Here is a 144,179-nt window from a genome sequence, read left to right on the forward strand (position 1 = left end):
GAGGCCGCAACTCTGAGCATCGCGTAGGCCATGCTAATGGAGCACAGCCAAACTCATCTGAAAATGGGCCCATAAGCTTCTTGTAACCAAGAGGAGTCACACTGATGGCCCTCCATGCCGGGATGAGCCCTCTGTGTAGCTCGGAGCCCCCTTGGACACATACGCACCCAATGGCTGCCGGACATGCCCCCCCTACACAACACTTATTTTTTAAAGCATTCTGACTTTGCAGCGTTTTCCCACAACACTATATCAGCGCTGGTCCCAGGTGTTGGCAGCTCCATTCCCACATAGGTGTCACTGGCAGAAGGAGATCCTGGACCAATGCAAATATGACAACTTTTCCATACCTTTTTTTTTAACTAGAGCATAATAGTAAGTTTCATCCATTTTTACTTTTAAACATAATAAAGCAACTTTTTCTTCTCAAGTTGGACAAATAATGTTTCCCTATAATGTCTCCAATTCCATTGCCAGCAGTTCTGCGCTCTCCAGCGCTTCTTTGCGCCTCCCCAGACGTAGTAAGCCGCGCGCCTGACTTTCCTGGACGTCGCTCCTCATTGCGGTGTTTGCCAGCGGTATAAGTGCAGAGCAGTCGCTGGACACATTAAACGCCTTCTGAAAGGGAAGAAAGAGAACGGCCATTATCCTTCCTAAAAGAAAGGGATGGTGGCAGAATTCTTTTCAGATGTTTTAGCAAAGTCTTTTGGTTTATGGGCAAAGTCTTTCCTACAAAACTGCAGAACTGATTTCTTGCAATTCTGCGAGTCTGATCATTCTATAAGAAAATCAACTAAGTGACAGATATATTGTTTTATTATAGTTCTGTGAGTACAAATCATTCCATAACCTTGGCTTCACCCTGGTATTACACACAAAGCAAATGGTTGGTTTGCTGTAAGGCAGGGGTCTCAAACACGCGGCCCGCAGGCACCATAGACCCCGATGGCGGCCCGGTCCAGAAGCTGCCGGCAGCTGCGCTTCAGTTCAGTGTACTGCTCTGCACAGCAATACCAGTGGCAGCCGCCGGCCTATCAGAGGCCAGCAGCTGACATCTGCGTCCCAGCGCAGCAGTGTATGACGTCACTGACACGCGCAGATGTCAGCTGCTGGCCTCTGATAGGCCGGCGGCTGCCACTGGTATTGCTGTGCAGAGAGCCGGTCTCTGCGCGGCAATACACTGAACTGAAGCGCAGCTGCCGGCAGCTCCTGGATCGGGGTCTATGGTGCCTGCGGGCCACAGGTGCAGAAAAGACGCCGAGGGAACGGAGGACAGGTGAGAAGAATCTTTTTTTTCTCTTGTATGTGTAGAACGGCATAAGGGACAGTCCTCCAAGATGGGGACCAGGCTGGGGACAGTCCTCCAAGGTGGGTACCAGGCTGGGGACAGTCCTCCAAGATGGGGACCAGGCTGGGGACAGTCCTAATAGATGGGGACAGTCCTAACAGATGGGGACCAGGCTGGGGACAGTCCTAACAGATGGGGACCAGGCTGGGGACAGTCCTAAAACGGTGGGGACCAGGCTGGGGACAGTCCTAACAGATGGGGACCAGGCTGGGGACAGTCCTAAAACATGGAGACCAGGCTGGGGACAGTCCTAAAACGGTGGGGACCAGGCTGGGGACAGTTCTAACAGATGGGGACCAGGCTGGGGACAGTCCTAACAGATGGGGACCAGGCTGGGGACAGTTCTAACAGATGGGGACCAGGCTGGGGACAGTCCTCCAAGATGGGGACCAGGCTGGGGACAGTCCTAAAACGGTGGGGACCAGGCTGGGGACAGTCCTAAAACGGTGGGGACCAGGCTGGGGACAGCCCTAAAACGGTGGGGACCAGGCTGGGGACAGCCCTAAAACGGTGGGGACCAGGCTGGGGACAGTCCTAAAACGGTGGGAACCAGGCTGGGGACAGCCCTAAAACGGTGGGGACCAGGCTGGGGACAGCCCTAAAATGGTGGGGACCAGGCTGGGGACAGCCCTAAAGCGGTGGGGACCAGGCTGGGGACAGTCTTCCAAGATGGGGACCAGGCTGGGGACAGCCCTAAAACGGTGGGGACCAGGCTGGGGACAGCCCTAAAACGGTGGGGACCAGGCTGGGGACAGTCCTCCAAGATGGGGACCAGGCTGGGGACAGTCCTAAAACGGTGGGGAACAGGCTGGGGACAGTCCTAAAACGGTGGGGACCAGGCTGGGACAGTCCTAAAACGGTGGGGACCAGGCTGGGGACAGCCCTAAAACGGTGGGGACCAGGCTGGGGACAGCCCTAAAACGGTGGGGACAGTCCTAAAACGGTGGGGACCAGGCTGGGGACAGCCCTAAAACGGTGGGGACCAGGCTGGGCACAGCCCTAAAACGGTGGGGACCAGGCTGGGGACAGCCCTAAAACGGTGGGGACCAGGCTGGGGACAGCCCTAAAACGGTGGGGACCAGGCTGGGGACAGTCCTAAAACGGTGGGGAACAGGCTGGGGACAGTCCTAAAACGGTGGGGACCAGGCTGGGGACAGTCCTAAAAACGGTGGGGACCAGGCTGGGGACAGTCCTAAAAAGGTGGGGACCAGGCTGGGGACAGTCCTAAAATGTTGGGGACCAGGCTGGGGACAGTCCTAAAACATGGGGACCAGGCTGGGGACAGTCCTAACAGATGGGGTCCAGGCTGGGGACAGTCCTAAAACATGGGGACCAGGCTGGGGACAGTCCTAACAGATGGGGACCAGGCTGGGGACAGTCCTAAAAGATGAGGACCAGGCTGGGGACAGTCCTAAAACATGGAGACCAGGCTGGGGAGAGTCCTAAAACATGGGGACCAGGCTGGGGACAGTCCTAAAACATGGGGACCAGGCTGGGGACAGTACTACAAGAGGGGGACCAGGATGGGGACATTCCTAGAAGATGGGGACATTACAACAAGATGGGGACCAGGATGGGGCATTGCTACAAGATGAGGACATATCTACAATATGGGGACCGGTATGTGACATTACGACAATATGGGGCCCAGCATGGAATATTACAACACGATGGGGACAAAGATGGGGGACATTACAAGACGCAGACCAGGGTGGGGCACGTTACTACTAGATTTTGGTACAAAAACTTCAAAATAAAGCATGAAAAAATATTTTGCCACTAAAAATGCTGCTCTATATACAGTACAGACCAAAAGTTTGGACACACCTTCTCATTTAAAGATTTTTCTGTATTTTCATGACTATGAAAATTGTACATTCACACTGAAGGCATCAAAACTATGAATTAACACATGTGGAATTATATACTTAACAAAAAAGTGTGAAACAACTGAAAATATGTCTTATATTCTAGGTTCTTCAAAGTAGCCACCTTTTGCTTTGATGACTGCTTTGCACACTCTTGGCATTCTCTTGATGAGCTTCAAGAGGTAGTCACCGGAAATGGTCTTCCAATAATCTTGAAGGAGTTACCAGAGATGCTTAGCACTTGTTGGCCCTTTTGCCTTCACTCTGCGGTCCAGCTCACCCCAAACCATCTCGATTGGGTTCAGGTCTGGTGACTGTGGAGGCCAGGTCATCTGGCGTAGCACCCCATCACTCTCCTTCTTGGTAAAATAGCTCTTACACAGCCTGGAGGTGTGTTTGGGGTCATTGTCCTGTTGAAAAATAAATGATGGTCCAACTAAACGCAAACTGGATGGAATAGCATGCCGCTGCAAGATGCTGTGGTAGCCATGCTGCTTCAGTATGCCTTCAATTTTGAATAAATCCCCAACAGTGTCACCAGCAAAGCACCCACACACCATCACACCTCCTCCTCCATGCTTCACGGTGGGAACCAGGCATGTAGAGTCCATCCGTTCACCTTTTCTGCGTCGCACAAAGACACGGTGGTTGAAACCAAAGATCTCAAATTTGGACTCATCAGACCAAAGCACAGATTTCCACTGGTCTAATGTCCATTCCTTGTGTTCTTTAGCCCAAACAAGTCTCTTCTGCATGTTGTCTGTCCTTAGTAGTGGTTTCCTAGCAGCTATTTTACCATGAAGGCCTGCTGCACAAAGTCTCCTCTTAACAGTTGTTGTAGAGATGTGTCTGCTGCTAGAACTCTGTGTGGCATTGACCTGGTCTCTAATCTGAGCTGCTGTTAACCTGCGATTTATGAGGCTGGTGACTCGGATAAACTTATCCTCAGAAGCAGAGGTGACTCTTGGTCTTCCTTTCCTGGGGCGGTCCTCATGTGAGACAGTTTCTTTGTAGATCTTGATGGTTTTTGCAACTGCACTTGGGAACAGTTTCAAAGTTTGCCCAATTTTTCGCACTGACTGACCTTCATTTCTTAAAGTAATGATGGCCACTCGTATTTCTTTACTTAGAATTTGTATTATGGCAAGAAAAAAGCAGCTAACAGTCTATTCAGTAGGACTATCAGCTGTGTATCCACCTGACTTCTGCACAACACAACTGACGGTCCCAACCCCATTTATAAGGAAAGAAATCCCACTTATTAAACCTGAAAGGGCACACCTGTGAAGTGAAAACCATTTCCGGTGACTACCTCTTGAAGCTCATCAAGAGAATGCCAAGAGAGTGCAACGCAGTCATCAAAGCAAAAGGTGGCTACTTTGAAGAACCAAGAATATAAGACATATTTTCAGTTGTTTCACACTTTTTTGTTAAGTATATAACTCCACATGTGTTAATTCATAGTTTTGATGCCTTCAGTGTGAATGTACAATTTTCATAGTCACGAAAATACAGAAAAATCTTTAAATGAGAAGGTGTGTCCAAACTTTTGGTCTGTACTGTATAAACTAAAGTAAACAAAAAAAGTGCATGTTTTATTATCGCCACATCCACAAAGACTCAAGCTATAAAAAATAAAACAGCAAAAATGTTTAGAAGGTGTATAGAAAAAAATGGTATCACTAAAAATGTCACTTTGTCCTGCAAAGAATGCGCCCCCCCAAATTAAATTTTTTTCCGTGTGCGGCCCATATACCAAGCCGAGTTTGAGACCCCTGCTGTAAGGGGTTGTTGGGTCACTGTGTAACTGCAGACTTATAAATCCTCCAGCGCAGAGACTGGGCACTGTGCGGAGTCGCTGGTTTCTGACCCGGGGACGGCGGTGATATATGCATTATACATACTCCCGGGCAGAACCCGACTAGTGGGCGCAGCCCCGCTCCAGAGTGGCCTTGTACACACCAGTTTTCTGATTTGGAAGTGACAGTCAGTTTTTTGCTATTTGTATATTGTCTCTCTGACCGAGCGCTCCACCCTCCAGCCTGTGGCGGATTTAATTGCAGCAGGATCCTAGCTACCCATAAATGCAGGCTTTAGCCTAGCAGAGGATTCACATTAGATCAGTTCCCAGCAAAACGGAAAGTGCCTTGTCGTTGGCTGCTGGGTTTGCATGAATTGGCCAAATTATGTGCTAAACATCTCCATTTTTTCTTATTATCTAAAGCAGTAATGACATTCAAATTCCATGTATTTCATGTATCCATGCTTTAGCACTACAGAGTGCTACTTTGTCTTTATATCATGTGGCTTCTGCCACATAAACAGCACGGCCATGCCAGCCACACATCTCCTGGATGCTCACTATGGTTATAGTGATATACTGTACTGCTGCTCCCAGGGCTGCCATTGCTGGCCCTACACTGAAGACTCTGGGCAATGGGGAGCCAGTGAAGGGATTGACAGAGAGGAGAGGCGGGGGGACAGGTGGATTAGTCGGGCAGCAGAGTTTAGGATAGATTGGAGGTGTGCGAGTGGTAGAAGGGAGGCCACAGAGCAAGAGGTTGCAGTAGTCAAGGCAGGAGATGATGAGGGCGTGCACTAGTGTTTTTGCAGATTCGTGGTTGAGGAATGTGCGGATCCGGGAGATATTTTTTGAGTTGGAGTCGGAAGGAAGTGGAAAGGGCTTGGATATGTGGTTTAAAGGAGAGGTTAGAGTCCAGGGTTACCCTGAGGCAGCGGGCTTGCGGGACTAGGGAGATTGGGCAGCCATTGACTTTGATGGATAGGTCAATTGGGGGGGTTTGAGTGAGACGGTGGAAAAATGATGAATTCAGTTTTGTCTATGTTAAGTTTTAGAAACCTGTCAGAGAAGAAGGATAAAATAGCGGACAGACATTGTGGGATTTTGGTTAGTAGGGAGGAGAAATCGGATCCAGAGAGGTAGATCTGTGTGTCATCAGCATAGAGGTGATACTGAAAGCCATGGGACCCTATGAGCTGTCCCAGGCCGAAGGTGTAGATGGAGAAGAGCAGGGGTCCTAGGACTGAACCTTGGGGGACACTGACAGAGAGGGGGCGAGATGAGGAGGTGGTGTGTGAGTGGCAGACACTGAATGTCCGGTCAGTTAGGTATGAAGAGATCCAGGATAGAGTCAAGTCCGTGATGCCAAGATATGAGAGTCTGTAGTAAGAGGGAATGATCGACTGTATCAAAGGCAGATGACAGGTCCAGGAGGAGGAGGACAGAGTAGTGTTGCTTGGATTTGGCAGTTAGTAGGTCGTTGGTGACTTTAGTCAGGGAAGTTTCAGTGGAGTGGTGCGGTCAGAAGCCAGATTGGAGGCGGTCAAAGAGGAGAGGTGGGAGGACAGTTCAGAATGGACGTGTTGTTCCAGTAGTTTTGAGCCATAGGGGAGAAGTGATATGCGGCGATAGCTAGACAGAGAGGATGGGTCAAGGGATGGCTTTTTGAGGATGGGTGTGATCGAGGCATGTTTGAAGCATGAGGGGGAAGACACCAGTTGTTAGTGACAGGTTGAAAAGGTGGGTTAGGGTTGGGATGAGAATATTGTTAAGGTTAGGGATGAGGTGGGACGGGACTGGGTCAAGTTTGCAGGTGGTGAGGTGTGATTTGGAGAGTAAAGAGGAGAGTTGATTGTCTGTAATGGTGGAGAAGCTGGTTTTGGAGGAGGATGGTTGAGTAGGTGTGAGAAGGGGCTGTGGGAACTTTAGTCAAAAGATTTGTCTGATAGTGTCAACCTTCGGCTTGAAGAATGTGGCAAAGTCTTCGGCTGAGATGAGAGGAGATGAAGGAGGCGCTGGGGGACGGAGGAGAGAACTGAAAGTTTTGAATAGCTGTTTAGGGTTGTGAGACAGGGATGATATGAGAGATGAGAAGTATGTTTGTTTTGCTGCAGTAAGTGTGGACTTGAAGGTAGTGAGGGACTGTTAGAATGCAATGAAGTGCTCGTTGGAGTGGGACCTTTTCCATTTCCACTCAGCAACCCTGGAGGCCCTTCGCAGTTCTTTAGTCAGGTTGGTGTGCCAGGGTTGCCGGTTGAATGGGCGAGCTGTGATACGTGTGAGGGGGCGACCGATTTGAGAGCTGCAGCTATTGAGGTGTTATATAAAGTGGCAGCAGCATTTGCATTGTGTAATGAACTTATGCCTGTGAGAGGGAGAAGGGATTCAGAGATTGAGTGTAGGTCAAGGTGTTTGAGATTTCTGTGAGGGTGTACAAGTTTGTGGAGTGTGGCTTGTGTACCTGGAGAGGAGAGGTAAGAGAATGTACGTTGTGGTCAGAAAGAGGGAGAGGTGAGCTTGAGAGGTTAGATAGGGAACAGAGGAGGGTGAAGATGAGGTCCAGTGTGTGGCCATCTTTGTGAGTGGGGGCTGAAGACCATTGAGCAAGGCTGAAACTTCGAGACAGATGAGTGAGAAGTGTCAATGGGGATGTTGAAGTCACCCATGATGATAGTGGGGATGTCATCGGAAAGGAAATTAAGCAGCCAGGTGTTGAAGTGGTCAAAGAAGGTGGTGGCTAGTCCTGGGGGGCAAGTAAACAACGGCCAGTTGGAGGGGGGAGTAGATGAGCACACAGTGTACTTCAAAGGAGGGGAGAGTAATGGAGGGTGGCAGTGGGATATGGGTGAAGGAGCAGTTGCCTGACAGGAGAAAACCTACTCCTCCACCATACTTGAAATTGGAGCGGGGTGTGTGAGAAAGATGGAATCCACCATACGAAAGTGCAGCTGGGGACACCGTGTCAGAGGTGGTGAGCCAGGTATCGGTGATGCCGATGAAGGAGAGTTTGTTAGTAATGAAAAGATCATGGATGTAGGAAAGTTTGTTGCACACGGAGCGAGCATTGCATAGAGCTCCTGTGAGTGGGACTGGGGAGGCGGGGGCTGGGCGGATGGGAATAAGGTTAGAAGGGTTGCGAGAGTTTGTGACAGATCGTGGATAGGAGGTGGAAGTGACTATATGACAGAAATACCCAACAGTGACAGCATTCTAAAAACTGCACCCCTCAAGGTGCTCAAAACAGCATTCAAGAAGTTTATTAACCCTTCAGGTGCTTCACAGGAATTTTTGGAATGTGGAAGAAAAAAATGAACATTTAACATTTTTCACAAAAATGATCTTTTAGCCCCAAATTTTTTATTTTCACAAGGGTAAGAAGAGAAAATGGACCCCAAAACTTGTTGTGCAATTTCTCCTGAGTACGCCGATACCTGATATGTGGGGAAAAACCACTGTTTGCGCGCACGGCAGGGTTCAGAAGGGAAGGAGCACTGTGTGACTTTTTGAACGCAAAATTTGCAGGAATCGAGAGCGGACGCCATGTTGCATTTGGAGAGCCCCTGATGCACCTAAACAGTGGACATCCCCCACAAGTGACCCCATTTTGGAAACTAGACCCCCCCAAGGATTTTATCAAGGGGTTGTTGTAGATCGGCTCACTTGGTTGCATATAGCGGTACACAGGAACACTGTCTCTTTAAATCTTCTGCTGGGTTTATTAAGAATGCTGCATAAACCACAGCACAGATAGCAAAAACAAACACGACCTTCCTGGCCTAACAGGAAAAACAAAACATAAAGTATGGCACAGTCCTTGTTGCTACGAGTAACCGCCCGCTTCAGGAACAAACAACTCAAGGTTTGTCTTTCCTTCACATGACAAAACAGCTCAGAGCTTTCACCTCCAAACCCACCCTACACACAAATGCTCTAAAAGGCTGGGATTTTATCCTCTGACCCCCTTCCTTTCTACAGGTGTTTAACCACCTTAGAACTAAAGATGGCTGAGTAACCCCTTTGTGTGCTGGAACCTTTTTCCTATATTTAATTACTGGAGCTCCTAATCTCAGTGCTACACATCTTCCCTCCAGTACTTTGCCAGTGACTTTGTCACAGGGTATAGTGAACATTTTGAACCCAGAGGTACGACACAGAACACAGAGTTTGATAACATTATGTCATCATATTGAATATGTTGTCATTAGTCTTAAGTGCAAGTGCTCGCTACTTGAGTTTGCATCAGGTACTCAGGAATGAAACAAGTATCGCGGGGGCTCGAGTGACATGCTCGAGTCCCCGCCTCGCATGTTTCACGGTTTTTAGACACTCAAAAAAACAACAAAAAAACCATGCAGGGATTGACGATGAATAGCAGGCAATCCCCGTGAGTTTTTTTCTTTTGGCTGTATAACAGCCGTGAAACATATGGGGCAGAGACTCGAGCATGTCACTTGAGCACCTGCGATACTCAGTGCATACTCAAGTAGCGAGCGCTTGCGCTCAAGACTAGTCACCATATCGTCATCATTTTTTTTTCTTTACTTTTGAAAAAATCCCAACCTCAACACAACCCTAACCCTAAAACAACCCTAAGGCCAGGGCCCCATTATCAGTATCTGGTCAGTATTTTTTCTCAGGAGTGGGAGACAAAACCAGGAGAAGAACAATCAGAGAAAAGGTATAATAGAAACAAGTCACCAACTCTGCATTTATCACCCACTCCTGGTTTTGGTTCCCACTCCTGAGAAAAAATACTGACCGAATACTGATAATGAGGCCGTGGTCTAACCGTAACTCTAATGCTAGAGCTTATTTTTTACGCTGTTCCTCGTGTGGTATAAGTGATTAGACGACTTTATTCTTCGGGTTGGTGCGATTACAACGATACCAGATTCATATTCATATTCATAAAAGACGCTTTTTTTTGCAAAGACTAGTTTTTGCATCCCCATATTTTGATAGCTATAATTTTTCCATATTTCGGCCGAGAGAGTCATGTAAGGGCTTGTTTTTTGCGGGACAAGTTGACGGTTTTATTGGTATCATTTTCAGGCACGTGACATTTTTTGGGAGATTTCTACTCCTATTATTGGGAGGCAGAACAAACAAAAACCAACAATTCAGGAATTGTTTTTACTTTTTTTATGCTGTTCCACGTGTGGTAAAATTGATAAGGTCGCTTTATTTTTCGGGTCAGTACATTTACTGCTATACTACATTTATATAGTTTTTTTATGTTTTAGCGCTTTTACACAATAAAAATGCATCTGAATTGATGATATTTCGCCAACGAGGAATTGGTCTTCACATTCCGGAGTTATGTTCATCATACTTATCTGAATAAATACCAGTGACAGGCTGCTGTATATTAATACAATAGCTTTTTTGATATAGAGGTTTTTAAAATTAGTGGTTCCTCTCAATCCTTATATATTTATTATTGTTTTAAATAAATTATATACACATTTTTTATTGTTCATATATGCACTGTAGCACTTTCATTAGTGTATGGAAAGTATGATCAATTGTTATTCACTTTGTGTCGTTTACTTTTAGTTCACAATCATATACTGTACAGACCAAAAGTTTGGACACACCTCATTTAAAGATTTTTCTGTATTTTCATGACTATGAAAATTGTACATTCACACTGAAGGCATCAAAACTATGAATTAACACATGTGGAATTATATACTTAACAAAAAAGTGTGAAACAACTGAAAATATGTCTTATATTCTAGGTTCTTCAAAGTAGCCACCTTTTGCTTTGATGACTGCTTTGCACACTCTTGGCATTCTCTTGATGAGCTTCAAGAGGTAGTCACCGGAAATGGTTTTCACTTCACAGGTGTGCCCTGTCAGGTTTAATAAGTGGGATTTCTTGCCTTATAAATGGGGTTGGGACCATCAGTTGTGTTGTGCAGAAGTCTGGTGGATACACAGCTGATAGTCCTACTGAATAGACTGTTAGAATTTGTATTATGGCAAGAAAAAAGCAGCTAAGTAAAGAAAAACGAGTGGCCATTATTGATTTAAGAAATGAAGGTCAGTCAGTCTGAAAAATTGGGCAAACTTTGAAAGTGTCCCCAAGTGCAGTTGCAAAAACCATCAAGCGCTACAAAGAAACTGGCTCACATGAGGACCTCCCCAAGAAAGGAAGACCAAGAGTCACCTCTGCTTCTGAGGATAAGTTTATCCGAGTCACCAGCCTCAGAAATCCCATGGTAACAGCAGCTCAGATTAGAGACCAGGTCAATGCCACACAGAGTTCTAGCAGCAGACACATCTCTACAACAACTGTTAAGAGGAGACTTTGTGCAGCAGGCCTTCATGGTAAAATAGCTGCTAGGAAACCACTGCTAAGGACAGGCAACAAGCAGAAGAGACAAGTTTGGGCTAAAGAACACAAGGAATGAACATTAGAACAGTGGAAATCTGTGCTTTAGTCTGATGAGTCCAAATTTGAGATCTTTGGTTCCAACCACCGTGTCTTTGTGCGACGCAGAAAAGGTGAACGGATGGACTCTACATACCTGGTTCCCACAGTGAAGCATGGATGAGGAGGTGTGATGGTGTGGGGGTGCTTTGCTGGTCAAATTGTTGGGGATTTATTCAAAATTGAAGGCATTTTGAACCAGCATGGCTACCACAGCATCTTGAAGCGCATGCTATTCCATCCGATTTCGTTTAGTTGGACCATCATTTATTTTTCAACAGGAGAATGACCCAAAACACACCTCCAGGCTGTGTAAGGGCTATTTGACCAAGATGGAGAGTGATGGGGTGCTACGCCAGATAACCTGGCCTCCACAGTCACCAGACCTGAACCCAATCGAGATGGTTTGGGGTGAGCTGGACCGCAGAGTGACGGCAAAAGGGCCAAGTGCTAAGCATCTCTGGGAACTCCTTCAAGATTGTTGGAAGACCATTTCCGGTGACTACCTCTTGAAGCTCATCAAGAGAATGCCAAGAGTGTGCAAAGCAGTCATCAAAGCAAAAGGTGGCTACTTTGAAGAACCTAGAATATAAGACATATTTTCAGTTGTTTCACACTTTTTTGTTAAGTGTATAATTCCACGTGTTAATTCATAGTTTTGATGCCTTCAGTGTGAATGTACAATTTTCAAAGTCATGAAAATACAGAAAAATCTTTAAATGAGAAGGTGTGTCCAAACTTTTGGTCTGTACTGTATACTCATTACTTAGTTTATTTTTCAATTTTCTTCTTTCTTACTTACATTTTTCACATCTGCTTACCCCCCCCCCCCCCACTGTTTATTCATAATAGGTCACTAACATTCATTCATTCACCTTTCACACTTCTGTTTTACGTTTCAGGACATGAGGCTCCTTGTATATTTATTGCGCTGAGCCCAGCCGGCTGTTATTTGACCCTTGTGTTCTAACGTGGAGCGTAGAAGTCGCCATCTTGTTTTGCGCTCCAACGCTGAACGCATACCGCCGTCACTTCTGCCCTATTGATGCGCTCAAGCGTGTCGAGTCACGCGGACCGGATGTGACGTTGACATGTCATGCATGACGATCCCTCTCTCTGTTACCAGCTAATCGCGGCTTGCTATATCGCACTTTGCACCCTTTTTGGCTGACTCAGGCTTAAATACCAACTCTGCCTTTTTGTTCCTTGTCCCTAGTCAAAGCCCAGATGGCGAAAAGTGCGTTGGGTGCAGCAGCATGTGTGTGTGGTTTCAGCTCATGCCGGTATGTTAATTTTTTCTGGCAATATGGCACCAGAGAGATCCCGCAGAATCCCACCACTGCCACCACATGTGAAGGATCCACACCTCGCCACCCGCCTGACATCACAGTTACGTCTGACGGATCACATGATATGGAACTGCCCTTTGCACCAACGTGACGTTCCGCACCCCCTCGAGGACGCGTAATGTCAGATTGGTTCAGTTCTACACAGACACCCCCTGTCCACACAGGTACAGGAAGGTACCGGGCGTGAGAAGAGGTTGCCCAATCAGTGTCTGACGTGGCACCACACTCGCTCACACCCCTGACAGGCTGAGAGGCCCCTTCCACTAGCCCCAGTGAAACAGAACCTTGTCAGCCTGGTAGAGCTGCTACCAGTTTCTATTAGATATAAGCCCCCGGGTCCATTAACGGGAATTATCGGGCCAGAAACCAGCCCGGGTATCGTGTTAGTTGGACCGTACAATGGACATGAGGATTCGTGGATCGAGATAAAAGATCAGCCCAAAGTTAAACTATATATTTAATCGCCATCACATCGCCTATATACATAAGGATTATAAATACATAATGGTCAGAGATGCAAACACAATAGTAGTGGTACAAAAGATAAAAACAGATATTAAGAGTGAGTTACCAGTCAGATGGAAAGCCTGGCTTGTGGGGGAGGGCTGCCACATGGGAGGCTTGTAGGTCCCTCTGTGGGGATGACTTCCCTCACATGATGAGTTATCGCGACCTCCCAGAGAAAAAGCCCTAGGCTAGAACTGCAGGAGCTTTTAAACTCTCTGGGTCACTCCCCCTCCTGCCCCCTGGACTGGACCTAAATCTCCACCCATGGCCTCCCTCAGCTATAAACTCCAAAAACAAAAATGGGTTATACTTCCTTAATGGACGGTCCTAGGGAGCCGGTTCTGGTGTCATCACGATCCAGCCGGGCCCCTGCTACACGAGGAGACTAAAGACAGTGGCCCTACGGGTCTTCAAAAGGCTGTGTCTGGTATCTCCCCATCCCTACGCGCTAGACTGGGCTGGGAGTAAGGCTGACATTCCCCATTCTCTTGGGATCTTGAAAATCTATTTTATAAATAACTAGGACATATAGCATTTCCATAATTTGGTATTGAATTATAGTTGTCTGACACAAAGGGAACGGCATGGCTTGGATCTCCAGGTGGTCTTCCTGTTGAAGCCCACCAGCTAGCTGGTGGGGGTGTAATTTCTTGGCTTGGAGCTGCTAAGTGAGATATTTGTCACTCACTCTCTCGGGCCCCCTTCCTCCTTCTTGGCTGTAGAAGAGTCCAGTTACAACTGTATGCAGTAGATCTTTATAATCCCCTGCCAAATAGGATACAATGATTGACATGGGATTATATCTACAATATTCTTTACATATTTTGCATTTTTATTGCATCGTTTTATTCTGAGAGCTATAACTTATTTTTCAGCTGATGGAGCTGTATGGTGGTTTGATTCTTGCGGGACAAGATGACGTTTTCAGCGGTACCATTTTTATTTACATTTGTCTTTTTGATTGCGTTTTATTCCATTTTGTGTTCGGCGGTATGATGATAAAGCACTGTTTTTTGCATTTTTTTTTACACCGTCTTCACTAAATGGGTTAACGAGTGGGACAGTTTTATAGGTCAGGTCGTTCTGGACATCGTGATACCAAATATGTTTACTTTTATCGTTTCGTATAATATGTTTTTATTCTTTAAGATTTTTTCATTTTGTTTTATATTTTTCCAATTTTTTTTTTACTTTCTGACACTTTTTTACTTTGTACTACTATGGGACTTTCATTTTTTTGCAGGCTGATTGCTTGTATAGCATAGGGATGCAGCAGCATCTCTAAGCTATGCAGGCTGTAAGCTCTGCACTGACACAAGTTAGACAGATAGTGCTCTGCACATGATCTAACAAACTTGCTGGTGCCTGGTGACCCGGATGTAGTCATGAAGACATCGGGTCACCATGGCAACAAACAAGACCACCCCACTGAGACAGCGAGGGGTCTCCGATCCAAGGTAGGAGGGGCTGTCTTACCTCTGCCTGCTCCCGAAATGCTGCGATCGACTTCAAATCGCAGCATTTTGGGGGTTAATGTGCCGGGCTGCTCCTGGCACAGAATACTGGGTGTCAGCTGTCAGAATCAGCTGACACTCGGAGATGAACGCACCAGCACAGCATGTGTGCGGGCGCGATCGCCGAGGCGTAATAATACGTACCTGGTCATTAAGGCCCAGGGCACAGGGATGTCTTATTACGCCTCATGCCAGAAAGGGGTTAAAGAAATTTTTGTATGACTGTGTAGCTGGATTTCCTGCATTTCCATTGCTGGTGAGCTGGATTTTTCCTATAAAGTCTGTTAGTGCAGTTAATAGTTACCATCCGTTTTCCTCTAGTCAGATAGGTTGAGATCACTTGGACACTAAGTTTGTGTTAAAAAACTCAAAAGAGAATAAAAAAAGTTAGAGAAGAGCTCCATGTGTTATACACGTATTTTCCCATCAATATTTTGCCACAAATCAATTTATTGTGGAAAACTCATCATGGCTGGCAAACTGAAATGTTACCAGATTCTCTCATCTGCTCCTCAATGTTTGCTGATCCCTCAGTGCACACGGTGTATAATGCAGTCACAGCACCCGGCACTTACTTCCAGCTGTTAGGAGGTGCTGGGAAGTTTCCTTCAGTTTAATGCTGACTGATATTATAGTGAATGATTCCCAGTGAATAGACCATGCTGGCGATGTGGAGCATTATTCTATTCAGGGGTCGCCCACCCGTCACCTCCAGTGACTCCGCTCAGTAAGCGCTGCAGCTGCAAGAACTGGTAATAATCAGTGTGGGGCGTCACATTCCCCCCGCAGCGGCCATTTCATCCATCTGCCACATTTTTACACTGTCTTCTCCACATTTACACCATCTAGTTAGTTAGTTACTTATTTTCTGCCAGAAATGTGAGCTACAATTTTGGTGTAATTTCTGGAGTAGAATGTTAGGCCCCTCCCCTCTCACATAAGCCACACCCCTTTTCAGCTAAGCCATGCCTCTTTTCAGACAAGGCACAGAAAGGGTTTAAAACATGTGAAGCAAATCATGAAATACAGATTTTGCTGCACAGAACTACAGGATTCTGTCATTTAGCTGATAAATCTCTCCCAGTGACTTCTGATTAATATTTAGATTTGTATTGAACATAAACCGCAATCGTATGACCATTAATAGATAACCAGCCTTCTTTATACACGTTCAATTGTTACCATAAGTTATTTTCCCCCAAAATATCTCTGCAGATCCTCTAAATGAATCTATGTAAAATATGAAGAGCTATATATGGAGAGCTATATATGCCCCCACATTATCTGCACAGGGCCACATAATATACAGTATTTGGGGAACATTATAGTAAAATGTATTATAGCACTATAACAGCATCCTGTCCCTTTAAATCTTCAGATACTTCTGTCACCATGGTAACTGCATTTCTGAACAACCAATAGGATTGCTCAGTTTGAATTTGGAAAAAAAAAAAAAAAAAGAAGTCAGTCTGTTATATCTCATCCGAGTGTGAAGACAGACACCTGCAGTCAGCGCGAGATTCCAGGTATAAGACGTCTATAAGATAACGGAGGAGCCACATCCCATCACACGCACTCACAGACCACAACCAAGACGTCCTGAGAAATCTGCTCATCACCAACTTATTATTCCCCAACACATAATAGGATGAGATATCAGGGGGTGAGGCCGCACTCGTCACATCTCCCATCTGGATGGATCCGGCGACAAGATCCCGATATTTACCCCCCGCTCTGCTCCTCCATGGGGAACGGCCCTGGCGCACACAGGATGGCCGCAGTGTAGTATTGCTAGTACTCTGCACGATACCCCGTCCTCCATATATACCACATACTAAAGGGGAGCTCCCAACAAGTTATCACCTATCTGCGGGATAAGATCAGAGTCCGACCACTGGGAACCACCAGTCGCCAGAACAGGGCCCTGTTATCCTGTTAGGAGGCAGCGGCAGTACCCTCGCCCAACCACCGAGGGTGCCAGAGAACGTTGAGTACAGCTCCTGCAGGCCCCAGAGAGGGTGAATGGAGCGGCGGTGGAGCATGTGCACCTCCTCTACCATCTAACGGGGATAAAAGTTCTGGTGACGGCTGGAGTTCCCAGCGGACGGACCCCACTGATCTATAAGTCATCACCTATCCCAGGTATAAGTGATAACTTGTTCCAACTGAAAATCCCCCTGTAATGAAGCCGACATATGTAACAGTCAGTATCCTATACATTTCCCAATGTTGCCCTTCCCCTGCACCAGAATTTATAGTCAAAACCCCTGCTGACTATTCCTGATGTTTTATAGGATTTGGATACATTGTCAGTGAAGATGTCAGCAGTCACCATGTGCCCCGGATACGTCCCCCCTGAGGAGATACTGAGAAGACTGGCGTATTGTACGAAGCTTCTCCCTTCTCCCCTCTACAAGAAGGAGCGCGTCATGCCAACCAACCCAGAAGCCCAAAGAAGGTATACTGTAAGGAGAGAAGAACGGCCCGCTCCACCCATAAGCATCCAAGCCAGGGAGAAAAGGAAACGGGAAGAAGAAGAACAAATGGCTCTAAGAGAAATGCTGGACTATCTGGATGAAGAGGAAGACAAGAAAGAAGAGCAGAAGGCGGCAAAGAAGATCAAACTGGACATTAAGCTCCCGAGAAGCAGCACAAGAAGAAGCAGGACCAGGCCGCACAACTTCCACCACCAAGTCAGCCAAGTCTTCCCTATGACAAGAAAGAAGAACATCCTGTGGACCGTCCTGCTGGGACCTCTCTGCCGATAACATCAGATGCGGCATTACCGGCCCGTAAGTATAAAAACACCAGTAATAATAATAGCAGGAGAATAGTAATATAGTGGTAATAGATCAGTATTAGACTAACAAGAGTAATTATATTAGTGATAATAAGAAAGTCATAAAAGTAGTAATAAAATATCCGTAGTAATAGTACAGTAGTAGGTGGAATAGCAGCTTTAGACATAGGGATTTTAGTAATACCATTATTAGAGTCACAAGAGTAATGAAAAAAATGATAAAACTAATAAATAAAGTAAATAATGAAAGGTACATTTTTAATAAATCGTAAAAATGGTAGTAATAATAAGATATTTGTGAGGCCGAGTTCCAGTTAGTAAATAAATTAGTGTTAGGTTAGTGTAGGGACCCATCTGAAGAGGTCGCCTTGTTGTTGGCAGATGGGCTCGCACAATTTGCTCAAAATGTGCGCTAAGAACCTCATATTTACAGTACAGACCAAAACTTTGGACACACCTCATTTAAAGATTTTTCTGTATTTTCATGACTATGAAAATTGTACATTCACTCTGAAGGCATCAAAACTATGAATTAACACGTGGAATTATATACTTAACAAAAAAGTATGAAACAACTGAAAATATTTCTTATATTCTAGGTTCTTCAAAGTAGCCACCTTTTGCTTTGATGACTGCTTTGCACACTCTTGGCATTCTCTATATGAGATTCAACTTTTGGTCTGTACTGTATATCTATAGTAAATCTAGCAGTAATACCATTCAGGAGATATAGATATACATGTATACGCTCGTTTTGTGAATAACTTTTTGTGCAGCACCACAGCAGCAGGTATACAGGTATAGGGAGCTCACATCTAATGATAGTGTTACAGTGATATTATAGCTGGGCCTTAACGGGAATCTGTCAGCAGGTTTTTGCTATGTAATCTGACAGCAGCATGATGTAGGGACAGAGACCCTGATTCCAGCGATGTGCCACTTACTGGGTGCAGCAATTGTGATAGAATCACACTTTTCTCTGTAGCAGAGCTCAGATGTTGAGCCCTGTATAACCCCGAACACACCATTGATTGGCAGCTTTCTATGTACACTGTATATTGACAGAAAGCCGCTAACCAGTGATGGCGGTGTGGTTGGACTAGGAGACACGAGACACCTAGTCTTGTAGTGATAACGTCCTGCTGATAAAATACTGATTGTATTAAAACAGCAAAACACACCTAGTAATTGACACATCACTGGAATCAGACTCTCTACCCTTAACCTGCTGAAAGATTAAGAATAACTGGTTCCCGAGAATCATCGAAAATATACTTCACAGTCAGGATCCAGCACCCGCTCAATAGTGCACATTTTCATCAGGCAGGTGTCATCAGGGCACCTACGAGATCTGCAGCAGTCGTACAGCTGTATTACACAGTCCCGCTGCTGGAGGAGCTATTCCTGATCCTGGCAGTTTAACCCCTTATACCCTACCGTCAGTAGCAACCACAGCATCTAGATGGCTTGGACAAAAGGAGAGGGAGATACGATTACGGTGCTGATGAGTTTCTATAGAAGTTGGGGTCCTAACAGTGACCCCCATGACTGACATCTTACTGCTCCTATTAGACCTTGACTGAAGAAAGGTCTATTAGGACATCGGTCAAAGTAATGTCACCTGCTCTGCAGCTACTGGAAATACCTAGGTCTGATTACTTTCCCATTTGCAAAATGTGATTTTGCGCTGCACCTACAGCAGCACTGTTTTACCATCATCATCAGTGACAGGACCTCCAGCCTTTCCTGAGATTGATCAGTGGAGGAAGAAGCTTTCAGTTCCTTGTTCCACCATTCAGTTCACCTGTATGTCTCTGCTAGCAGCTGATTGGACTGGTTAGTGCAACCAGCTGTGACATGCCACTGCCGCCTTGCACTGTGTGCAGGCACAGGAGGCTGAAGGAGGAGGGTCTGGCAGAAACTGGGTGTGGTGTTAGTTGTGACTTCATGACTAGTCTCCGAACAGAACACGAAAAGACTAGTCAGGATGTGACCAGGTCCTCCAAAACCAGGAGTGAGGCTGGTCACATGCTGAAGTATAGTATGTAGGCAACGGTGCAGAATGCTGACAGTGAGTATATTACAAGGGGTCAGCATTCTGCAACTTAGACACACACATTGAAAAGTATAAAAGCTCGGACAACCCCTTTAAAGAGGTATTCCTATTTTGTTAACACACACCATACACTTTTTGCACATAATGGTCCTAAGCCCAGAAGTAGCAGAATTCTCTACACTTATCTCCATTAGTAGCAATGATATCACTCGATAACTCGTAGTCCTCCAGCTGAGAAATTGTCATTTCTCATTACACAAAACTTCATTTATGGACATCTATGGTGATTTCTTTGCCTGTGTGGATTGGATGGGCTGTTACCGACATCTGGTGAGAATTTCATGGCAATAGCACCTTTAGAAATATATTTACTTAGAATAGTAGTGACGTGATGAATACTTATTCCACCGCTGTTTGTTCAGGGAAATAGTCATGGGATAGCCGCCATAAGAAAGCTTGTCCAGCCGTCACTATTCCTCCTGCCCCCGCTATACACATGCACACTCCACAGCCAAGAGGGCATTTATTCTCACCAGAGAGATAGCCGCTGTCAGACGCCTCTGGTGACAGCTTTTCTCAGAGGAAAAGGATTGGGCATGCTGATATCCAATATGCCTGATCTTTCCTTCCCAGACATGAAGAAACACCATACATGTTAGGTGGTGAATATGAGCAGGCTTGGTCCACATCCACCCAGTGAGTGTGAGCATTGTTACCGGGAATTCACACTAATAAATCCCTTGTGCATTTGCAATGTGATCTACGAGCAGAGATTCATGGCTGACCCTATGATTCCCGCTGCAGGTTTAGGCTCTGTGCACACAGCGCCTTTATCAGGCCGGTACGCTCCACAACCCGTCTGAATAACAACCACCCAATAAATAGATAGAATGACCATATACCCTGCAATGTAATCCGCCTCGCTGTGCACATGGTCAGTCCTTTAACCGTTTCACGTTTATGAAGAGGCCACGCGGTTAGAAGTGACCGCTCAGTTCTCCAGGCGGTTTCTGCTCGGAGTTCTCCCTGTCTCGGTTTCTGCAGCTTCTTCCTGTAGTAAAACTGAGCGGGTCGCCGGCATCTACAAGACGTGGTGCGCACAGACCCTTATACTTATATCCAGAACACTGAGGACCACGGAGGTGTGCATGAGACCCCACTCGTATCCAAGGTGCGGAGCTCCGAACAGTCATCGTTTCTGGGGCGTCACCGGCAGATCTCTTCTAGGAGATCACAGTGGATCCGGAGATCTCCAGCATTTCTCCATCTTTATGTCTCACTATATTGTGGCTGATATCAGCGACTCCACCCTTATAAATGTACAGAGGCCACAGGTGCAACACACCAGACCCCCTGACCACAACACCCCGGACCCCCTGACCACCAGGGCACAACACCCCGGACCCCCTGACCACCAGGCGGTCATTATGGGGGCTAATGGACTATATTACTGGAGGAGAAAAGGATTTCTATAGAATCAGTAGGAAACACCCTGAAGGTTTCTCTTTGCGGCTTTTCTCCAGGATTTTCCTCACCCGTCATTTATCGCTTCTCATTATTGCCAGAATCCCAGTGGGTGAGGACGATCCCGGACAGCGCCCCCAATAGTGAAGTGCACCGAGGAGTTCACAAGATTCCTTTATATGTTGTAGGGGATTAAACGTCCTGCAGATTGAGGGGTTGGGGTCCTCAGACCCCCAACAATCATGCAACAGACTTTATAGAAACCCCTGAGCAGCAGAAGCAGTGAGCGGCTGCAGGAGCGTGCACACAGTGCGGTGTGAGGACCAGAGACTTTCTATGGAGTCCATACACAATGTGCTGAGCGCTCTGGCAGGGAAATAACCTCTCTATTGGTGGTGGATCATAGGACCGCTGCAGACAATCAGTAGCTATAGATCGGCTGCAGACATCACATTCTATATGTAGGTATGGGCTGAGTGTGGGATGGAAATACTGAACAGCCCCTGTTGATCCAACCCTACTCCTCCATGCTGCTGGTCGGGTCCCTCCAGGCTCCTTTCCCAGTTCTGTTGCCATGTGACTGCTGCAGCCAAGTCAGTGGCCATACCTGCTACCACCACTGCTTGGATGGGACAGGCACGAGCCAACAATGAAAGAAGAGAAGAAACCGGCGGGGACCCGGCCAGTAGGACGGAGGAATGGAGGGGGGGGATATCAGCAGGAGGGAGGAATGGAGGGGGGATATCAGCAGCACGGAGGAATGGAGGTGGGGGATATCAGCAGCACGGAGGAATGGAGGGGGGGATATCAGCAGCACGGAGGAATGGAGGGGGGGGATATCAGCAGCACGGAGGAATGGAGGGGGGATATCAGAAGCACGGAGGAATGGAGGGGGGATATAAGCAGCACGGAGGAATGGAGGGGGGGATATCAGCAGCACGGAGGAATGGAGGGGGGGATATCAGCAGCACGGAGGAATGGAGGGGGGGATATCAGCAGCACGGAGGAATGGAGGGGGGGATATCAGCAGAAAGGAGGAATGGAGGGGGGGATATCAGCAGCACGGAGGAATGGAGGGGGGGATATCAGCAGCACGGAGGAATGGAGGGGGGTTTTTATCAGCAGGGCGGAGGACTGAGGGGAGGGATATCAGCAGGAGAGAAGGTGCTGGGGTATATCTCATAGCACACTGGAACCGCACTAACATTAATGGCAGAAAATACCGTTGATAAAATATTCAGTTATCAGAAAATAATATAATAACATTTATACCCATCACTGGAGTGGACGTCCATATGTGCCACGGCCACCGGGCCAGGAGGAACTGCAGGAGGGGCCTTCACCTCCTCGTGTCTATTACTCAGGGGCTACTCACATCTTATAGGGTCACATTGTAACCCGGAATAAAACGATCACAATGGCACAGAGCGACGCTGCAGCTAATCCCTGGTATATAACGATCAGAATGGCACAGAGCGACGCTGCAGCTAATCCCTGGTATATAACGATCATAATGGCACAGAGCGACGCTGCAGCTAATCCCTGGTATATAACGATCACAATGGCACAGAGCGACGCTGCAGCTAAACCCTGGTATATAACGATCACAATGGCACATAGCGACGCTGCAGCTAATCACTAGGACTTGGTTACAATTCGCTTCTTACAGCCAATCCCAGCTGTAGAATACTGGCAGATCAGCAGGTGATCGAGTCTCCCCGGGCACAGTGAGCAGCACAAGTCTCCCGGGCACTGGCAGCGTTACCAGGGCAGGTGCCAGTCTCAGCCCATCACCCCAGACACAACACACTATGGGCATCTCCTCCTGCCAGCATCCCTGGCACTGCTGCGCCCCCATCTGACCAGTATGTGCCCACTTCACACAGGACCCATCACCTGCTGCCAGTCCCGGCTGCCATCGCCTCTGCCAGCAGCAATCAGCAGCCGGAGGCTTCTCAGCCCGGGACATGGGCTGCGGGCACGGGGCTGCTACTTACCTGTGCCCGCAGCAGTGGCCGGTGATGGATGGAGGCAGCGGTCAGGCTCTCCCCGGCGCCCTGACAGGAGGGGTGGCTCACTGACAGGATCTCTCTGCGGAGTGTGGAGGAGACAGGGCGGCTGTGATCTCTGTTGCCCACAATCCACAGAGTTATATCAGACTGGAGACTCCGTGATGACAGCAAGAGCAGAGGAGAGCAACATTACAGCCTGGAAAAGTCTGCCGCCACCTAGTGGCCAGTGACTGCACCCAGCAATTGTAATGGAAGCAACAGCAGAGATGCCCCGCCACCTAGTGGCCAGCGAATGCACCCAGCAATTGTAATGGAAGCAACAGCAGAGATGCCCCGCCACCTAGTGGCCAGCGACTTCACGCTAGTATTGGCTGCAACAGCAGAGGTGCCCTGCCATCTAGCGGCCATGTGCGGTAATGTCGGCAGCGGGACATGGAGGTAAGGAGTGATGTGCTCTGCTGCTTGTCTGCTGGACCTTGTAGTTCTAATGGATGGGGAGGACATTGTCCCCAGGGTGTCCTGCACATTAGTAGATGGCTGCACCAGGTCCTGGGTCACATAGTCCTATTGCTTCCTCTTTGCTTTCCAACTTTCTTATTTTTTTATTTGCAGTGTTTGCTGTAGTTTTTATCCTTACTATTTTTGGGTCCATACTGTGAAGATCTGAGATGGTGCATTTCAATAATTACTTAGGCAGGTTAATAATAATAATGATTTTTATTTATATAGCGCCAACATATTCCGCAGCACTTTACAATTAAGCGGGGACATGTACATACAATAAGTTCAATACAAGGTAAGACAGTTTAAACTGTTACATGAGGAGTGAGGTCCCTGCTCCTAAGCTTACCATCTGCAAGCAACACTATTTTATTCCTTACATCCATGGTAATACAGCAATTCCAGGTAAATGTCCAAAATACAATTGTCTCAGTCCACAAGATCCCCTCCCCGGGGAGGTAATTCCACTGCATTTGTGCCAAGCGATACTCACTATCCCCCAACTTTTGGTTGGCCCACATATTTCGTATCTCCAGCTAGTATAGTCTGTAGTCACAGTCCACGATCCTCCATGTGACACATAAAACGATAGAAGCAAAGGTATCCAGTAGCAACAGTCCTTTAAGAAAATGTATCAAATCCAGACAATGGATCACGGATCCCACAACTGTAACACATTTATTCAGCTCAGGTGGTAGCTGATCTCTACGCCATAAGCCATCGATTCATCCATGGTCCAGATCCTCAGACTAGATACTATCCCTTCAATGACATTCCACCAGCTCTAACCATGTGGCTTCTTTTCTCCTTCACTGGGATCAGCCATCTGAATGGACAGAACTACTCTCACCCTCCCCCCCAAAGCTAGTGGAGGTATTTTTCTCAGGTCAAACACATCACCTGGGTCTACATGTGAGACTCCCTGTGGTGACGGCTCCGCTGTATATACTTTCAACATTCACAGACTGGGCCTAATATAATGCCTCAATAATACTGCCATACAGTGGTCAAATTAATTCCACCAAACAATCCCTAAATACCCACCATATGAAACCTCTAAAGAATAGTAACACATAATTACTAAAAACGACGATACAATAACTAAATAATGGCGCCATACAGTCCATAAGAAAATAATTCCATAAAGTGGTCAAATAATTCTGTCATAAAATAATACCGCACGTATGGTGTTCAAAATGTTACATAGACTATAAAAATAGAAGCAATTACATTAGTATGAACAGAATTGTACAGTTCACAAAATGATGACACAAAGTTTCAGAATAATAGTATCCATAGTGCCAAAAACTACTACCATATGCTGGCCAAATAATATAGCCACGCAGTTCTATGGAAAATAGTGCAATACAGTGCACAAAATAATTCTACCCCACAGTCCATAAATACACGTCAGAAAGTCCCCAAATAATAGTGCTGTACAATACTGAAATACACCGGCCAAATAACTGTGCCATAGTCCTGACATCACACCGCAAAGTTTATTGTATTAAAGTTTTAAATATTAGTACAATACAAATCATTACCTAAAAATACTGTTATAACCTGGCCGAATAGTTGATAGATTAATGTCCCAAATACTGCACAAACAGCATAAAAGCTCCCAGATCAGTGTCAGCTCCCATACTCCGGAGGGCCCAATTCCCAACAAAATAAGCAAAATGTTGTGGACCAGGGTCCTCTCTCTGTGGAAAAGCCGCAGCGTATTATAGCAGCAGGAAAGCGGATGGAAGTTTACAAAATGTAATCTGCACCCTGAAAATAAATGTCTCTGCTGATTTCATGCAGAAATTGTTTGCAATGTAGAATTAAAATCTGCATCATGTCAATGTATGTGACACATTTATGTGACGTCCCTTTAGCGTTTCCAAGCGTCTCCTGCCCATTAAACCCTAAAAGACAGACATCGCTCAAATGACGTGGATAGCATCCGAGTGCTGCGCATTTTCCTTACAAACTTTCACTTGAAGGGGCGAGTTTTATCTGCAAATCCGATGGAAAATGGATATATCCATGTTTTATCTTTGTGGACATTGTGAACATGACCATAAATTACAGCCCCAATTCCCAAAAAGTTGGGGCCGTGTGTAAAAATGGAAAGAAAACAAGAATGCAATGATTGGGAAATCTCTTATAGCCACATTTTATTCACAACAGAACATAGATCACAGATCAGAGGGTGAACATCAGACATTTTCCATTTCATTTGAAAAACTTACCTAATGTAGAAATTGACGGCAGCAACACAACTCAAAATAAGGCCATGGTCATGTCTACCACTGTGTGGCATCTCCTCGTCTTTGTACAGCAGTCAGGAAACCTCCTGTGGAAAGCTTTAACTAGCTTAGGAGCAGAGACATCATCCGTCCTTACCCAGGATTGTCTTCGGGACCGAAACCCTTCCAGGAGACAAGATACTGTAATATCCCTCTATGCCATCTTGAATTCAAAATACGAGAAATTTCATATTCACCGTCCTCCACCACAGGAGGAACTGTGACAGTGGCGTCCCTATTAGAAACGTCAGCCTTTTTCAACAAGGAAACATGAAACACAGGATTAATCTTCCAGGAAGTAGGGACATCCAACCTGACAGCAGATGGGTTAACAACCTGAAGCACTTTAAATGGACCCACAAACTTAGGACCCAGTTTTTTAGAGGGAATCATCAACCGCAAGTTCTTTGAGGACAACCAAACCATGTCACCCACAGTAAACAAAACCTCTTTACGTTTCCTGTCAAAATACTTCTTGGACTTATTGTTAGCCTCTTGCAGGTTACAACGTACATTAGTCCAAACTCTCTTCAAATCACCGGAAAAATTCTCCTCCTCCGGCACCGCCGACCCCAATTTGGAGAACGAACCAAAAGACGGATGTCTCCCAGTGCAACAAAAAAAAGCAGAACACCCAGCAGAGGAGGATGTATGATTGTTAAGAGCAAATTCTCAGACCACACCTCTTGATTGTCCGCCACAAAACAACGCAAAAACTGTTCAACATCCTGGTTCTTTCTTTCAGTCTGTCCATTAGACTCAGGATGATAACCAGACGAAAATGACAAATGAACTCCCAACCAGTCACAAAAAGCACGCCAAAAGCGAGCCACAAACTGAGGTCCTCTATCAGAAACAATATCCGTGGGAACGCCATGGAGCTTGACAATCTCCTTAACAAACGCCTTAGCGAGTGTCTTGGCGCAGGGCAACTTAATGAATGGAACCAAATGACACATCTTACTAAAACGGTCCACGACCTCCCAGATGACAGTAAAACCCTCAGACACAGGAAGATCAGTAATAAAATCCATAGAGAGATGCGTCCAAGGCGCACTAGGAACCTCCAGAGGGCAAAGCAACCCCGCAGCAGGAGTATGTGAAGCCTTTGACCTGGCACACACAGTACACTGACGCACCCACTTGATGACTTCCTTCTGCCATCCAGGCCACCAAAAACTGCGACTGATAAGTCTCTTGGTCTCCGAAACTCCTGGATGACCTGCCAACCGAGACTCATGACACTCCACAAACAAAGCTCTCCTAAAGGCTCTAGGCACAAACAACCTCCCATGTGGAGTGTTAGATGGAGCATCATCTTGAGCATTCAGAATCCCATTCTCCAAATCGGAGTCCAATGCCGCCACCACAACTCCTTTCTGCAAAATGCTCTCCTCCTCTTCGGCACCGACCGTAGGAGAGAAGTTGCGAGATAAAGCATCGGCTTTAACATTCTTAGTACCAGGGATATAGGTAACAGAAAAAGGAAACCGAGAAAAAAAAAGTGCCCACCTAGCTTGACGGGCATTCAAGCGCTTGGCAGCATCCAGATAGATCAAATTCTTATGATCTGTGAAAACCTGAATAGGAAATCTAGCGCCTTCCAAAAAATGATGCCAGTGTTCAAACGCAAGTTTAATAGCCAGCAACTCCCGATTTCCAACATCATAATGCAGTTCGGTTTCCGAAATTTTTTTCTAAAAGAAGGCACAAGGATGTACTCCACCCTTGTTCTCCTGAGACAAAACTGCTCCGACCCCCACTGATGAAGCATCGACCTCGACCAAAAAAGGTTTGGTCTCATCAGGCTGTATAAGGATAGGGGCAGAACTGAACCTCTCCTTGAGATACACAGCTTCAATGGCTTCAGTAGTCCACTGGACCGTATTCGCACCTTTCCTGGTGAGATCGGTTAGAGGTTTAACAATTACAGAAAAATTCTTAATGAATTTCCTGTAATAATTAGCAAAACACAAAAACCTCTGTATAGATTTCAAACCAATAGGCCTAGGCCATTCCTGCACAGCCTGAACCTTCACAGGGTCCATCTCAAAGCCCTCGCTGGAGACAATGTAGCCCAAAAACCTAATTTTCTGCACAGCGAACTCACATTTCTCCAGCTTAGCAAAAAGTGAATTATCACTCAATAACTGCAAAACTTCATGTACACTCTGCCAATGGGACTCCAGATCTGGTGAATAAATCAAAATGTCATCCAAATACACAACCACATTCTTGTGGAATGGAATTTTTGTGTAAGTAGTTGTATCAGACAAAAGCTCCAACATTTGGTTGTGATACATGTCTGGATCCATAACTACTACTAGTCCGCCTTTATCTGACATCTTAATAATGACATCCTCCATCCGTTTTAGTTCCTGTAATGCCTTCATTTGTTTTTTGTTCAAATTACTTTTTGAGCTGTTATTTTCCACCTGCATATGGAGATTTTTTAGTTCACGCTGAATAGTTTCCTGGAATGTATCCATTGCTCCCGTTCTCGATTGTATAGGATAAAAAAAAGGATTCCGCCCTGAAAAAAACTCTGCTGAATTGACGCTAGGTTGTGGAGGGGGTTTTTACTTTTCCAAATCTTGAAGGTGTAGTAATGCTGATTGTTCCTAAAAATTAAGAGTCCGAAATTCATTGGTTATTTTGTCATGATCTATATTGTTAGGTGCAGATAAAAAAATGTCTTTTTACCGTCAGGTTTCTTACAAATTTATTGACATCTTTCATCTTTTTATTACTTTGAGAAAAAAATCTATGCAAAAAACAAATGAAGGCATTACAGGAACTAAAACGGATGGAGGATGTCATTATTAAGATGTCAGATAAAGGCGGACTAGTAGTAGCTATGGATGCAGACATGTATCACAACCAAATGTTGGAGCTTTTGTCTGATACAACCACTTACACAAAAATTCCATCAAATCCCTCCACAGATTACAAAATAACAACCCATGCTATAATAAATGAAGGTTTTGTTTTAGGAGTTATTACTAGCGTTGAGCCACCCCCGTAGTGTTCGAGTTCGGTTCGGTTCGTCGAACACCTTCGAACACCGTTAAAACCAATGGCAGGCAAACAAAAACACATAGAAACACATAGAAAACACCTTCAAAGGTGTCCAAAAGCTGACAAACTGCTCAGAAGACACAACTAACACATGGAAAAGTGATAAGTACATATAGTCATGCGAAAAGAAAAGAGGTGGAGGAGTAAAAGGAGGGGGAGACACAGATATAGGCATGTCATGCCCTTCTAAAATCCAAAAAGTGAGAAGCCGACACGGCCAGTCCATTCCTGCCCGTGCCACCTCCGTGTCGCCGGGTTTGTGCCAGAGCCACGGTGAACCCTGACGGCCAGCCCCCCTCTCCCAATACTGGTGCCTGTCCGCTGGTGGGTCGAGCGAGCCCCCCTGTGGTGGAGGCAGCTCTAAGCTTTTTAATTTAAATTGTCTCTCTAATTTGAATGAATACACTTTAAATCCTTTTACAAGGATCTATTGGAGGGCAAGTCTCATGCCAGCAGCCGCGTAATTCCAGCTCCAGTAGCGTCCACTAAAGCTGCAGTTAAAAAGCTTTTATAAGGATCGAGCTCGGCTGTCCACCGCAAGGCATCCTACCGCCAGTCCCAGCCCCTATGCCTTGGGGTGCCTCCTGATGCTCTTCACTGAGTATCCCGTGGTCCCGAAGCATTTCCTTTGAAAAAATTAAGTGTCCAAACTACAGGTGGTGTAGCTTGCTTAACAGCCGGGATAATCCGCTGACTAGCAGACACTGCTACTAGGCACAAAGTATTTCCTGGGCTAGATGCAGTTAAAAATTTGTAATTAGATACTCTCGTTGGATGCTGAGAAAGCATTCCATAGAGTCTCCTGGCACGCCATATATTATTCTCTTAAAAAGCTTGGGGTAGGGGTCTAGGGGACCCTTTTATAGCCAAAATCACGGCCCTGTATCGCAATACGTCACCTAGGCTGAAGATAAATGGAACTGTAGCACCCTGAGAGCTCGGTTGCTACAGAGGTATTGCACCTCACCCAGAGGAGTGATATCTCACTCTCAGGTAAGTGTGGAGTGTGGATCAGGACCCGACACCTGCATGCATTACACCACATTGCCGTGGGGCAGGGTGACCAATATGCCCCTGAGATGGGCACGACAGTCCCTGTCCCTGGCTGGAGTGGGGGGAGGGAACACTGTGGAAGGGGAACCCTGTAGTGCAGGAGCAGGGAGTAAGCAGTTCCTGGGTGCATTGAGAAGGGAGTATAAAAGGTGGGCACCATCTTAGTTCAGTGCAGAGAAGTCTGAGCAGAAGTGACAGGGAGCAGGGGCTCTGCATGAGCTCTGCTCCGGAGGCGGGTCTAGTAACAGAGGCCCAGGCCTGGAAGAGGGAGAAGGAAGGAAGAGGAGCGGAGAAGGCTCCAGGAAAGAGGAACGAAGGGATCCCAGGGGTGCGGACGGGCGAGTCGCCACCACACTCCCGAATCCACCTGCGTGGAGGGGTCAGGCCAAAAGGGGGAGACCGGTCCCCGAAACTAGTGGAGGCGGGAAACGACCCTCAGCTAGAAACCGGAGGCTGTGACATTTTATGTGGCGCAGCCCCTCGCTACACCCGCTAGGAAGGCACCACATAGGGTCAGGGAAACTGGCGCCAAGTTTACCAAGAGGAGGCCCGAGGCAGCCGGACAGAAGGGTTGGTAAGAAAGGCCAGACAAAGGACACACAAAGGGGGTCCTGTGAAGCGCTCCAAAGTTATTTGGGAGTTGTCTGAGCCCCTCACCTGGTGAGCACAGTACGACGTGGGCAACCGTTACCTGCAGAAGTGGTCTGGATAATAAGAACTGTGAGTAAGGGCCCTGGACAGTATCACTGACTCCGTGTCGTTACTGCTGCTGCCCTGCACCATCACCCCAATCCTCTGCATACACTGCCCTGAGGCTATACTCCTCCCGTGGGGAGTTATGCTACGCTCTGCTACACCCACAACACCAGCCTCAGCGGTCTGCCCTGCAGCAGCGGTTCACTCTGACCGCAATCCACGGGTGGCGTAGTCGGACATTTAAACATCAAAACCACATAAATAGTTCCGCCACTGGTTTGACCGCCCTGAGCCACGGAACCGGGTCGCCGCCACGGAGACTACAACCACCAGCATCCACCAAAAAGGGTCCGGCTCTGGGTGTCCCAAGGCCCAGGGGGCGCGTCAGAACATTTTCATCACCTTTCATAATCACCAATGGGACAAGGCAGGGATGTCCTCTGTCCCCTCTCTTATACATCCTAGTGACGGAGCACCTGCTTTCATCAATTCGCCATAACCCCAATATTAGGTGGATTGAGGTGGGAGGCACCGAGTACAAGTGCTCTCTATTTGCTGATGATGTCCTAGTATATATCACTCAATCACATATATCCATCCCTGCTGTTATGGCTGAAATAGATCACTTTGTTACATGGTTAAATTTTAAAATCAATGCAGCGAAGTCTGAGGCCCTCGATGTCTCCCTCCCCAAATCCATACAGGATTCCATCCAGTCCAACTTTCCCTTTGCCTGGCCCTCACAGGGTATCAAATACTTAGGAATTCCTATTCATAGAGACCTCTCCCATCTATGTTATCTTAATTTTGGGCCCTTTATTGAACAAGTCCATACAGACCACGGTTGGCAAGTTAGAACTGCAAGATTCACTACGTGAACCACTGGTGTTTTGTGGAAAAGCACATGTACACTGTGTTCCAAATTATTATGCAAAAAGTGTTTAGGAGTGATAAGGGAAGAATTTGTTTGTTTGTCAGTTAAACTCATTGATGGTGATGTGTGTCAGGGCTCTTTATATCACTGTAAGCAATTGCAGACACCTGTGCTAATCAGTTTGGCAGGTGTGTCCAATGAAAGGCAAGACTACTTAAGAAGGCTGTCCCACATTATTAAGCAACCTACATTTTCTGCCAAAATGGGAAAGAAAAAGGTTGTGTCAGCTGCTGAGAAGCAACAAATTGTGGAGCGTTTAGGTCAAGGCATGACTACAATCAACATTGTGCGATGATCAGGATGAAGTGTTTTGGCAATCAAGAAGTATGTAGCTGATTCACAGTACACACGTGTGCGTGCTGATAAGGCCAAATTGAGGACTCTTTCCTACAGGCAATTACGTCAGGTTAAAAGAGCAGCGGCAAAAAAGCCTTGTCATAGCAGCAGACAAGTTTTTGAAGCTGCTGGTGCCTCCAACGTCCCCCGAACAACAAGATGCAGGGTCCTTCAGAGGTTTGCAGCTGTGCGTACGCCATCCTGTCGACCTCCTCTATCCACTGCACACAAGCAGAAACGGCTCCAGTGGGCCAAACAATACATGAAGACTGATTTCAAAACTGTTTTGTTCACGGATGAGTGCCGTGCAACGCTCGATGGTCCAGATGGATGGAGTGGAGGATGGCTGGTTGATGGACACCCCACGCAAACACGGTTACAGCGCCAACAAGGAGGAGGTGGAGTAATGTTTTGGGCTGGAATCATGGGGAGAGAGATTGTTGGCCCCTTTAGGATCCCTGAAGGGGTAAAGATGAACTCCATAATGTATGTGGAGTTTCTCAAACAGCACTTCCTGCCATGGTTCAAGAAGAAGAACCGTGTATTCCACAGCAAGATCATTTTCATGCATGATAATGCACCATCTCATGCTGCACATAACACATCTGCATCTCTGGCTGATATGGGCATAAAAGGGGACAAACTTATGGTGTGACCCCCATGCTCCCCTGAACTCTACCCCATTCAGAACCTCTGGAGCATCATCAAAAGGAGTGTCTATGATGGCGGGAGGCAGTTCACATCTAAGCAACAGCTCTGGGAGGGTATTCTGTCATCATGCAAAACAATTGAAGCAGAAACCATCCAAAACCTGACAAATTCAATGGACGAGAGAGTTCAGAAGCTCCTTTCGAACAAGGGGTCCTATGTGCAAATGTAACATCACCTAGAATAAAGTTCTGAGTTGAAAACTGTTTGATTTTAGTTTCTAATAACCTGCTAATGCTTATAATTTCAAAAATTACCATTTTTTTGGTCTTTATTAAAATGAAAAGGTTGATCGAAGAGTGTGGGGGATCTAAGAGTGTGGCAACCCAGTAGTCAGGATTACTTCGAATTCTGACAATCTGAGGGTCATGTTGCAGGTAGTGCAGCAAGAAGGCACTTATGTGTCTTGCGCATCTCGGAGCCCCAAAATTATTTTCCGGGCTACATGCAGCTAAAAATTATTATTAATTTTAAATCTGGTGGAGCTTAGTATAGATTGCCTAATAGAATCAGTACTGCACACTGTACAAAGCACAAATTATTTTCCAGCCAAGATACAGATAAACATGATTAGTAATTTTAAATCTGGTGGAGCTTAGTATAGATGGCCTAATAGAATCAGTACTGCACACTGCTACAAAGCCCAAATTATTTTCCCGCCAAGATACAGATAAAGATGATTAGTAATTTTAAATCTGGTGGAGCTTAGTATAGATGGCCTAATAGAATCAGTACTGCACACTGCTACAAAGCCCAAATTATTTTCCAGCCAAGATACAGATAAACATGATTAGTAATTTTAAATCTGGTGGAGCTTAGTATAGATGGCCTAATAGAATCAGTACAGCACACTGCTACAAAGCCCAAATTATTTTCCAGCCAAGATACAGATAAACATGATTAGTAATTTGAAAGCTGAAAACGGTTGGTGAGGTGATTTTAACCAATCATCAAGCTTTTACTCTCCCCAGGATGACACAGGGGTAGAAAAGTCGTTTCGGATCCATGATTTGTTCATCTTTATGAACGCGAGTCTGTCTACATTATCAGTGGAGAGCCGTGTGCGCTTATCTGTCAGCACACCACCAACAGCGCTGAACACACGTTCAGACAGAACGCTGGCTGCTGGGCATGACAAGATCTCCAAGGCGTAAGTGGCTAGCTCTGGCCATTTATCCAGATTGGGAGCCCAAAAAGAGCAAGGGTCCAGTGACACATTCATGGCTTCAATGGTTACTTGGAGATACTCCTGTACCATCGTCTCTAGGCATTGACTATGTGTCAGACTTCTTGTCTACTGTGGCCTTGCAAAAGATGGGATAAAAAAGTGGTGAAATGATTCCGCAAAATTGATGTTACCAGCAGATACTGTGTTTCTGTTACGGTTTGAGTGCTGAACACTCGACGGTCCCACGGTTGGCAAATTGGAACGGTGAGATTCACTACGTGCACCACTGGTGTTTTTTGGAAAAGCACATGTAAGATTCTGCAACAGTCTCTGCTGATACTCCTGCATGCGTGCATCCCTTTCTATGGCAGGAATAATTTCTGCAAATTTACTTTTGTACCAGGGATCTAACAGTGTGGCAACCCAGTAGTCAGGATTATTTCTAATTCTCACAATTCGAGGGTCATGTTGCAGGTAGTGCAGCAAGAAGGCACTCATGTGTCTTGCACATCCAGGAGCACCAAGTCCCTGTTGTGTTGGTGACGAGGTAACAATCATGCTTCCTTCCTCTGTCCTCTCCCCCCAACCTCGCACAACAGAAATGAGATCAGGGTCTCCCTCATCTGATGAGTCTTCCATCAGTTCGTCCTCCACTTCTTCCTGGGCTCCTGCACCTTCCTCACTAGCTTGGCTGCTACCATGCGCCCTGGTAAAACCATCTCCCCCACCCTCACATGCCTGACACCTTGGTGCTGCCGACCGTCTGGACCTTGCAGATGTTAGCCCTTCCGCATACAACTCCTCCTCCTCTACTTCCTCCACCTCCTCTTGTGCCACCACCTGACTCCGAATTCTGTTTAACATGTGCTCCAGCATGTAAATCACCGGAATAGTCATGCTGATAATAGCATCGTCAGCACTAAACATCTTCGTCGCCATTTCAAAACTGTGCAGAAGGGTGCATAGGTCCCTGATCTGAGACCACTCCTCCAGCGTGATTTGCCCCACCTCTGGATCTCGTTGGCCCAGGCTATACGTCAGAACGTATTGCACCAGGGCTTGTCGGTGCTGCCACAGTCGCTGCAACATGTGCAGAGTTGAATTCCACCGGGTAGGCACATCGCATTTTAGCCGGTGAAGTGGCAGGCCCAACGACTTCTGTAGAGATGTAAGTCGCTGAGCTGCGGGATGCGAACGGCTGAAGTGAGCACACAGCGACCGTGCCCTCTGCAGAAGGCCATCTAATCCGGGATAGTGGGCTAAAAATTGCTGGACAACCAGGTTCAACACGTGAGCCATACAAGGCACGTGTGTGACATTGCCCCGGCGAAGGGCCGCACCCAGGTTTGCAGCATTGTCGCACACGGCCTTCCCTGGTTTCAGGTCCAGTGGAGACAACCATTCATGAAATTGGTTCTCCAGAGCTGACCACAACTCCTCAGCTGTGTGACATTTCCCAGACATTTCAAAGTAAAAACCGCCTGATGACGTTGAGCCCTACTGCCAGCATAGTAAGGAGGTGTGAAGGATCCCTTCTGCGCAGTTAGAAAGCTTGTGGCATGACCAGACAGGTTTTGGGTGCAGGTGGAGGACCGAGAGGAGGTTGAGGAGACAGAAGCAGTGGAGGAACCTTGACATAAAGAGGATTGACGCACAACTCGTATGGATGCGAAGACTTGGACAGCAGCCCCTTGTCCTGCTGTCACCATAGTTACCCAGTGCCCAGTCAGCGACATGTAACGCCCCTGTCCATGCCTACTTGTCCAAGTGTCTGTGGTGAAATGCACCCTGTCACACACAGAGTTTCTCAAAGAAGCGGTGATGTTGTGTGCGACATGCTGGTGGAGCGCAGGCACACCTTTCTTTGAGAAGTAGTGCCGACTTGGCATCTGGTACTGGGGCACTGCGACGGACATAAGGTCTCGAAAATCCTCTGTGTCCACCAGGCGGAAAGGCAGCATTTCTGTAGCCAAGAGCTTGCAGATGGTGAAATTCAACCACCTAGCTTTCTCATTGCTAGGAGGAAATGGTCTTTTACTTGTCCACATCTGAGGGACCGAGGGCTGGCTGTTGTGCTTAGACGGGGTTGATAAGGGTGTCCCCGGCAAACTTCCGGTCTGTGAGGAAGATGCAGGCGGATATGTTAGGTTGCCTTGATCCAAAGGTGTCGATGTCGGACAGCGCTCAACACCAGCTGGTGTTACCACCTCCAAAGAAAATGATGACCTGCTAATCACGCTGGCTGTTGCGGGTAAAGAGGTGGCAGGTCTGCGTCCCAAAACAGGTGTGACTGCTGTTCCCCCAGTCACAGAGGATGAAGAGGCCGCGGATGCACAAGATGTGGCAGACGGTGGTTGGACGGCCGGCTAGGCCGCATTGTAGCAGTGAGCTTCACACTGCAACTTATGCTTCATGTCCATGTGCCGGTTCATGCATGAAGTACTCAAACTATGTATTTTTTGGCCTCTACTTAGCTTTTGCTGACAAATGTTACAGATAACACGAGTTGGGTCATCTTTATCGATCTGAAAAAATGCCCAGGCTATGCAAGGCTTAGCACCCATGCGACCTGAAGAGCCACCACGACTTGTGGTGAGAGGCAGAGTTGTTTTTGAGGATGCAGTTGTTGACGTGCTTCCAGTACTACGTCTCTGTCCAGGAAGGCGCAACCTGACCTCGTCGTCACTAGCATTCTCCTCCACCTCCTCTGCTGACCTCATCTCTTGGCTGACTGTGGGTTGACAGTAAGTGGGATCTCCAACCTCATCATCATCACCCTGTGTGTTATCACACCCGTCGTCCTCAGAGCCAAGCTGTTCCTGCCCTGACAAAATACTAAAGTTGTCGCTCCAATCAGGTATTTGAGTCTCATCATCGTCTTCCTCATTGTCTCCACCAACAGGAGTTACAGTTGGGGAATGAGGGTCTACATTATGGTCAGAACCTTCTGCGTCTGGTCCTGGATCCGACTCATAAAGATTCTGGGCATCAGTGCAGATCATTTCCTCGTCTGGATTCACAGAAGCGCTGGAGCCGACCTCTGATTCCCAGGCTATAGTATGAGTAAACAGCTCTGCAGACTCAACCATCTGTCCTACCTCATACTCAGACGGGCAGCTGGAGATTTGGGAGCTGTGCGGAAGCAAGTGCAATTGGGGTAACACCTCTGAAGACTGGAGTATTTGTGATGTTGAAGTTGATGTGAAGGAGAGCCCACTTAAAGGAGCACTTGATATCTGTTGAAGCACCTGCTGTTTTTGTGCCTCATCTGGAATTTGTAGCGATTGGCGTGGCCGTAAGAAAGGGATCTTATCACATTGTCCGCTAAAAGAAGTAGACATTTTAGTTTGGCTGGAAGATGGTCTTTCTTCTGCAGATGTTACTGTTGCTTTAAGACCTACCCCAGGGACACAACCTTGTTTCCCCTTCCCAACACGCCTATTCCCCTTTCCACCAGCAGCAGGCCTTTTTCCACTCATTTTGGTGGTTAACTAATTCACAACTCTGGAGTTGTTTGCACAAAAAAACAATGGATGGGAACCGAGCAGACCTGAGTGGCCAAACTGTGGTATTAGGCCAAAACTATTGGCTGGGTTAGATGCAGAAAAAAATTATATTCAATTTGCAACCTGATGGAGGTCAGTATAGATGGACTAATAGATCAAGTCCCACACACTGCTAGAAGCCCAAATATTTTTTCAGAGCTAGATGCAGAAAAAAATTATATTCAATTTGCAACCTGATGGAGGTCAGTATAGATGGACTAATAGACCAAGTCCCACACACTGCTAGAAGCCCAAATATTTTTTCAGAGCTAGATGCAGAAAAAAATTACATTCAATTTGCAACCTGGTGGAGGTCAGTATAGATGGACTAATAGAACAAGTCCCACACACTGCTAGAAGCCCAAATATTTTTTCAGAGCTAGATGCAGAAAAAAATTATATTCAATTTGCAAGCAGGTAGAGGTCAGTATAGATGGACTAATAGACCAAGTCCCACACACTGCTAGAAGCCCAAATATTTTTTCAGAGCTAGATGCAGATAAAAATTATTTTTAATTTGCAACCTGATGGAGGTCAATATAGATGGACTAATAGACCAAGTCCCACACACTGCTAGAAGCCCAAATATTTTTTCAGAGCTAGATGCAGATAAAAATTATTTTTAATTTGCAACCTGATGGAGGTCAGTATAGATGGACTAATAGAACAAGTCCCACACACTGCTAGAAGCCCAAATATTTTTTCAGAGCTAGATGCAGAAAAAAATTATATTCAATTTGCAACCTGATGGAGGTCAGTATAGATGGACTAATAGAACAAGTCCCACTCACTGCTAGAAGCCCAAATATTTTTTCAGAGCTAGATGCAGAAAAAAATTATTTTTAATTTGCAACCTGATGGAGGTCAGTATAGATGGACTAATAGAACAAGTCCCACTCACTGCTAGAAGCCCAAATATTTTTTCAGAGCTAGATGCAGAAAAAAATTATATTCAATTTGCAACCTTATGGAGGTCAGTATAGATGGACTAATAGACCAAGTCCCACACACTGCTAGAAGCCCAAATATTTTTTCAGAGCTAGATGCAGAAAAAAATTATATTCAATTTGCAACCTGATGGAGGTCAGTATAGATGGACTAATAGAATGATGCTATGCCCAAAAGGTTTTACTTCACTAGGTGCAGTAAAAAAATTCGTATTCTATACACAGGTGGTGTTGCTTGCAACACAGATAGGCTACTCCACTGACTAACACACTCTGCAATAGGCCAAAAAGGATTAGCTTTGCTAGATTTAGCCAAATGCTGTGAAAAAAACTTGCACAGCACTGGCACAGACCTGCCTGGCAAAAACTGATAGGAACTGATGTAACTTAGTCCTGAAAAGGACTGCAATTACAATTAGTCTTTACTCCCAACCTATCTATTTAAGAGCACAGACCTGCCTGATAAAAGTCGTAGGAAATGCTGTAACCTAGTCCTTAAAAGGACTGCAATCACAACTATTCCCTACTCCCAAGCTATCTGTAGATTTGTGCGAAAATTGGCTTGAAATTAAAAAGGTATAGCGCACACAGCAACAGCGGTGCCGTCTAACACGCAGCTGCAGCAGTGAGAAAATGGTGGCGACGGGGAAAATGGCTGGGTCTTATAGGGCAAGGACATGTGACATACACTGCCAATGACACATGCCCTTGCTTGTGTGAAAAAAAGCACTTCGCTCCGTGTGTGCGCTGCTGATAGGCTGACAGATTGCACCTCCCCACTGTAAATGCGGGAAAGCAAAAAAAAAATGGAGATCTTCATTATTCCTGCAGAGATCCATCCCCTGTCCCTCCCCCCGCCCCGCTGTACACTCAAACTGCGTATTAACATTAATTTTCATCATTACTGAGAAAAAATCCAGTTATGATTTTGGTGCACGAACAGTTATCGAACATAACCTCGAACAGCCGAATTTTTTTCAAATCGTTCGTGTTCGCCGAACGGCTCGAACACCGCCCAAAACAGCTCGAATTTGAGATTGGCGAACAGTTCGAGTCGAACAACGCTCATCTCTAATCGGCGAGTTCAGAATCACCCGATCTGTCAAAATATAAAAAGAATTAATCAGATCGGTAATAAGGAAAAAAAACAAAAATGTAGAATTTTGGTTGCTGCAACATTGCAATAAAATGAAATAACGGGTGATAAAAACATCGTATCTACCCCAAAATGGCATCAATAAATACGTCAGCTCAGTGCGCAAGAAATAAGCCCTCACCCGACCCCAGATCCCAAAAAAGAAGATTCCATGGGTCTTGGAAAATGGCTCCTTTATTTTCTTTTTTATAAACTTTGGAATTTTTTTTCGCCACTTAAATAAAAAAGAACCTGGACATGTTTGGTGTCTACAAACTCGTAATGACACGGAGAATCATAATGGCAGGTCACTTTTAGCATTTAGTGAATATGTTAAAAAAAAACAATTGTCGAATTGCACTTTTTTTGCAATTTCACCACACTTGGAATTTTTTTCCCGTTTTCCAGTACACAATATGGTAAAATTAATGGTGTCGTTCAAAAGTACAACTTGTCCGCAAGAAACAAGCCCTCACACGGCCATATTGACTGAAAAAAAAAAGTTATGGCTCTGGGTAGAAGGGGATCAAAAAATGAAAATGCAAAAACAAAAAATCCCAAGATGGTAAAGGGGTTAAATGAGAAATGTATATAAGTGATTTGTGTTTTGAAATCTATGTCTTAATCCACAGTTTTTAATATACCGTATTTTACAGACTATAAGGTTTTAGAGGAGGAAAATAGGAAAAAAATGTGAAGAAAAAAATGTCATGCCGCATTGTTATGGGGAAGGGTCTCCTGCTGGCACTGTTTATGGCCCCCACACGCCGATGTCAGCTGGTGGAATATTCACTGCTCCCCATGCCCGGGGGTGTGTAGAAAGTTTTAAGAAAATTATACACACAACCTTTCACCTATCTAAATTAGTGCCCTTATGGGAAAATCCTAGATTTATTCAGGGTAAACAGAACAAGCTTTGTAAGCAATGGAACCAGAAAGGGATTTATTAAATGTTAATGAAGGAAGGCTGCTCACCTGGCAGGAATTCTCAGGGATGTATGATATGGGAGATCATCAATGTCTACAGTACCACCAAACAGTTACTTTCCACAGCTCTGTGGTGAGAAATTTCGGGAAGGTGGAAAGGAGGGGTGATTTTGACATATTGATGTGGTCTAGCTCATGGGTAAATTCCCTATCCACAATATACCAAAGGATTAGGAGACAAATTCTGCACACTGCGGTACCTGATTCATTTATCCATTGGAGTATAGCGCTAAATGACACTTAGATAGATGGTAAACTTTTGACGGGCTTGGATAAAGTAAAAATAGCAATGGACAATGGAGAGAAATGCAGTACAAACTGATTCATAATGCCATTTATGCTTTCAATTTTTCCTACAAAGATGCTTCATCACATTATTTATGAAAATGCCCAAAATGTAACCTAAAACCAATTTGTTTGATAGCATCAGGCGATGCCCTTCCACCCAAATGGTGTGGGAAGAGACCCTTCTCTATTTAGATAATGTTTGGAAAATTAAAGTACCACAGTCTCCTCGGGCATGTTTATTTCATCATATTGTAACAGAACATCGGGAGGATGGGGACAGAGTTCTGTCTATACAGATAATACATGTCGTTCTTTTGGTGGTTAAAAAATGTCCACTTAGATATTGGTTGAAGAAAGAGACTCCTCAATTATCTGAAATAATCAAAACTCTGAAAACCTTATTAGTTTATGACAAACTTGAGTCAGAAAGACAAAAAGAAAAGTCGACGACAGCGTTTTTTCACAAACTGAGATCTTTTAATGAATATAGCAATACACAATCTGATATGTCACAGCTGATGAAAGTATTCTGACACACATCCTGGTATCATACGGAGGAACATAGGGGGCAACAGGATTACTTAAAGTCTAATGGATTCACTTATTTTTACATCTATTCATATAAGGATTTTGGAAAAGTATTTTTTTGCTGTTTTGCATGCGGAGTTAAAAATTCAATCTGTTAAAATTGTGAAAAAAAAATGATTGGATAAATTTCACACTTATTTATAAAGATGTGGTCTGTGTTGGTAAATGTCATGGAGATTCTAGGATTATAACCTGATTTGTTTATCTATTTTGTCTCATTAAATAAAGTTTGTTTAAAAAAAAAAAAGATGAGAACACTAGATTCCATCATGACATCATAATTAACCATCACTACTTACAGAAGTGTTTACACCCACATAGTCACTTTGACATTCCGGTGTCATTGCTGTCAGTGAGAAGCTACATAGCTAATCATATACTGATTGCGCTTGGATTTACTTTGGATTTACTTGAAATGTCTCAAATTCATTCAGACACACTTCAGGTGTTAGCACTGCTCCAGGGGATTCTTACCACCTACGCCCCTGACATTGTGCTACCACTACCCGATGGCGTCCTCAGCTTCACTTACCGGCTGGTTATGAAGCTTGTGAGAGACTGCCTGACCAAATACCACAAAGGTCGTATTAGCTCAGAATATCTTGAGCATTTACAGCAAAACATCTGGACACTCGTACAGCAGGTAAATAGCAGGCAATCTGCACAAATCTTATAATAATAATAATAATAATAGAATATGATAAGGGATTACAAGTTTAAGTTTAACCTGTTCCAAATACTAAGATAAGAATAGCTGGGGACCAAAAATAGGGCATACAGGCTACATGACAAGGGAAATTGAGGTATCTAAAGGGTTAATTGAAATAGGGACAGGAAGGTTGTTACCGTGGGGTGAATGGGATTGGTTAACCTTGTAAGGACCAGGAAATTTGACATTTTTTTGCTGTCATTTTTTCATCACTTTCTTTTAAGAGCCATAACTTTCTTATTTTTCTGTTGGGGTTTGTGAGAAGAGTTGTAGCTTTGAGTGGCTCCATTCTTTTTACCATAAAATATACAGCAGTTTTTTGGGGGTTTTGTTTTTACGGCATTTGTTATGCAGTAAAAATGACCTGGAAAAATGATTTTCCACGTCAGTTCGATTAAGGCGATACCGAATATGCAAAGAAAATTCAGAATATTGCGAAAACATTTTTTTGCTTTGTGTCGCTAAATTCTGAGACCCGTAACATTTCTTATTTTTCTGTTGATGGGGCCCAGTGAAGACTTGTTTTTTTTACGCTGTAAGAAATGGAGGAGAGGAAGGAGGATTTAAAAGGCGGTACTTGATAAATAGAGGGTTTGGGGAGAAGTGATTTTTAATTGTCACAGGCCGATTTACACAAGTCGTAAGCAGTCATGTGTCTTACTTACATGCCCTAGGTGTGGAGGGTGGACGTGGAGATATAAAGGGAACCTGTCACCTAAAATAATGCTATTAATCTGCACCTTAATCTGCAGGTTAACAGCGTTCTGACACCATGGAGCCGCCACACTGAAATAAACTGTATCCCCCCTGGCAGCCTCACTCTTTCAGTCATATCGGTGGCGCCGGCAGGCTTTCAGTCACCGTTCTCTGCATAGTGAGCGGCGGCTGTAACCGCACCCGGCACTGACAGCCGGTGCTAATATGGCAGCACAGTGTCAGAATGCTAATAACCTGTATATCAACTCCATATCTGCAGGTTAATAGCATTACTTTACATGACAGGTTCCCTTTAGAGGTTTACAAATGACCGGATCCCTCGTCAGCTGTCATGTAGCATTTGTAGTGCCGATATCAGGAGTAACACGGCGATATAAATGGCGTCCTCCATTCTGCACTTTCTCTCATGATTTTCCTTTCTTGTTTATTTCCATCTCTATAGGCTGAAGAAAAATCCCATAGTGGAGAATTGGCCTTTATTAAACAACTGGCCCAGAATGTCCTGCTTGTACTGGAGTATCCGGCCTACTCCCTGGAGCGCCTGGTAAGGAGCCATCGTCTTCTATATCTCATGTCCTTGTTGTCTGATCCTCTCCAGATTACCGTCATATAGCAGAAGCTCAGATTTATGGTGGTAGAGGCCTCCCTGTCCGCTCCAGGCAGACACAGGACATTTTATGACCGCCTGTCTCTGCGGCTCCATCATCTGTGAGGACAGTCTGATGTTCATTCAGTTGTTTAATGTTGTTGAAAAAAAAGCAGATCACAGACATGGCACAAAACTAAAGTCATTTCAAATGGCAACTTTAGGGCTTTAAGATACACTAAAAGAAATCAAGATTAAAAATGTGGTACTCAGTAAGGGTAATTTTTTTCATACCAAGTAGAGGGAAAAAAATTATGGAATCACTAAATTCTGATAAAAAAATTATGGAATCACCCTGTAAATTTTCATTTCCAATACTAACACCTGCATCAAATTAGATCTGCTAGTTAGTCTGCATCTAAAAAGGAGTGATCACACCTTGGAGAGCTGTTGCACCAAGTGGACTGACATGACTCATGGCTCCAACACGAGAGATGTCAATTGAAACAAATATGGAATCACTCAATTCTGAGGAAAAATTATGGAATCATGAAAAACAAACACACAAAAGAACACTCCAATACATCACTAGTATTTTGTTGCACCACCTCTGGCTTTAATAACAGCTTGCAGTCTCTGAGGCATGGACTTAATGAGTGACAAACAGTACTCTTCATCAATCTGGCTCCAACTTTCTCTGATTGCTGTTGCCAGATCAGCTTTGCAGGTTGGAGCTTTGTCATGCACCATTTTCTTCAACTTCCACCAAAGATTTTCAATTGGATTCAGATCCAGACTATTTGCAGGCCATGACATTGACCTTATGTGTCTTCTTTCAAGGAATGTTTTCACAGTTTTTGCTCTATGGCAGGATGCATTATTATCTTGAAAAATGATGTCATCATCCCCAAACATCGTTTCAATTGATGGGATAAGAAGACTGTCCAAAATATCAATGTAAACTTGGCCATTTATTGAAGATGTAATGACAGCCATCTCCCCAATGCCTTTACCTGACATGCAGCCTCATATCATCAATGACTGTGGAAATTTGCATGTTCTCTTCATGCAGTCACCTTTATAAATCTCATTGGAACGGCACCAAACAAAAGTTCCAGCATCATCACCTTGCCCAATGCAGATTCGCGATTCATCACTGAATATGACTTTCATCCAGTCATCCATAGTCCACAATTGCTTTTCCTTAGCCCATTGTAACCTTGTTTCTTTTTGTGTTTAGGTGTTAATGATGGCTTATGTTTAGCTTTTCTGTATGTAAATCCCATTTCCTTTAGGCGGTTTCTTACAGTTCGGTCACAGACATTGACTCCACTTTCCTCCAATTCATTCCTCAATTGTTTTTTTGTGCATTTCCTGTTTTGAAGACATATTGGATTAAGTTTCCGGTCTTGACGCTTTGATGTCTTCCTTGGTCTACCAGTATATTTGCCTTTAACAACCTTCCCATGTTGTTTCTATTTGGTCCATATTTTAGACACAGCTGACTGTGAAAAACCAACATCTTTTGCAACATTGTGTGATGATTTACCTTCTTTTAAGAGTTTGATAATCCTCTAATTTGTTTCAATTGACATCTCTCGTGTTGGAGCCATGAGTCATGTCAGTCCACTTGGTGCAACAGCTCTCCAAGGTGTGATCACTCCTTTTTAGATGCAGACTAACTAGCAGATCTAATTTGATGCAGGTGTTAGTTTTAGAAATGAAAATTTACAGGGTGATTCCATAATTTTTTCTTCAGAATTTAGTGATTCCATAATTTTTTTCCCTCTGCATGGTCTAAAAAAAATTACCCTTACTGAGTACCACATTTTTAATATTGATTTCTTTTAGTGTTTCTTAAAGCCCTAAAGTTGCCATTGGAAATGACTTTAGTTTTGTGCCATGTCTGTGATCTGCTTTTTTTTCAACATTAAACAACTAAATGAACATCCTCCGAGCCCGGTGATTCCATAATTTTTGCCAGGGGTTGTATATTAATGTGGATTTACTGGGGGGAGCGGCGTTGTACAGTTCGTCCAATACTGAAATTATCCAGGAAATCCAATGTTTAGTCCTTCCTGTCTATTGTATGTGGTAATGTAGTATTTGTGAAATGTTATATTAATTGTATATATTATATCCATCAGGAAACATCTGAAGGCGACTCCAAAGAGGGGCAAAACGGAAATATTGCTGACCCTGATATCAGTCAGCCGGGGCCGAACCCTGATCTGATGGAAGGTAAGCCGGTCATCTAATATTCTACATACAAATATCAAGTTATAGAGAAAGGCAGAGAACATGGAGATTTACTCTTCATCCAATGTATGAGGCCGCTGGCGGCTCATGAGCCCCCATGGACTATAATGGAGGTGGTCACAAATGTACAAAGAGGCTCATCGGTCCCCAATCATGTAATTGTTGAGGATTCGGTCAGATCCTGAGCAATGACACATTCATAGTACAGTATATATATATATAGATATGCCATAAATATATACAGTGTGTGCAGAACATCCTTATATCTAGTATATTCCATGTACAGGGGTCTTATCATTTCCATTATTATATGGATGTGTTATATAAGTGGTGATATAGACTAATACATGTCGTCTCTTCATTATTTTATCATTATTATAGGAATAACTGTGCCGGCAAATACTGATGGTGGAACATCTGAGCCACCAGAAATCATCCAGGAATCTGCCAGTGTAAGTATCATGGGACGTCTTTATATCATCAGATGACCGGTGGGAATTACACATCCCATATTATACCCCATATGACAATGGGATATCTCTGCTCTTATGTAGATCAGACCTATTATGTGTGACGGTGGTGTTATTATTCTGCCTCCTCCGTGTGATGTCCCTTATCCCCCCCTGCAGTACAATGATTTATGTGTATGGGGAATATCCCCTTATAATATAATAGTGTCTGTGGGGGGTCCGGCTTTTATCACGTCCTCTACTTCGGTTGCAGTGTAATCAGGGGGGATATAATATAGACGGGAGATGTTCCTGCATCTGGAGCTTTTATCCTCCTGCAGCTTCGTTGTCTTAATGTCATTTCTTATTCCTTTTTAGGCCTTGATCGGATCAGTGAACCAGGGGAGAAATCCTTGTAAGGACGACTTTAATCCTATCAAACTGATCAGCTGTGGAGGATTTGGGTGAGCTTTACTTTGGTATAATATTCTTTTCTCAGGGCTCCTTATGACGATGCCTATGTCTCTACGTCCTGCCCGTGCAATGCTACCATAGAGAAATTATGGTTCCACATCACTGTCCACATCTAATTGTCTCTCTTCAGGTCAGTTAGGATGTGACGTGGATGAGGACTTTCCATAGGTGATCATTTATGGAGTGTTATTTTATGGATTTCTAGTGATGGCCGCACATCTAGTATTAACCATTAGTACAGGAGATCACTTGATCAGGTCTATGGATGGACTGTTAGTAAGAATTCATAATAAATCATGGATTTTCTTCCTCCTCAGATCCGTCCACCTAGTTCGCCATACAGACACAAACAAGATATGTGCTATGAAGAAAATGGACAAGCAGAACCTGAAAAAGCCAAAGACCCTTAAATGGGCCTTTCAGGAGAGGGACATCTCTACATTCGCTGATTGTCCCTTTGTGGCGTCCATGTTCTGCTCCTTTCCTACTAAACTTCATCTGTGTATGGTCATGGAGTATGCACCAGGTAGGACACATCCATTGTATTTATATCCAGCCCACGTCTGCCTAATCCTAGCACCTTATATATAACCTGAACATGTCCACATGGACGGTTACATGTCCACACCGCATTTACTATAATGTTACTAAGATGCCTTGTGTGTAATCACTGAGCATGGCGGCAATATCTGCTATGGAGGAAAGGAAGATTTCTCTGTATTTGAACAGTTTTTATAGATGAGAACTTTCACAGAGAAATAAATTAGAGGCTTGTAGATGAGGCCTGGCTCTGTCTCTATGTACAGGGTTCCTCTGCAGTATACGCTCTACATTACACAGTGTATCTCTATATATACCATCCTGTCCCAATATCTCCGCTTGTTTCACATTCACACTCATCATGTGTAACTTACTCTGTAACAGACCCTCACCTGTCATATTTGCTTTTTCCTGTAGGAGGAGACTGTGGCAATCTTCTACAGCACAGGGGTCCTTTACCTATCACCTTGGCCCGTCTGTACATTGCAGAAACAGTCCTTGCTGTGGAATATCTGCACAGCTATGGTGTGGTGCACAGAGACCTGAAGCCTGTAAAGTAAGTGACCCTTGAGGTATAATAAAGGGGATGAAAGTTAGTTTGTTATACAGTCTATGGGTTATTACTTGGGGCTGACACCATCTTTTCTTTTACAGCATCCTGATAACATCAACAGGACATATTAAAGTGACCGATTTTGGAGTTTCGAAACTTGGCCTCATGAGACCAACATCAAACATCTATAAGGCTCCAACTAAGGACATCACCAAAGAGTTCTGTGATAAAGAGGTCGGCTTTACTTACAGGATCTTCTACTTTACATATCTCATCTCTTTCTCCTTCTCTGATCATTTCTCATCACATTTCCACTGATGTTATTTGTCGTATGTATTGATCATCATCTCATTCTTCTGTTGTTTTCCAGACTGCTGGCACGTCTAGTTACATGGCCCCAGAAGTTATCCTACAGAAAGGCTATGGAAGACCTGTTGACTGGTGGTCAGTAGGCATCATCCTATATGAATTTCTCTTTGGATATACACCATTTTATAGGGCTTCCCAAAAGGAGAAATTACGCAGTATCCTCAGTGGTAAGTAAAATAATCTGACTGCTTGTCATGTCGCTGTTATTTGGTTTGATTGGTTCCTTGGTTTAGCTTCTAGCTTTTTTAAGGAAAATGCTTTTTTATGTAAATAAATGAAGAGGTTTTATTTCCTGTAATATTTTCTTTTTATATCACAGATGACATTGTTTGGAGATGTAATTACTTTCCTCCACCAAATGCTCGGGGCATCATCACTCAGCTACTCAGAAAAAATCCAGAACAAAGACTTGGGACAGGTAAGATGATAATAGTATTAATAATGACTTATTACACCTCTGGACAAATGAAGGTGTCCATGAGGATGAGCACTGAAGGTCTCTACCAACGTGTCCATTCCCCATTCTTCATGCTCTAATGTTCAGTACATTTCCTTCATGTTGGCTCTTTTAAATCTCCAGTTCAGATTAACATAAACTGTATAGATACGGAGTAGTTTCTCTGACAATAACTGTATCGATTTCTTTCTTGTCTTCCTTTTCCAGGAGGGGCACACGAGATCAAAATTCATCCATTTCTGTGTGCCTTAAACTTTAACAACCTTCTAAGTCAGAAGCCTCTGTTCGTTCCTGATCTAAAATCAGATGAGGACACCCGCTACTTTAGCAGTAAGTAAAATGAGACGTTATCAGCAGAAAACTCCTGAGTGCCTTTTCTTTCATTATGTGTGACAATCAGTTCCCATCATAATGAGTAATAACATGGTGACTGTCTGACCGGCTCTTATACTAATAATTTCTCATAACACTTTTACTTTTCAGATCGCTCTGTGCGCTATAAATTTAGGAATTCAGATGATGGGGACACAAGTGAGGACAATGACTGTCCAGAAATCAAAAACTTTGAATCATCTTCTCAAAGGTTTTCCAAAGTAAGTATGTCTAAAGCATGTAGGTCAATAAAATGAATAAAACCTATAATTAGAAAAAAAGTTTAAAAATATATCTATTTATATTTTATATTTCTTTGTGTTTTTTAGCTATATACCACCAGTACCAAGATGGTGACCATTGAAGAACCTATGTCACCTCCAGAGTGTACCCCTGAGAACAGCAAAAAACACCCAGACTGGTGAGTAGATTATTATTATTATTATGAGATTTAGCTCTGATATATGCTCAGACACGAGTAACACAAATCTAAATCCAGCATCCACCACCCCATAATAACTGATTGCTGTTCATCAGGCTTGTGATTACACAGCAATATCAGTTGATCATTGCAACCAGCCATTCATTCCCAGCTCTTTATAGGCCAATATTACTACCGTATATTCCGGCGTATAAGACGACCTGGTGTATAAGACGACCCCCCTACTTTCCTGTTAAAATATAGAGTTTAGGATATATTCACCGTATAAGACTACCCCTTTTCCAACGCATACCAAACACCGGTAAAAATTAAAAAAAAACAGATTTGAATTTAACATGGTCCTTTTTTAATTTAAATTCTTATGACATGCAGGTATATAGCAGGAAAACTGTCACTCATAAACATATTAAAATAGGGGGGACCCCACGTCATTTTTTGGGGGGGTCCCCCATTCTAATAGCTAGTAAAGGCTAGGTATTCAGCTGGGGGCTGATATTAGTAGCCTGGGAAGCTCCGTGGGTATTACCCCCTTCCCAGGCTTCAAACATCTGCCCCAGCCGTCTGCTTAACCTCCGCTAGAGACTATAATGATGGTGGATCCCACGCCAATTTTCTTTTTAAAAAATCCTTTATTTTAACACTAAATGACAATTGAGGGGTTAATAAAGATGCAGTCCCTAAATTATTATTAATTTTGTAATTAATTTTTCCCAAAATTGTTGACGTGGGCTTCGCCATATTTTTGTGTCCAGCCAGGTACAGCAGGCAGGAACGGGCTGCCCCCAACCACCAGCTGCCTATTTGTACCTGGCCGGACACAACAATATAGGGAAGCCCTTTTTTTTTTAATTATTTCATGAAATAATTAAAAAAAAAAGACGTGGGGCTTCGCCCTATTTTTGTGTCCAGCCAGGTACAACTAGGCAGCTGGGGGCTGGAATCTGCAGCGCAGGGAGACCCAAGCTTTCTGGGCCCCCCCCGCTGCAAATTGCAGTCCGCAGCCACCCCGGAAAATGGCGCGTTCATAGAAGCGCCATCTTCTGGCGCTGTACCCAACTCATCCAGGGCCCTGGTGCGGTGGCTCACTGGGTAATAAAGGGGTTAGGGCCAGCTTGGCATTATCAGCTGGCCCTAAGCCCGAAATTCATGGGGTCACGCCAATATTAGACATGACCGCCATGAATTTCTAGTAAAGTAATTAAAAAAAACACAAACACCCAGAAAAAAGTCCTTTAATTGAAATAAACACACAATTCTTTAATGTTCTAAATTAAACCATACTTACCATCATGCCCATTCCAGCTGAAGCCAACGATCTCCTGCAATAAAAGAAAAATAATAAAGCAACCTCATCCTTACCTTTCCATGGTTCCCAGGACCGGTCCAGCTCTGCTACATTCACATGACAGGCTGCACCGCAGCAGAACGCTGCCGTTCAGCTTGCCATGCGGCAGACACTGAGAAGCGCAGGCATGCTTGTGCTCCTCAGTGTCTGACTGTGACGGCATCCAGATGAGCCGAGATCATGTCCAATGAACTCGGCTCACCTCATGCACGTCACTGACAGCGTGGGAAAATTCTCCTGCTCCCCGCATGCGCAGTAGAAGTTTCCCACGCTGTCAGTGACGGACGTCCAGGAGGTGAGCTGAGTTCATTGTCGGCTCATCTGGATGCCGTCACAGTCAGACACTGAGGAGCGCAAGCATGCCTGCGCTTCTCAGTGTCTGCGGGATGACAGGCTGGATGGCGGCGTTCTGCTGCGGTCCAGCCTGTCATCTCGATGTAGCAGAGCTGGAGCTGTCCTGGGAACCATGGAAAGGTAAGGATGAGGTTGCTTTATTATTTTTCTTTTATTGCAGGAGATCGTTGGCTTCAGCTGGAATGGGCGTGATGGTAAGTATGGTTTAATTTAGAACAATAAAGAATTGTGTCTTTATTTCAATTAAAGGACTTTATTCTGGGTGTTTGTGTTTTTTTTAACTTTGACTATGGGGTTAGTAATGGGGGTGTCTTATAGACGCCTCTCCATTACTAACCTGGGCTTGATGTCAGCTGGCATTATAAGCTGACATCAACCCCAACCCTATTACCCCCTGCCACCGCACCAGGGCAGCGTGGAAGAGCGAGGCTAAGTGCCAGAATTGGCGCATCCTATGAATGCGCCATTTCTGGGGCGGCTGACGGCTGGTGTTTCTAGCCTGGGAGGGGGCCAATATTCATGGCTCCCTTCCTGGGCTATTAATATCAGCCCCCAGCTGTCTGCCTAGCCTTTGCTAGCTATTAAATTAGGGGGGACCCCACGTCATTTTTTTTGGGGGGTCCCCCATTTTAATAGCTAGTAAAGGCTATGTATTCAGCTGGGGGCTGATATTAGTAGCCTGGGAAGCTCCGTGGGTATTACCCCCTTCCCAGGCTTCAAACATCTGCCCCAGCCGTCTGCTTAACCTCCGCTAGAGCCTAAAATTAAGGGGAACCCCACGCCAATTTTTTTAATAATAAATCCTTTATTTTAATACTAAATGACAAGTACAGTAACCAACACTATCACTGTACTTCATATATATGTGACTGACATGTTTCTATCTATCTAATCTATGTGTGAAGCTCTATTCTGTCTGTTATAAATTGTCGGGTACAGATGCTGAATTGCCGGCCGGCTTTTTTAAAGAGACGGTGCATGAAAACACTATTATTTGTTTTAATAAATCCTTTACACTAAATGACAAGTACAGTAAGCAACACTGTCACTGTACTTCATATATATGTGACTGACATGTTTCTATCTATCTAATCTATGTGTGAAGCTCTATTCTTTCTATTCTAAATTGTCGGGTGCCGGCTTATGCCGCTGCTGAATTGCCGGCTTTTTATATATTGTCACAGAAGCGATGCGAACTTCCCTGCTCCGGACACAGCGCAGCGCTTCTGTGACAAGTGAAAGCTGTCGGCACAGAAGCCCTGCGCTGTGTCCGGAGCTGGGAATACGCAGCGATGTGTCAGTTTCAGCACAGAAGCGCTGACTGTCTGGACCTACCGCCGCCGTATTTTAACTCCCTCCACCTTATATTAACTCCGACATGGCAGGGATACGGCCACGGCAGCTTATTAACACCCCCAGAGTATCCCCGCATGTCAATTTCTGAAAGTTTAAAAGCATTACCGGCGTATAAGACGACCCCAGACTAGACAGAAGATTTTTCAGTCTTCAAAAGTCGTCTTATACGCCGGAATATACGGTAGTTAGACTCCATTCTTGCTGGTAGAATGGGGTCCTGAGCAGAGTATCCCCTTCATGATGTCCCAAATGGCCTTACAGACAGGTGTTCTTCCTTTTTGTATTGTTTTCACTTGTAATTTACTTGACTTTCTTCTACCAAACAGGCAAAAAGAATCTCCCCCTTCCAAAACTGATGATGGTGACAATCAGTGTGTCACTGCTAAAAAGTGTGAGTCATCCTCGCCCTCATTGTCAGGTATGTACAGATTTATAGACCATCCCATTATAGGCTATGATACAAAAGTGTAATGTGAATCTGCACATGAAGGCTCAGATAATGACTTACTTTATTCCCGCTGCCCCTGAGTATTCAATTTTTTGCTTTGGTAAAATCCACCATACGGTTCCAGTTATTGGCAGTTTTATTTAGTGCTAATTTTTATGTTCTTTACAAGGGGGTGGTGCTTACAGGATTATCTGGGGGGGGGGGGCGTCTTCAGCCTCTTCTTCAGTATTATAGTGTGGTAAAGACCATAAAAATGACCACTAAATAAAAAGGCCCCTGTCTGTGGAACTGTAAGGCGATGTGCTCACTATGCGTTTTTAATCGTTTCCGCAGCGGCAATTCCGCCGCAGAAACGCTTAAAAAACGCTTGGTAGAAGGTCTACTATGTTCCCCAATGATAATCCGCATCTGCTGTGCACATGCTGCGGAAATTTCCGCTGCGGATTATCATTGCGGAAAAATCCGCAGCACTACCAATTATTTTGCAGAAGTGCTGCGTTTTCACTGCCATTGACTTGCATTGGAACGCATGGTATCCGCATCACTGCATCTGTACATGCGGAATCCATGTGTTTCAATGTGCGGATGGTACTCGGGTCTGGAGAAGAGGAGACTCTCCTCCGGACCACCCCCCCACCATAGAACCTGTAAAAAAAAAGAATAAAATAAAAAATAAATATTATACTTACCTTCTGATGGCCTCCGGTTCCTTGTCTCGGCTTGCCGGCAGATCGCGGTAGACTAAAGGACCTGCGCTGACGTCATTTAGTCATGTGACGGGTCATGCGACCAATGATGTTGGCAGGTCCTTAACTCTACCGCGAGCTGCCGGCAAGCCAAGACAAGGACTCCGGGGGCCATCAGAAGGCAAGTATATTTATTTTTTACCATTCTTTCGGTCACACTATATAAATCCATGCCAGTTGCATGGATTAATATAGTGTGACCAGGTTGTCAAGCACTTTCCAAGTGATACTAATATCGCTTGGAAAGCGCTTGACAACCCGAATGCGAAATCGCATGATCAAAACGCTTCATATCCGCATGTCCCTGGCAGGAAAAATGCATGTACAATCTGCATGTACAATCCGCATGTACAATCCGCATGCGTTTTTTGTGCCAGGGAGATGCAGAAACGCTCAGGAAAAAATCTGGAGCATTGCTGCATCGTGGGCACATAGCCTAAGGGGGATTTTAATAAAAACCAAAAACAAAGTCCTCAGGGGAGCAGGGGGAATAAAGTAAGAGTGAATTCTGGACACTTAAGACCTGGTGATGAATCTTCTTGAGGCTGAGTTCACACGATGCGTATTTCATGCGTTTCCGCGGCGTTTTTGCAGTTGCGTAAACGCCGCGGAAACGCATGAAAAACGCATGGTAGAAGGGCAGCAATGTTACCCAATGGAAATCCGCATGTGCTGTGCCCATGATGCGGATTTTTCCGCAGCGTGAACGCTGCGGTCAAAAATCCGCAGCATGTCAATTAATTTTGCGGAAACGCGGCGATTTCGCCGCCATTGACTTGCATTAGAACGCGCCAATTCCGCAAGACTGCATTTGTACTTGCGCTATTGGCGCGTTCTAATGTGCGGATGGTACCCGGGTGCGGAGGAGAGGAGAGTCTCATCCACACCCAGGTACCATTAAAAAAGCTGTAAAAAAAGAATAAAATAAAAAATAAATGTATTCTTACCTTCTGTCGGCCCGCGCACCGCTCCCGCTTGGTTCCCGGCACTTGCAGTGAGTTGTAGGACCTGCGCTGACGTCAGAGTCATGTGACGGGTCACGTGACGCTGACGTCGGCAGGTCTTTCAATTCAAAGTTGCCGGCAGCCGGGAACTTTGTAAAGCAGGACAGCGCGGGCCATCGGAGGTAAGTATATACACTCTCTCGGGTCACACTATATAAATCCATGCTGTTTGCATGGATTTATATAGTGTGACCTAGTTGTCAAGCACTTTCCAGGTGATGCTAAAATCGCCTGGAAAGCGCTTGACAATCTGCATGCGGAAACGCATGTGAATCTGCATGTGGATCCGCATGTATTCCGCAGGAAAAACGCATGCACAATCTGCATGCGTTTTTTCTGCCAGGGAGATGCAGAAATTTTCTGCTTCATTTCTGCATCGTGTGCACATACCCTTAAACTTACGCTTAAGTGTTATCTGACGGATTATATAAAAACACTTTGGCTTGCTGCAAGTAATGTCATGTTAATAAGGGAGACACCACACGGCCGCACACAGAAAAGCTACAAGTACATATTAACCAGTTTGAGTAACTCTATAAACATATAAAATTAATCTTTGAGGAGTTTATAATCAACATCTTTTTCTGACTTTTTATTAGAACCTCCAGTTCAGGAGAGAAAGAAATCTGCACTAAATCTGAGAAAACAGCAAAGAACAGATAAAGTGGAAGAGGGGGAAAGTAGTAGGCGAGGTAAGTGTGCCGATAATCTCCATGTTGTATGATGTCAGTGAGATAAGTCATGTGGAGCAGATGTCATCTGTCAGTGGTGGGATTGTCACATGTATGATGGCTGACAATGATCCCGCACCTCTGTATGGAGAAGATTCCTCTACCGGCCTCCCACAGAGACACCACAGTAGTGTCCTCTAATATGGAGTCCCATTACTTACTTCGGTTTTACATCTTTTTTATAGGTTCTATCTTCCGCCGGATGATATCATCCTGCCGGCGTGGATTGTCCAGGGCTGCTCGCACTATCAGACAAAGCTGCATTTTTGCCCACTGTCACCAGGGCACCAGAAACATCTCAAGGGCAGAAAACCCTCACATCTAGTGCCCTGAAGAAAGTACAGCACATCCACCATCAATGCTGTACCTGCATGGAAAGAGTTGTACCATCTACTGTACCTGTGGCCGTCTGACCAGCAAGAAATATCTGCAAAAGTCAAAGGCCTCCAAGAACATCTTTTCAACCTTCCATGTAATTCTTAATTAAAAAAAAAAATTAAAATTGATTAATGTCCTTTTGAATTTAATTGAATATTACTGACATTTATGGCATATCAATGCTATACATGTTATATCTGTCCAACGGTTTGGACACCAAACAGAAGATTAAACAAGACTGAAACATACAGTTTGCACAGCAAGTTGTTTTTACATTGCAGTGTATGTTCAATTTAATTTTTATTGAGTGCTTTTCATAAGGGAACCAGGAGGAAACCACCTGAAATAGACATTGTGTGCACAAAAAGTGGCAACCAAGCTAGGGGGAAACATGCCCTGATCCACTGATTTTACAAGAACTCAGATACTTTTACCTTAGTAGCGCTCTATTTCAGATTCAGGCACAAGAACAAGTTGGATTCTGTGCTGTGCATCCTGGGGGTCCCAGCAGTCACAATCCACCAAAATCGTAGCTAAGACTTCAAGCACTGACGAGGCGAAACATCCGAGTGGGTCACTAACCGATATTACCACTATTTGGTGACCATATAGTGGTAGATAACAGCACATATTAAGACTATAGATGAGTGAGCACTAAACTGCTCAGATGCTTGTTACTCGAACCGAATGGAAGTCAATGAGAAATCCGAGCATTTTTCTGGAAGACCCTACAAGGAGGTCTGGGCGGCAGTGAAAATGTTCAAAAGGATGGAAAAAGTGCTGAATGGAAGGAGAACAGCATGGGGAAGACCCCTGGAGAGATCTCTGACTCCCAGATCGCTGCTGAGAACAATGGTGTGACACTTTTTCTCCACTTTAAGGACTGACAATAAAACATTCCCAATCAATGAGAAATTGCATTTTACAGGAACAAAAATGTTAAAGGGGTTGCCCAGTACTTTAGATTACCCCCACAATGTATCCCCCCTGGGCCCCTAAGGATTTTTGTAATTACCTTACGTTGCAGATAATGCCTGTGAGGGGCGCTATCACTGGCCGCTCCCAGGCATCACGTGACCCCCGGCTGCAGCCGGCTCTGATATCCGCTGATGTCACGACAAGTGCTGGCAGCAGCCGGGGGTCTCTCTCTTCCACATTCCAGGCTGTAGGTGGGGTTACCCCCTGCGTCACACCCGGCATCCACCTCGCGCTCTCCCTCTCCCCATTCATTGGGAACGCACGAGGTGAATGCTGGGTGTGACGCGGGGGGTGATCGCGCCCACAATCCAGCTGTCATGCTTCACTTGTCGTGACGTCAGCGCGGTGTCACGTGATGCCTGTGAGCGGCGCTATCCTTGGCTGCAACGTCAGCTAATTACAAAAATCCTTAGGGGCCCCGTGGGGATACATGGGGGGGGGGGGGTAATCTAAAGTACTGGACAACTTCTTTAAGAATCATTTTTTTCCTGTATAATGACTTAAACCAAAATTTTATTTTTTATTAACAAATAGGTAATTTCAGTGTAATTTATGAAGGAAGAAAGAACTGCCAAAAATTAGGGATTCTGATACATCCTGTATTAGAATAAAGGAGGGTCTCATACACATTCTGGTCCATTTGACATATAGTAGTACTTCTAGACTCATAAAGGCTATGCACTTAGTGCAAAATGCAAGTAGTTTCATGCTTTGACTACACCTCACAATTTTTTGGCATCTGTTGGCTTTGCCTCAGAAACAGCATTTTTCATGTCACCCCACAAGTGTTCTATCGGATTAAGATACGGGTGTAGCATCGGCGTCTCTGCCTCCTGCCCGGCAGAGACTCCGTCCCCCTTACCGCCGTGGTCCTGCTACGGCGTCTTCTGGCCTCCCTGCAGCTGCTGCTGGTGCACGCAGCTTCCCCGGCTCTGTACTTAGGGCGCGCACACGCTCCCTCCCTCTTAAAGGGGCCGCGCGCGCCGTCCTAAAAAGTCCCCGGCCAATGGCTGGAGGACTTCCCCTATAAAAGGCACCTCCTCCAATATGGAGGTGCCCGTGCAAGGTTGTAGCTTTGTGTGTTAAACTCTGCTTCAGCCCTCAGGTCCCGCTGCTAGCCTGACTACAAGTCCTGCCTGCCCGCCAGCCTGACTACCAGTCCTGTCCGCCAGCTTGACTACCAGTCCTGTCCGCCAGCTTGACTACCAGTCCTGTCCGCCAGCCTGACTACCAGTCCTGTCCGCCAGCCTGACTACCAGTCCTGTCCGCCAGCTTGTCTACTCTCCAACCAAACAGTCTGCCTACGGTCCAGTCCGCCAGTTTGTCTATGGGCTCAACCCGCCTGCTTGTCTGGAAGCATCTGCCTTTAACCTGCCGTGCCTACCTGTCTGCATGCCAGCCGTGCATGCCAGTGTCCACCTGTCAGCCTACCTGGAGGCTCCTGCTTGTTACCTGCCGTGCCTACCTGTCAGCCTACCTGGAGGCTCCTGCTTGTTACCTGTCGCGCCTGCCTGTCCGTCTGCCTGGATCACCCGTCAGCCTGCCTGCCGTGCTCATCTGCTGCACCGGTCGGTCCCTGCCTTCTGACCCGTGGGAGTCACCTGCTCTCATACAAGGTTGGTACCCAGAGTAGCACCTGGTCCCTCTGCTCGGTCCTTCCCTGGTCACGGAGTCGATTGAACCGCCGTACGACCTTGGTCGGTCCGAGTTGATACCTAGTTACGCCTCTCTGGTCCCCCCTTGCACCGCAGCACAGAGGTTTCACCACCCGGATCCGTAACACCGGGGATTGGGCCGGTCACTCCATAACCTCTATTTTGTTGGACTGGAACCAAGATTTTGATCGTTTACTGGTGTGTTTAGGGTCGTTGTCTTGTTGAAACACCCATTTCAAGGGCATATCCTCTTCAGCGTAAGGCAATATGACCTCTTCAAGTATTTTAATATATGCAAACTGGTCCATAATCCCTGGTATGCGGTAAATAGGTCCGGCACCATAGTAAGAGAAACGTGCCCATATCATAATGCTTGCTCCACCATGCTTCACTGTCTTCAGAGTGTACTGTGGCTTGAATGCAGAGTTTAGGGGTCGTCTGACGAACTGTCTGAGCCCCTTGGACCCAAAAAGAACAATTTTACTTTCATCAGTCCACAAAATGTTTCTCCACTTCTCTTTAGGCTAGTTGATGTGTTCTTTGACAAATTGTATCCGCTTCAGTACATGTCTTTTTTTAACAGTGGGACTTTGTGGGGACTTCTTGCTAAGAGATTAGCTTCACACAGGCATCTTCTAACTGTGACAGTACTCACAGGTAACTTGAGACGGTCTTTGATCATCCTGGAGCTTATCATAGGCTGAATCTTTTCCATTCTGGATATTCTTCGATCCATTCGAATGGTAGTCTTCTGTTTTTTTTCCACGTCTCTCTGGTTTTGCTTTCCATTTTAAAGCATTGGAGATCATTTTAGCTGAACAGCCTATCATAGTCTGCACTTCTATATAAGTTTTACCCTTTCCAAACAACTTTTTAATCAAAGTACGCTGTTCTTCTGAACAATGTCTCGAATGACCCATATTTCTCAGGCTTTCAAGGAGAAATGCATGTACAACATGTGCTGGCTTCATCCTTAAATAAGGGCCACCTGATTCATACCTGTGTCTTCACAGAATGATTGACCTCACTATTGAACTCCACACTGCTATTATTTTGAACACACCCCCTAACAATTAATTATTCAAATACACAGACTCAAAAACATGCAGATCATGAATGCGGAGTCTGTTGGTTTTCTTAGAATCTACTGCACCAACTGGTAAATTGCTTGACATGTGGTAATATAATTTATAAATCATATATAGCAACTATAGTGGATTTAAAACTTAACTTTTACTATTAAGAATAAAAGATTTGGCAATCCTCAATACAAAATTGACAATACACATAACAAATATGTTAAAAACTAGAAAATATGTCCATGTCCCTGTTTAGGATCATACTCTGACAATAGTCAAAAAGGTGGCAACAAGGCATCAGTGAATACCTATATAAATATATAACATGTTACAACAAAACCAGACAATAAAGTCCAGAAATTGTATACAGTAGGGCCAATGGATATAAGGAAAGATCTCACCAAATTCGCTGGTCTCCAAATTCCTCCAACAGGTCCTCATCCATAAAGGCCCAAATCATGGAGTTCAAGGGGTTGATTATCCCAGTCAGTCCCCATAATCTTGACTGACCCTCAAACCCCAAGACTCCCGCCCTTACAAGGGCAGTCAAGAGGTGACCCTGAAAACCTGGACAGCCCTGAACTGACCCTATGCGCTTCCCTACGCGTTTCTTCAAAAATCTTGAGTCATCAGGGGATTGGCACAAAAAACTGTAGAATATAGGGCTGGGAACTGGGCTGGGAACCCTCTATCTGGGTTGTAATTTTAGGCAATGGCAGATTCCATAGAGGCTGGCAGCAATTTATAGCATGTCTAAATCAGGGAGTGTGGACACCTGGAGAGTGGTGCCCCACCCCTTAGTTATGTAGATGTGTCGTAATTGGTAGATTCAAAAATAAACTAATCAAGTGGACCTATCCAAGACATTCTCGCCTTATTTGGGCAAATAGGATTACAAAACCACCCATATCTGTGACCCTGCAATAAACAGAGGGCACGCCCCTATAACCAGATTTAATATTATATCTCATGTTTGTGGACCGCCGGTAGGTTCCGGGATGTATGCGCCACTATGCTATTATGGAACGCTGTATGCGCTCCACAGGATTTCCGGGGGAGCCGCAAACTATGCTGTATGCGCTCCACAGTTTCCCTACTATATTTCCGGGGGAGCTGCAAACTTCGTTTCCGGTACGCCGGCACGTCACTTCCGGTACGCTGGAACGCACCCTGCGTGCCAAGTAGATGGGGTGCACCATTAGCGACACGTATGCACGTCACTTCCGGTGCACTGGAGCGCAGAATACGTTTGAGGGTCAGTCAAGATTATAGGGACTGAAAGGGATAATCAACCCCTTGGACTCCATGATTTGGGCCTTTATGGATGAGGACCTGTTGGAGGAATTTGGAGACCAGCGAATTTGGTGAGATCTTTCCTTATATCCATTGGCCCTACTGTATACAATATCTGGACTTTATTGTCTGGTTTTGTTGTAACATGTTATATATTTATATAGGTATTCACTGATGCCTTGTTGCCACTTTTTTGACTATTGTCAGAGTATGATCCTATACAGGGACATGGGCACATTTTCTACTTTTTAACATATTTGTTATGTGTATTGTCAATTATGTATTGAGGATTGCCAAATCTTTTATTCTTGATAGTAAAAGTTAAGTTTTAAATCCCTATAGTTGGTATATACAGTTACTGTAGGTCCATATATATTTGGACAGAGACAACATTTTTCTAATTTTGGTTCTAGACATTACCACAATGAATTTAAAAAAAAAATTCAGATGCAGTTGAAGTTCAGACTTTCAGCTTTCATTTGAGGGTATCCTCATTAAAATTGGATGAAGGGTTTAGGAGTTTCAGCTCCTTAACATGTGCCACCCTGTTTTTAAAGAGACCAAAAGTAATTGGACAATTGACTCCAAGGCTATTTCATGGACAGGTGTGAGCAATCCCTTCATTATGTCATTCTCAATTAAGCAGATAAAAGGCTTGGAGTTGATTTGAGCTGTGGTGCTTGCATTTGGAAGGTTTTGATGTGAAGTAAACATGTGGTCAAAAGAGCTCTCCATGCAGGTGAAACAAGCCATCCTTAAGCTACAAAAACAGAAAAAACCCATCCGAGAAATTGCTACAATATTAGGAGTGGCAAAATCTACAGTTTGGTACATCCTGAGAAAGAAAGAAAGCACTGGTGAACTCATCAATGCAAAAAGACCTGGGCGCCCACGGAAGACAACAGTGGTGGATGATCGCAGAATAGTCTCCATGGTGAAGAGAACCCCCTTCACAACAGCCAACCAAGTGAACAACACTCTCCAGGAGGTAGGCGTATCAATATTAAAATCTAGCATAAAGAGAAGACTGCATGAAAGTAAATACAGAGGGTTCACTGCACGGTGCAAGCCACTCATAAGAATCAAGAATAAGAAGGCTAGACTGGACTTTGCTAAAAAAAACATCTAAAAAAGCCAGCACAGTTCTGGAAGAACATTCTTTGGACAGATGAAACCAAGATCAACCTCTACCAGAATGAGTGAAAGAGAAAAGTATGGCGAAGGCGTGGTACAGCTCATGATCCAAAGCATACCACATCATCTGTAAAACACGGCGGAGGCAGTGTGATGGCTTGGGCATGCATGGCTGCCAGTGGCACTGGGTCACTAGTGTTTATTGATGATGTGACACAGGACAGAAGCAGACGAATGAATTGTGATGTATTCAGAGCCATACTGTGTGCTCAGATCCACCCAAATGCAGCCAAACTGGTTGGTCGTCGTTTCATACTACAGATGGACAATGACCCAAAACATAAAGCCAAAGCAACCCAGGAGTTTATTAAAGCAAAGAAGTGGAATATTCTTGAATGGCCAAGTCAGTCACCTGATCTCAACCCAATTAAGCATGCATTTCACTTGTTAAAGACTAAACTTCAGACAGAAAGGCCCACAAACAAACAGCAACTGAAAACCACCGCAGTAAAGGCCAGGCAGAGCATCAAAAAGGAGGAAACACAGCGTCTGGTGATGTCCATGAGTTCAAGACTTCAGGCAGTCATTGCCAACAAAAGGTTTTCAACCAAGTACTAGAAATGAACATTTTATTTACAATTATTTAATCTGTCCAATTACTTTTGGTCCCTTTAAAAACAGGGTGGCACATGTTAAGGAGCTGAAACTCCTAAACCCTTCATCCAATTTTAATGTGGATACCCTCAAATGAAAGCTGAAAGTCTGAACTTCAACTGCATCTGAATTGTTTTGTTTAAAATTCATTGTGGTAATATCTAGAACCAAAATTAGAAAAATATTGTCTCTGTCCAAATATATATGGACCTAACTCTATGATTTTCGAATTGTGGACTTGGCAGGAGGGGCAACCCACACATATTGTCGCCCCTTGAATTTTGCTGTTAATGTTTAATATAATTTATACCAAAAACAGTGATCAATCTGGTTAGTCATATTGGACTGCTATTATTTTGAATACTACTGTACATACAGCGCTGGACTGGGGTGTCTGGGGCCCACCAGGGACATTGACTCCAGGGGCCCACGCGGGCCCACCCACCTTTCAGCTATTTGCAAATACCTGTTAGCCGTTATACCCATTATATTGTCGGCTCCTGCACATCACTGTGCGCTCACAAGAACTGCGATGTACAATTACTGTAGTTTGCATTAAAGGGTTATTATTGGTGAAAACAAGTTATCAGCGATACACAGGTTGGGAAGGTGATCACTTATTTATTGGTGGAATCCGCACTGTCAGAAGATTGTGGCACTTTGAGTATTTGGTGACATTTTTACCTCTGTATTTATAAGACAAAACCAGGAGTGGAGCAATCAGAGGTAATGTTTTATGCATTTCTCACCCACTCCTGGTTTTGTCGTATAAATATGTGGCACCCCAGGGGTCTGGTTACCACAGTAATAGAAATATTACGTCTGAGAGCAAGTGGGAGGTTTCCTGGTCAGGAGCCCTTAAACATGCAACACCTCCGGCCCAGTCCTGGGAGGGGAGGAATCTGCCCTTATAAACTGGGTCTGGGGCGGGGTTAGGGAGAACAAGCAGACACAGGGAAAGTAACAGCAAGGAGCTCTGTAGGAGCAGGAGCTGAAGACCAGGGGCTGGAGCTGAGCAGAGCTCGCCCTGGCAGAAGAATCTAAGTACCGGACACCGGAGTCCGAGGCTGTAAGGATCTCTAAGTCCAACAGCAGAACCCAGCTGACAGGGGATTCCAGGTCCTCTGGCCATAGAAGCCCGGAGGCTCAGTCACAAGCAAGGGACCAGCACCGCCATCGAGGAGCGGAGGCTAACAGAAGGCCCCAAGTCACCAGCCATACGGGTGAGCACTAAACGGTACACTCAGGGACGTGGGCTACTATCACCCGCTTATAGCAAGGTAGCCAGGAAGAGTGCAGACAGACGGGGAGGCCTACAACTCCACCTGGCCACGGGAGCTCCTGCTTGCTCACAGACTGACCAGGCCTCTTATGCTAGCCAGTACTCCCGGGAGGGTCTGCCTTATTATCATCAGTAAAGACCCTGAACTGCACTGCAAAGACTCTGAGTCGTTCCTGTTACGCTCGTGCACCATCACTCCCATCATCCACACTCATTGCCCTGAGGCTATACTCCTCCCGTGGGGAGTCATCCCATTCTCTGCTGTGCATACAACACCAGCCTCAGCGGTCTGCCTCGCAGCGGCGGTACACCCTGACCGCAATCCACGGGTGGCGTAGTCGGACAATTAACCTAAAACCTTACAAATAGACTGCCACTGGTTTGACCACCCTGAGCCACGGGACCGGGTCACCGCCACGGTGACTACAACCCCCAGCGTCCCACGAAAGGCCCAGTTCCGGGTTCCCCACGCGGCCCAGGGGGCGCGTCAACTTCAGAGGTGAAAATCTCACCAAATGCCAACTTGCTTTCTCTGGTGAACCTCTGTAACTGCATCTCTGCTGCTGTGTAATAGTCACAGGGCAGGGAGGAGTTAAACATCCAAGTATTTAATATCTATTGGAAATAAAGAGGTTTCCCCTTATTGATATCAGGTAAAACAAATGACCAACCACAATCCACTCTACCAAGATCAATATTACCAGATAGAAGGCAGAAATACCATCACACCGTGACCAGATCACATATTACCACCACATAGTGCCCAAATAATGCCACATACAAGGCACAAATACCGCTACACCATGACCAAAGCACATAATACCACCATATAGTGATCAAATGCTACCAGATACAAGGTATAAATACTGACACACCATGAGACCATATATTACCACCACATAGTGACTGAATAATGCCACATACAAGGGACAAATATCGTCATGTCATGACTAGTGCTGAGCATTCCGATACTGAAATATCGGGTATCGGCCGATATTCGCGGTATCGGAATTCCGATACTTAATTCCGATACTTTTGCAATATCGTATACCGGAATCGGAAGTTCCCATAATGCAATGAGCCATTTTCATTTTATTCAGCCAATGAGGATCCTAAGAAGTGTGGGCACATCCTGTTAGGCATGTAGGCATCTTAACTAATGGCATGGCTGTGATTGGCTGCTGAAATGATGTCATGATGCACTATAAAAGCCGCCGCCGCCATTTTGAGCTCACTCTGCTGTGAATTCAGTTAGGGATAGGACGCTGTTGTTCTGAGGGACAGTTTTAGCTACCTATTTGCTCTATACTGCTTTACCCAAGCTACTTTCTAAATCACTGTGCCTTGCAGCGCTAGTGCACAGTTCCCTGTGCTGTTCACCGCTGTCTGCAAGGTCTGGTGTGTGAGTGCAGCTCACCCTGTAGTGTGTGCTTCAGCCACATCTGGTTGTAGTGCACTCAGTGTGTGTCACTGCCTCATACATTGTCCTTTTTTGCCAATTCATAATTTTTCCTGATATCTCCTATTAGTGTGGTGGTTCCATCTGTATTCAGCTAAATTGGTTCCAAACACACTATATAGGAGTAGATAGAGAAATTTTTTTCCGTCTTGCAGCACTAGTGCACAGTGCTCTGCATCTGTACTGTTCACCGCTGTCTGCAAGGTCTGGTGTGTGAGTGCAGCTCACCCTGTAGTGTGTGCTTCAACCACGTCTGGTTGTAGTGCACTCAGTGTGTGTCACTGCCTCATACATTGTCCTTTTTTGCCAATTCATAATTTTTCCTGATATCTCCTATTAGTGTGGTGGTTCCATCCGTATTCAGCTAAATTGGTTCCAAACACACTATATAGGAGTCGATAGAGAAATTTTTTTGGTCTTGCAGCGCTAGTGCACAGTGCTCTGCATCTGTACTGTTCACCGCTGTCTGCAAGGTCTGGTGTGTGAGTGCAGCTCACCCTGTAGTGTGTGCTTCAACCCCGTCTGGTTGTAGTGCACTCAGTGTGTGTCACTGCCTCATACATTGTCCTTTATTGCCAATTCATAATTTTTCCTGATATCTCCTATTAGTGTGGTGGTTCCATCCGTATTCAGCTAAATTGATTCCAAACACACTATATAGGAGTAGATAGAGGAGCCTTTCTGCAGCATTGGGCCCTGCAGCCCCAGCCAGATTAGTATTAGCCTATTTTTTGCAGCCTCATCTATTGCATTGTAGGTTACCTTCCTACATTGTAATAGCTACAAAAAGTTTGTGATACTATCGTTATTACATCTTTAGGCACATCCAGTGTCTTTTTGTGACAAAAAAAAACCTAAATAAAGTTCACCAAACACTCCACTTTACAGTTGTGTAGGCCACATTAGCTCATATTAAAATCTAGTCCACACTTTATAAAATTAGTGTTTCTTATACCTGTTAGCAGCTGTTCAGGAATAAGCACACTAAGCCCTTAGTACTTTTCTGCCTATCTTTATCAGTCTACCAAGATGAAGAAGGCAGGGAGTAAGGCATGTGGTCGTGGGCGTGGGCGTGGAGTTTCTGCAGGGAGAGGACGTGAGGATTCTGTGCCTGCAGGGAGAGGACGTGGGGATTCTGTGCCTGCTGCGGGCACCAGTGACTCAGCATCCCAGAGTTTTACCAGGGAACAGTCCTTTATGCGCAGCTTTGTAGGAGCTAGCCGTACCCCACTGCTGCGCGAGGACCAAATTGAAGCCGTTGTCGGATGGATGGCAGCTAACGCATCGACTTCAATTAGTTCCAGATCCTCTCAGGTCCTGAGCACTGAAGAGCACCCATCTGTCTCTTCACCACCTGCCAAATTGCCCAGGCAGTCAGAGAGCCCTGGACAGGAGCCATCTCTACTTCTGTTCTCTGAATCTCTTGGCTTGGAAAGAGGGGGCCAGCCAAGCAGAATTCTAGAATTTGAAGAAGAGGTAGTATGCAGTGATGCGCAACCGTTTTGTCTCTCTGAATCTGAAGAGGCGGGTGGGCCAGTGCCTATGGTCAGCAGCACACCTCAGTACGCATCTGATGATGAGACTCAGGTGCCACTTTCTGGTGCGTACTGTGCTGTCGAGACTACCCAGGAGAAGCAGTTGTTTGAAGGGGGTGGTGTAGATGATGAGGTCCTTGACCCATCATGGCGTGAGGGACAGGAAGGTGGTGGGAGCAGCTCTGAGGAAGAGATTCCCCGAACGGCCCAAAAAGGAGGGAGAGGGAGGGGGCAGACTTGGTTGCCTGTAGCCTCCACTTCGGCACCCATTAGGAGCATGGCTCTTCCAAAATCCAAAGCGGGCGCTCCCAAGACTTGCAGTGCCTGGTCCTTTTTTGACACAGTTGCAGATGACATTTGCTTTGTCAAATGCAAGCTGTGTAATCAGAAGGTGAAAAGAGGGAAAAGTGTCAGCAACCTCAATACCACAAATATGTGGAAACATGTGCGGACCAAGCACATGGTGGAGTTACAAAAACACACTGAAGACCTAGGCCAACCTACAGCGCCACCTACCACCTCTTCAGCTCGTGTTGTAGCCTCTTCCTCCAGCTCACACACAGCTGGTTCGGCTTCCTCACAGGATCGCCATGGAAGAATCTCTGGCACTGTTGTACAGAGACACAGTGTAATTCCACCCACAGCACCACTTTCCCAGTCATCCTCACACTCCCAGGCCAGTCTACAGCCATCGTTAGCACAGGCATGGGACAAAAGGCGCCCATACTCGGCAAACCACCCCCGAGCACAGGCTCTGAATGCTGGCATTGCTAAACTACTGGCCCTTGAAATGCTATCATTCAGGCTGGTGGAGACTGACACATTCCGTAACTTTATGGCATTGGCAGTCCCACAATACAACGTGCCCAGCTGCTTTTATTTCAGCAGGCAAGCCGTCCCTGCCCTGCAACATCATGTGGAGGGAAAAATTAAACATGCGCTACAAAACGCCGTCAGTAGCAAGGTCCACCTGACCACTGATGCGTGGACCAGTAAGCATGGACAGGGACGATACCTTTCCCTCACTGCCCATTGGGTAAATGTTGTGGAGCCGGGTACAGATCTTGAGAGTGGCGCTGTACGTGTTCTGCCAACTCCAAGGATTGCAGGAATCCAGTCTGTACACATTGACTCCTCCTCATACTCCAGTTCCTCTGAATCAGCGCTGCAGGAGCCGTCACGGTCTACCTCCACATCGACCCGTGAACGGTTACCTGACCGATATGAGCACAGCCGTGGCCAAACGTCAACAGGCCGTATTAAAATTAATTTCTTTGGGGAATCGAAGCCACACAGCGCAGGAGCTCTGGAATGCCATCAAGCAGCAGAGCGACGTGTGGTTTGTGCCAGCGAATCTCCAGCCAGGCATGGTAGTGTGTGACAATGGCCGAAATCTGGTGGCAGCTCTGGGCCTAGGCAACCTCACTCACATCCCATGTCTGGCACATGTGCTCAACTTGGTCGTGCAGAGTTTTTTGAGGGACTATCCGGATCTTGATGCACTGCTTCACAAGGTCCGCATAGAGTGCGCTCACTTGCGGCGTTCCAGCAATGCAAGATCACGCATTGCAGCTCTGCAGCGCCGATTACGTCTTCCGGAACATCGCATCATATGTGACCTACCCACCAGGTGGAATTCAACGTTACATATGTTGGAGAGGTTGTGTGAGCAGCAGGCAGCAGTAATGGAGTACCAGCTGCAGCAGGCGCAAACAAGTCGCAGTGCGCGCCGTTCACACTTCACCACCACTGAGTGGGCCTCTATGAAGGACATTTGCCACGTTTTGCGTGCCTTCGATTATTCCACGCGGATGGCGAGTGCAGATGATGCACTAGTCAGCATGACTATCCCCCTTATCTGCCTGCTTGAAAAAACACTGCAAGCACTAAGGGACGAGGTTTTGGAAGAGGTGGAGGATGAGGAGTCACAAATGCCATCTGCTTCTCTACAGTCTGCGCAACGTGGTTCCTCACAAAGGCCTAGGCAGGGGACACTTTGTGAGGAGGATGAGGAGGAGTCAATGGATGAGGAAGACATCTGTCCAGAGGAGGGAGGTACACAATGCTGTAGTAGTCAGTATCTAGAGCGAGGGTGGGGTGATGCAGAGCAGGCAGAGATCACGCCTCAAGCAGGGGACAGCGTTTCTTGGCCAGTTGGCAGTCTGCAGCACATGGTTGATTTCATGCTGCAGTGCCTGAGAAACGACCGCCGCATCGCCCACATTCTCAACACGGCTGATTATTGGGTGTCCACCCTCCTAGATCCTCGCTACCGGGACAACTTACAAAGCCTCATAACACCGTTGAACCGGGAGCGTAAAATGCGGGAGTACCAAGACGCACTGGTGCATTCCATCATGTTCTCCATTCCAACCGAGAGCAGTGCTGCTAGTGCTTTACAAAGCAGCTCAGTGCGTCGAGGCAGTGGAGGAAGCTCTGCACAAAGAGGGAGCAGAAGCAGCGCCTCAGCACAAGGCAAGACCACTATGGCCGAAATGTGGCAAAGTTTTGTGTCCCTGCCACCACAAATGTCTACACCATCACAGACGGCTCCAGTCAGCAGGAGGCAACGTTTCCGTCAGATGGTGACAGACTACATGTCTTTCCCTCTTAGTGTACTCCCAGACGGCTCTTCTCCCTTCAAGTTTTGGGTCTGTAAGCTGGATACATGGCCAGAGCTTAGTCAGTATGCATTGGAGGTGCTAGCTTGCCCTGCTGCTAGTGTATTATCGGAACGCGTCTTTAGTGCCGCAGGTGGTGTACTAACAGACCGTCGCATGCGACTATCCTCCGATAACGTTGACCGGCTTACTTTTCTCAAAATGAACAAGGCCTGGATCTCTCATGAATTTGCCAGTCCTCTTCCAGAATAAATAATTGGTTGGCAACAGTATCCAGGTCTCCTGTTCTGTTCATGTTTCTACCACCTGAACTGTAATCCCTGAGCTCCAACACCGCCAGTTGGCGCTCGGAAGTGCCGTCTGCACAGTCAACACTTGCTGCGGTGTTATTGGGGTTCAGTAACGTCAGCTGTTCCCCTGCTGTGTTCACGGCAATTTCTCCTGCTCTGTCCATATTCACTGTGCTACTTATTTAAAACTTGCTCCAATTACACCTCTGGCTCCTCTCTGTTTTCATTCTTATCCCTGGGCTCCAACACCGCCAGTTGGCGCTCGGAAGTGCCGTCTGCACAGTCAACACTTGCTGCGGTGTTATTGGGGTTCAGTAACGTCAGCTGTTCCCCTGCTGTGTTCACGGCAATTTCTCCTGCTCTGTCTATATTCACTGTGCTACTTATTTAAAACTTGCTCCAATTACACCTCTGGCTCCTCTCTGTTTTCATTCTTATCCCTGGGCTCCAACACCGCCAGTTGGCGCTCGGAAGTGCTGTCTGCACAGTCAACACTTGCTGCCGTGTTATTGGGGTTCGGTAACGTCAGCTGTTCCCCTGCTGTGCGGACGGCAATTTCTCCTGCTTTGTCCACATCCACTGTACTACACATTTTAAAACTTGCTCCAATTACACCTCTGGCTTCTCTGTTTTCATTCTTATCCCTGGGCTCCAGCACCGCCAGTTGGCGCTCGGAAGTGCTGTCTGCACAGTCAACACTTGCTGCCGTGTTATTGGGGTTCGGTAACGTCAGCTGTTCCCCTGCTGTGCGGACGGCAATTTCTCCTGCTTTGTCCACATCCACTGTACTACACATTTTAAAGTTGCTCCAATTACACCTCTGGCTCCTCTGTTTTCATTCTTATCCCTGGGCTCCAACACCGCCAGTTGGCGCTCAAAAGTGCCGTCTGCACAGTCAACACTTGCTGCGGTGTTATTGGGGTTCAGTAACGTCAGCTGTTCCCCTGCTGTGTTCACGGCAATTTCTCCTGCTCTGTCCATATTCACTGTGCTACTTATTTAAAACTTGCTCCAATTACACCTCTGACTCCTCTCTGTTTTCATTCTTATCCCTGTGCTCCAACACCGCCAGTTGGCGCTCGGAAGTGCCGTCTGCACAGTCAACACTTGCTGCGGTGTTATTGGGGTTCAGTAACGTCAGCTGATCCCCAGCTGTGTGTCCGGCAAATTCTCCTGCTTTGTCCACATCCACTGTACTACGGATTTAAAACCTCCTCCAAATACACCTCTGGCTCCTCCGTTTTTAGTATTTACCCTGGGCTCCAATACCGCTAGTTGCTGCTCAGAAGTGCCGTCTGCACAGTCAACGCTTGCTCCAGTGTTATTGGGGTTCAGTAACGTCAGCTGATCCCCAGCTGTGTGTCCGGCAAATTCTCCTGCTTTGTCCACATCCACTGTACTACGGATTTAAAACCTCCTCCAAATACACCTCTGGCTCCTCCATTTTTAGTATTTACCCTGGGCTCCAATACCGCTAGTTGCTGCTCAGAAGTGCCGTCTGCACAGTCAACGCTTGCTCCAGTGTTATTGGGGTTCAGTAACGTCAGCTGATCCCCAGCTGTGTGTCCGGCAAATTCTCCTGCTTTGTCCACATCCACTGTACTACGGATTTAAAACCTCCTCCAAATACACCTCTGGCTCCTCCGTTTTTAGTATTTACCCTGGGCTCCAATACCGCTAGTTGCTGCTCAGAAGTGCCGTCTGCACAGTCAACGCTTGCTCCAGTGTTATTGGGGTTCAGTAACGTCAGCTGATCCCCAGCTGTGTGTCCGGCAAATTCTCCTGCTTTGTCCACATCCACTGTACTACGGATTTAAAACCTCCTCCAAATACACCTCTGGCTCCTCTGTTTTTAGTATTTACCCTGGGCTCCAGCACCGCCAGCTGGTTCTCGGCAGTTCCATTGGCTCTTGTACCTTCTGCTACCCATCCGGGTTCCAGTACCGTCAGCTGGTTCTCGGCAGTGACTTTGGCACGGGTACTCCCTCCTGCCCAGCCTGGTTCCAGCACGCCAGCTGTTTCCGGGTAGTGTCAACGTCACTTTGCCTCCAATGCGTTGTCCTGTCGTGTTGCGGTCGGGTTAGCCGACTCTATGGTGCCTGCAGTTTAGGTGACTCCTATGTGGGCTGCGGGATCTGGCAATGAAGGCTGGTTCCATAGTGCCAATAGGACAAGCACCCCCTGTAGGACTGTGGGTTTTGGTAACTGCGGCCGGCTCGCGGCCTTGAACTTTTTTTTACATGGGTACCTTCCGCTACCCATCCGGGTTCCAGTACCGTCAGCTGGTTCTCGGCAGTGCCTTTGGATTAGGTGCCTCCTTCTCGGTATCCAAGTTCCACCAACGTCTGCTGGTCCTTGGTAGTGCTTTCTGGCACAGGTACCTCCTGCTTAGTAACCGAGTTCCAGTAACATCAGCTGGTCCTCGGTAGTTACATTGGCTCTTGTACCTTCTGCTACCCATCCGGGTTCCAGTACCGTCAGCTGGTTCTCGGCAGTGTCTTTGGCACAGGTACTCCCTCCTGCCCAGCCTGGTTCCAGCACGCCAGCTGTTTCCGGGTAGTGTCAACGTCACTTTGCCTCCAATGCGTTGTCCTGTCGTGTTGCGGTCGGGTTAGCCGACTCTATGGTGCCTGCAGTTTAGGTGACTCCTATGTGGGCTGCGGGATCTGGCAATGAAGGCTGGTTCCATAGTGCCAATAGTACAAGCACCCCCTGTAGGACTGTGGGTTTTGGTAACTGCGGCCAGCTCGCGGCCTTGAACTTTTTTTTACATGGGTACCTTCCGCTACCCATCCGGGTTCCAGTACCGTCAGCTGGTTCTCGGCAGTGCCTTTGGATTAGGTGCCTCCTTCTCGGTATCCAAGTTCCACCAACGTCTGCTGGTCCTTGGTAGTGCTTTCTGGCACAGGTACCTCCTGCTTAGTAACCGAGTTCCAGTAACATCAGCTGGTCCTCGGTAGTTCCATTGGCTCTTGTACCTTCTGCTACCCATCCGGGTTCCAGTACCGTCAGCTGGTCCTCGGTAGTTCCTCAGCCTTCTTGTACTTTCTGCTACATTTCCAAGTTCAAGCTTTTTGAAATGGTTCTTGGTAATCACTCTGGATCTCCCTGACGAGGACCCTGAAGACGAGGACCCTGAAGACCAACCCGAAGAAGACGAGGACCCCGAAGACGAGGACCCTGAAGACGAGGACCCTGAAGACCACCCCGAAGAAGACGAGGACCCTGAAGACCACCCCGAAGAAGACGAGGACCCTGAAGACCACCCCGAAGAAGACGAGGACCCCGAAGACGAGGACCCAGAAGACCAACCCGAAGAAGACGAGGACCCTGAAGACGAGGACCCGGAAGACGACCACCCTGAAGAAGACCAAGAAGATGACCCTGAAGAAGTTGACCAAGAGGACAAAGAAGAGAAGACAAGTACCAAGATACAGAAGAACAAGAGACAGAAAACATAGAAGCAGAAATACAAGAAGCTGCAGAACAAAAAGCGGAAGAACATTAAGCATAAGATTAAAATTCAGAGCAAAAGATAATATCTAAATTATAAGCAGAATATGACTAAGCAGTGTATGGGGGTGAGTCCGTTCCTCCTCGTGGTGCCCCTGGAAAAGACCTGCTGCTGCAGGCCAAACTGAACGCAGACAAATCCTGTTGTGAATCTTTTGTGACGGGCAGAACGAAAGGTGTAATGTCCAACCTTTTATAGATAACAACTACAGGAATGCCTGTCACAAATAAGAATATGATGAAGAAGAAGAATATGAAGAAGATGAAGAAGTAGAATATGAAGAATGTAAAAAAAAGAATAATACGAAGAAGGTGAAGAAGAAGAAGGTGAAGAAGAAGTGGATGAAAAAGATGCTGAGGATGATGAAGGAGAAAGTGTGGGAGAAGTAAAAAAGAAGGTGAAGAGCATGGAAGTAGTGAAACATAAATATCTGACAAAATATAAAAATACTTAACATAGTTAATATTTCCGTAACTCAGAACATCTTAAAAAAATAGTAATTCCTGCTATTCCATTTGACTGGGCTAAACCTCTATGCCTTTATTGTCTCCCCCACCTCCCCCAATACATTCTACATTATTCTTAGTTGTTTTCCTTCATGTAGAATTAACCTACAAGGAAAGAAAGGGTTTATTTTAATTCCGATATTTATGCCCCATTGACTTGCATTGGTTTCCGGTATCGGAATCGGCGATATCCGATACTTTTTCGGTATCGGTCCGATCCAATCCGATCCGATATTTCCCGATATCGGAAGGTATCGCTCAACACTAGTCATGACCAAAGCACATAATGCTACCACATAGTGACAAATAATGCTAAAATAATAAAAATGTAAAAAACTCAGTATATTGGGTCAGTGTACAGGTTATACAGTGATCACCAGTGACATTATACACCGGAGCTCTGTATATAGTGTACAGGTTATACAGTCATCACCAGTGACATTATACACAGAAGCTCTGTATATAGTGTCAGTGTGTGTGTATAGGTAATACACATACTCACCAGTGATGTCTCTAGGTGAAGTTCTTTATCTGCTGACCGATATATCATATCTTCTATGCAGGACTTATCTATGCAGAAAATAACATAGTTAGCTATAACTGATCACTTCCAGAGCACAATCCACACTTTTCCCAAGATTTCTACACTGCATGAAATGACAAAAAAGCAACATAGTGCCGCACTACACAGTAACAGTGCTCCAGTGTCATTCTGTGCCTGCTCATCTGTCAGCAGACATATTTGTCTGATGGCAAAGATGTGGCAGAGCTGAAGACAGAAGACCCATGGATTACGTCAGAGCGAGGATTTTTTTTTATATTAAAGATAGAGTCCCTTAGGCTACGTTCCCACGCGGAGTAATAGCCGCATATTCCTGCTTTTATGCGGCGCTTTAGAGCGCTCGCGTAAAAGCAGTGCCAAAGAAAGCTGGAAACGGCTTCCAGCAAAAGCTATGGCTTTTACTGAAAAGCGTTCAGACGCCGCGTTTTGCCACGTATTTTTGCGCGGGCTCTTTCACTGCAAAAGCGGCCGTGCAAAAAGAATTGACATGCCAATTCTTGGCGTTTTTTTCGGCACGATTTCCCTATAGGCTACATGTTAACATGGCTTTGGGAAAAGCGCGCTGAGAAAAGCGCAACGTCGGCATGTAGTAGTGATTTTTTGCGCCGCGTATGAAAGTAGCCTAAATGTGTTTTGTGTTTTATTTTTAATAATAAAAAAATTTCTGTGTTTTTTTTCTGTTTACTAGAAATTCATGGTGGCCATATCTAATTTGGCGTGACAACATGAATATCGGGCTTAGTATCAGCTGATAATACAAAGCTGACCTGGTACTAACCCTATTATTACCCAGGGTACTCACCACCAGGGCCGCTAGAAGAGCCAGCTAAAGCGCCTGGAAATTTTCAAGGGTGGCTGTGGGCTGCGATTTTCAGCGTGGGGGGCCAAGAACACTTGGGCCTTACCATGCTGAGAATCCCAGCCCCCAGCTGCCTTGTTTTATCTGGCTGGCGATCAACATATGGCAGGAGCACACACCTTTTTCTAAAAAAAAATATTTTAAATAAGTTTAAAACAAATATTCGGCTTCTCTGTCTTTTGATCGCCAGCCAAGGTAAAGCCAGGCAGCTGGGGGTGGCAGGCCGTAGCTGTCCGCTTTACCTGCGGTGAGAATCAAAAATTCTGCAGAGTGCTACATCATGTTTTTAAAAATGATTCCTTTTCACACTTCTGTAAGTCACAGACCCAACAGCCAATCACAGATGCTGTCAAAGAGGATGGGCGTCTGTGATTGGCTGTTCGAGTAATGTACAATCAGCCCATACATTCTAGTATGGTACTATGTATGGGCTGCTTTCAGGTTACTCAAGCAGCCAATCACAGACGCCCATTTTCTGTGTCAGCGTCTGTGATTAGCTGTTGGGCCTGTCACACATATAGAAGTGTGAAAATAAATAAATAATAAAACAAAAATGACATAGCGCTCCGCAGAATTTTTGATTCTCAGCGCAGATAAAGCAGACAGCTATGGGTTGCCACTTCTAGCTGCCTGGTGATCAAAAGTCAGGAAAGCCCAATGTTTTTTTTTAATTATTTAAAAAAATAATAAAAAAAAAAATGCGTGGGCTCCCGCCATATTTTGATCGCCAGCCTGGTAAAAAACCAGGCAGCTGGGGTCTGGGATTCTCAGCATGGTAAGGCCCAAGCATTCTGGGCCCCCCACGCTGAAAACGGCAGCCCGCAGCCACCCCTGGAATTGGTGCATACATCGTAGCGCCATTTCCAGGCACTTTATCCGGCTCTTCCAACGGCCCTGGTGGGGGTGGCACGCTGGGTAATAATGGGGTCAGTACCAGCTTTGTATTATCAGCTGGCACTAAGCCTGAAATTCATGGCGTCACGCCAAACTAGACATGGCCACCGTGAATTTCTAGTAAACAGAAAAAAAAACCACAACACAGAAATTTTTTTTTAATAAAAATAAAACACAAAACACATGTAGGGACTCCATCTTTAACCACTTCGCACCAGAGCCTGTTTTTGCCTTCGTGACCGGGCCAATTTTTTCAATTCTGACCAAGGTCACTTTATGAAGTAATTACTCTGGAACGCTTCAACGTATTCCCCTGATCCTGAGATTATTTTTTCGTGACATATTGTACTTCATGATACTGGTAAAATTTCTTCGATATAACTTACGTTTATTTGTGAAAAAATCGGAAATTTGGCAAAAATGTTGAAAATTTTCCAATTTTCCAACTTTGAATTTTCATGCCCTTAAATCAGAGAGATGTGTCACACAAAATAGTTAATAAATAACATTTCCCACATGTCTACTTTACATCAGCACAATTTTGGAACCAAAATTTTTTTTTGTTAGGGAGCTATAAGGGTTAAAAGTTGACCAGCGATTTCTCATTTTTTGAACAAAATTTATAAAAACATTTTTTTAGGGACCACATCATATTTGAAGTCACTTTGAGGGGTCTTTATGACAGAAAATACCAAAAAGTGACACCATTCTAAAAACTGCACCCCTCAAGGTGCTCAAAACCACATTCAAGAACTTTATTAACCCTTCAGGTGCTTCACAGGAATTTTTGGAATGTGGAAGAAAAAAATTAATATTTAACTTTTTTCACAAAAATGTTACTTTAGACCCAATTTTTTCTATTTTCACAGGGGTAACAGGAAAAAATGGACCCCAAATTTTTTTGTGCAATTTCTCTTGAGCGTGCTGATACCCCATATGTGAGGGAAAACCACTGTTTGGGCGCACTGCAGGGTTCGGAAGGGAAGGAGCGCCATTAGACTTTTTGAATATAAAATTTGTCTGAATAATTAGCAGACGCCATGTTGCGTTTGGAGAGCTCCTGATGTGCCTAAACAGTGGAAACCCCCCACAAGTGACACCATTTTGGAAACTAGACCCCTTAGGGAACTTATCTAGATGTGTGTTGAGCACCTTGAACCCCAAGGTGCTTCACAGAAGTTTATAATATTGAGCTGTAAAAATAAAATTTTTTCACATTTTTCCCACAAAAACGTTTTTCATCCCTTAATTTTGCATTATCATAAGGGTAATGGGAAAAATTGCACTATGAAATTTGTTGTGCAATTTCTCCTGAACTCGCTGATACCCCATATGTGGAGGCAAACCACTGTTTGGGCGCACGGCAGGGTTTGAAAGGGAAGGAGCGCCATTTGACTTTTTGAATGTAAAATTTGTCTGAATAATTAGAGGACGCCATGTTGCGTTTGGAGAGCTTCTGAAGTGCCTAAACAGTGGAAACCTCCCACAAGTGACACCATTTTGGAAACTAGACCCCTTAGGGAACTTATCTAGATGTGTGGTGAGCACCTTGAACCCCAAGGTGCTTCACAGAAGATTATAATAATGAGCTGTAAAAATAAAATTTTCACATTTTTCCCACAAAACCGTTTTTCATCCCTTAATTTTGCATTATCATAAGGGTAACAGAATAAATTGCACCATGAAATTTGTTGTGCAATTTCTCCTGAGTACGCCGATACCCCATATGTGGGGGTAAACCACTGCTTTGGTGTACGGCAGGGTTCGGAAGAGAAAGGAGCGCTATGTTGGCTGGGATAGGTGGCTGACACCATGTCACATTTGAAGAGTCGCTGACATGCCGAAACAGCAGAAACCCCCACAAGTGACCCCATTTTGTAAACTACACCTCTCAAGGAATTCATCTAGGGAAGTAGTGAGTATTTTTTAATTTTTTATTTTATACAATTGGGCAGTGAAAAAAGCATAATTATATTTTTACCACAAAAAAATGTTTTACCCTCAGATTTTACATTTTCACACAGGGCATGGTGCCGAAATGTGTCACACAATTTCTTCTAAAAGTGGCAATACCCCATATGTGGCTGTATCGTACCGCTCAACCATACGGCGAGATCTGGGGGGGACGGAGTGCTATTTGACAATTGGAGAACAAATTATTGTAGAATAGGCATTTGGATTTGGGAGCACAAAATTTTCTGAATTTCTTTTGGGGGGCAAGGGCCATTTCGCTTTTCCAGAGACTTTCTGCTACCAGTAACTTGGAAGTCCCTTATACTTTTAACAGATGACAGACCTGAGTGGGGATTAGCTTTTTTTGAGGACTGAGTTGAAGCTTTTATTGGGAACATTTTATGTAACATTTATCCGGCGCTCTAGGCTGAGCACTTACATCGGGGTTTCCATCTAAATTTCCAAGTGATATAATTCAGATGAAACCCCTGCGGGATCCATTCACTGTAATGAGGCAGCAGAGTTACTCTGGACTCCGTCTGGCCTCTGTTTAGCGGTGTCCTTTTTTTCAGAAGTGCACAAAACGGCCAACCGCACTTTTATGCACGCCTAAAACAAATGACACCGTGGGATCCCAGGCTAGACGGCGTCCACAGTGGTCTATATCTGCCTCATTACAGGGAATCTTCCGTCATGGGTTCTGGCTGAATCACGTATTTCAGAGATTTACACGGAAACTCTGGTGTAAGTGCTCAGCGCAGAGCGCAGGATAAATGTGAGCAGAGCCTTACTGCGATCTTTCGGAGACATAATAAACAAATCAGTAGCAGGTGAAGAATTGGTTATATTTATTTTTTACGCCACTCCTCGTGCGGTATAAGTGATGAGATTACTTTATTCTTCGGGTCGGTGCGATTACAGAGATACCAGATTTATATCGGGTTTTTATGACTCACAGCTGTCACACACTAAAAGATGCTTTTTTTTGCAAAATCTAGTTTTTGCATCACCATATTTTGAGAGCTATAATTTTTCCATATTTCGGCCGACAGTCATGTGATGGCTTGTTTTTTGCGGGACGAGTTGACATTTTTATTGGTACTATTTTTGGGTACGTGACATTTTTTGATCGCTTTCTATTCCGTTTTTTGGGAGGTAAAATTAACAAAAACCAATTCAGGAATTGTTCTTTGAGGTTTTTTTTATGCCGTTCTGCGTGTGGTAAAAGTGATCAGGCAGCGTTATTCTTCGGGTCAGTACATTTACAGCGATACTACACTTACTGTATATTTTTTTATGTTTTGGCGCTTTTACACAATAAAACAAATTTATAGAAAAAAATATTTTTTTTGCATTGCTTTATTCTGAGCACTATAACTTTTTTATTTTTCGACTGATGGAACTGTATGGCGGCTTGTTTTTTGCGGAACAAGATGACGTTTTCAGCGGTACCATTTTTTTTTCTATTTTGCTTTCTGATCGCATTTTTTTCCATTTTTTGTTTGGCGATATGAGGAAAAAGCATATTTTTTTGCTCCGTTTTTTATTTATTTTTATTACGGTGTGCACAGAAGGAGTTAATTAGTGTGACAGTTTTATAGCTCGGGTTGTTTTGGACGCGGCGATACCAAATATGTGTTCTTTTTTTGGTTTTGTAAAAATATACGGATTTATTGGTTTAATATTTTGTTTATTTATTTTTATTTATTTTGTGATTTTTTTTTTTTAACAGTTTAAAAACTTTTTTTTTTACTTTTTTTTACATTTTTACTTAGTCCCTGTATGGGACATTAATTTTTATTTTTCTGATCACTGATCTCATGTAATGTAATAGACATATATTACATTACATGAGATCTTCCCTGTTTCAGGCAGAGTCTCCTGTCTGGCTCAGCTTGCAGGCTGAGCCAGACAAGACACCATATATGGCAGAGCTGGAGGCGGTCATGTGACCTCCAGCTGCCATAGCAACCCCAGGTCCTGAAAGGAATCGGAGGTCTTCAGAGGTAAGTAAGACGACCCCCTCTCCTCCTGCTGTCTCCTATATGCCGCGATCACTATAGATCGCAGCATATAGAAGACAGCAAAGGGTTAACATCACTGGGACCAGATCCAATCAGGTCCCGATGATGTTCCCTGTCAGAGCTAACGCTTTGCACCGGAATCGCAGCGCTTGCAGGACCCTGGGGGTCCTGAGCGCTGCGAGACCACCCACCGTTTTTAAACGTCCGCGCTGCACAGAGCCCAGGCAGCGTGGACGTTTGTGTACAGTGGGCGGTCGGGAACCGGTTAATAAATAACAAAATCCTCGCCCTGACGTAATCCACGGATCTTCTGTCTCCAGCTCTGCTACATCTTTGCCATCAGACAAATATGCCTGCTGACAGAGATGAGCAGGCACAGAATGACACTAGAACACAGTTGTCAGAGAAGTGCTCAGCTGGCCTCCAGCCGCCGACCATGTTTTCCTGCGCGTTGCAAATAATGCATACTTTCAAATGCATGCCTATTTTTGCAATGCAAGTCTACGGTACATTGCGTCTGCGCTGATTTACAACGGATCCGTCGTAACGCACAGCATAAACGCAATGTTAACCCATCCTAACAGCAGCGAGAAGGGGAGATGGAGCCCTGGAGACCGCCTAGTCAGTCTACTGGTGGTACTATCATGACCATTGCCCAGTATGTACTGCCAGCCTCTGTGGTACTAGCATTCAAGCTCACATGGCATGTCCTGCCAGCCAGCCACTGGTGTTAGTACTAGCATGATAGTACCACACCACCAGTGACTGGGCAATGGGCATGCATGATGGTACCACCAGTGGCTGGCAGGACAGGACATGCTGGGCATGATAGTGCACAGAGGCTGGCAGGACATACTAAGCATGATTCATGCCTAGTATGTCCTGCAAGCCTCTGTGGTACTATCATGCCCACCCGGCATGTCCTGCCAGCCAGCCACTGGTGGTAGTACTACTAGCATGATAGTACCACAAAGGGCCGGATCCAGGTTTTTCTGGGCCCCGGGCGAAAGAGTCTCAGTGGGCCCCTTTAACACATACCACGATTCATGATGCACAGATACTGTAGAGAAATAAAAGTATAGTACAATGCAAAGATTTCACTTCTTATATTATATGACTGATATCTATTTTAAATTCTACAATAGCTCAGAAACCGGCGAATCGCTCCACACAGTGTACTGGCCCCCCAAAAATGCTCCATACAGGATATTGGCCCCCAAATAACGCTCCATACAGGATACTGGCCCCCAAAAAAATCCTCCATACAGGATACTGGTCCCCATATAACGCTCCATACAGGATACTGGCCCCCAAAAATGCTCCATACAGGATACTGGCCCCCATATAACGCTCCATTCAGGATAATGGCCCCATATAACGCTCCACACAGTATACTAGCCCCCATAAAATGCTCCATACAGGATACTGGCCCCCATATAAGGCTCCATACAGGATACTGGCCCCCATATAAAGCTCCATGCAGGCTGTCCCGTCCCCCCCTTATAATGCCCCATGCAGGCTGTCCCCCCCCCCCCTTATAATGCCCCATGCAGGCTGTCCCCCCCCCCATATAATGTCCCATGCAGGATGTCACCCCCCATATAATGCCCCTTGCAGGATGCCACTTCCCCCCCATATAATGCCCCATGCAGGATGTCACTCCCCCCCCCCATATAATGCCCTATGCAGGATGTCACTCCCCCCCTCCATATAATGCCCCATGCAGAATGTCACTCATCATATAATGCACCATGAAAAATGTCACTCCCCCACATATAATGCCCCATGCAGGATATCACTCCCCCCCCATATAATGCCCCATGCAGAATGCCATCCCCCATATAATGCACCATGCAGGATGTCACTTCTCCCCCCCATATAATGCCCCATGCAGGATGTCACCCCGCCATATAAGCCCCATGCAGGATGTCACCCCCCCTTATAATGCCTCATGTAGGATGTCCCTTCCCCCCATATAATGCCCCATTAAGGATGTCACCCCACCATATAATGCCCCATGCATGATGTCCTCCCCCATATAATGCCCCATGCATGATGTCATCCCCCCATATAATGCCCCATGCAGGCTGTTACCCTCCCATATTATGCCCCATGCATGCTGTTACCCCCCCCATATAAAGCCCCATGCAGGATGTCACCCGCCCCCAATATAATGCCCCATGCCTCCATACATAAAAAAAAAAAAAAAATCAAATATTCACCTCCCTCCTCCTCACCTGCTGCCGCTGCTCAGGTCTATACTCCTGCGTTGCCGGCGTCTTCCCGCTCTGCGCTGCCTGTGATGGCTCAGGGGAGGACGCGGTGGAAAGTCGTCACCGCACCCTCTGACCTGAGACGTCACAGGGAGCGCAGAGCAGGAAGACAGCGGATCTGCGGAGGCACGAGGAGAGGTAAGTATCCGGCTGCCAGGGCCCTGAGCAAGCGGGGGAGAAGGGCGGGCGCTGGCACTGCTCGCCTCCGCCCATAGCCCGGCTGGGAGCCCGACGGCAAGTGGGCCTCCCGCCTGCTCAGGGCCCCGGCACTTGCCCGGGAGCTGACGCCAGCCCTGACTACCACACCACCAGCCTCCTTGGTACTATCATGCCCACCCAGCATGTCCTGCCAGCCCCTGGTGGTAGTACATGCTGCTAGGCATAGTACCAGTAACCAGAGGCTGGAAGCAAGACATGCTAGGCAATGGGCATGATGATAATCATGCCCACTGCCCAGTAGTATTTACTGCCAGCCTCGGCCAGGGGTCCTCCCAGTCACTCCCACCGATCCCTCCCCCCGTCCCGGCCCCTGCTTTTCATACTCACGCGTCGAGATGAGCGGCAGGCCTGCAGCCGCTGCCTGGAGCGACGCCGGGTCCGTCAGCGCGCACAGGAAGCAGTCCCAGGGCGATGACGTCATCACCCCGAGACTGACCTCCTGCGCACGCTCCGGCAGTGTCGCGCTGCGCACAGGAGGCAGAAGGCCACTGCGGCAGCAGGCAGAGGAGGGAGGGCGCTCTCCAGAGGGCCCATCACTAATCATATCGGCAGTGCTGCCGACATGATTAGCGAACCGGGGGGCCCTCTGTTCTCTGTACAGGGGGTATAGGGGGCGGGGCTTGATGGAGACATTAGGGACAGAATGGAGACATTGGGGGCAGAATGGAGGCAAAATGGAGACATGGGGGCATGATGGAGACATGGGGGGCAGAATGGAGGCAAAATGGAGACATAGGGAGCGGGATGGAGACATGGGGGAGAGGATGGGGGCAAGCTTGAGACATGGGGGGCAGAATGAAGGCAAAATGGAGACTGGGGGGGGGGAATGGAGACCTTGTGAGGGGAGTCCTGTTACTGTGCAAGGCGACACTAGGTTGCTTTATTTTCTTTATCTTGTGCAGTGTAGAAGCTGGGGAAAAATTGGGTTATGTGCTCTGGAAACTGTTCTTGATAACTGTGTTATCTTATGCAGAGACAAGTCCTGGCTGGAAGAAGTGATGGCAGTCTGCGCTGGATGAAGAGGAAAAGCAAAGATGAAGGACTTCAACTAGAAATGTCACCGGTGAGTCAATGTGTTATCTGTACATTTACACTATACACTGTGTACGTTGTACAGAGCTCCTGTGTATAATGGTACTTATGGTAATATTAGTTTTCTTTTTTTTATTAATAATCAGTATTGTATTCGGTCACTATGTGGTGGTAATATGTGATCTGGTCATAGTGTGGTGGTATTTGACCCTTGTATGTGGTATTATTCGGTCACTATGTGGTGGTATTATGTGATCTGGTCATGGTGTGATGGTATTTGTCCCTTATACGTGGTATTATTGGTCATTTTAAAAAATATATGTAACACATTCCCATAAATAAAAATATACCTAAAAAGAATATTGGATATTATAAGAAATTTTTAATAGGTTAGCGTAGATTATGGCCCGGCCAGAAGAGTCTCCTTGTCGTGGTGGTGACTTAAAATATCTTTTGGCAAAAACAAAAGCTGCTGGCTATATATGTGATCTGCTGTTCAATGGGAAATGTTAATGTGTGATTGGTGAAGATGTGGTGCAGAAAGTAGAGTTTTTCCAGGAGTGGGCGGTGGGACTGTGGAACTTTTGAGGGATGGAGACAGAGCTGGGGTGGTGATGGAGCTGGGATGGAGCCTGGCTGGAGTTTCAAGGGGGCCCAAAAATTTTGTCAGTATGGGGCCCCCAAATTACTGGTGGCAGCCCTGCATCTGATGGATGGCTCTAGGTTTGGTGAATGCCAGGAGAATGTGACCTGCCTGAATACATTGCAGGGCTGCCTCCAGGAATTTTAGGGCCCCATACAGCCAAAGTTTTTGGGCCCCCCTGAGACTTCACCCCAGGCTCCACACCAGCTCCACCCCTCGAACCTTCCACAGTGCCACCGCTCGCTCTTGGAAAAACTCCACTTTCTGCACCACGTCCTCACCAATCACATATTAACAGTTCCATCGAATACCAGATCACCTACATAGCCAGCAGCTTTTGTTTTGGCCAAAAGATTTTTTTAAGCTGCCACCACGACAAGGAGATTCTTCTGCCCGGGCCCTACTCTACTCTAACCTATTAAACATTTCTTATTTTACCTAAAACTCTTTTTAAGTACAGTATATAGGAGCTCTGTGTATAGTATGTAATGCATAGTGTAAATGTACAGGTAACACACTGACTCACCGGTAACGTCTCTAGTTGAAGTCCTTCATCTTCGCTTTTCCTCTTCATCCAGCACAGACTGCCATCACTTCTTCCAGCAAGGACTCGTCTCTGCAGAAAGTAACACATAGTTATCTAGAGCAGTTTCCAGAGCGCATTCCCTAATTTTTCACCAACTTCTACACTACACCAAATGAAGAAAAAAAGCGACATAGTGCCACCCTGCACAGGAACAGGGCCCCCTCCCCACTGAAAACAGCATTCTCAAAAATAAAATACATCACACTTGTAATAATATCCTTTTATTAGCCCCTACAGTAATAATGTCCCACATCCTGCTTCCATATGTACTCCATTCTGGACCCCATATGTCTTCATCTTGCCCTGATATGTTCTCCCATCCTGGCCCCATGTGACTTCATTCTCCCTGCATATTTCTCCATTCTGGCCCCCATGTGTTAGCTCGCATTCTGCCCCGCATGTGTCAGTTCCCATTCTGCCCCCCATGTCTCATCTCCCATTTTGCCCCCCATGTCTCATCTCCCATTTTGCCCCCCATGTCTCATCTCCCATTTTGCCCCCCATGTCTCAGCTTCCATTCTGAACCCAATTCTCAGCTTCCATTCTGCCCCCCAGGTCTCATCTCCCATTCTGCCCCCCAATGTGTCAGCTCCCATTCTGCCCCCCAATGTGTCAGCTCCCATTCTGCCCCCCAATGTGTCAGCTCCCATTCTGCCCCCCAATGTGTCAGCTCCCATTCTGCCCCCCAATGTGTCAACTCCCATTCTGCCCCCCATGTCTCCTCTCCCATTTTGCCCCCCGTGTCTCAGCTTCCATTCTGCCCCCCATGTGTCATTTACCATTCTGCCCCCATGTCTCAGCTTCCATTCTGCCTCCATTTCTCAGCTTCTATTCTGCCCCCCTTGTCTCAGCTCCCATTCTGCAACCATGTGTCATCTCCTATTCTGCCTCCCATGTCTCAGCTTCCATTCTGACCCCCATGTGCATGTGTTAGCTCTCATTCTGCCCCCCATGTGTTAGCTCTCATTCTGTCTACCCCCATGTGTTAGCTTTCATTCTGCCCCCTTGTCTCATATTCCATTCTGCCCCCTTGTCTCATATTCCATTCTGCCCCCATGTCTCATATTCCATTCTGCCCCCATGTGTCATCTCCCATTCTGCCCCCCATGTGTCATCTCCCATTCTGCCCCCCATGTGTCATCTCCCATTCTGCCCCCCATGTGTCATCTCCCATTCTGCCCCCCATGTGTCATCTCCCATTCTGCCCCCCATGTGTCATCTCCCATTCTGCCCCCCATGTGTCATCTCCCATTCTGCCCCCATGTGTCATCTCCCATTCTGCCCCCCATGTGTCATCTCCCATTCTGCCCCCCATGTGTCATCTCCCATTCTGCCCCCCATGTGTCATCTCCCATTCTGCCCCCCATGTGTCATCTCCCATTCTGCCCCCCATGTGTCATCTCCCATTCTGCCCCCCATGTGTCATCTCCCATTCTGCCCCCCATGTGTCATCTCCCATTCTGCCCCCCATGTGTCATCTCCCATTCTGCCCCCCATGTCTCAGCTTCCATTTTGAACCCAATTCTCAGGTTCCATTCTGCCCCCATTTCTCAACTCCCATTCTGCCCCCCATGTGTCAGCTTCCATTTTGAACCCAATTCTCAGGTTCCATTCTGCCCCCATTTCTCAACTCCCATTCTGCCCCCCATGTGTCTTCTCCCATTCTGCCCCCTATGTGTCTTCTCCCATTCTGCCCCCTATGTGTCTTCTCCCATTCTGCCCCCTATGTGTCTTCTCCCATTCTGCCCCCTATGTGTCTTCTCCCATTCTGCCCCCATGTCTCAGCTCCCATTCTGAACCCAATTCTCAGCTTCCATTCTGCCCCCAATGCTCAGCTTCCATTCTGCCCCCCCACGTCTCAGCTCCCATTCTGCAACCATGTGTCATCTCCCATTCTGCCCCCCATGTCTCAGCTTCCATTCTGCCCCCCATGTGTTAGCTCTCATTCTGCCCCCATGTGTTAACTCTAATTCTGCCCCCATGTCTCAGCTCCCATTCTGCCCCCCATGTCTCAGCTCCCATTCTGCCCCCAATGTTTCAGCTCCCATTCTGCCCCCAATGTTTCAGCTCCCATTCTGCCCCCCATGTTTAATCTCCCATTCTGCCCTGATGTCTCAGCTCCCATTCTGCCTCCACATCTCCTCTACATTCTGCCCCCATTTTTTTGCTCCATCAAGCCCCCATGTGTCTACTCTCCATTCTGCCCCATGTGTCAGCTCCCATTCTGCCCCATGTGTCATCTCCCATTCTGCCCCCATGTCTCATTTCCCATTCTGCCAACCATGTGTCATCTCCCATTCTTCCCCCCATGTATCATCTCCCATTCTTCCCCCCATGTATCATCTCCCATTCTACCCCCCATGTCTCATCTCCCATTCTGCCCCCCATGTCTCATCTCCCATTCTGCCCCCCATGTATCATCTCCCATTCTACCCCCCATGTGTCATCTCCCATTCTACCCCCCATGTGTCATCTCCCATTCTGACCCTCATGTCTCATCTCCCATTCTTCCCCCCTGTTTAAGCTTCCATCCCCCCCCTCCCCCATGTGTGATCTCCCATTCTGACCCCCATGTGTCAGCTCACATTCTGCCCCCATGTCTCATCTCCCATTCTGGCTCCCATGTCTCATCTCCCATTTTGCCCCATGTCTCATCTCCCATTCTGCCTCCCATGTCTCATCTCCCATTCTTCCCCCATGTGTCATCTCCCATTCTGCCCCCCATGTGTCATCTCCCATTCTGCCCCCCATGTGTCATCTCCCATTCTGCCCCCCATGTGTCATCTCCCATTCTGCCCCCCATGTCTCATCTCCCATTCTGCCCCCCATGTCTCATCTACCATTCTGCCCCCCATGTCTCATCTACCATTCTGCCCCCCATGTCTCATCTACCATTCTGCCCCCCATGTCTCATCTACCATTCTGCCCCCCATGTCTCATCTACCATTCTGCCCCCCATGTCTCATCTACCATTCTGCCCCCCATGTCTCATCTACCATTCTGCCCCCCATGTCTTATCTACCATTCTGCCCCCATGTCTCAGCTCTCATTCTGCCTCCACATCTCCTCTACATTCTGCCCCCATTTTTTTGCTCCATCCAGCCCCCATGTGTCTCCTCTCCATTTTGCCCCATGTGTTATCTCCCATTCTGCCCCCCATGTATCATCTCCCATTCTGCCCCCCATGTATCATCTCCCATTCTGCCCCCCATGTATCATCTCCCATTCTGCCCCCCATGTATCATCTCCCATTCTGCTTCCATGTCTCAGCTCCCATTCTGCCCCCAATGTCTCATCTCCCATTCTGACCTCCATGTCTCATCTCCCATTCTGGCTCCCATGTCTCATCTCCCATTTTGCCCCATGTCTCATCTCCCATTCTGCCTCCCATGTGTCATCTCCCATTCTTCCCCCATGTGTCATCTCCCATTCTTCCCCCATGTGTCATCTCCCATTCTGCCCCCCATGTGTCATCTCCCATTCTGCCCCCCATGTGTCATCTCCCATTCTGCCCCCCATGTGTCATCTCCCATTCTGCCCCCCATGTGTCATCTCCCATTCTGCCCCCCATGTGTCATCTCCCATTCTGCCCCCCATGTGTCATCTCCCATTCTGCCCCCCATGTGTCATCTCCCATTCTGCCCCCCATGTGTCATCTCCCATTCTGCCCCCCATGTGTCATCTCCCATTCTGCCCCCCATGTGTCATCTCCCATTCTGCCCCCCATGTCTCATCTCCCATTCTGCCCCCCATGTCTCATCTCCCATTCTGCCCCCCCATGTCTGAGCTCCCATTCTGACCCCCATGTGTCTCTTCTCCATTTTGCCCTATGTGTCAGCTCCCAATCTGCCCCATGTATCATCTCCCATTCTGCCCCCAAAATTGACTCCCATTCTGCCCCCAAAATTGACTCCCATTCTGCCCCCCATGTCTCATCTCCCATTCTGCCCCCATGTGTCATCTCCCATTCTGCCCCCCATGTCTCATCTCCCATTCTGCCCCCCATGTCTCATCTACCATTCTGCCCCCCATGTCTCATCTACCATTCTGCCCCCCATGTCTTATCTACCATTCTGCCCCCATGTCTCAGCTCTCATTCTGCCTCCACATCTCCTCTACATTCTGCCCCCATGTCTCATTTCCCATTCTGCCAACCATGTGTCATCTCCCATTCTTCCCCCCATGTATCATCTCCCATTCTTCCCCCCATGTATCATCTCCCATTCTACCCCCCATGTCTCATCTCCCATTCTGCCCCCCATGTATCATCTCCCATTCTACCCCCCATGTGTCATCTCCCATTCTACCCCCCATGTGTCATCTCCCATTCTGACCCTCATGTCTCATCTCCCATTCTTCCCCCCTGTCTAAGCTTCCATCCCCCCCCTCCCCCATGTGTGATCTCCCATTCTGACCCCCATGTGTCAGCTCACATTCTGCCCCCATGTCTCATCTCCCATTCTGGCTCCCATGTCTCATCTCCCATTTTGCCCCATGTCTCATCTCCCATTCTGCCTCCCATGTCTCATCTCCCATTCTTCCCCCATGTGTCATCTCCCATTCTGCCCCCCATGTGTCATCTCCCATTCTGCCCCCCATGTCTCATCTCCCATTCTGCCCCCCATGTCTCATCTCCCATTCTGCCCCCCATGTGTCATCTCCCATTCTGCCCCCCATGTGTCATCTCCCATTCTGCCCCCCATGTGTCATCTCCCATTCTGCCCCCCATGTCTCATCTCCCATTCTGCCCCCCATGTCTCATCTACCATTCTGCCCCCCATGTCTCATCTACCATTCTGCCCCCCATGTCTCATCTACCATTCTGCCCCCCATGTCTCAGCTCTCATTCTGCCTCCACATCTCCTCTACATTCTGCCCCCATTTTTTTGCTCCATCCAGCCCCCATGTGTCTCCTCTCCATTTTGCCCCATGTGTCTCCTCTCCATTTTGCCCCATGTGTTATCTCCCATTCTGCCCCCCATGTATCATCTCCCATTCTGCCCCCCATGTATCATCTCCCATTCTGCCCCCCATGTATCATCTCCCATTCTGCCCCCCATGTATCATCTCCCATTCTGCCCCCCATGTATCATCTCCCATTCTGCCCCCCATGTATCATCTCCCATTCTGCCCCCCATGTATCATCATCCATTCTGCTTCCATGTCTCAGCTCCCATTCTGACCTCCATGTCTCATCTCCCATTCTGGCTCCCATGTCTCATCTCCCATTTTGCCCCATGTCTCATCTCCCATTCTGCCTCCCATGTGTCATCTCCCATTCTTCCCCCATGTGTCATCTCCCATTCTGCCCCCCATGTGTCATCTCCCATTCTGCCCCCCATGTGTCATCTCCCATTCTGCCCCCCATGTGTCATCTCCCATTCTGCCCCCCATGTGTCATCTCCCATTCTGCCCCCCATGTGTCATCTCCCATTCTGCCCCCCATGTGTCATCTCCCATTCTGCCCCCATGTGTCATCTCCCATTCTGCCCCCCATGTGTCATCTCCCATTCTGCCCCCCATGTCTCATCTACCATTCTGCCCCCCATGTCTCATCTACCATTCTGCCCCCCATGTCTCATCTACCATTCTGCCCCCCATGTCTTATCTACCATTCTGCCCCCATGTCTCAGCTCTCATTCTGTCTCCACATCTCCTCTACATTCTGCCCCCATTTTTTTGCTCCATCCAGCCCCCATGTGTCTCCTCTCCATTTTGCCCCATGTGTTATCTCCCATTCTGCCCCCCATGTATCATCTCCCATTCTGCCCCCCATGTATCATCTCCCATTCTGCCCCCCATGTCTCATCTCCCATTCTGCCCCCCATGTATCATCTCCCATTCTGCCCCCCATGTATCATCTCCCATTCTGCCCCCCATGTATCATCTCCCATTCTGCCCCCCATGTATCATCATCCATTCTGCTTCCATGTCTCAGCTCCCATTCTGCCCCCAATGTCTCATCTCCCATTCTGCCCCCCATGTGTCAGCTCCCATTCTGCCCCCCATGTGTCAGCTCCCATTCTGCCCCCTATGTGTCTTCTCCCATTCTGCCCCCATGTCTCAGCTCCCATTCTGAACCCAATTCTCAGCTTCCATTCTGCCCCCAATGCTCAGCTTCCATTCTGCCCCCCCACGTCTCAGCTCCCATTCTGCAACCATGTGTCATCTCCCATTCTGCCCCCATGTCTCAGCTTCCATTCTGCCCCCCATGTCTCAGCTTCCATTCTGCCCCCCATCTGTTAGCTCTCATTCTGCCCCCATGTGTTAACTCTAATTCTGCCCCCATGTCTCAGCTCCCATTCTGCCCCCATGTCTCAGCTCCCATTCTGCCCCCAATGTTTCAGCTCCCATTCTGCCCCCAATGTTTCAGCTCCCATTCTGCCCCCCATGTGTCATCTACCATTCTGCCCTGATGTCTCAGCTCCCATTCTGCCTCCACATCTCCTCTACATTCTGCCCCCATTTTTTTGCTCCATCAAGCCCCCATGTGTCTACTCTCCATTCTGCCCCATGTGTCAGCTCCCATTCTGCCCCATGTGTCATCTCCCATTCTGCCCCCATGTCTCATTTCCCATTCTGCCAACCATGTGTCATCTCCCATTCTTCCCCCCATGTATCATCTCCCATTCTACCCCCCATGTCTCATCTCCCATTCTGCCCCCCATGTATCATCTCCCATTCTACCCCCCATGTGTCATCTCCCATTCTTCCCCCCATGTCTCATCTCCCATTCTTCCCCCCGTCTAAGCTTCCGTTCTGCCCCCCATGTGTGAGCTCCCATTCTGAACCCCATGTGTCAGCTCCCATTCTTCCCCCCTGTCTAAGCTTCCATTCTGCCCCCCCCATGTGTTAGCTCCCATTCTGAACCCCATGTGTCAGCTCCTATTCTGACCTTCATGTCTCATCTCCCATTCTGCCCCCATGTCTCATCTCCCACTCTGGCTCCCATGTGTCATCTCCCATTCTGCCCCCCATGTCTCATCTTCCATTCTGCCCCCATGTGTGATTTCCCATTCTGCTTCCATGTCTCATCTCCCATTCTGACCCTAATGTCTCATCTCCCATTCTTCCCCCCGTCTAATCTTCCATTCTGCCCCCCCATGTCTGAGCTCCCATTCTGACCCCCATGTGTCTCTTCTCCATTTTGCCCTATGTGTCAGCTCCCAATCTGCCCCATGTATCATCTCCCATTCTGCCCCCAAAATTGACTCCCATTCTGCCCCCAAAATTGACTCACATTCTGCCCCCCATGTCTCATCTCCCATTCTGCCCCCATGTGTCATTTCCCATTCTGCTTCCATGTCTCATCTCCCATTCTGACCCTCATGTCTCATCTCCCATTCTTCCCCCCTGTCTAAGCTTCCATTCTCCCCCCCCCCCCATGTGTGATCTCCCATTCTGACCCCCATGTGTCAGCTCACATTCTGCCCCCATGTCTCATCTCCCATTCTGGCTCCCATGTGTCATCTCCCATTCTGCCCCCCATGTGTCATCTCCCATTCTGCCCCCCATGTCTCATCTCCCATTCTGCCCCCCATGTCTCATCTCCCATTCTGCCCCCCATGTGTCATCTCCCATTCTGCCCCCCATGTCTCATCTCCCATTCTGCCCCCCATGTCTCATCTCCCATTCTGCCCCCCATGTCTCATCTACCATTCTGCCCCCCATGTCTTATCTACCATTCTGCCCCCATGTCTCAGCTCTCATTCTGCCTCCACATCTCCTCTACATTCTGCCCCCATTTTTTGGCTCCATCCAGCCCCCATGTGTCTCCTCTCCATTTTGCCCCATGTATCCTCTCCCATTCTGCCCCCCATGTATCATCTCCCATTCTGCCCCCCATGTATCATCTCCCATTCTGCCCCCCATGTATCATCTCCCATTCTGCCCCCCATGTATCATCATCCATTCTGCTTCCATGTCTCAGCTCCCATTCTGCCCCCAATGTCTCATCTCCCATTCTGACCTCCATGCCTCATCTCCCATTCTTCCCCCTGTCTCAGCTTCCAATCTGCCCCCCCTCATGTGTTAGCTCCCATTCTGACCCCCATGTGTCAGCTCTCATTCTGCCCTCATGTCTCAGCTCCCATTCTGCCTCCTTGTCTCCTCTACATTCTGCCCCCATTTTTTTGCTCCATTCAGCTCCCATGTGTCTCCTCTCCATTTTGCCCCATGTGTTATCTCCCATTCTGCCCCCCATGTATCATCTCCCATTCTGCCCCCCATGTATCATCTCCCATTCTGCCCCCCATGTATCATCTCCCATTCTGCCCCCCATGTATCATCTCCCATTCTGCCCCCCATGTATCATCTCCCATTCTGCCCCCCATGTATCATCTCCCATTCTGCCCCCCATGTATCATCATCCATTCTGCTTCCATGTCTCATCTCCCATTCTGCCCCCATGTCTCATCTCCCATTCTGCCTACTATGTGCCATCTCCCATTCTGCCCCCATGTCTCATCTCCCATTCTGCCTACTATGTGCCATCTCCCACTCTGCCCCTATGTGTCATCTCCTATTCTGCTTCCATGTCTCATCTCCCATTCTGACCTTCTTGTCTCATCTCCCATTCTGCCCCCATGTCTCATCTCCCATTCTGGCTCCCATGTGTCATCTCCCAGATTTCCAGTGTGTAGTCCCAGTCAATGTATAGCAGTCATCACCAGACAATGCAGATCAGGCACTAGAATAGCTTACAGCCGTTGATCTTTGGGGATACAGTATATCACAAAAGTGAGTACACCCCTCACATTTTTGTAAATATTTTATTATATATTTTCATGGGACAACACTGAAGATATGACACTTTGATACAATGTAAAATAGTCAGTGTACAGCTTGTAAATTTGGTGTGCCCTCTAAATAACTCACACAGCCATTAATGTCTAAGCCACTGGCAACAAAAGAGAGTACACCCCTACTTGAAAATGGCCAAATTGTGCTCATAGTGTCAAAACTTTGTGTGGCCACCATTATTTTCGTTTTGATTTAAATTATTTATTTATCATGAATCAATAAAGTAAAGACAAATCAGAGATACAACAATGGTGGAACAACATTTGGAAATAAGATATTACAGGAAGATCAAAAGTTAGAAATCAAACAGAAGTGCCAGTTGAGTAGAGCTAAAGGTGAGGATTAGTTCCGACAAGAGGAAGAGAATTAAATAGATGATTCGTGGCCACCATTATTTTCAAGCAGTGCCTTAACTCTCTTGGGCATGCAGGTCACTAGAGCTTCACAGGTTGCCACTGGAATCCTCTTCCACTCCTCCATGATGACATCACGGAGCTGGTGGATGTTAGAGACTTTGCACTCCTCCACCTTCTGTTTGAGGATGCCCCACAAATGTTCAACAGGGTTTCGGTCTGGACACATGCTTGGCTAGTCCAGCACCATTTCCGGTGACTACCTCTTGAAGCTCATCAAGAGAATGCCAAGAGTGTGCAAAGCAGTCATCAAAGCAAAAGGTGGCTACTTTGAAGAACCTAGAGTATAAGACATATTTTCAGTTCTTTCACACTTTTTTGTTAAGTATATAATTCCACATGTGTTAATTCATAGTTTTGATGCCTTCAGTGTGAATGTACAATTTTCATACTCATGAAAATACAGAACAATCTTTAAATGAGAAGGTGTGTCCAAACTTTTGGTCTATACTGTATATATACTACTATATATTACACAGGTATATTTGTGTACACATACATATTTATATATAGCAAGAGACAGTGCTATATATACTGTATATAAGCATTCGTGTGTTATATAGACAGAGGGGCTCAACATCATGTGCAGTTACATAAAGTTGCGCTATATATAAATCTATAGATATAGAGAGAGTCAAAATTGGAACATCACCATATCTTCAAAATATCGGGTGCAAGGCACCCAAACAGATATCCATAGGTATAGACAGTAGAGCAAAAAAACGGCAGGCAGCGCTCCAAAAGGTCTTTGAAAAAATATGGACTTTATTAGCCCGGCGTGGCGACGTTTCGGTTGCGGTGCAGTGATCAAGCAGTGATGAAGGTTGTCTGCAACTGAAACGTCGCCACACCGGGCTAATAAAGTCTATATTTTTTTTTGGAGAGCTGGCTGCCATTTTTTTGCTATAGATATAGAGAGATATATGGAAAAAATATCAGCAACCGGCCAAAAACCTTCAAATTAGGAAAAAATAGAATGGAAGCAGCACTTCACTGAAAATAAGTGATGCGCACTTTATTCCCCCATCTGATCTGGATGGATAATGTCGGCCTTTTTCACTTATTTCCACTGGAGCGCTGCTTCAACTCTTAACTTGCTCCATTTTTAGCCACGAGATGTAAATGTGGATCTTTATTAGCAGATATGTGTGGTACATGCTGTGGTCACTCTGTAGCCTTCTCTCTGGCTCTACACACAGTATATATAGACAGGAGACCCTTTATATAGATTGTCCCCCTTTCTATTACAACCATTTGATAAATGAGCTCTTAGGGTCACTACTCTGCTGACCAGAGGCGCTGCCTAGCAACCAGCCTCTGGGGGCGTGTCTCAGAGCACAGGACGCCGAGCCGCCAAACCCAAGATGGCCGCTCCCATAACTGTGATTCTCTTATTTGATAACGCAAGTAATTCTTCCAAAGGTAATTCTTCTGTGGGTTGTAGAGTCCGTCTCATGCTACTACGAGTGTGAAAACACAACCAGCATTCAAAAGTGACCAAAACATCAGCCAGAAAGCATTGGTACTGAGATGTGGTCTGTGGTCCCCGCCTGCAGAAGCACTCCTTTATTGAGGGTGTCTTGATAATTGCCAATAATTTCCATCTATTGTCTATTCCATTTGCACAACAGCATGTGAAATTGATTGTCAATCAGTGTTGCTTCCTAAATGGACAGTTTGATTTCACAGAAGTTTGATTTACTTGGAGTTATATTCTGTTGTTTAAGTGTTTTGTTTTTTTTTGCGCAGTGTATATTTTTTTAATTACTTTTTATTAGCTTTTTAGGGGCTCGTCATATTGTCAGAGTCCTAGCTTTTTCATTTTTCTGTAAACAGAACAGTATGAAGGCTTGTTTTTTTGTAAAATGAGCTGCTGTTTTTATTGGTGTCATTTTGGAATACATATGACTTTTTGATCACTTTTTATCATTATTTTTATTTGGCCTCATGGAGAGATGGAAGTGAGTGATAATTCAGAGTTCGAGGCTGCAGGAAGATGCGCCCCTGACTCAGAACCATAAACCCATAGTTCTAGTAACAATACAACCTTAGTCAGTTAGAGGCACGAGTCAGCTGTGTACCCAACCCACTCCCACCTTGTATGACCCGGTCTCAGCTCCTGAGCCCACTCCATGCACTCACAACCATCACCCGCTGTACATATACAGCTAAGTAAGATTCCCATAACACACGTAGGAACAGAAAACCCGGAGTTCTAGTAACAACACAACCTCATTCTCAGGAGGAAGCAATAACAACGTATAGGGAGGCTGTAGGAAGGAGCCGGTGAGTTTACGTGTTACATTGTAACTGTGCAGACTACTAGAGGCTCAAAACTTACTTATTGAGAAATTAATGTTTTATGTCACTGTAGACATTATAAGTAATAGGATATGAAAGTCATGACAATGTGCAGTGTTACCACCTTTCTATATATCACTTACTGGTAATAAATACAGAAATACACGAGGTACATGATGATGATGTTCAATAATTAATAATTTTATTTTTTTTTCTCCTATCAGTATGTTTTGAGTTGTGGGAGGAAACCGGAGTACCCGGAGGAAACCCACACAGACACGGGGAGAACATACAAACTCAGTGCAGATGGTGTCCCAGATTTACACCCAGGACCACCGTGCTGCTCGCCAACAGCGCTAATCACTGCGCCACCGTGCCGTCCTGTAGTATGATGGTCCTACATCTCCAAGCAGCATGCCACCAGATGAGGCATGGGGCAGCAATAGAGAATGCAGGAGGTCATGGTCTCTGATATGTAACAGAGTAGATGGAAGAACTCTGGACAAGAGACCAATGGTAAAGCTCAGGGGTGGGATTCAAACAGACCCCGCCTGTTTTATTCAGACCACACCCAGGTCCACGCCTCCCTGACCCAGTAGTCAGGTATTGGGGGAAGGGAACTGCTTTACATTTCCATTGCTGTTATTTCTGCGGCTTTGAATGTTCTTCCACCTGTCGCTGATATAGGAGAAGCCACAGAACAGCTGCTGGTCCTCCGGGGTTATAGGTGGTTTCCGAGCTTCAGTGCGGGACATCACTTGCTGCAATTCAATTTGTTTGCTAGTTTGCATCACTGGGATCTATAGAAGAAAGACAAATCAGTCTGGTTAATTCATTAGGTATTTCATTATATTAGTCCCCTCCTTAGGGCACCTGTACAGATTGTGGATGAGCCGTGGTAACCATGTGCAGATTACCCCTAATCACCACGATCCTCCGGTACTTTTAGCTTGAGAACAAGTCAACTACTGGTGGTGCCTGGCAATCTGCGGTATGCACATCGGCTGCAACTGCACCACTAGGCTGCGATTACACGTTACAACCACATTGGTTTCTTTTGCCACAGTATCGACAAAAATGCATGCTTTTGTTGTGGTTTTCCCAAAAAAATGGCAAGAGCATTATGGCGCTTTTACCAAAAAAATGGACAGTGTGAACGCAGCCTAATGGATCCAAGTTTTTAACTAAGTGGCCGTCTGGAAAATTGGGGACAATAATTACACTTTTGAGAAATATGTAAAGGCCTGCCCATCCTGCCCCATGCTGTAATTCCACACGTTTACCAGCAGGGGAGGATAAACACATTCTGGCCTACACTATGTATGATTATTACTCATTATTTGAGTATTTCTTACACATATTGTCACATTACACAGACGAGGAGGTGACAGTATAATAAAATAATGCTGCGTACTTACAGGTGTCATTGTAAATGGTGGACGTAACCTTCCTGCCTCCAATTCCTCCCAGTTTATGGGCGAGAAGAATGGATGTCCTTTTAAATTGCTGCAAGCAACCTGTCTCTTCTCTGGTGATTTACACAAGAGCTGCAAATATATAAGAACCATTATTATATCACAAGTAATAATATAAATAATCGCAGAAAAACATCAGTGTCACAAATGTATTCTCATTTTCTTATAGAAAGATGAATTTATTATAACAACTATTGCTAGAGAGAAGTAGGATAGTACAGGATATTACAGGATAGTACAGGATAGGACAAGATAGTACAGGATAGGATAGTACAGTATAGGATAGGGCAGGACAGGACAGGATAGTACAGTACAGTACAGGATAGGAAAGAATAGTACAGGATAGGATAGGAAAGTACATTATAGAATAGGATAGGACAGGACAGTATAGGATAAGACTGGACAAGACAGGACAGGATAGTACAGGACAGGATAAGACATGACAGGATGGGATACGATAGGACAGGTTAAGATAGGATAGGATAGGCCGTCTGTAGTAGATCAGACGGGGGCCGATGCCCAATGATCATGATGATTAGCTGTTTGAAGAGGTTTTGGTGAGTGCCGCGGCCTCTTTATAGTATGAATAAGGCTGTACATAAGAACGCTGTACATATAGGAGGGGCTGTGCCGGGTCCTGCAGCGTTGTCCCAATCACTTGTATTGGATAAAGCTGAAATACCCAACACAACGGTGATGAAATGTTCAGCGTGTTATCACAACTCATGACAGTCCTATCTGTTCTGTGTCTCCAGATGTAAGGGTCTAATTACTCACTGTCTCTATGATGTCCCTGATGTTAGAATCCATGGTGTTCGGATAGCGAGGTTTATCATGCTGCACTGAACGCTTAATCATTAGTCGATTCCGACCAGTATAGAACGGGTAAGATCCTGTGGCCATTTGGAAGACTGTGATCCCAAAAGAGAACAGGTCGACCATGTAATTAAAGGGCTGCTGACGATGCATCTGTGGAAAGATCAGATTAAAAGGATAAGTTAGTACATTTTCCATCCTGGGAGACAAAGCAACCGTGGCCAGATTTACCAGTAGTGTTCCTCCACTCCTAAGCCCCCATATACATTAGATAGATGTTGGCCAAAAGATCGTTGTTAGCTACCTCCCCCATAAACAGGAATGCACGGCTCGGGCGAGAGCTCCTTTGTTCTCGATGAGAAAGAAGCTGCTAGACTCCTCCGAAGAACAAAAGATCGGTCATTGGAAGTCCGATGTGCCGTGGTTTTCTCCTCCCGGGTGAAGACTTGAGAGGTCCTCATACACATTAGACTGTTTGCTGAAACTTCTGATATTGGCAGGTTCGGCTGACTTACGTCTTATATGTATGGGGGCCCTTACACAGTCCATCAATTAGACAGCGTTAGTAAATGAGGGCCGCTGTGGTGATGGGTCTGTGATTGCACAAGCTCCACAGTAAATGAAGATCGTAGGTGGATAATAAGATAAGAGATATCAGTAGTCACATAGTCACCTCAGGAGCCATATAGCCGGGAGTGCCGGCAAAGTCACTGATCTTCTGAGAGCCAAATACATTCATTGCAGCAAGGCCGAAATCAGCGATCTTAGCGTGTCCATCGCTGTCCAGAAGGATGTTGTCTGGTTTTAAATCCCTGAAAAAAGAAAGAAAAATAGTTCTGTGAATCAGACGTGGATCAGTTGTAGTGCTTGGGTTGCTGTGGGGGCGGCTGCACAGGACCACTCACTAAACACTGGGGGGCAGAGTTACTAATCCCGTCTTGTGTAGACGTATACCAGACTGTCTGAAAACACACCAAATTTCATCACAGTAAATTTGGAGCATCTTTAGTGACTTTTGTCTGACGTTACACCACCTATTGATCGGATTACTTAGTTCTGGCACATTTCACTATTTTACAAAGTAAACCTTCTCCTATGTATAAAAAAGAAATGACTTATTACCGGTGAATAATCCCCTGGCTGTGGAGAAACTCTAGTCCACTCAAGATTTCTGCTGCAAGGAACCTAAGAAGGAAGAAAAAAAATCCTATCAGCATTAATACTTCTATAGAACCACTAATAACTATGATGGGAGACAGCGGCCACAGATGTCACAGAGCTGCTGTTCTCTTACCTGGTCGTGCAGACATCCAGGGGGGCTCTGGAATTGATAAATGCAGTCAAGTCGCCACCACTCAGATATTCCATGGCATAAAATGCATAGTCCTGTGTGAAAGGAGGGAAGATGATGGTAAATAATGTGGGTTTTATCCATCCTGATAACATTTACCATGGTTTTGGGAACTATACTGTATGTTCAGGAAAAAATGGCCCCATGATCTGCAAACTCTGGAGGCGTACGAGTTCAAGATTCAGTCAAAATCCACTAACGATAGTCATCAGTAATGGCGGCAAGGGCACACAGCAGATCTTTTCATTTGCACTGGCAAAGATTGGATTTGCACTCTAATGGAAGCAACTAAACATGATGGGGGGAAAGGGGGAATTTCTAGAAGGAAAGGAGTCTCTTACCACTGTCTGGAAGGTGCCATAGGCGTGTGTGAAGAATCTGCTCTCTCCAGTGATTTCCAGGACCTCTCTCTCTAAGCGGATGGCGTGTCTAGCGTTCTCCACCAATTCCTCTTCTTGACCATCTTGATCGCCAGCTGATGTCCGCTGGTTTTATGTGTGGCCAGCATCACCTTGCCAAAGCTGCCCTCTCCAAGCTTCCTGGTAAAGGTGAAACTCTCCAGGGAAATATGGGTAGTCACTGGGTCTGAAACGCTGGTGGGTCTGAAACGCTTTCCTAGAAAGAAAAACAGAAGAACTAACAATTAATCTTACTGTCGCACTCGCATATAATGCTACAATAAATTGACAATTATTTTAACCCAGTCATGAACTTTGAACATGATGAAGCTGGATACCACCATGTTCCGGCCGGAGAGCCCCAAGTATAGAAGGTGGAGAGCTCTGATGTACATGGTAAGATGTACGGGATACGATTATGTCATTAGATTACATTTTGTAAAATAAATTAACACTATATAAAGCATGGATGTGGTCTGTGACTTAATGACTATAGACTTTACCTTCTGGAGCTTGGTAGATGGCTTTGTCATTCTCACGTCTTCTCTTTGTAGTGGTCTCAGTGTCAGATGTCCTCTTTCTCTTAAGTTGTTCTCTACAACTTAGATCTTCACCACTCTCATGATGTTTTTGAGAACTCCTTGTTTTAGCTGACTCGCTAAACCTTATTACAGAGGTATCATCCTTTCCACTCTCAGATTCCACCATTCTCCCTCTCTTATTTGGGGTTTCATCTGCCTTCTCAGGAGATGTGTTCCCTCTTTTTTTCCCCTTCTTAAGGGTCTTTTTCTGTAGAGGATGCCCAAAAGATGTTGTACAGGGATCTTCTGTCTTCTCAACAGGTACATCCTGTATAATGTCCTGAGAAGTTTCTCCTCTCTGAGAAAAACTCTCTTCCATGCATCTCTTTTTAGCGCTCCTCTTATTCTCCTCACCATACTTCCTTTTTCTTCCCATGATAAGTTAATATCAATGAAAAAGAATTTGCTAAGTACGCAAAAGTCGTCCTCACTCTTCAACAGTTGAAGGTAAAGTAAGAAAAGTGACAGTGGAATCTTAACTTTACAATTCCATAGTATTGTGATATCATCGCCATTGTGACATCATCAGTCAGAGCGTAAGCGATGATGTCATCAACCGCTGAAGGTCTAAGTTTGACATAATCAGATGACCCAGTATGAGAAAAGTTTTGTTTTGCAGTGTAACATACCTTTTTTAAGATTCTACTGATGGGTCCTAAATGTTGTGCATCTAACTGTCCAAAAAACTATGAGCACCTAGAAAAAAAACAAGGACCGATGCACCAACAAATATAAAGTTTAATAAATAAATGTATCTTTATTAGATATACAAAATTGCTGGACATGATCTGATTAAAAACAACATATGCACAAAGACATATTAAAATAACAATCGGAGATGGAGGAACACAGCAGTGTTACAGGATATAGTAAGGAGGACACCAAATCACCTAAATATAGCAGCAGAAATAATCAATTGTGACATTAGGGTACACGTAAAGATTGCAGAAGGAAGAGGAACAGTGACTTCCCAAATAAATAAGTATAAGAGAAATAGTTCTGTGCTCCAGTATATGACACCACAACACAGGTCAAGACAAGTAAATCCCGGTGTTTTCAGGCCCATATTGCCCACGAGGTGAATGTTTCTGTGTCCTCCCCTCACCGTCCTGTTCACTAAACTAAGGTGAATTTACCAACCTGATATTACATCCCAGGACTCATCTAAAACTGAGTATCTCCCTTCATGGCAGCCATGTTCCCTACTGGCAGAGGTCCCTTTCATTAGGAGAATGCCCCCTGCTACACGGCAAACATCACTGAGGTCTTCAAAGTACCCAAAATATTAGGCAGGTGGTGTTCATGTTATGGCTGATGGGTGTATATCTGCAGTGATGTACATGAATGAAAATAGGAACTAATCCTTATATTTCACATTCTGCCTCCTACTGCCGCTATCCGCAGCCCTGTGTTGTGTAGAGGCCACACTGACATTTCATCTACATACAAGAGTATATAAATCTCTACATTCTCCAGTGGGTTTTATACTGTGGTGTTTTGTCCACAGTGATGTAATACCCTGCAGTAGCCACAGGATGACGTAGTTTCATGGCTTTATCTCTCTATGGATGTAATGTTACAGTATTATTACTGCGAGGAAACAAGTAAAAAGAAATTGGCCAGCACTATGGATCACTTGGCTGCACTGGAAGAGCAACCATGTCATGTATATAATGGATCTCCCAGGATATACGATCACAAGGTCAGTGCTGGACACTCTGAAAGGTGTAGTCCACATACAGGATCTTCAGAGAAAAGACAAAAGCGTGTCAGTCACCCTGGAAGTAAAATGCCCATATACTTTATTTCTGTGCAGCGGTGGATGGGATGTGCACACAGGCAACATGAAAAGATATCGGCCGTTTCGCACTGTGACTAACGCTTCATCTGGCCCGAGTCTATCATGACATCAGTGTATGCCTTATATACGCCCTGCTACAAAGTGTCATGGTAGAAACTTATTCTGCTGCATTCGATAGAGGAAGGTCAAGTGGACAAAATATGAATTAGAAGAACACTCTCATGTCAAATTTAGCATTTAACCCCAGAGGTCCTAATGTGTTAGTATGGAGGATCCATTATGCTTCTTTTCTTAATAGGATCTTATGTCTGTCACCACCCCCGAGTGGTGGTGGGACCTTTTCTAAACCTGCAAACTGTAATATATTAATTTTCCCTTCTTGGTTTTTATTTATATGTTCGATTAAATAAGGAGAAAAAGCTCCTGTATTAATTGATTTAAAATGTTCCTTTTGTTTAGACCTGTAGGTTACGTATTGTTCTTCCTATATAAAACGCTCCTCATTCACAGACCAGGACATAGACTATGATGTTTATTGGCATGAAATAAACTCATTACCCTGATGCGTTATGTTTCACAGTCTGATGTAGTTCGTTTTCGCATTATAATCACATATTGTGCAATTGCCCCATCTGTAATTTCCGTTTGGTGCGGATTTTTCTAACCAGGTGGTTTTCCTATCACTAAAGCGGCTCCTCACTAAAATGTATTTTTTTATTGCAATTGCGTTTCAGGCCACTACTTTATAATCTGGATAATTTTCAATTATATGCCAATAGTTTTATAAATAACTGATTTTATAGACGCAGGTAAGGGACGGTGTTTAACAGAAAAGCAAAAGTGATTTTCTATTCTTCTTTCTTCATCTTTAGAATATAAAAGGCAATTGGAGCTTACTCCATTCAGAGCTTCTGGGGTTCATTTTTTGGGTACCATCTTTTTGTGAATCTTTCTTTTAATTATGTGTCCTGTTCCATGAAATTCTCCATAATATTATATATACATCGCATTCACAAGAAGTGACTGTATGGATTGGATTTTCTACATGTGGAGCATGTGCACTTTCTTATTGCAGGAAAGACTAGTTTTCTGTAGTTTTTAGTAATGATTTCATTGGTAATTATAGAGGCTGAAATCTCTAATAATTCTATTCTGATATCACTAAACTATTTTTTCAATATTATTTAAATCATTAACAAACTGGTTAAATTGTGAGTCTGTACCAGAACATATCAGAAAAATATTGTCCACAAAACAGCAAAAAATACAAATAAATCTGATGAACGGATGACTTTAGATTAAAATATAATTATTTTCAAAAACGGTCATAAAATATTGGTGTAAATCCATGTGACGAAGAATCCTACCGCGGTGCCGAACTGCTGATGATGCCATTTATTATTGAATTTAAAAGCATTAGCAGTAGGTATGAAATGTAATGCTTCGCTCATAAATACAATGAATTGTTCATTTGTATTTGGGTTAATCAGAATGTCTTGGACCGCATGGAGACCCCCGTCCTGGGGAATCCTGGTGTACAGACTTTTAATATCAATGGAAGCCAAAAGGAAAACGGGTTGCCAAGTGAAGTCTTCCAAGGTGCTCAAGAAATAGTCCGTGTCCATTATATAGGACGGTACGTCACTGTACCTAATCATTATTAAGGGCCATAGGATTCTGCTGGCCAGGCACATTGGAGAATTTTAGTGTTAACTTTCTGAAAAAGTATTTTTATATTACATACAGATTCCCAGAGCAGAGTTATTTTGATAACACCCAAAGTCCCAGGAAAATAATTAATGTTTTCTGAATGTTGTTCTGGAATCATTGGATGGTGTTACGGATCCGGGTGGTGGAACCTCTGTGCTGCGGTGCAAGGAGGGGCCAGTGGGGCGTGCCAAGTATCAACTCGTATCAACTCGGTCCGACCAAGGTCGCACGGTGGCTCAGTCGACTCCGTGAACCAGGGAGGAACCGAGCAGAGGGACCAGGTGCCACTTTGGGACTGACCTTGTATGAGAGCAGGTGAATCCCACGGGTCAGGAGGCAGGAACTGACCGGTACAACAGATGAGCTTCGGCTGGCAGGCTGACTGGTGGTCTGGGTAGACAAGCAGGCAGATAGTCAGGCGAGTGTTCCGGGTAGGCAAACTTGCGGCACAACAGGTAGCTGGCTGGTGCTTCCTGGTAAGCGGGCAGGCAGGCACGGCAGGTAACAGGCAGGTGCTTCCAGGTAAGTGGGCTGGCAGGCACGGCAGGTAACAGGCAGGTGCTTCCAGGTAAGCGGGCTGGCAGGCACGGCAGGTAACAGGCAGGTGCTTCCAGGTAAGCGGGCTGGCAGGCACAGCAGGTAACAGGCAGGTGCTTCCAGGTTAGCAGGCGGGCAGAGCCCATAGACAGACTGGCAGACTGGACTGTAGACAGACTGTCGGGCTGGAGAGTAGTTAGGCTGGCGGACTGGACTGAAGATCAGACTGGCGGACAGGACTGACTTGCAGAGGACCTGGGGGCTGAAGCAAAGTAAGAATCACAAAGCAACAACCTTGCACGGGCACCTCCATATTGGAGGAGGTGCCATTTATAGGGGAAGTCCTCCGGCCATTGGCCGGGGAATTTTTAGGACGGAGCGCGCGATTAAGCAAAATTGAAGTAGGTCTTTCTTTTGAGTACCTATTGCATCGCCCCAGGAAGCATTTCTGACCCCCAGGTCACTGCTGTCAACAATGTGGTCAGAGGTATTAAGCCACTTTTACGGGCACACAATAAAACGTTCAAAAACGAAACTGAAACGGTTTTCCTGTGAAATATGTTAAGGAACTTCCTTTCCAGGGTAAAGACTTGTGTATAAGGTAAAATAAATAACCAAAAACAAAAATATTCCTCCACACCTTCGGCTATGTTCACAAGTAGCATTTTTTATGCGTTTTTGCACTTTTGTATTGCTTTCAACCATGACAAATGCATTCACCGGGAAATGTCATTTTATCATTTTACAATCTTATCTTGCCATGTGCTGTGTGACACATGCATACAGTGCTGAAAAGACATGGGAACATCATGGGGAAGATACCTGGAAGCATCTCTGACACCCAGGTCACTGCCTAAAAGTGTGCCCATCAGAAGTGATCCTTGCCGCATCAGAAGATGCAGACTTGCAACTATCCCCATGCAAGTCCTTGTCCCAGGGCAGTGTTCAATTGTACCTCCCCCATTCCTTGCAATGCAAGCGCAAGTATGCAGCCTGCACCCGACCACCCCCAGGCTGCAATACCATACTGCTAGCTTGCTTGCACTTAAAATTGGGCCTTTTAGGCATGTGGAGGCAGACGCCGGCCACCATGTCATGGCATCCCCAGCCACCCCGCGGCCGGGTGCCCACACACAGTCCCCAGCCACCTGGGGGTGGCCGGGTGTCCATAAACGGTCCCCAGCTGCCCCTATTTGAAGGACAGCCTAACCACAAACACGTGGACATATGAATGTGGCCAGGAATGGTCCATCTGACTGATGCCGTCACACTGGGTTAATATTGTGGAAGCCGGGACACAGTTGGACACTGGGATGCAACACTTCCTCCAGACATAGAGGATTGCGGGTCCTGGGTCAATCAGGCTTCAACACAAAGTTCAGAAGGTAGACAGCAGCAGTGGTGGGCCTCCTACACAACGAGTAAATTATTCATGATCATGAGGCCATCCATCTCCTTAGCTTTCTGTTCCTTGGAATGCAAGCGCATGTATGTAGTTGCGGCTAGGCCTGAGGTGGTCAGGGTTTTGGCGCATATCCTACCTCCTCTGAGGATTGCTGGATGTTTTCCTGCTACTATCCCAGTTCTATGACTCCCGTTAAAACAAAGCTTCAGGTGATGAATGATGGATGAGGTGGTGGCAAAGGAGAAAGAGCAGGAGGAACAGGGACCATTCACATCAATATCAGGCCAGTCAACCACACATGTCTTGTAGGATATGTTTCTGTACCAAAAGGAACGGTTCGGCTACACAGTTATAGGGCATAAAATGAGTGCAATGCCTACCAAAAATTTTGAGGCACTCCAGTGCCCCTTGGAAGTGACATGGAGGTAGAGGGCCTTAACTAAACCATTTTTTCCATTTATAGCAACTGGGTCTCCTGTACACTGTTGGCCTAAGCAGTGAATGGAAGGCTTTCCAAAAATTATGAGGAACTGCAATGCACCTTGAAACAGACGTGGATTACAGCGTACTAAAAACCTCCTACCCATTATTGGGGAGTGGGTCTCCCTTAGTGTTCGCCTATGCATTGAAAAGCAAAAGCTGACTAAAATTAGGAGGAATTGCAATGTCCGTTGGAAGAGTCGTGGAGGTTAGAGTTAATTAAAAACAACATTTCAATGCCCCTTGGAAGAGCTGTGGAGTTCAGAGTGGTTAAACAAGATGCTTTTAATGCCCCTTGGAAGAGAGGTGGAGGTCACAGTAGCTTAACAAGATGGTTTTAAAGCCCCTTGGAAGAGACGTGGAGGTGACATGGAATAAAAACACAATATCAATGCCCCTTGGAAGAGTGGTGGAGGTCGCAGTAGCTTAAAAAGACGTTTTTTATGCCCTTTGGAAAAGTGGTGGAGGTCGCAGTAGCTTAACAAGACGGTTTTAATGCCCCTTGGAAGAGACGTGGAGTTCAGAGTGGTTTAACAAGACGGTTTTAATGCCCCTTGGAAGAGACGTGGAGGTCACAGTAGCTTAACAAGATGGTTTTAATGCCCCTTGGAAGAGACGTGGAGGTCAGAGTGGTTTAACAAGACGGTTTTAATGCCCCTTGGAAGAGACGTGGAGGTCACGGTAGCTTAACAAGACGGTTTTAATGGCCCTTGGAAGAGACGTGGAGTTCAGAGTGGTTTAACAAGACTGTTTTAATGCCCCTTGGAAGAGTGGTGGAGGTCGCAGTAACTTAACAAGATGGTTTTAATGCCCCTTGGAAGAGACGTGGAGTTCAGAGTGGTTTAACAAGACGGTTTTAATGCCCCTTGGAAGAGACGTGGAGGTCAGAGTGGTTTAACAAGACGCTTTTAATGCCCCTTGGGTGAGTGGTGGAGGTCACAGTAGCTTAACAAGACTGTTTTAAAGACCCTTGGAAGAGACGTGGAGGTCAAAGTGGAATGAAAAGACAATATCAATTTATCTTGGAAGAGTGGTGGAGGTCACAGTAGCTTAACAAGACTATTTTAATGCCCCTTACAAGAGACATGCAGTACAGCATATTCAAAACATTATTCCCATTATTGGGGAGTGGGTCTCCCATAGTCTTTGCCTATGCCTTCCAAGCAAAAGCTGCCAAAAATTAGGACGGAGGAACTTGCAGTGCTTCAACACGGACCACGGTCACCCTGGTGGTATAGTGGTGGTAGAGGCTGAGGATAAGGAGAAGAACAAAATACAGCCGAAATGAGGAAGCGTATACCCATGTGTGGATGTGAAGCGGTGCATGGGAATACACCTCCCGAAATGACACAGTGGATTTGACTTTATGTTACTCTGCTGTCATTTGGTGGTGATGAGAAGTCTGGCCCAATTCAGCCCTTGTTCATTTTGATAAGGGTCAGCTTGTCAGCATTGTCAGTTGACAGGCGAGTGCGCTTACCAGTTATAATTCCCCCAGCGGCACTAAAAACACGCTCCGTTAACACGCTAGCGGCAGAGCAGGCCAGGACCTCCAAGGCGTACAGAGCGAGTTCATTCCAAGTGTCCAGCTTGGATACCCAATAATTAAAAGGCACAGAGGATTCACGGAGGATGCTGGTAAGGTTGGCAAGGTACTCCCTCACCATCTTTTGAAACTTCCCACGCCTCAGGGCCTGTAAGTGGGGCGGGTCTCAGAAAACTGTCCCAGAATGTTGACAGTGTTCCCCTGCCTCTGCTGGATTGCAGTTGCTTCTCTCTCGCCTGTACGCCTTGGTTGGTCAACGAACTGTGACCTCTGCTGCTAGCGTGTTCAGATGGGAATTTTTTTAACAGTTCTGCAGCAAGGGCCTTCTGGTACTGCCACATTTTTGTAGACCCCTCCACCTCAGGAATAAGAGAGTGAAAGTTCTCCTTGTAGCGGGGGTCTAAAAGTGTCACCAACCAGTAATGACTGTCACCCAACATTTTGACAACGCGAGGGTCACGGTTAAGGCCTTGTAACATAAAGTCAGCCATGCGTGCCAGACTGGTAACGGGCAAGACTTCCGTGTCCTCACCAAGATGACGACTGACCATGCTCTCCTCCTCCTCCTCCTCCCCCCCTGTCCTCAGGCCACCCACGCTGAACCGATGGTATGACAGTTGTACAGGTACTACCGTCTACAGCGCATGTTACCAGCTCCTGTTCTTCCTCCTCCTCCTCCTCCTCTCCCTCATTGTCCCCCAATGCACGTTGGGATGAGATGAGGCTGGGCTGTGTGTAATCGCCCTTTACGGCTTCTTGATCCATCTCATCATACTCTGGCTGCAATGTCTCCTCTTTAATTCTCTGCAGAGAGCATTGCAAAAGACAGACAAGTGGGATGCTGACGCTAATGATGGCGTCATCACCACTCACCATCTTGGTGGACTCCTCAAAGTTTGTCAGGATGGTACATATGTCAGACATCCAGGTCCACTCCTGAGGTCTTATGTGTGGAGTCTGACCTGAATATCGACTGCCTTGTTGCGGCTGGTACTCCACAACTGCTCTCTTCTGCTCACAAATCCTTTGCAACATGTGGAGGGTAGAGTTCCAACGTGTGGGGACATCACACACCAGTCGGTGTGCCGGAAGCTGCAAACGCTGCTGCAGCATAGCAAGGGCGGCGGAAGCTGTAGCCGACTTGCGAAAATGAGCTGACAGGCAGATTACTTTGACGAGCAGATCTGGCAACTCGGGGTACGATTTAAGAAACCGCTGAACCACAAGGTTAAGCACATGAGCCAGGCATGGTACGTGTGTGATCTCGCCTTGCCTCAGAGCAGCCACCAGGTTACGGCCATTGTCACACACGACAATGCCTGGATGTAGGTTCAGCTGTGTCAGCCACAGATCTGCCTGCTCTTTCACAGCTGTCCACAACTCACAAGCAGTGTGAGGTTTATCACCTAACTTATGAGTTTCAGCACAACCTGTTGCCGTTTGGCTGAGGCAGTACTGCAGTGCTTCCAGCTTGTAACTGATGTGCTGATATGTGAGATGGAGGCTGAACATGAGGAGGAGGAGGAGGAGGATGCGTAGGAGCTGTACACTGTGGGGGCAACTCTGACTGACATAGGGCCCGCAATCTTCGGTGTGGGGAGGATGTGTTCCGTCCCAAGGTCCGACTGGGCACCCGGCTTGCACTATGTTTACCCAGTGTGCCGTCAGGGAGATGTACCGTCCCTGGCCACAAGCACTTGTCCACGTGTCCGTGATGTATTAGATGTATCTTACATGTGCCGTGTACTTCCAGCATAAATGTTACTCCTTGATTGGAGTATATTTCTGGCGTAAGCTTGGCTATGATTGGGTCACAGTTAACATTGATCTGTATTGGGCTCTTTTCTTTTTAACATATTTATTAATGACCTTGGCCAGAGCTTACAGAGTAGAATTTCAATATTTGAAGGCGATTTTTAAAATCTTTCATAATCTGCTTCATCCAATAAGCATTCAAGTTTATATAGCTTGGAGGTTGAAGCTCTGCATAAAAATGATGATATGGTCAAAATACTCACTTCTGCACCCAGAGCAGAAGATTTTGTTCAGTAACAAGATGGCGGTTATACTCAGACACTATGTGGTGATAATATATGGCCATTGTGTGGTGATAATATCTGGTCATTGTGTGGTGCCATTTTTCCCCTTCAAATTGTTTATGACTGGTTAATAAATTTTGGTATAGTGAACTTGTTCAGTAGCAATATGGTGATGATTGTTATTTGGTAACTCTCTGATTACTATTTAGAAGTTTTACCTAGAAAATGATCTTACTGCTGTGTTTTCTATGAGGTTTACATATTTTCTTTTTTCTAATGTAGGTAAGATAAACACATACCGTATTTTTCGGACTATAAGGCACACCGGACCATAAGACGCACCCCAAATTTTGGGGTGGAAAATAGGAAAAAAAATGTTTTTATAAAATGGTGGTCCGTCTTATAGTCTGAATAGGTATATAGGTATCTTACCTGGGGGGCGGTCCCTCAGGAGGTAGGGTCCCTCAAGAAGCCGGCGGAAGTGGAGGAATGCTGTGAACCCGGAGTGTTCCAGCAGCGGGGAGTTGCGGTGGTGGTGGAGCAGGATCGTAAGAAGCAGAAGCCTCCGTTCCCTCCCTCAGAAACTTGGCGGTGGCAGAAGAGGTGAGATGCTCGGGGCCGGTGTCTGGCTGTAGGCGATGAGGCAGAGTGAGGAGTGTGCGCTGCTTTTATGGTGTGTGCCGCCATCGATCCCACTCCACCACCACCGCAACTCCCCAGACATTCGGACCATAAGACGCACCCCTCATTTTCATTCCAAATTTTGGGAGGGAAAAAGTGCGTATTATGGTCCAAAAAATACGGTATGTCTTTATAGGATGTAGAATTCTACAGAACCCTATACATCAGGCCAACATGCTTTTCTGGTCCAGATCCAAATTTTCATTGGGGCCCATTATTCCACTACGTATACATCCTAATGAATCAGCCCCATACTGTTTAACCCTTTAAGGACCGAGCCACTTTGTATATTAATGACCGAATCTCAATTTTCTAATCTGACATGCGTCACTTTTTGTGGTAATAACTCTGGAACACTTCAACATATTCCAGTGATTCTGAGGTCATTTTACGTGACACATTGTACTTCAGGATAGTAGTAAATCTAGGTCGATACGATTTGTGCTTATGTATGACAATATCTAAAATTTGACAAAAATGTGGAAAATGTGCAATTTTCGAACTTTTAATTTTGTTCTGCTTTTAAAACAGTCATACCACACAAAATAATTCATAAATAATATTCACCACATTTCTACTTTACATCAACATCATTCTTGAAATGACTTTTTTTTGCTAAATTATTGAAAAGGTTAAAAGTTTATCAGCAATTTTTCATTGTTTCATTGAAATTTAGAAAACCTTTATTTTTAGAACCGCTTCACTTTTGAAGTCGTCTAGATGTGAGAAAACTGGCAAAAAATGCCACATTTTAAAATCTGTACCCCTCTAAGTATTCAAAACCGCATTCAGAAAGTTTGATAACTATTTAGGCGCTTCACAGGAATAAATTCAACTTGGAAAAACCTGGAAAAAAAAAATGAAAATTTACATTTTCTTTACTAAAATGTCTCTTAAGCCCCACATTTTTAATTTTTGCAAATGTAAAAGGTGGAAATGGACACCACAGTTTGTTGTGAAATTTCTCCTGAGTAGAACAATACAATATATGTGGTGGAAATAAAAAGAATTTTGAGAAAACTACTGTTAGGGCACATGCAGGGCTTGGAAGGGAAGTAGCGCTGTATGATTTTTAGAGCGTAAATTTGTCTGCAATAGATTGCAGACGCCATGTTGCATGTGACCCGAATTTGGAGTCTATACCCCTCAAGGAATATATTGACGAGTGTGATGAACGTCTTGAACATACATGTGTTTCATAGAATTTTATAATATTTTTTAGCAGACAAGATAATCTTTTCAGGATTTCATATACAATTTTTTTATCTCGTTTTATTCCCCTTTTTGTTTGGCAGCAAAATGCAAAAGTTTTTGCCACTTTTTTTTTTTTTTTTTACGGTGCTCACTTTAGGGGTTAAATTGAGTGACAGTTTCATACATCACATTGTTCCGTCCGCCACGATTCCAAATATCTGTACTTTTTTTCTTTATTTTTGTTTTTAAATAAATATGCACATTTATTGGTGTAATATTTTTTGTTCTTTGGTTATTTTTTTTTAAATCATTTTTATGATTTTTTTCTTAACTTTTTTTCCCTTTTTTTCTTAGTCCCTCTATGGAACTTTAACTTTTATTTGTCTGGTCACTGGTCTCATGCACTGTAACACACATGTATAGCAATTAGTGTTGAGCGAGTATGTTCTGTTAACCCTTTCGCCGAGTATGCTCTGGCCGAGCTCCGAGTATTTACAGCTGCTCGGTGATATGTTTGAATCGCTCCCGTGTGCATGATTTGCAACTGTTTGACAGTTTTAATACATGTGAGGAATGTCTATTTCTTACACATTCCTCACATGTAATAAAGCTGTCAAACAGTTGCAAATCATGCACACGGAAGCGATTCAAACATATCACCGAGCAGCTGTAAATACTCGGAGCTCGGCCCGAGCATACTCGGAACAGAACATACTCGCTCAACACCAATAGCAATGCATAAGACCTATCATATTAAACTGGCAGCCTACGGCTGGGTCTAACAGGCCACCGTACCTAGCAGACCAGGAGGTCATTGTTTGACCTCCGGGTACCATGACAACTTTCAACTCCTGGTGATTGTGTCGATGGGGTGCTGATGGTGGTGAGAGGGGGAGCCCTCTCCCTGTTACAACTTATAAATGCCGCGATCACTATGGATCGTGGCATCTGGAAGGTTAATCAGCCAGGGTCAGTTCTAGCACCGGCCATGGCTGTTACCACAGGAGCTCAGCTGTCAGATAAGCCGAGCTCCCGGTGCTGATCGTGCAGGGAAGTGATGGTGTTTCAGCACCTCTCGCCGATCTCATGGTTTGCATGGTTAGTCTTATACTCGCTCATGATGTGCCATATCCATCATTCATCGTTAAGGGCTTCATTTTGTCATAAGCAACGTCCTGACTGAAGCGTCAATGTTCTCCACAACCTCCTCCTGTCCTGACACAGAACCGTCCCTTTTGCTTTACAGGACGAAATAGCAGAACGCACAAGCCTTAACCCCATAGTGTCACAGACAGTTTTGGCCTCTATTTGTGTGATCCAGGAGTGATAATGTCTTTAGTAAAAGTGAGAGCATTTTATCCCAGGGCGAATGTAAACAGTTTGTTTTGGACAGATCAAATATGACAATAACAAATTTATATAGTTTACTGTTGTACAATTAATACGCTCATGGATAAAAAAAAATCTTCTGATTTTGGGTCATCAAATTCTGAGAGCTATAATTTTGCAATTTTCGGACAACTGAACTGTACGAGGGCTTATTGCTTGTGCTACTAGCTGTAGTTTACATTAGTGTCATTTTGTGGTACATGCGACTTTTTGATATATTTTTCTTTACAGTTTGGATGGAATCAATTCTATATTTTGATCATGGAATCTTTATTCAATATGATCACGACAATATCAAATTTATATACTGTAGATTTTTTTCTTATTTTTTGCTGCTTTTGCAGAAGAACTTGCATTAAAAAAATACTTATTTGTCACCATATTCTGATAATCATAACCTTTATTTCCCCACAGATTGGGCTGCATGAGGACTTGTTTTTTCTGGGACAATTTTGGGGTTTTTAAGGTTTTTTTTTATCATCATTTATCATTATTTTGGTAGCAGGCAGGAGCAAAAAAGATTAAATCTGTGTTTGGTTTTAAATTTTAGTCTTTACAAAGAGTAACTGACATGTGTAAGAAAGTCCTTACCAAGAGCTGGAAGAGCTGGGAAAACAGTGTGGACAATTTCTTCTTTAAAGCAGAGAATGAAGTTTATTCAGAGGTACGCGGCAGAACAGTTCAGAATGCAGACAGGGAAAATGCACTGGCACTCGCAGGTGTCCAGATCAGCAACACAGCACTGGAATATCTGGTGGTGGTCTGACCATGGTGTGGATGTGTTGTGGCGATGGACTGGCCCCGAACAACAATATAAGAGCCTTTTTATACATGGCTTAAACAAAGGAACTACATATTGCGGCAAAAGGCGTATACAGTGGGTACGGAAAGTATTCAGACCCCTTTAAATTTTTCACTCTTTGTTTCATTGCAGCCGTTTGGTAAATTCTAAAATGTTAATTTTTTTTCTCATTAAAGTACACTCTGCATCCCATCTTGACTGAAAAAAAAAACAGAAATGTATAAATTTTTGCAAATTTATTAAAAAAGATAAACTGAAATATCATATGGTCATAAGTATTCAGACCCTTTGCTCATATTTAAGTCACATGCTGTCCATTTCCTTGTGATCCTCCTTGATATGGTTCTACTCCTTCATTGGAGTCCAGCTGTGTTTAATTAAACTGATAGGACTTGATTTGTAAAGGCACACACCTGTCTATTTAAGACCTCACAGCTCACAGTGCATGTCAGACCAAATGAGAATCATGAGCTCAAAGGAGCTGCCCAAGGAGCTCAGAGACAGAATTGTTGCAAGGCACAGATCTGGCCAAGGATACAAAAGAATTTCTGCATTAGTCAAGGTTCCTAAGAGCACAGTGGCCTCCATAATCCTTAAATGGAAGAAGTTTGGGACCACCAGAAGTCTTCCTAGACCTGGCCATCCAGCCAAACTGAGCAATCGTGGGAGAAGAGCCTTGGCGAGAGAGTTAAAGAAGAACCACAAGATTACTGTGGCTGAGCTCCAGAGATGCAGTAGGGACATGGGAGAAAGTTCCACAAAGCCTCTCCTCAGTGCAAGACATATGAAAGCCCGCATTGAGTTTGCTCAAAAACACATGAAAGACTCACAGACTATGAGAAATAAGATTCTCTGGTCTGATGAGACGAAGATAGAACTTTTTGGTGATAATTCTAAGCGGTATGTGTGGAGAAAACCAGGCACTGCTCATCACCTGCCCAGTACAATCCCTACAGTGAAACCTGGTGGTGGCAGCATCATGCTATGGGGGTGTTTTTCAGCTGCAGGGACAGGACGACTGGTTGCAATTGAAGGAAACATGAATACGGCCAAGTGCAGAGATATCCTGGATGAAAATCTCTTCCAGAGTGCTCTGGGCCTCAGACTTGGCAGAAGGCTCACCTTCCAACAAGACAATGACCCTAAGCACACAGCTAAAATAACAAAGGAGTGGCTTTAGAACAACTCTGTGACCATTCTTGACTGGCCCAGCCAGAGCCCTGACCTAAACCCAATTGAGCATCTCTGGAGAGACCTGAAAAGGGCTGTTCACCAATTTTCACCATCCAACCTGATGGAACTGGAGAGGCTCTGCAAGGAAGAATGGCAGAGGATTCCCAAATCCAGGTGTGAAAAACTTGTTGCATCATTCCCAAGAAGACTCATGGCTAAATACTTATGACCATGTGATATTTCAGTTTTTCTTTTTAAATACATTTGCAAACATTTTTACATTTATGTTTTTTTCAGTCAAGATGGGGTGCAGAGTGTACTTTAATGAGAAAAAAATCAACTATTTAGAATTTACCAAATGGCTGCAATGAAACAAAGAGTGAAAAATGTAAAGGGGTCTGAATACTTTCCGTACCCGCTGTACATGATAACCTCATACTGCAGGGAAAACATGCGTCTTAGAACAACAAATAATGCAACATGACAATATTTATGAGTATTTTTGCCAAACTCCATTACAATCCATGAATCCCCATGTCCTTCTTAACTAATGATGGTTTCCTCATAATTCCTCACATATTGCTAACTGTATTGTCCTAATTTCTTTACCACTATTACAATGACACTATTTTCTACCCTATAATGCCACTTATTTACTTTCACAATGACCTGCAGCTGCTCCAATTAACCTTTGTGTATGCTAACCATACCTGCTAATGGCGCTGACATCATTCCATGGCTCCATTGTGGCTAGAGCCGCAGAACATGCATCTCATTAGCTGCAAAACTCAAACTTTGCAAAAGATGGCTGCTAGGTTTAACATGGCTGTTCAGATTGTTAGGACTTCTCATTCTCTTACAACAAGTTAACTTTTTTTTGGGTCAATAAAATTATAGTGATAACAAAAATATATATATTTAATTATTTTTTACAGTTTTTTTACATGAAAAAAATATACACTGTTCAAAAAAATAAAGTGAACACTCAAATAACACATCCTAGATCTGAATGAATGAAATATTCTCATTGAATACGTTGTTCTGTACAAAGTCATGCTGAAGGATGTTGCAGGCAGTAGATCGCTCTTCATGGCGCCTCCAGACTCTGTCACGTCTGTCACATGTGCTCAGTGTGAACCTGCTTTCATCTGTGAAGAGCACAGGGCGCCAGTGGCGACTTTGCCAATCCTGGTGTTCTGTGGCAAATGCAAAGCGTCCTGCACGGTGTTGGGCTGTCAGCATAACCCCCATCTGTGGACGTCGGGCCCTCATACCACCCTCATGGAGTCGGTTTCTAACCGTTTGTGCAGACACATGCACATATGTGGCCTGTTGGAGGTCATTTTGCAGGGCTCTGGCCGTGCTCCTCCTGTTCCTCCTTGCACAAAGGCGGAGGTAGCGGTCCTGGTGCTGGGTTGTTGCCCTCCTACGGCCCCCTCCTCGTCTCCTGATGTACTGGCCTGTCTCCTGGTAGCGCCTCCAGCCTCTGGACACTACGCTAACAGACAGAGCAAACCTTCTTGCCACAGCTCGCATTGATGTGCCATCCTGGATGAGCTGCACTACCTGAGCATCTTCTGAGGGTTGTAGAGTCCGTCTCATGCTACTACGAGTGTGAAAGCACAACCAACATTCAAAAGTGACCAAAACATCAGCCAGAAAGCATTGGTACTGAGATGTGGTCTGTGGTCCCTACCTGCAGAACCACTCCTTTATTGAGGGTGTCTTGATAATTGCCAATAATTTCCATCTATTGTCTATTCCATTTGCACAACAGCATGTGAAATTGATTGTCAATCAGTGTTGCTTCCTAAATGGACAGTTTGATTTCACAGAAGTTTGATTTACTTGGAGTTATATTCTGTTGTTTAAGTGTTTTTTTGGTTTTTTTTGCGCAGTGTATATGATGTGCCCCCTGGGCCGTGGGGTACTCGGTGCCGGGCCGGTCGATGCAGGGGATGTCACAGTGGCATTGACCCGGTCCGTGATCCAGGGCGGTCAATCAAAAGGGGTTATTTACAGGGGATTCATAGTTTTTATATAAAGTTTGTGACGCCAGCAAAAGGGAGCCGCCGCTGCGGAGCAGGTCCTCTGGAGCTGATGTTAGCACAGCAGAGTTGGTTTAGCTCTCCACAGGTAGAGCTTAGCTCCAGGGCGTTGCAGGAATGTTATAGATGAAGTAGGTGTGTAGGGTGGTGCAGGGGATGATGGCGCAGTAAAAATTCACAGAGACAGTGGGGTGCAGTCTTCAGGGTTTTACTCACGATTTTTAGACTTCAAGTTACCAGGGCCAGGGTAACTTCCCACGTTGTCCTGTGTTTACTCAGGGAAGGGTTCAGCAAACCCCCAGGCAATTCCAGAGTACTTAACGGGACCCCGTTCTTTGTGTTCCCTCTGGCCATCTCCCTGCACCTCACACCCAGTGCCCCAAGCCAGTGACCGCGGACCTTGTCGGGCGACGTCTTCTCTGTCCCCTGGGTCCTCTATGGCCACCTTTTTGATGAGTTAGATGTGGCTTTTGGCTGCAGCACCTGAAATGCTGCACCCTCCGGTTGTCTAGTTGAGACTTGAAGAACTCTGCTAGTTAAAGGGCCAGTCCCCTCTCTGCGACCTGATCCTTCCACTCCTGGTGGGTTCGGGTGCACGGGTGGCATCCGCACTGCCTGTGCCCCTGGGATCCTTTCTGCTTTACTGGAGCCTTTCTTCTCACTCTACTCCTCTCTTCAGTCTGTCCTGGGCCTGTCTCACTAGGCTCTCCTCCTGAGCAGAGCTCCTGCTGAGCTCCTGCTCCACACTCTCTTCTCCTCTGACTGAACCTTCAGACTGACCTGACTTCACAAGATGGCTTCTCATTTTATATCCTCCTTTCAAGTGCTCCCCTAAGCTGCTTCCTCCACCCACACCCACTACATGGTTCCCCCTAATTTGGTTCCCCCCACTCCAGCCAGGGACAGGGCTCAGCAGGAGAGCGACACATCTTGCCCCTCCTGCTGGTCTGGAGTAGTGTAGTGTTGGATGCAGGTGTTTGGGTCCCGAGCAGTACTCCCTCCTTACCTGAGAATGAGATACCACACCTGTGGGTGAGATGCAGTACCTCTGTGGTGACTGAACCCGCAGGGGCGCCACATATATTTTTTTAATTACTTTTTATTAGCTTTTTAGGGGCTCGTCATATTGTCAGAGTCCTAGCTTTTTCATTTTTCTGTAAACAGAACTGCATGAGGGCTTGTATTTTTGTAAAATGAGCTGTTGTTTTTATTGGTGCCATTTTGGAATACATATGACTTTTTGATCACTTTTTATCATTATTTTTATTTGGCCTCATGGAGAGATGGAAGTGAGTGATAATTCAGAGTTCGAGGCTGCAGGAAGATGCGCCCCTGACTCAGAACCATAAACCCATAGTTCTAGTAACAATACAACCTTAGTCAGTTAGAGGCACGAGTCAGCTGTGTACCCAACCTACTCCCGCCTTGTATGACCCAGTCTCAGCTCCTGAGCCCACTCCATGCACCCACAACCATCACCCGCTGTACATATACAGCTAAGTAAGATTCCCATAACACACGTAGGAACAGAAAACCCGGAGTTCTAGTAACAACACAACCTCATTCTCAGGAGGAAGCAATAACAACGTATAGGGAGGCTGTAGGAAGGAGCCGGTGAGTTTACGTGTTATATTGTAACTGTGCAGACTACTAGAGGCTCAAAACTTACTTATTGAGAAATTAATGTTTTATGTCACTGTAGACATTATAAGTAATAGGATATGAAAGTCATGACAGAATGTCCAGTGTTACCACCTTTCTATATATCACTTACTGGTAATAAATACAGAAACACACGAGGTACATGATGATGATGTTCAATAATTAATAATTTTATTTTTTTCTCCTATCAGTATGTTTTGAGTTGTGGGAGGAAACCGGAGTACCCGGAGGAAACCCACACAGACACGGGGAGAACATACAAACTCATTGCAGATGGTGTCCCAGATTTACACCCAGGACCACCGTGCTGCTCGCTAACAGCGCTAATCACTGCGCCACCGTGCCGTCCTGTAGTATGATGGTCCTACATCTCCAAGCAGCATGCCACCAGATGAGGTATGGGGCAGCAACAGAGAATGCAGGAGGTCATGGTCTCTGATATGTAACAGAGTAGATGGAAGAATTCTGGACAAGAGACCAATGGTAAAGCTCCGGGGTGGGATTCAAACAGACCCCGCCTGTTTCTTCAGACCACACCCAGGTCCACGCCTCCCTGACCCAGTAGTCAGGTATTGGGGGGAGGGAACTGCTTTACATTTCCATTGCTGTTATTGCTGCGGCTTTGAATGTTCTTCCACCTGTCGCTGATATAGGAGAAGCCACAAAACAGCCGCTGGTCCTCCGGGGTTATAGGTGGTTTCCGAGCTTCAGTGCGGGACATCACTTGCTGCAATTCAATTTGTTTGCTAGTTTGCATCACTGGGATCTATAGAAGAAAAACAAATCAGTCTGGTTAATTCATTAGGTATTTCATTATCTCAGTCCCCTCCATAGGGCACCTGTACAGATTGTGGATGAGCCGTGGTAACCATGTGCAGATTACCCCTAATCACCACCATCCTCCGGTACTTTTAGCTTGAGAACAAGTCAACTACTGGTGGTGCCTGGCAATCTGCGGTATGCACATCGGCTACAACTGCACCACTAGGATGCGCTCACACGTTGCAACCACATTGGTTTCTTTTGCCGCAGTATCGACAAAAATGCACACTTTTGTTGTGGTTTTCCAAAAAAAATGGCAAGAGCATTATGGCGCTTTCACCAAAAAAATGCACAGTGTGAAAGCAGCCTAATGGATCCAAGTTATTAAATAAGTGGCCTTCTGGAGAATTGGGGACAATAAATACACTTTTGAGAAATATGTAAAGGCCTGCCCATCCTGCCCCATGCTGTAATTCCACACGTTTACCAGCAGGGGAGGATAAACACATTCTGGCCTACACTATGTATGATTATTACTCATTATTTGAGTATTTCTTACACATATTGTCACATTACACAGACGAGGAGGTGACATTATAATAAAATAATGCTGTGTACTTACAGGTGTCATTGTAAATGGTGGACGTAACCTTCCTGCCTCCAATTCCTCCCAGTTTATGGGCGAGAAGAATGGATGTCCTTTTAAATTGCTGCAAGCAACCTGTCTCTTCTCTGGTGATTTACACAAGAGCTGCAAATATATAAGAACCATTATTATATCACAAGTAATAATATAAATAATCGCAGAAAAACATCAGTGTCACAAATGTATTCTCATTTTCTTATAGAAAGATGAATTTATTATAACAACCATTGCTAGAAAGAAATAGGATAGGATAGGACAGGATAGTACAGGATAGGACAGGATAGGACAGTACAGGATAGGATAGGGCAGGACAGGACAGTATAGGATAGGACAGGATAGTACAGTACAGGATAGGACATGATAGTACAGGATAGGAAAGAATAGTACAAGATAGGATAGGATAGTACAGCATAGGATAGGAAAGTACATTATAGGATAAGACAGGATAGGATAGGGCAGGACAGGACAGGATAAGATAGGACAGGATAGTACAGGACAGGATAAGACAGGACAGGATGGGATACGATAGGACAGGTTAAGATAGGACAGGATAGGCCGTCTGTAGTAGATCAGACGGGGGCCGATGCCCAATGATCATGATGATTAGCTGTTTGAAGAGGTTTTGGTGAGCTCCGCGGCCTCTTTATAATATGAATAAGGCTGTACATAAGAACTCTGTACATATTGGAGGGGCTGTGCCGGGGGCTGCAGCGTTGTCCCAATCACTTGTATTGGATAAAGCTGAAATACCCAACACAACGGTGATGAAATATTCAGCGTGTTATCACAACTCATGACAGTCCTATCTGTTCTGTGTCTCCAGATATAAGTGTCTAATTACTCACTGTCTCTATGATGTCCCTGATGTTAGAATCCATGGTGTTCGGATAGCGAGGTTTATCATGCTGCACTGAACGCTTAATCATTAGTCGATTCCGACCAGTATAAAACGGGTAAGATCCTGTGGCCATTTGGAAGACTGTGATCCCAAAAGAGAACAGGTCGACCGTGTAATTAAAGGGCTGCTGACGATGCATCTGTGGAAAAATCAGATTAAAATGATAAGTTAGTATATTTTCCATTCTGGGAGACAAAACAACCGTGGCCAGGTTTACCGGTAGTGTTCCTCCACTCCTAAGCCCCCATAAACATTACATAGGTGTTGGCCAAAAGATCGTTGTTAGCTACCTCCCCCATAAACAGGAATGCACGGCTCGGGCGAGAGCTCCTTTGTTCTCTATGAGAAAGAAGCTGCTAGACTCCTCCGAAGAACAAAAGATCGGTCACTGGAAATCCGATGTGCCGTGTTTTTCTCCTCCCGGGTGAAGACTTGAGAGGTCCTCATACACATTAGACTGTTTGCTGAACCCTGTGATATTGGCAGGTTCGGCTGACTACGTCTTATATGTATGGGGGCCCTTACACAGTCCATCTATTAGACAGCGTTAGTAAATGAGGGCCGCTGTGGTGATGGGTCTGTGATTGCACAAGCTCCACAGTAAGTGAAGATCACAGGTGGATAATAAGATATGAGATATCAGTAGTCACATAGTCACCTCAGGAGCCATATAGCCGGGAGTGCCGGCAAAGTCACTGATCTTCTGAGAGCCAAATACATTCATTGCAGCAAGGCCGAAATCAGCGATCTTAGCGTGTCCATCGCTGTCCAGAAGGATGTTGTCTGGTTTTAAATCCCTGAAAAAAGAAAGAAAAATAGTTCTGTGAATCAGACGTGGATCAGTTGTAGTGCTTGGGTTGCTGTGGAGGCGGCTGCACAGGACCACTCACTAAACACTGGGGGGCAGAGTTACTAATTCCGTCTTGTGTAGACGTATACCAGACTGTCTGAAAACACACCAAATTTCATCACAGTAAATTTGGAGCATCTTTAGTGACTTTTGTCTGACGTTACACCACCTATTATTCGGATTACTTAGTTCTGGCACATTTCACTATTTTACCTTCTCCTATGTATAAAAAAGAAATGACTTATTACCGGTGAATAATCCCCTGGCTGTGGAGAAACTCTAGTCCACTCAAGATTTCTGCTGCAAGGAACCTGAGAAGGAAGAAAAAAAATCCTATCAGCATTAATACTTCTATAGAACCACTAATAACTATGATGGGAGACAGCGGCCACAGATGTCACAGAGCTGCTGTTCTCTTACCTGGTCGTGCAGACATCCAGGGGGGCTCTGGAATTGATAAATGCAGTCAAGTCGCCACCACTCAGATATTCCATGGCATAAAATGCATAGTCCTGTGTGAAAGGAGGGAAGATGATGGTAAATAATGTGGCTTTTTTACATCCTGATAACATTTACCATGGTTCAGGGAACTATACTGTATGTTCAGGAAAAAATGTCCCCATGATCTGCAAACTCTGGAGGCGTACGAGTTCAAGATTCAGTCAAAATCCACTAACGATAGTCATCAGTAATGGCGGCAAGGGCACACAGCAGATCTTTTCATTTGCACTGGCAAAGATTGGATTTGCACTCTAATGGAAGCAACTAAACATGATGGGGGGAAAGGGGGGATTTCTAGAAGGAAAGGAGTCTCTTACCACTGTCTGGAAGGTGCCATAGGCGTGTGTGAAGAATCTGCTCTCTCCAGTGATTTCCAGGACCTCTCTCTCTAAGCGGATGGCGTCTCTAGCGTTCTCCACCAATTCCCTCTTCTTGACCATCTTGATCGCCAGCTGATGTCCGCTGGTTTTATGTGTGGCCAGCATCACCTTGCCAAAGCTGCCCTCTCCAAGCTTCCTGGTAAAGGTGAAACTCTCCAGGGAAATACGGGCAGTCACTGGGTCTGAAATGCTTGTGGTCTGTGCACCAATTACTCCTAGAAAGAAAAACATTAGAACTAACAATTAATCTTACTGTCGCACTCGCATTTAATGCTACAATAAATTGACAATTATTTTAACCCAGTCATGAACTTTGAACATGATAAAGCTGGATACCACCATGTTCCGGCCGGAGAGCCCCAAGTATAGAAGGTGGAGAGCTCTGATGTACATGGTAAGATGTACGGGATACGATTATGTCATTAGGTTACATTTTGTAAAATAAATGAACACTATATAAAACATGGATGTGGTCTGTGACTTAATGACTATAGAATTTACCTTCTGGAGCTTGTTAGATGGCTTTGTCATTCTCACGTCTTCTCTTTGTAGTGGTCTGAGTGTCAGATGTCCTCTTTCTCTTAAGTTGTTCTCTACAACTTAGATCTTCACCACTCTCATGATGTTTGTGAGAGCTCCTGGTTTTAGCTGACCCGCTAAACCTTATTTCAGAGGTATCATCCTTTCCACTCTCAGATTCCACCATTCTCCCTCTCTTATTTGGGGCTTCATCTGCCTTCTCAGGAGATGTGTTCCCTCTTCTTTTCCCCTTCTTAAGGGTCTTTTTCTGTAGAGGATGCCCAAAAGATGTTGTACAGGGATCTTCTGTCTTCTCAACAGGTACATCCTGTACAATGTCCTGAGAAGTTTCTCCTCTCTGAGAAAAACTCTCTTCCATGCATCTCTTTTTAGCGCTCCTCTTATTCTCCTCACCACACTTCCTTTTACTTCCCATGATAAGTTAATATCAATGAAAAAGAATTTGCTAAGTATACAAAAGTCGTCCTCACTCTTTAACAGTTGAAGGTAAAGTAAGAAAAGTGATAGTGGAATCTTAACTTTACAATTCCATAGTATTGTGATATCATCGCCATTGTGACATCATCAGTCAGAGCGTAAGCGATGATGTCATCAACCGCTGAAGGTCTAAGTTTGACATAATCAGATAACCCAGTATGAGAAAAGTTTTGTTTTGCAGTGTAACATACCTTTTTTAAGATTCTACTGATGGGTCCTAAATGTTGTGCATCTAACTGTCCAAAAAACTATGAGCACCTAGAAAAAAAACAAGGACCGATGCACCAACAAATATAAAGTTTAATAAATAAATGTATCTTTATTAGATATACAAAATTGCTGGACATGATCTGATTAAAAACAACATATGCACAAAGACATATTAAAATAACAACCGGAGATGGAGGAACACAGCAGTGTTACAGAATATAGTAAGGAGGACACCAAATCACCTAAATATAGCAGCAGAAATAATCAATTGTGACATTAGGGTACACGTAAAGATTGCAGATGGAAGAGGAACAGTGATTTCCCAAATAAATAAGTATAAGAGAAATAGTTCTGTGCTCCAGTATATGACACCACAACACAGGTCAAGACAAGTAAATCCCGGTGTTTTCAGGCCCATATTGCCCACGAGGTGAATGTTTCTGTGTCCTCCTCTCACCGTCCTGTTCACTAAACTAAGGTGAATTTACCAACCTGATATTATGTCCCAGGACTCATCTAAAACTGAGTATCTCCCTTCATTGCAGCCATGTTCCCTACTGGCAGAGGTCCCTATCATTAGGAGAATGCCCCCTGCTACACGGCAAACATCACTGAGGTCTCCAAAGTACCCAAAATATTAGGAAGGTGGTGTTCATGTTATGGCTGATGGGTGTATATCTGCAGTGATGTACATGAATGAAAATAGGAACTAATCCTTATATTTCACATTCTGCCTCCTACTGCCGCTATCCACAGCCCTGTGTTGTGTAGAGGCCACACTGACATTTCATCCACATACAAGAGTATATAAATCTCTACATTCTCCAGTGGGTTTTATACTGTGGTGTTTTGTCCACAGTGATGTAATACCCTGCAGTAGCCACAGGATGACGTAGTTTCATGGCTTTATCTCTCTATGGATGTAATGTTACTGTATTATTACTGCGAGGAAAAAAGTAAAAAGAAATTGGCCAGCACTATGGATCATTTGGCTGCACTGGAAGAGCAGCCGTGTCATGTATATAATGGATCTCCCAGGACATACGACCACAAGGTCAGTGCTGGACACTCTGAAAGGTGTAGTCCACATACAGGATCTTCAAAGAAAAGATAAAAGCGTGTCAGTCACCCTGGAAGTAAAATGCCCATAAACTTTATTTCTGTGCAGCGGTGGATGGGATGTGCACACAGGCAACATGAAAAGGTATCGGCCGTTTCGCACTGTGACTAACGCTTCATCTGGCCCGAGTCTATCATGACATCAGTGTATGCCTTATATACGCCCTGCTACAAAGTGTCATGGTAGAAACTTATTCTGCTGCATTCGATAGAGGAAGGTCAAGTGGACAAAATATGAATTAGAAGAACACTCTCATGTCAAATTTAGCATTTAACCCCAGAGGTCCTAATGTGTTAGTATGGAGGATCCATTATGCTTCTTTTCTTAATAGGATCTTATGTCTGTCACCACCCCCGAGTGGTGGTGGGACCTTTTCTAAACCTGCAAACTGTAATATATTAATTTTCCCTTCTTGGTGTTTATATGTTCGATTAAATAAGGAGAAAAAGCTCCTGTATTAATTGATTTAAAATGTTCCTTTTGTTTAGACCTGTAGGTTACGTATTGTTCTTCCTGTATAAAACGCTCCTCATTCACAGAGCAGGACATAGACTATGATGTTTATTGGCATGAAATAAACTCATTACCCTGATGCGTTATGTTTCACAGTCTGATGTAGTTCGTTTTCGCATTATAATCACATATTGTGCAATTGCCCCATCTGTAATTTCCGTTTGGTGCGGATTTTTCTAACCAGGTGGTTTTCCTATCACTAAAGCGGCTCCTCACTAAAATGTATTTTTTTATTGCAATTGCGTTTCAGGTCACTACTTTATAATCTGGATAATTTTCAATTATATGCCAATAGTTTTATAAATAACTGATTTTATAGACGCAGGTAAGGGACGGTGTTTAACAGAAAAGCAAAAGTGATTTTCTATTCTTCTTTCTTCATCTTTAGAATATAAAAGGCAATTGGAGCTTACTCCATTCAGAGCTTCTGGGATTCATTTTTTGGGTACCATCTTTTTGTGAATCTTTCTTTTAATTATGTGTCTTGTTCCATGAAATTCTCCATAATATTATATATACATCGCATTCACAAGAAGTGACTGTATGGATTGGATTTTCTACATGTGGAGCATGTGCACTTTCTTATTGCAGGAAAGACTAGTTTTCTGTAGTTTTTAGTAATGATTTCATTGGTAATTATAGAGGCTGAAATCTCTAATAATTCTATTCTGATATCACTAAACTTGCTAGTAAATTTCATATACATTTTTTTAATATTATTTAAATCATTAATAAACTGGTTAAATTGTGAGTCTGTACCAGAACATATCAGAAAAATGTCATCCACAAAACAGCAAAAAATACAAATAAATCTGATGAACGGATGACTTTAGATTAAAATATAATTATTTTCAAAAACGGTCATAAAATATTGGTGTAAATACGTGTGACGAGGAATCCTACCGCGGTGCCGAACTGCTGATGATGCCATTTGTTATTGAATTTAAAAGCATTATCAGTAAGTATGAAATGTAATGCTTCGCTCATAAATACAATGAATTGTTCATTTGTGTTTGGGTTAATCAGAATGTCTTGGACCGCATGGAGACCCCCGTCCTGGGGAATCCTGGTGTACAGACTTTTAATTTCAATGGAAGCCAAAAGAAAACGGGTTGCCAAGTGAAGTCTTCTAAAGTGCTCAAGAAATAGTCCGTGTCCATTATATAGGACGGTACGTCACTGTACCTAATCATTATTAAGGGCCATAGGATTCAGCTGGCCGGGCACATTGGAGAATTTTAATGTTAACTATCTGAAAAAGTTTTTTTATATTACATACAGATTCCCAGAGCAGAGTTATTTTGATAACACCCAAAGTCCCAGGAAAATAATTAATGTTTTCTGAATGTTGTTCTGGAATCGCTGGATGGATCATAGGCTAAGTTCACACAAGTGTATAAAAAATCTTCCGATTTTCATCCATTAAAAAAGAATGATTTTTCATCGTTATTGTCATCTGTATATTATCCGTATATTATCTGTACGTCCTTTTATACATCTGTATGGCATCTGTTTTATAAATCACCAGTTAAAAAAGTTTACAAGACCAACGTGTCTATAAATTAGATGCAAAACAGATGATCAGTATGGGATACCGATTCTTTTGTCCAGCCATAGGCCATAGCACTCGGACAATACATTGGTGTGAATGTACACATGGGAAGAGATATGATTTGATTTCTCTACAGTTAATATTCAGACACTTGTGTTTTATTGAAAGAACTTTACTTGCACGCTCATTTATATTTTTTCATTATAAATGGAATAATTAATATAATAAAAATCATTATTTATTTTCTTCTCAAAACACAGAGATACAGGTTAAACGATTATATAAAATAGTATTTACCTGCTGCTATTATTTGAACCTGCTGGTAAATAACAATTTACACATGTGCTGCAGTCTAATTGGAAGTGCAGCTACAGGGAGAAAATGACGTTATATTCTCCCTGCAGCTTCTGCTTCCAGTCATTGGGGTAATGAATAGTCAGTGCTCACTACACAGTGAGGTCGCTGTAATCACTCCCTCCTGCTTGACTGATATCCTGCTCTGCACACACCCTGAATCAGGGTCAGACTGTGACACAAACCCCACCAGGCCATAAACTATAACCCCACCCCAAACAAGGGGCAATGAACGGTTCAACAAATTTTGCTTTAGTTGTTCATGCCCCTTACCACTCCCTTGGAGGAGTCATCTGTTAATGATGCGGCAGTGCACATGACTGACCAGGACTCCATTCACACCGGGCCCTTCAGAGCCCTGTCTTTCAGGATCAGTGGGGGTCCCAGTAGTTGGACAGTTATCTTCTACCCCATCGGATAGAGAATTGTTTCCAAAGTTAAAATTACCCTTTATGTTCAATATGTTTTATTAAACATTAATTAAACATTAATTATTGATTGTTAAACATTTTGCAAATCAAAAAATATATTGAATTTGAAGAAAACATAACAATATGGAAAATGTCCACAGTTCCAATGAGATCACCTCTTTCAATATCAATTCACATTGTAATACCTTGAACATCATATTGTTTATGTAATAATCAGCAATAAGAGGTTCTTATGTTGAGGTAACTTCTATATTATGTCTGAAGAAACCATATAAAGAGAAGAAAGAAAAAGAGAGAGAAAAGACATTGGGATGAGGGATGGGAGGGGGAGGAGGTCCTTATGCCCACGTAGCTGATTATGAGTACAATGACATAAATCTGTTGAAACTATTAAAACATAGTATGAAAATTATGTGAATCCTGAAACAGAATCCAACCGCTCCAAACCCTTCTGAATTTATCATTGGTTCCATTAAATTCTGCAGAAAGTTCTTCCATTCTACATAAATTCACCATTTCATTGTACCAATCCAATATACTAGGTGGGTTTTTAAGTTTCCAAAACCGCGGGATTACCGTCCTTGCCGTTGTAAAGCAAAATCGAAGTAGGTCTTTCTTTTAAGTACCTATTGAAGAAAGGAGAATTGACAGGAGAGCTATTTGGGGAGACCTTGTTACTCTGTTACCTGTGATACGTTGGTAATTATCGAATACCTTCTCCCAAAATGGTTTCATTCTAGAGCACTCCCACCAGATAGGAATCATGGAACCCAATTCACATTCACATCTCCAACACATTTCTGAAACTGTAGGGAACATTGCATGTCATTTAGATGGGTAGTGATACCATTGTGTAAGTATTTTATAGTTCTTCTCTTGTGCACTCCCAGCATTAGTGAGCGTGTGTGTGAAGAGGAACCCTTTTGCCCATTCAAGAGGGGACAAACTAATCCCCAAGTCCCTCTCCCATGCTCGCTGATATGCCAGCTTCTCCGTTCCCTCCTCTCTACCCAATCCCTCATAGATCACAGAAATAGAGTGAGTCGGTCCATTTTCCTGAAGGAATATGTTCTCAAAGCAGGTGTAGCTTGGGAGCGAATTTACATTAGGGTTATGTGCTACTAGAAGGGATTGAATTTGCAAGTTTTCAAACCATTTGATTTTCACATTTGGAGACTTTGTTTGTAAAGATACAAAAGAAGGTATCATACCATTTTCCAATATTTGAAACAATCAGGTGTCCTCCACTGCCCTCCGACCGAGGAAGGACCCCCGTAGATATCCGGGAAGAAAGGAAAGGTTATAAAATATTGATGTGAGTGGACTAATAGTTTTATCTGGAAACACTTTTTCCTCAGTGAATGTCATGTTCTAAGTGTTTCCCTAGTTAATTTGCACTTGACCAAGGTCACTGAGTCTTCTTGACACCATGGTAGATGTGGTAGAGGGACTTCTAAGCCTTCCTGTTCCACCCCCACCCATTGTTTAGTGTCTGCATAAAAGTGCCAATCTAGGATCCTCAGCAAGGCAGAGGCCTGAAAATATCTCTTGAAATTTGGAAGGCTTGCACAACCCATTGATTTATGACGAGAGAGTGTCTGTATGTTTATGCGAGGTTTAATCTTACCCCAAATGAATTTAATCATAGCTAATCTTAGTCTACGAAAGAAACTATGGGGAGGAGAGATCGGGACTGTTTGAAAAATGTACAAGAAACGAGGTAAAATGTCAATTTTGATGGCGTTCATTCTTCCAAATCAAGATAGCTTCAATTTACCACATTTCAATAGATCTCTATATGTTCTATTCAGTAAAGCTTGATGGTTAAGCGCAAATAATTTATTAGGATCTGAGGGAATATGGACCCCTAAATATTTCAATGATTCTTTCTGCCATTTAAATGGAAATTTAGTCATAAGTTGTGAGACTTCAGTCTGTGGGAGAGATATGTTCAAGGCCTCTAGAATTTAAAATTACTGACTGATCCAAACCTATCAAATTCTTTTAGAGTCATTGGAAATGTTATTTGTGGTTGGGATATATAGAGAAGTAAATCATCTGCATACAGAGCTGCTTTATAAGACTTAGATCTCACCTTGTATCCATGAATATTGGGATTATTTCTGAGAGCATTGGCCAGATGCTCCATTACCACTACATATAGCAATGGAGATAGGGGGCACCCTTGTCTAGTTCCATTGTTAATTGCAAATGGAGCAGAAAGATAATTATTTACTCTCACTCTTGCTGTTGGGCTTTTATATAGTGCCATAATTTTCTGTAGGTAGCAAGGGCCCAAACCTATCTGTCTTAAAGCTTCCTCCATGAACCCCCAGTGAACTCTATCAAAAGCCTTCTCTGCGCCTATAGATAGAAGACTTAGTGGAGTAGACTCAATTCTTGCTATAGAAATAATGAGTAGTGTCTTAATAGTATTGTCCCTAGCTTCTCGTTCTTTGACAAAGCCTACTTGATCATTATTAACTAAAGAGGGGAGTAAAGGAGCTAACCTATCGGCCCAGGATTTTTGAAAATAATTTAATATCTATATTTAATAAAGACATTGGTCTAAAATGAGCAATTATTGAGGGGTCTTTTCCTGGCTTGGGGAGAACATTAATATGTGCCTCTATAGATTGGGGGACAAATCCAGCATTTCCATCAATTGCATTAAATGTTTTAGCCATTATTGGAGAGAGTTGCTCTCTAAACTGTTTGTAAAATGCCGGCGTAAAGCCATCTGGGCCCGGGCATTTACATGATGGGGAGGCCCGTATCGCAGAATAAATTTTATTTATGATATCACCTCTTCCAGAGTTTTCGTAAAATAACCCTTTAAACAATTTGTCAATAATTAATTTTTATTTGCCTAATGGATTGCAGACATAGAAAATAATAAACCCACCAATACTGACGCTCCCCAAGTCCAATGCCTCCCAGCCAACGAGCCAGAAGAAGTTGTATTGTGCAATGTATGTACACAGAATAAAAGCATTACCAAACAAAACTTAGGATAAAACAATGAGCAAATACCCTGCAGTAAGTAAAGAAATAATAGTAGTATTAATACATGTATATATGGGGGTCTAGCTAAGTATTTTGGTGAGGGATGAAGTATGTAGATGACTAAGATTAGACCCTTAGTCGAGAATCCCACTCTGCATATTCTCTCAAACCTAGTTGAAATAGAAACTCGGGTATATTGAAGTAAAGAGGAACCAAAGTGGTGAATTTGAAAGTAGTGATATCTGCTTCAACATGGAAGGAAAATTTAGATGAAAGGTCCTCAAAGGACTGGGAAAATTTGGATAAAAAGTCCTCAAAGGACAGGAAGGATCTAGACCTGTAATGAATTATCTCTACAAAAATATGCAGGATAAGGAGAAAGGATTACCAGCTTCATGAATAGTTCAAAAAATAGGTTTCTTTATTGCGAAAAAAGCTCTTTAAAAACAGATTCCATAGTCACATAGTGTAGCCAGGGCAACGCGTTTCGAACCCTAAAGATGCGTTCTTTGTCAAGACTGGCTTGCAAATGGCATATCCATGGTATATAAACCATTGTTCACCAATCACATACAAAATGGAAGTCACATGATACATAAATTTGCATACAAAAATATAAAACCAATTTGCAGAGTATATGCATAGTAAAAGCAATCACATGACAAAGAAGAAATCACATATGCATAGACAAGTTACTCGCTATAATGGAACAGTAGTTCCCTCCGTAAATTTAGTCCATTCGGTTGGCAAGTGTTCAGATGATACATCCAAAATGCTTCTCGATCGAGTGGGCGTCTCCTATTATCCCCGCCCCGAGGATCAAAGGTAAGTTTTTCAATGCCAAAGACCTGAAATGAGGATGTCTCTCTATTATGCTGCTCAATAAAATGTCAGGAGGCACAAGAAATGTTATGATTAGTGACATTAAAAATATCAGAAAGATGTTCTGCCACTCGCTGTTTTCATTTTCTTATAGTGCATCCCACATATAACAGATCGCAGCTGGCACATCTTATGATGTAAACCACATAATTACTGTTGCAATTCAGATAGCTTTTTATATTGTGTGTTTCACTAGAATCAGCATTAGTGAAGTTTTTAGTGATTTTTACATAGCGACAAATGCCGCATCTGGTGTAACCACACTTGTAAAACCCTTTACAATTAAGCCAGGTATGCCGTTTTTGTAGATTATTTGGGCGACTAGATGCCAATAGCCCCCCTATTGTTTGCGCTTTTTTTGCCACCACCAGAACTCCAGAATCAAGAATTTTAGATAATACAGTATCCTCATATAAAATGGGAAGATGTTTCGGTATTATATTTTTAATCAGTTGAAATTGTGAACTATATCAAAAGGAAATAACATTTCGATTTTTATGTGCTGTAATATCATTGCGATTAATCCTTGCCCTAGACAGATCAATTAGATCCAGTCTATTTTTACTGTCCACAATTTTTTCTGCTCTCTTTAACCCCTTAAGCCCCGAGGGTGGTTTGCACGTTAATGACCAGGCCAATTTTTACAATTCTGACCACTGTCACTTTATGAGGTAATTACTCTGGAACGCTTCAATGGATCCCCCTGATTCTGAGACTGTTTTTTCGTGACATATTGTACTTCATGATTGTGGAAAAATTTCTTCGATATGACTTGCGTTTATTTGTGAAAAAAATGGAAATTTGGCGAAAATTTTGAAAATTTTGCAATTTTCAAAATTTTAATTTTTAAGTCCTGAAATCAGAGAGATATGTCACACAAAAGAGTTAATAAATAACATTTCCCACATGTCTACTTTACATCAGCACAATTTTGGAACCAAAATTTTTTTTTGTTAGGGAGCTATAAGGGTTAAAAGTTGACCAGTGATTTCTCATTTTTCCAACAAAATTTACAAAACCATTTTTTTAGGGACCACATCACATTTGAAGTCACTTTGAGAGGTCTTTATGACAGAAAATACCCAAAAGTGACACCATTCTAAAAACTGCACTCCTCAAGGTGCTCAAAACCACATTCAAGAACTTTATTAACCCTTCAGGTGCTTCACAGGATTTTTTTGAATGTGGAAGAAAAAAATGAACATTTAACTTTTTTCACAAAAATGTTACTTTAGACCCAATTTTTTTTATTTTCACAGGGGTAACAAGAAAAAATGGACCTCAAAATTTGTTGTGCAATTTCCCCTGGGCACGCAGATACCCAATATTTTGGGAAAAAACACTGTTTGGGCGCACGGCAGGGCTCGGAAGGGAAGGAGCGCCATTTGACTTTTTGATTGTAAAATTTGCTTGAATAATTAGCGGACGCCATGTTGTGTTTGGAGAGCCCCTGTGTGCCCAAACTTTGGAGCTCCCCCACAAGTGACCCCATTTTGGAAACTAGACCCCCCAAGGCACCTTTCTAGATGCATAGTGAGCACTTGGAACCCCCAGGTGCTTCACAAATTGATTCGTAAAAATGAAAAAGTGAAAAAAAAAACACTTTTTCATTTTTACGAATCAATTTGTGAAGCACCTGGGGGTTCCAAGTGCTCACTATGCATCTAGATAGGTGCCTTGGGGGGTCTAGTTTCCAAAATGGGTTCACTTGTGGGGGAGCTCCAATGTTTGGGCACACAGGGACTCTCCAAATGCAACATGGTATCCGCTAACAAATTGAATGGAAAATCGGTTCAAATTGTTAGCGGACACCACGTTGCGTTTGGAGAGCCCCTCTGTGCCCAAACTTTGGAGCTCCCCCACAAGTGACCCCATTTTGGAAACTAGACCCCCCAAGACACCTTTCTAGATGCATAGTGAGCACTTGGAACCCCCAGGTGCTTCACAAATTGATTTGTAAAAATGAAAAAGTGAAAAAAAAAAACACTTTTTCATTTTTATGAATCAATTTGTGAAGCACCTGGGGTTCCAAGTGCTCACTATGAATCTAGATAGGTGCCTTGGGGGGTCTAGTTTCCAAAATGGGGTCACTTGTGGGGGAGCTCCAAAGTTTGGGCACACAGGGGCTCTCCAAACGCAACATGGTGTCCGCTAACAATTTGAGCCGACAATTTGTTAGCGGATATCATGTTGCATTTGGAGAGTCCCTGTGTGCCCAAACTTTGGAGCTCCCCCACAAGTGACCCCATTTTGGAAACTAGACCCCCCAAGGCACCTATCTAGATTCATAGTGAGCACTTGGAACCCCAGGTGCTTCACAAATTGATTCATAAAAATGAAAAAGTGTTTTTTTTTTTCACTTTTTCATTTTTACGAATCAATTTGTGAAGCACCTGGGGGTTCCAAGTGCTCACTATGCATCTAGATAGGTGCCTTGGGGGGTCTAGTTTCCAAAATGGGGTCACTTGTGGGGGAGCTCCAATGTTTGGGCACACAGGGGCTCTCCAAACGCAACATGGCGTCCGCTAACAATTTGAGCCGATTTTCCATTCAATTCGTTAGCTGACACCATGTCGCGTTTGGAGAGCCCGTGATGTGCCTAAACAGTGGAGCTCCCCCACAAGTGTCCCCATTTTGGAAACTATACCCCTCAAGGATTTTATTAAGGTGTATAGTGAACATTTTGAACCCAGAGGTACGGCACAGAATTTTTTTACATTAGGTCATCATATTGAATAAGTTGTCATTATTCTTGAGCGCAAGTGCTCGCTACTTGAGTTTGCATCGGGTACTCAGGTATGCACCATGTACAGCGTGTGCTCGAGTGACATGCTCGAGTCCCTGCTCCGCATGTTTCACGGTTATTAGACACCCAAAAAAAAACATGCGGGGATCGCTCGTGCATGGCAGGCAATCCCCGTAAAGTTTTTTTGGCTGCGAAGCATATGGGGCAGAGACTCGAGCATGTCACTCAAATACCCACGATACTCAATGCATACCAGAGCACCCGATGCAAACTCAAGTAGCGAGCACTTGCGCTCAACACTAGTCACCATATCGTCATCTTTTTTCTTACTTTTGAAAAAAATCCCAACCCCAGCCCTAACCCTAGCACAACCCTAACCATAGCACAACCCTAGCCCTAGCACAACCCTAGCCCCAGCACAACCCTAGCCCCAGCACAACCCTAGCCCCAAACCCAGCCCTAACCCTAGCCCAATCCTAACCCAAGAGTTTATTTTTGACGCCGTTCCTTGTGCGGTATAAGTGATTAGACGACTTTATTCTTCAGGTCGGTGTGATTACAGCAATGCCAGAATCATATGGGGTTTTTATGACTGACAGCTGTCACACACTAAAAGACGCATTTTTTGTAAAATCTAGTTTTTGCATCGCCATATTTTGAGAGCTATAATTTTTCCAGATTTTGGCAGACAGTCATGTGACAGTTCGTTTTTTGCGGGATGACTTGACGTTGTTATTGGTGCCATTTTCAGGCACGTGACATTTTTTGATCGCTTTCTATTCCGATTTTTGGGAGGCAGAATAAACAAAAACCAACAATTCAGGAATTGTTTTTTTTTTTTTTATTCTGTTCTGCGTGTGGTAAAATTGATGAGGTAGCTTTATTCTTCGGGTCAGTACGTTTACAGCGGTACCACATTTGTATCATTTTTCTATGTTTGGCGCTTATACACAATAAAAGCTATTTTATAGAAAAAAATATTTTTTAGCATCGCTTTATTCTGAGAGCTATAACTTTTTTATTTTTCGGCTGATTGAGCTGTATGGTGGCTTGTTTTTTGCGGGACGAGATGACGTTTTCAGCGGTATCATTTTTATTTATATGCGTCTTTTTGATCGCGTGTTATTCCACTTTTTGTTTGGCGGTATGGTGATAAAGCATTGTTTTTTGCTTCGTTTTTTTTGTTTTTTTTTTACCGTGTTCACTGAAGGGGTTAACTAGTGGGACAGTTTTATAGGTCAGGTTGTTCCGGACGCGGCGATACCAAATATGTGTACTTTTATTGTTTTTTTTTTGTTTTTTTTTATAATAATATTTATTGATGGGTACATTATATTTTTATTTTTGGTGGATTATTTTTTTTATTTTTTTTTTATATTTTTGCAATTTTTTTTTTTTTTTCCACTTTCACACAGTTTATACACTTTATTACTTTGTCCCACTCTGGAACTTTCACTTTTTTTTCTCTGATCGCCTGCATGGCACAGGAATGCAGCACCATCCCTATGCCATGCAGGCTATCAGCGGTGCACAGTGTGAAGATTGTTTGGAGATGCACTGGGCATGTCCAAACAATCTTCCTGCTGTCTGGTGACCCGGATGTTGTCATGACGACATCGGGTCGTCATGGCAACACCCGGGAAGCCTTTGCAGACTGCGCTGGAAGCCGGAAGAGGAGGTGAGTATCGGCGATCACCTCCCCTTGCCCCCGCAATGCCGCGATCGACTTCGATCGCAGCATCGCAGGGGTTAATGTGCTGGGAGCGGTGCAGGACCGCTCCCTGCACATAGTACCGGGTGTCAGCTGTGACAATCAGCTGACACGCGGCGGCGATCGCGCCCGCACAGCCTGTGTGCGCGCGCGATCGCGATGGCGTACTAATACGGGTCTGGCTCTTAAGTCCCAGGGCACAGACGCGTATTAGTACGTCAGATGTTGTTAAGGGGTTAAAGACCAATCCGGATAACCCCTAGATTTCAATTTACTTTTACACCTGATGAATTCTTCATCCAATTTATTTGCATTGTTACAGTTACGTTTGATTCTTGTCAGTTCCCCCACAGGTATAACTTTTATAGTATGGCGCGGATGTCCGCTTTTGGCATGTAGAATGGTATTCCCAGATATGGGTCTGGAAAATGTGGAAGTAGTGATGGAGCCGTGAAGAATCCCCAATTTTAGATCAAGAAATGATATACACTTAGAATCAAAGGTGTAAGTGAAAGAAAGATTGAATTCATTGTTATTTAAATACTTAATGAATTCCGGTATGGCAGACGCATCCCCACTCCAGATGAAGATCAAATCATCTATGTATCTGCCATACCAGAAAACATCAGGAGCCCATGGATTGGCGAAGGTGTACAATGCAACATATTCCCAATGGGACATTACCATATTTGCCAACGATGGGGAATAGCTAGATCCCATGGATACTCCTCTACATTGGAGATAAAATTCCTGATTGTACATAAAAAAATTATTAGTCATAAGATATTGTGTACAAGACAAAAGATCAGGGGCGGAACTACCGCCCGTGCAGCCGGTTCATTGAACGGGGGCCCCGAGGGAGTGGGGGCCCCTCCAGCCTCCAGCAGGGCCGCCATCAGGGCATGTCTGCCCTGACTCCAGTGTGGGGCCCAGCCGGTAGGGGCCCCGTTGGGGGCCCCCTCTTGTGAGTCTCTCTCCTCATGGGGCCCCCGGCCCCATGCTAAGCGCCGGGTCCGGGACATCTCAGCGCTGCGCTGCGCTCCTGCGGCAGCGCCTTCATGATTCCCCTGATTTCCGGTCATGTGACGGCGCCGTCACATGGCCGGAAGTCAGGAGAACCTGGTGTCAGCGATTTGGACGAGCGCCAGGATTCTGCAGGGATCGCATGGGGGTAAGTATAAGTTTTGTTTTTTTCAAAATACAATTTACTAGGAGTGGGGGGAATGGGAGGTGTGTGTGTGTGTGTGTGTGTGTGTGTGTGTGAGTGTGATAAGAGATGCACATGGGGGGGGGATGATAAAAGGTGCACATGTGGGGGGAGGGGGGTGAGAGAGGTGCACGTGGGGGGAGGGGGATGAGAGAGGTGCACGTGGGGGGGGGGAGATGATAAAAGATGCACATGGGGTGGGGGGGATGAGAGAGGTGCACATGTGGGGGGGGATAAGAGATGCACATGGGGAGGAGATAAGAGATGCACATGGGGGGCAGATAAGAGATGCACATGGGGGAGGGGGATAAGAGATGCACATGGGGGAGGGGGATAAGAGATGCACATGGGGGAGGGAGATAAGAGATGCACATGGGGGGGAGATAAGAGATGCACATGGGGGGGTGAGAAAGGTGCACATGTGGGGGAGGGGGATGAGAGATGTGCACATGGGGGGGGTGAGAGAGGGGCACATGTGGGGGAGGGGGATGAGAGAGGGGCACATGTGGGGGAGGGGGATGAGAGAGGGGCACATGTGGGGGAGGGGGATGAGAGATGTGCACATGGGGGGGTGGTGAGAGCTACACATGGGGGGGATGAGAGAGGGGCACATGTGGGGGAGGGGGATGAGAGAGGGGCACATGTGGGGGAGGGGGATGAGAGAGGGGCACATGTGGGGGAGGGGGATGAGAGATGTGCACATGGGGGGGTGGTGAGAGCTGCTCATGGGGGGGTGAGAGCTGCACATGGGGGAATTGGGAGAAAATGAGCTGCACATGGGGGAATTAGGAGTAGGGGGATAATGAACTGCACATAATGAATGTGGGGTGGGGGAGAGTAAATGATAAATGACGATGGGGTGGGGAGAGCACGGACATGATATAATGAATTGGGGCAGGGGGTGCATGTAAATAATGAATGCGGGGAGCAGGAAGTATAGAGTAGAGGTTCTAATTAAATTATATATTAAGTGCCTATTTACAGTTAATGGGGGCACCGTGGTGGATTACAATTTATATTTGGAATGGTAGGTTGCATAATAACTAACCATATATTGATGGTGGATGCACGTCTGTATTCAGCTGCGTAATGTAGAAGTTGGGGAATGTGCTCTAGATAACTGTGTTATTTTATGCAGAGACGAGTCCTGGCTGGAAGACGTGATGGCGGTCTGTGCTGGATGAAGGAGAAAAGCGTAGCTGAAGGACTTCACCTAGAGACGTCAGCAGTGAGTCAGTGCATTACATGTACACTTACACTATATACTATGTACCGGGCTCCTGTGTATAATGTCACTGGTGATCACTGTATTACCTGTACACTATATACAGAGCTCCTGTGTATAATGTCACTGGTGATCACTGTATTACCTGTACACTGACACTATATACAGAGCTCCTGTGTATAATGTCACTGGTGATCACTGTATTACCTGTACACTGACAATATATACAGAGCTCCTGTGTATAATGTCACTGGTGATCCCTGTATTACCTGTACACTATATACAGAGCTCCTGTGTATAATGTCACTGGTGATCCCTGTATTACCTGTACACTATATACAGAGCTCCTGTGTATAATGTCACTGGTGATCACTGTATTACCTGTACACTGACACTATATACAGAGCTCCTGTGTATAATGTCACTGGTGATCACTGTATTACCTGTACACTGACAATATATACAGAGCTCCTGTGTATAATGTCACTGGTGATCCCTGTATTACCTGTACACTATATACAGAGCTCCTGTGTATAATGTCACTGGTGATCCCTGTATTACCTGTACACTATATACAGAGCTCCTGTGTATAATGTCACTGGTGATCCCTGTATTACCTGTACACTATATACAGAGCTCCTGTGTATAATGTCACTGGTGATCACTGTATTACCTGTACACTGACACTATATACAGAGCTCCTGTGTGTAATGTCACTGGTGATCTCTAGATTACCTGGACACTTACATTATACATACCATGTATAGAACTCCCATGTATAATGACACTTATGGTAATATTAGTAATGTGGTGGTAATATTAGTAATGTGGTGGTAATATGTGGTCTGGTCATGGTGTGGCAGTTTTTCTCCCTTCTGTGTGGTATTATTCGGTCACTATGTTGTGGTAATATGTGGTCTGGTGATGGTGTGGCGGTATTCCCTGTATGTGGTATTATTGGTCATTTTAAAAAAAAATGTATATGACACATTCCCTTAAAGAAAACTAAATAAAAATATATCTAAAAAGAGTATTGGATATTTTAAGAAAATTTTAATAGGTTAGAGTAGGGCCCGGCCAGAAGAGTCTACCTTATCGTGGTGGCGACTTTAAAAATCTTTTGGCCAAAACAAAAGCTGTTGGCTATGTATGTGGCACCGTCACATGGCCGAACGTCAGGAGAGCCTGGTGGCAGCGACGTGGACGAGCGCCAGGATTCTGCAGGGATCGCATGGGGGTAAGTATAACAAGTTTTATTTTTCTTAAATACAATTAATTAACTAAGAGTGGGGGGGATGAGAGATGCACATGGGGGGGGTGAGAGATGCACATGGGGGGGTGAGAGATGCACATGGGGGGGTGAGAGATGCACATGGGGGGGTGAGAGATGCACATGGGGGGGTGAGAGATGCACATGGGGGGGGTGAGAGATGCACGGGGGGGGATGAGAGATGCACGGGGGGGGGATGAGAGATGCATCGGGGGCAGGGCCGGCTCCAGGTTTTTCTGGGCCCTGGGCGAAAGAGTCTCAGTGGGCCCCTTTAACACATACCACGATTCATGATGCAGAGATACAGCGGAGGAATATATATATATATATATATATATATATATATATATATATAAGTACAATGCAAAGATTTCACTTCTTACATTACATGAGTGATATCTATTGTAAATTCCACAATAGCTCAGAAACCGGTGAATCGCTCCACACAGAATACTGGCCCCCATATAAGGCTCCATACGGAATACTGGCCCCCATATAACGCTTCATACAGGATACTGGCCCCCATATAACGCTCCACACAGAATACTGGCCCCCATATAACGCTCCATACAGGATACTGGCCCCCATATAACGCTCCACACAGAATACTGGCCCCCATATAACGCTCCATACGGAATACTAGCCCCCATATAACGCTTCATACGGAATACTGGCCCCCATATAAGGCTCCATACGGAATACTGGCCTCCACATAAGGCTCCATATGGAATACTGGCCTCCATATAAGGCTCCATACGGAATACTAGCCCCCATATAACGCTCCATACAGGGTACTGGTCCCCTTATAAAGCTCCATACAGGATACTGGCCCCCATATAACGCTCCATACAGGATACTGGTCCCCTTATAAAACTCCATACAGGATACTGGCCCCCATATAACGCTCCATACAGGATACCGGTCCCCTTATAACGCTCCATACAGGATACCGGTCCCCTTATAACTCTCCATACAGGATACTGGCCCCCATATAATGCTGCATGCAGGCTGTTACCCCCCACATAATGCCCCATACAGCCCCCCCCCCTTTTAATGCTCCATGCAGGCTGTTACCCCCCACATAATGCCCCATACAGCCCCCCCCCCTTTTAATGCTCCATGCAGGCTGTTACCCCCCACATAATGCCCCATACAGCCCCCCCCTTTTAATGCTCCATGCAGGCTGTTACCCCCCACATAATGCCCCATACAGGCCCCCCCTTATAATGCTCCATGCAGGCTGTTCCCCCCCTTTATAATGCCCCATGCAGGATGTCGTCCCCCCCTTTATAATGCCCCATGCAGGATGCCCTCCCCCTTCTCTTTATAATGCCCCATGCAGGCTGTTCCCCCCCCTCTATATAATGCCCCATGCAGGCTGCCCCCCCCTCTATATAATGCCCCATGCAGGATGTCCCCCCCCCCTCTATATAATGCCCCATGCAGGCTGTTCCCCACCTTATAATGCCCCATGCAGGATGCCCCCCCCCCTCTATATAATGCCCCATGCAGGATGTCCCCCCCCCTCTATATAATGCCCCATGCAGGCTGCCCCCCCCCTCTATATAATGCCCCATGCAGGCTGCCCCCCCCTCTATATAATGCCCCATGCTGGCTGTTCCCCACCTTATAATGCCCCATGCAGGATGTCCCCCCCCCTCTATATAATGCCCCATGCAGGATGTCCCCCCCCTCTATATAATGCCCCATGCAGGCTGCCCCCCCCTCTATATAATGCCCCATGCAGGATGTCCCCCCCCTTCTCTTTATAATGCCCCATGCAGGCTGCCCCCCCCTCTATATAATGCCCCATGCAGGATGTCCCCCCCCCTTCTCTTTATAATGCCCCATGCAGGCTGCCCCCCCCCTCTATATAATGCCCCATGCAGGATGTCCCCCCCCCCTTCTCTTTATAATGCCCCATGCAGGATGCCCCCCCCTTCTCTTTATAATGCCCCATGCCTCCATACATTAAAAAAAAAAAAATCAAATACTCACCTCCCTTCTCCTCACCTGCTACCTGCTGCCTGCTGCCCGCCGCTCGCCGCTCGCCGCTCGCTGCTCGGCTCCGAACTCTAGCGTTGTCGGCGTCTTCCAGCTCAGCGCTCCCTGTGACGGCTCAGGGAGGGCGCGGTGAAAAGACGTCACCGCGCCCTCTGACCTGAGACGTCACAGGGAGCGCAGAGCAGGAAGACAGTGGATCTGCGGAGGCACGGGGAGAGGTAAGTATCGGGCTGCCGGGGCCCTGAGCAAGCGGCGGAGAAGGGAGGGCGCTGACACCGCTCTCCTCCGCCCATAGCACAGCGGGGTGCGCGACCGCCAGTGGGCCCCTCTGCCTGCTCAGGGCCCCGGCATTTGCCCGGGTGCGCCGGGTGCTGACGCCGGCCCTGATCGGGGGGGTGAGCTGCACATGGGGGGGATGAGAGCTGCACATGGGGGGGTTATGTTTACATAACTTTGTTGCCTTATGAAGCGCAGGGGGGCCCCCAAAAATTTCTTGCACAGGGGCCCACTACAGTCTGTGTCCGCCCCTGCAAAAGATAATTAATTAAATCCAAGGTATAATTACTATACTTATTAAGATGGAAATCCAATGCTTGCAGAGCGACATCATATGGTATACTTGTGTACAAAGACACTACATCACACCCTAACCATGTATATCCCTCCGGCCATGTGATATTTGTTAATTGGTCCAGAACGTCTCTTGAATCTTTAAGAAAACCTGCAGATCTCTGCACTAGCGGTTGAAATAATGTATCCATCCAATTACCAAGATGCTCTGTAACAGAATTAATATTAGAAATGATTGGTCTCATTGTGGGGGGATTGATGCCCTTGTGTGTCTTGGGTAGACCATATAAAAGTGGTAGCATGGGATGCTCAACAATGAGAAAGTCTTTTTGTTTAGCTGTAATAACCCCTAAAACAAAACCTTCGTTTATTATAGCATGGGTTGTTATTTTGTAATCTGTGGAGGGATTTGATGGAATTTTTGTGTAAGTAGTTGTATCAGACAAAAGCTCCAACATTTGGTTGTGATACATGTCTGCATCCATAACTACTACTAGTCCGCCTTTATCTGACATCTTAATAATGACATCCTCCATCCGTTTTAGTTCCTGTAATGCCTTCATTTGTTTTTTTGCATAGATTTTTTTCTCAAAGTAATAAAAAGATGAAAGATGTCAATAAATTTGTAAGAAACCTGACGGTAAAAAGACATTTTTTTATCTGCACCTAACAATATAGATCATGACAAAATAACCAATGAATTTCAGACTCTTAATTTTCAGGAACAATCAGCATTACTACACCTTCAAGATTTGGAAACGGAAAATCGCTCTCCACAACCTAGCATCAATTCAGCAGAGTTTTTTTCAGGGCGGAATCCTTTTTTTATCCTATACAATCGAGAACGGGAGCAATGGATAAATTCCAGAAAACTATTCAACGTGAACTAAAAAATCTCCATATGCAGGAGGAAAATAACAGCTCAAAAAGTAATTTGAACAAAAAACAAATGAAGGCATTACAGGAACTAAAA

General features: G+C 45.2%; 1 long non-coding RNA gene across 1 annotated transcript; it reads right to left on the minus strand.

Annotated features, from left to right (window-relative positions):
• Positions 1 to 233: 233 nt before the first annotated feature.
• LOC141203871 (uncharacterized) lies at positions 234 to 82,899 on the minus strand. Its single transcript, XR_012274893.1, has 3 exons — positions 82,814 to 82,899; positions 74,205 to 74,272; positions 234 to 618 (listed from the first exon to the last, which is right to left on the minus strand). It is a non-coding gene; the product is annotated as an uncharacterized lncRNA (long non-coding RNA).
• Between the last annotated feature and the right edge of the window lie 61,280 nt (positions 82,900 to 144,179).

The sequence above is a fragment of the Phyllobates terribilis genome, unplaced genomic scaffold (genome assembly GCF_046119375.1).
Source record: "Phyllobates terribilis strain yellow unplaced genomic scaffold, ASM4611937v1 Scaffold_125__1_contigs__length_5108534, whole genome shotgun sequence".
NCBI classification, from domain to species: domain Eukaryota; kingdom Metazoa; phylum Chordata; class Amphibia; order Anura; family Dendrobatidae; genus Phyllobates; species Phyllobates terribilis.